This window comes from Hippocampus guttulatus, chromosome 11, assembly GCF_054856545.1.
Source record: "Hippocampus guttulatus isolate MCC_2025c chromosome 11, RoL_Hgut_1.0, whole genome shotgun sequence".
NCBI classification, from domain to species: Eukaryota; Metazoa; Chordata; class Actinopteri; order Syngnathiformes; family Syngnathidae; genus Hippocampus; species Hippocampus guttulatus.
Window position 1 is genome coordinate 6,895,001 of NC_141271.1, and position 121,005 is coordinate 7,016,005.

A 121,005-nucleotide genomic window follows, 5' to 3' on the forward strand; every position below is an offset into this window, starting at 1 on the left:
ATTGAAGCTGCAATGAACAAGCCCACACGCCCGATCTAAGACAGCGGTTCTCAACCTGGGTTCGATCGAACCCCCGGGACTTGATAAATCGGTCTCAGGGGTTCAACAGAGCCAATGCCATGGAGGTTAAGACACACTCGACTCAACATGTCAATTAGTTCGGACACGCCCGCTTGGCCATCACTGGCTGCAGATGATCGCATTGCATCGCTTGTCCAATCAGTGCTGCGGGTAATTTAGTTCGCTCAGTAGTCAAAGTGCGACTGTCGTGATAGTACGTCACGCACGGTTCATTTTGTGCATGATTGAAAATACTTACAGTATGTTTAGAAATTGTATTTACTTTTTTCAGCTTTTAATAAATGTGTTTTTTAACGTGTTGAATTCATTAAAAAAAAAATCATATTTTTATTTTTCACCATTAAGACAAGATAAGATAGACTTTATTTGCCCCACACTGGGGATATTTGCAATCTACAGCAGCAAAATTAGGGGTGTGGGGAAGAAAAAAAAACAAAGGGTGAAGGGTTCGATGATTGTGCATCTGAACTGGTTGGGTTCAGTACCTTGAACAAGGTTAAGAACCACTGATCTAAGATCACGCAGATAATCATACCTTATATATACAGTCTATACTTTATTTATTTATTTATTTTTTGGACAGAAGGGAGACACAAGAGCTTTGGTCTACTTTGTGTGCACTGAGAGTTAACTTCCATGCATTGCCCACATACCGTATGATATAATTCAAATGCATCGACCTCATAGTGCAGAGGTCTTGGGTTCGATCCCGGCTCCCCGGTCCTGCGTGGGTTTTCTCCGGGTACTCCGGTTTCCTCCCACATTCCAAAAACAACGCTCTAAATTGTCCCTAGGCATGAGTGTGAGTGCGGATGGTTGTTCGTCTCTGTGTACCCTGCTGTTGGCTGGCAGTCGGTTCAGGATGTCCCCCGCCAACTGCCCGAAGACAGCTGGGATTGGCTCCAGTCCCCCCCCCCCCCCCCCCGCGACCCTTGTGAGGATAAAGTGGTTCAGAAAATGGATGGATGGATGTTTTGCAGTATAGAGTTGCTCACCTGTCTAGTATACATCATACAGTGCATGGTTCAAACTTGATCGCAATCTGACAAATCTGTTTTCAAAGAACCACTGGAAATGACCAAATACGATCCTAAAATGGCCACGTCAAAGCAAACGAGCAGATTTGCCTCTTTTTTAATTTTATTTTATTTTTGTGTGTGATCTTGATACTCTTTGTGGGCTAATCATGATGGATGTGCCAACCAAAAGTTATATGGGGGCCCATAACAGTTGTACATTTTTAGCAGGGCAAACAACGAAAGAATGGAGTCATCATTTTTGTTCTGATGAAAGAACTTGTTGCTAGCTCTGCAAAGCTACAATACTGTATGTCACGCATAATGAGACATGACTGTTGCCACCCAAACATTTTTCCGTGACAAATACACGTAACGGTATAAACCGTTCAGACTCGAGTCGGAACGGTTAATTCTCATTTGGTGTTTGAGCCTATTCATAACCTTTCTTCACACGAGCATATCCAATGTTCTAAATGTGTCATTGATTTGACTCGAGATTGAGATTGCGTGAAAAGTTACCCAGATTCTTTGAGAATCGTGCATACGATGGCATTTTCCTCAAAGTTGGGATATGACTAATTGGAGGGGAAAAAAAAGAGAAGAAAAAGAACTTCTTTCATCTCTGACAGAACTATTAAAAAATGTATTTTGCCATTTTTGTAGGAAGAGATTCTACACTCGTCCAATCAGTTAGAAACAACAACAACAACAACAACCTTTAACTGAAAATTTGGCATGAATAATTTTGGGCTTAACTACAGTACATGTGTTGTGAACATTGTTTTGAGCTACATCCATAACATAAGATTGTTACCTTCATTTGAGTGACGTTAGCGTTTATAGTTCGTGTTTACCCACCTATTAAATGTGAAATTAAACAACCAAGTCAAATTTAAGTGGCTCTTAGGTGTTTCGCTCTGAAAATGGTGAAAAATGTGTCATGACCACTCCACACACAGTTTCTCCACCGATGACTTCGCAGATAAGCCAGAGCGAAAGAACCTCTTTGACGATGAAGCACTCTCATGTCAAAGCCCAAAAATACGTTTTTGTGGCCATGTGTTCGTGCGCCACAAAAATTGTTTGGACGTATGCTTGTTTTCCACACTCTGGGCTCTGCTTATGCAAGAAAAAGAAAGCCGCTGCACGCAGCGCACACTGCCGCTGAGCAAAGCGCAAGTGGAGACGGCCAAACTTCCCGAGCGAGATCCAGGCCACTGGTGGTGATTCAACCAAAATCTCACCGTTCAACTGGTCCAGCAGTATATGAGGCCAGAATGAGGTCCCCCTTCACGTGAATGGGACAGCTGGCCCCTTAAAAAAAAAGACAAGAAAAATGCTGTATCATAATCATTCTTTTGGTTGCAGCAGCATTTTTCTTCTACATACTCTTGAAATGAAGTTAAGTTGAGGTCTTTTACAGGTTATTTTTTGTTTGTTCTGGAACGGAAGAGAATTCGGGCCAGAATTAGGAGGAAAAAAACAAGCCTGGCAAGTTTCTCACTTTTATCTCAGAATTCTGACCTTATTCCCAGACTTCTCACTTCGACGTCAGAATTCTGACTTTATTCTCAGAATTCTGACTGATAAACGTTCAAGTCAGAAGTCTGATTCTAAAGTCAAAATTCTGAGAATAAAGTCAGAAATCTGAGAATCAAATCAGAATTCTGAGGAGGATCTTGCCAACCTTGTTTTCTTTATCTTCATTGACCCTAATCTTCTTCCGTAGTTCTGAGTATGCATATTCAGTGTAATCGATTTTTCCCATTTTTTATTTGATTGTACACATAACTTGGGAATTATTTGAAGCGAAAAAAAAACCCCCCAAGAACATTTTTTGGGGCCACTTGGGAGTCGAAAGAGAGGGCTCTTCTTAGGGAGCCGAGACAAAAGAAGCAGCTCTCCAAAAAGACCAGTGGTCTCATGCGTAAGGTGCTGCGTACGCACAAAAACGTTGCGTACGTACCTTCCCGCTCTCACTTTCATATGTATCAAAAGCAAATTGCCTGTGGAAATATGCGGTGCTTCAGAGCAACTATACTTGACTGGCAAACGCATCTTTCTCTTGCTTTCCAGCTGTTTGCGAGTCGTAGAGACGATGCTAGGCCCTGGCGGGTGCGGTGACACGGGAAGCACAGTCGATACCCACGGGGAACCAAAATAATACACACACACAACGTAATGCCAAAACGCCATTGCAGAATTCTTATTTGAACTCATGATCAACATTCGTCATATATGATGAAACTGCTGCCTGGAATGCCAGTCAAGCTTTTTGTTGTTGTTTTTTTTTTTTTTGTATGGACTCAAGTATAAGCAAAAACAGAGTCACAGGCATGCAAATAATTATGTAGAGTAGACATGAAAGTTACATTTCAAAGAACAGGTCATATTCATGGGATTATACAGGGCATGAAAACGTACCAACTATTTATCTTACACTTCAGATAAAAGCAAATGTCATTTTTTTCCACCCAATCTTTTATTATTGTGACTAACTAATCACAATTACAGAACAATTAAACTGTCACATTTTGTCAACAGGCAACAGGCAGAGGAGGTAATAGTCGACTTGTATTGTTTTGGGGGGAAACCGCTGTGATTATTATTTTTTTTCTTTATTTGCCCCCAAATCCATCTTTTTTCTGAACACTGCAAATGGCACTGCACATCAACCTGTTACCACAAATGATGTGTTGGCTTAAAAAAAGAAAGAAAGAAAGAAAGAGAATACAAAGATGTAGATATCATTCATTCACCCATTTTCCGAACTGCTTTATCCTCACTCGGGTCGCGGGGGGTGCTGGAGCCTATCCCAGCTGTCTTCGGGCAGTAGGCGGGGGACACCCTGAACCGGTTGCCAGCCAATCGCAGGACATACAGAAACGAACAACCATTCGCGCTCACACAATTTTGGAGTGTTCAATCAGCCTGCAATGCATGTTTTTGGAATGTGGGAGGAAACTTGAATACCCGGAGAAAACCCACGCAGGCACGAGGAGAACATGCAAACTCCACACAGGAAGGCCAGAGCTGGAATCGAACTCGGTACCGCTGCACCGTGAAGTCGACGTGCTAACCAATCGACTACCGGGCCGCCCGGGTAGTATCCAATACATTTCAATTGAATCATGATTCAATTATCATTTTTTATTTTACTATGGGGCGGCTCCGTGCCGCCCCATAGTAAAATGAGGGGCGGCATGGAGCCGACATCACGACGACCACGCGCATCGTCGTGATGTCGACGCGCGTGGTTAGCGCGTCGACATCACAGTGCAGCGGTTCCGGGTTCGATTCCAGGTCCGGCCTTCCTGTGTGGAGTTTGCATGTTCTCCCCGTGCCTGCGTGGGTTTTCTCTGGGTACTCTTTTTTTTCTCCCACATTCCAAAGACATGCACGGCAGGCTGATTGGACACTCCAAATTATACACTCCAAGATATAGATATCGCTTCTGATATTTTAAGTCAGCTGTACAGTATTTCAGTACGGCCAGTGTTGATTCGTCCGCCTTGCTGAGTTGCAGATTGGCCTTCAGGAAGCGGGTTGAGCAAAATTCAGATCTACACGTAACTTAAATGCATCAGTTGCATCACTAACACAACATGTGCAACGTTTATTCTAATGTAACGGGAACACTGCAGATTTTTGTCACCTAATGTGGCAAAAGTGGAGGGGACACATCGCGGTCTTTGAGAAACTGAGGGGAAATGTGCCAGAGCCCCCCACTCTCACCAACCCCGCGCCAAAACATTGTAGTATTAGTACACTCTCAACTTGTTCATTATTTTTGTGTGTGTGTGTTCAAAGCATGATACAGTACCATTCCACTGTACTTTAATAGTTTTGTGAACATTTTTCACTTTAGTTTTTTAATCTACTTGTTTTTCTTTCAATTTTCTGTCTTTGTGTGAACTCTGAAAGAGCTTTGCAATAAAAACACATTAAAAAAAGCAGTACTCAAATTACAAATATATATATAATGTATATATGGTATATATATATATATATATATTTTTTTTTTTTTTTGGAAGAATATTCAAATATTCTTCTTGTTGAACATAAAAGAAATCCCTACAGCCACACTTAAAAAAGTAAAAACTTGTTGAATGACTTCCCAGAAGAGTGGAGGCTCTTAAGAGTCAAAAGCGGGACAACCAACACCATAAATCCGCTTCTTGTAGGTGTAATAGCCCACAATGTGGGACGTGACAAGCAACAAATTCTCTCCCCGCTTCCTCCGCTCGGGGTGCAACAAAAAAGGAAAAAAAATGCTCGTGTTGACGTTGCAATCATAAATTCCAAACAAGGTTCAGTAGGGCAGCGGCAACCCAAACACCAGTCCAGGGGCTGCAAGAGGTGATGAATGTTGTTCATCATCTGTTGTCGTTTTGCCCCCCCCCCCACCCTCTGCCAGCCCAAATTATTATGGAAAGGAAGTAGACGGACAGGTTGAGAGATGAACTGATCAAGTGTGTGTTTTGTTTTGTTTCACAACTCGACGCACAAATTCGATCAAACGTGTCGTCTCATCTGAGGTAATCCCGAACTTTCATTTGTCGCGGTTGACTGTCGGCTCCACGGTCGCTTGGTGGGGAATACCAGACTCCCCTTCGACACAAAACCAAAAATATTCTTTCTCCCATTTCGGTCGGTTCTTGCGCAGTGGCCGCGTGACCGAAAACGATTGTACTTGAAGATTCCTCCTCTTAATGAAAACTGGATGACCATATTGTTCAGTTCTTATGTCCGGTCCTCTTTGGGGAAACAAAATTTGTGAAAAGTGAAGGTGTGACACAACAATTGATCAGATCAATACCCAAACTGACCCACGAGGGTCAGACACTTCCTGCCTCTTCGGCAGCGTTGGCTGTGAAACCAAACAGATTCCTTCTCCCTTCTTGTTGGGTTCTCGTGCGCTGGCCTCTTCGGGAAAAGTGAATCTACTTGAATGTCCATCGTGTGCGCCCGCCTCCTCTTTCTCCTCCGCCAGTTGTGTGCGTGTGCGAGTGTGGGAGTACGAGGGTGAAGGAGGACCACTCCGCGTGGGCTGAACAGTGCTCGGGCTTTCTCTGCTGTGGTGTTAATAGGCCTCTCTCTCTCCTCTCAGCGGGACAGAAAAGCCGCCGTTTGCACAGAGGTAATGGAGTGATGGAGAAGTGGAAGGAATATGCGTGGGCGATCCATGATGAAGGCCTCGCACCTCTTTCTCTCTCTTTTAGCTCCGTCGCTCACTTCCCAATGCACTTGCTTTCTCTCTTTTCTCACTCATCAAGGGCTTTGCCGCTGCGTCCACAGACAAAGTGGAAAGCCAGCGCTAAAAGTCCTTGTCAGAGTTGCATAAGATGAGCACATGCCTTGTTGCATGAAAGAGACATTAACGCCCGTGCATACTAATTGGATCTTTCTAATCGCGCGGCTTTTGTCTAGCTTGGCGGCGGCTTTGCATCCGCATCCAAACACATGGGAGAGTCAAGTCACTCTGTGGGAGAGTAAAATCGCCTGTGAGGAAGACGGGGCGAGTGTCCAGCCAAGCTGCTATGAATTTATTTGTACAGTCACAAAGACATGAATATTAATTCAAGAGATTTCTTTTCACTCCCCCAGTTTGGTTAGCCGTTGCGCCTAACGGCATTTTCAGACACAGCATCGCGTTTGGCATCTCATTGATTCTTGGTTTTTGGGGAGCAGGTTGCTGATCAATTTGGTGGGAAGTGTTGGGGGTGGGGGGGGGGGGTTGCCTGTGAAGCCAGTCCAGTTTTTGACAAGGCCTGGGGGTTAGTTGCTCATTCATAGCCTCCTTCACACAGAGATCCTGCAAAATTACAGGATGCCCAGTATTTGCTTGCCTGGGCTTGTCACACAGAACCCAGTAAAGAGGGATTCTGCCATAAGTTTGTGTGTGTAAATCACAGCAACACGGAATACCGCTGGGTGTGTGTCAATGCGGGGTCTGGGGTTTATTGTTTAAAACGGGATCCCCATTAGTCTTGACAATGGTGATGCCTATTCTTCCTGGCTCCTGTCACACCGCAGTCAGGGTTGTTTGTGTTTGTCTGGTCACTTCCTGTTTTATTTTGAAAGAATGACTCTCCTCTCGTTTCAGGTCACTTACCTTTCCTCCTGCGCAAGTCTGATTGTCAGCCCCGCCCTAATTGTTTCCACCTGTTGCCCCACTGTGTCCTGTGTCCAAACCTGGTTCTGAGAGCTCCCTCACAGAAATGTCTTTATAAATTCAAATAAAAATTCGGGTAATGCTTCACCTAAACAAATAATATGAACTAGCAACAAAAAAAACCCCCAAAAAACAAAAAACATCTCCCATCCTTTTGGTCATCCTACTAACATTATATCTGGATCCATTCAGTACTGGAGATTTTTCAGGACTTCTGAATATATTTCATCACAAAATCCGGCTGTCTACAAGGTTAGGACATCAACCATCATTTATTTTGCACTGACTGCTTTTCTTTCTTCTTTTCAATTTCCTTTCACTACGATTGGCTGGCAACCAGTTCAGACAGCTTCGGTAGGTGCTAGCTAGCATGCCCACCCCCCTCACGAGGATAAGCCGATTAGAAAATGGATGGATGGATAGTTTCCTTTTCAAGCTTAGTGCTTAAAATCACCCAAAAATACAGTAATTCAATTACCATGACAAAATTGGATACAGTGGATCAAAAAACTACAACTAATTTTGGTTGAGCAGTTGAAATAATGAACGAGGTGTCTTGACTAAATGTCATCTGCCTTTTTCAAAACTATTGTGAAATCTGTTCTGAGTTGCAGCAAAAAAAATCAACTACTCACTTCAGTCAGCCGAGCTTCCTAAACCCCTGAAATTCGCCGCCGTCAAGCACCTTCTAAAAAAAAAAGAGAACACCAAATGTCTCCTTGCTCACAAATTTTAGCCCCTTCCCAAAACTCCTCTTTTTAACCAAGATTGTAGAGAAAGTGGTTTTTAATCAACTCAGCAAATTCTTGAATTAAAAAAAAATCTGCAATGCTAAGATTTGAGGGGTATTTTTTGGAGAATCTTCATTTACTGAATTGAAAGATTGAGATTATTCAACAAGAGGTTCTACTGAATTTGCAGATGTCAGATTTATAATAAGTGCGTCTTTCTAAAAGGCTAATCAAGGCATGTTTTGGGCACTTGTCTTTTTTATGCCTTGTCACTTGACAGTTGGCACTTTATTGGGTGTTTGCAAATTGTGCTTTTTCCAGATGAGAAGAAGCCATGGTCTATGCCAGTGGTTCTTAACCTGGGTTCGATCGAACCCCAGGGGTTCGGTGAATCGGTCTCAGGGGTTCGACGGAGCCTCTGCCATAGAGAAGACACACCCGACTCAACATTTCAAATAGGTATGACACGCCCGCTTCGCCATCATTGGCTGCAGATGATCACATTACATTGCTTGTCCAATCAGTGCTGTGGGAAATTTAGTCATTAACGTGTGACGGTCGTCGTGATAGTATATCATGTGATTTAAAATTTTTTTTTTTTAATGTTTTCATACATCCTAACTACCGGTATGTCGAGCAAAAAAAAAAAAAAAAAGTGATCGGATGAATATGTACAACATGCATCACAGAACGTGACAGGACTCAGTGTCCTATCTGCATGATTTATCATGCCAAGTTGAGCAACTCTAGTCTCGCACCGGCAAAACTGAAGAAACACTTCTCGAATCAGATTTTTTATTTTTCAGTAAGGGTTCGGTGAAAAGTGCATATGAACTGGTGGGGTTTGGTCCCTCTAACAAGGTTAAGAAACACTGGTCTACGTGATGCTAATTTAGATGACAAAATTGAGTAGCTAAAATGTTCCAAAAAATAACATTTATTTAAAAAAATTCACTTGCAGATGATTAAATTCCCAAAAAGTTTAACCGAAGGAGGTTTGAGTGCAAACAGCTGAAAGCAAACTAAACAATGTTTTTTTTTGTTTTTGTTTTTACATGTTTGGCTATTGTGCACATAATGCGATGGATGCTGCTTCATTGTCTTCATCTTCTCTGCCTCCTCATGCAGAGGCGTCGCACTCGCAAGTTCTTTGTCCTTGGAAAAGCTTGTTGCGATGATGACAGGATGCCTCTCTCACTATACACTCGACCTTTGGTGCATTGTGAAAATTGTATTGTACACAAAATACTTTCTTATAAATGATCCGCTATTGTAAACAAGCGCCGCCATCACTAATACAAACCCCCCCCCAGTAAATGTCAAGATTCAAACTTTCTATTCTGTTGAATGTGAGGGGCCAGGTAGGGCATTGAATAGCACTTGTAATAGTTCTTTAAAATGAAATCGGCATCCTTTCAAAAAATACTAGACAGTCACTTTATAAACATCGCTGGCTGGTTGCACAATATCCACAGATGGACCCAGTCTCCTTGAGGCACAGGCTTAAGACAGAAGCAAATAGCAGCAGATGAATCCGCCCGATGAAGAAGTGACTTGTGTGAATGTAGTTTGATATCAGTAGAGACATGTCGGGTAAGGGGTGGGGGGGGGGGGCTTCCCCTCCTTTTCTGAGACAAGGGTGGTCCCAACATATTGTCATTGACAGGAAACACTCACCACAAACCAACGTTTTCTCCTGTCCCGACCAGCTACACGCACACACACACGCCCACGTAGATGCACGCGCACGCACATCGCACATACGGCTGGCATTCACTTCACAAATGACTTTTCACTTCATTTTCATGACTGCGATAATATCAAAGAAGGGGGTGAACTACGACATTTGTATTTGTGATTTCCCTTTTACCTTGAGTGAGGAATTCCCCTGCGAGTTTTCCCCATCTCTCACTCCTTTGACTGGAAAGCCTCCAAAGAGTCCAACCTGGGTTTTGACTTTCTTGGCTTTGTTTCGTGACTTCTCGGATGTTTAAAGGAAGGAAGCTGATTTTATTTTGGCTCAAAAAAAAAAACTATGTGCCAAAACCTCACGGACTAAATTTCTTCCACCGCAACGGACAAGTGTGGCGATAAATGTGTCCATATAGAGCATCGTGTATATCACGACAACCTGGCAAAAATCATCCAAAGTAGCAAAGACATTTCAATTTTGAGTGGCATTTTTCAGAGAAATATTTGAGGAGCATTAATGTTCTAGTTTCTATGAATGATGAATGGTTACATATTAGCATGTACAGTACATTTTCATAAACTATGCAACACTGTATATAGGGCTGAACATTTCATCGTTTGTTTTTTCATCATCAAAATTGAGATTCCAGAAAAAGCAATCACATGATTCATTCATTTGTCCGCAAAACGGTCGTCCAACAGTGACGGACTGACGGACCTTCCCCCCAGCTCCGGTGTACTGAATATACATATTGTATTTTCATCTCGACGGCAGCCGGCGTGACAGAATGTGACAAACCAAGCCAGGAAACAGTAAGTATTACAATGCTTGGCTTCCTGATATGACATAGGCGGACTGAAATGGGGGGGGCACACAAGCCAAGCTCCAAAAGGAGGCGGGCCAAACTGTGGCTATAGTCATCGGATAAAAGCCCTTAAGTCACAGATTCTTTTAGGAGGGGTGGATTTTAGTGCTGACAATATTTTTTTTACATTCAGACCTATTGGATGAGTGCTAATGTTCAGCCCACCCACATGTCCCTTCAAGGTGCTCATCTCAGCTCTATAAAATTGCATGGACATTAGATACAAGGGGACCACACTTTCAAGCTTTCTCAGAAAAATCTCTTCGGGGGTTCCGAAAAGGTGAGTCCCTCAAGAAGTTGAATCTCACATTCAGTAGGAACAGAACGACCTGTACGACCAGTGTCAGAGTTTGGTCTGCATTGCCAGCCAGAAATCGGATTTGTTTCCAGTGAGGGTTGGACTCTGCCCAGCCTGTCATTTGTCACCTATTCTGCTCAACGCTGTAGTCCAGCATGATGATCTTCTCCTTAGTACAATGCCAGCTCTTAGTGAGATGCTCCTCTACAAATTCGGTGAAAGTGCACAAATGTTGTTCCAATGCCTCTGTGCTCCACACAATGTGGCTTGATTTTCTTCCTCCTCGTGTACTTAGCCTCACAGCTCATCTGTCTTTCGCTAATGAGTCAACAATGAAAGCAGCAATCTTGCTGCAGAAGCTGAGCGCGCGGCAGCCGTGGAGAAGAGGAGGACGCGGAGGAGGAGGTGCACCTAGGGGAAGACACCTCTGTGGAAATAAAGCCTGGTCCACCTTTATGTATCAGCTATGCCTCCTCCTCCCAGCTGCTTTCAACACCTACGTTGTCCTGCACCTTCCTGCTCCCTTTGCTCCATCCTCCCTTTTCCATCCTCCTCACATCAAAGACACCAATGCCCTTGTTCCAGAGATGACTCTTTATTGTTTGGCTGAGTTAAACAGAGGGTTTCAAACACCCATTTTTCCATTTTTTTTTCTGTTTTGGGATTACGTAACATTACATAATTGTGACCGCATATTTGTCAGATTCTCACTTAGAATTTTTTATTCTCCCTCGGACATGCCGCAATGAAAATGAAGATCTCTGGAATTCCAAGAAGTTGATTCTTGTTGCGAGTGAAGGGCAGGCTAATCATGGCAGGTTCAAATGATGTTGTCCATGTTCAATAATTAGAAATGTCTTTAGGTACTGAACATGAAGAAATTCGATGAAAAATAAGCCGTAAGTATTTTCCCATAGGATCCCCAAAATAAGAGTCAAACTTTCAGTTTTGATGATAGTTTAACGTTTTTGTACGTTGTTTCAGAAAATTCATCAAGACGATATTTGATGACATTTTGAAGCATCTACTTAGTTTATCGGCACCCTGAAGTGTGCTCAGGTGATGTTTGCATGGACATGATTGCCACTTAAACGGTTAAGACAATCGGAACTTTTGTGAGATCTGATCTTTTCATGTCGTTCTCCTGACAAAAACAAATGAGACTTCTAATGTGAACTGATTGCGTCTGTTAACCCGACACTCATGCAAACAAAACAAAACATTGCGTGGTGCAGTGTATATGAAAAGAATTGGTCCCACATTCAGTCTTGGTGGGAGGAGGGGGAACCAGGTAAGCCCCTCCCCACAGCCCAACACCCACCACCCCCCACATTGAGCAACATTTTCGAAGAGGCAGGGGGGGGCCGAAGATCAAAGATGAAGGGGCATGCTCAAGCGTTTATAAAGTTGTTTATAAAAATCAATCCGCACCCCACCACTCCCTGACTCATCAGTGACTGGACGAGAGGGGCGGTCCAATTAGCAACAAGTCTGAACTCCCCCCACGTGCCTTTCTCAGATTCTGGTAGGAAAATGTCTTTTGTTAATTTGTTTTTGATATGCTGAGGTGTTTACCTTTTTGTTGTTTAATTTAGTTATTTGTTTTTGTGTTTTGTTATGTTATTGTGTTGAATTGCTTTGTTGTTTTTGCGAAGCTATTTGTTTTTGTTATTTTATTTGGGTTTTTTTGGGGGGTGTTGATGCATTTTCTGTTGTGTTTAGTTTGTTGTTGTGTTTTAAAATACTCGACTTTCTGAAACAGCGCTGATGAGGTTACTTTGCGGGAATTCTGTGTGCAACCGAGTCACACAGTTCTCACAAATTTAGGATCTTTTTTATTTAAAGTTATAACAAAATCATAACTGGGTTATTTGTAATACCGTACACAAAGGTGAACACATTCTGGATCATGTTGCAGCTCTGATTTGGAAGTTTTGAAAGAAGCCACTGCCTGTCACTACTGAAAGTGGGGAGGAAGCTGAAGCTGTCCATAGTTAGTCTTGCAAACAGCAGGTGTAAAAAAAAAAAAAAAAAGCCAAGATATTGATGATGAAAGAAATTGTTGTGGGGCTGTCATATATCACACCAGACATTGGCGCTGATTTCATCTTGTCCACCGATTGTGGGTTGGAGTGTAATGTCTCACCTTTGCTGAGTTCCGGGCATTTCCAGAAGGCCAACCCAATAATGACATTTTCTCTGCTGCCATGTAAGTGTACAGAGTCGTCTTTATTTATTTCGTATTTCGCACAAGAATTCAGTGGCTGAGTTCAGTGAATGGATGGAGCGGTTGAGGTCACCGCAGTGTTTTTGTGGGTCATTTGCCCCCCTCACCAGTTCATCGCCTTTCCTTTTAACAGCAAATCATAATGAAAGCTGAAGGTTTTGCAGCCACAAAGAAAGCGAGAGAAGAAAAAGTGAGAATGGTTGTTTGGTTTCTAGGCAACAGTGAACGCCGGGCCGCGGCAAGGGGCTGCAGGGTGGTTTTCCGAGTTCCCATGTTTTCTGCCTTGTCTCCACATTCTCTTCCTAAGGAATGTGACCCACCTGACCCCTGTGAATGCGTCTGGATTGAGCTGCCCCTCCCAGCGTACAATCACAGTGCACTGTAATCGAAAAGCCTTTATGAAAGCAAACCTTGAAATCCCTTTTTGCTTGCCCTTTTATCACAGAGGTAGACATCATGTTTTTAACTGAGGGAACCGGCTGATTTTGATGTTCTGTTTAAAAATTTGATTCTCTCTTTTCATTCTGATTGCACAATTTCATTTTGGCAGTTGGCTTTTTTTTTACACTTTCAGAAAAGTCCAAAAGCTCACTAGCAAACAACAGCTAACACAAAAGAATTTATTGCAATACAGCTTAGATAAATTACAGCCAAATATCGTCCATCCATCCATCCATCCATTTTCCACCTCTTATCCGGGGTCGGGTCGCAGGGGCAACAGCTTGAGCATGGAAGCTCAGACTTCCCTCTCCCCAGCCACTTCCCGAGTCACCTAATCTGGCTCCTCTCGATGTGGAAGAGAAGTGTCTCAGTGTCCCAGAGCCCAGCCCCCGGATCACTGATCGTCTCAACTTATCTCTACGGGAGAGAGGCCGGACACCCTGCGTAGGAAACTCATTTCGGCCGCTTGTATCCGGGATCTCATTCTTTCGGTCACGACCCATAGCTCATGACCATAGGTGAGATCGACCGGTAAATCGAGAGCGTCACCTATATATAAGGTGACGCACATATATGGGTGACCCGGTGATCCGGTGGTTAGCGCGTTGACCTCACAGTGCAGAGGTACCAGGTTCAATTCCAGCTCCGGCCTCCCTGTGTGGAGTTTGCATGTTCTCCCCGGGCCTGTGTGGGTTTTCTCCGGGTACTCCGGTTTCCTCCCACATTCCAAAAACATGCATTGCAGGCTGATTGAACACTCTAAATCAGGGGTGTCAAACTCAGGTCCTGGAGGGCCGCTGTCCTGCATGTTTTCCAAGTCTCCCTGTTGCAACACACCTGATTCAAATGATCAGATCATCAGCAAGCTCTGCGGAAGCCTGACATTGAACCTGTTCATTTCAATCAGCTGTGTTGCAACAGGGAGACTTGGAAAACATGCAGGACAGCGGGCCTCCAGGACCTCAGTTTGACACCCCTGCTCTAAATTGTCCCTAGGTGTGAGTGTGAGCGGGGATGGTCGTTCGTCCATGTGTACCCTGCGATTGGCTGGCGACCGGTTCGGGGTGTCCCCCGCCTACTGCCTGTAGACAGCTGGGATCAGCTGCAGCACCCTCCGCGACCTTTGTGAGGATAAAGCGGATCGGAAAATGAATTAATGAAAAAAAATGTATATATATATATATACTGTATATATATGTGTACTATGCCAGGTGGCTGGCATAGTTTACTGAAACATCTGTGCCGAGTATGGACTGGAAACCCCAAGGTCAAAATGGTCAACACCTCCGAAGGCGGTGGAGAATGACAGAGCGAAGATCCTGTGGGACTTCCAGATCCAGACTGACAAGATGGTAATGGCGAACCAACCAGATATCGTGATCATAGATAAAGGGCAGAGGAAAGCCGTTGTAGTGGATGTAGCGGTCCCAAGTGATGGAAACATCAGAAAGAAGGAAAACGAGAAACTGGAGAAATACCAAGGGCTCAGAGAGGAGCTGGAGAGAGCCTGGAAGGTTAAGGTGACAGTCGTGCCTGTGGTGGTCCGAGCACTCAGGGCAGTGATCCCCAAACTGGATGAGTGGTTGCACACCACCCGAGGGGTGAGACGAGGATTTTTTTTATAAATATATATAAGTAGATGGATTACATTTGGATTAAGATAATTCGATTAGATTTTATACACGTTTTGCTTGAACGATGACCTAATGCAAATACTATTTTAATATTCATGCTTTGTTTGTCTAAATGAAGATAATGAATGCAAGTGTACCTAATGCTTTCGCCCGTGAGTGACAGTGCCTGTTTGCTGTCATGTCAAGTGATTTTTCACGTCAAGTGTGTGTTGATGCGTTGCAAAGAAATAAGCGTCAGTGAGTGTTAGCTCACGGGCCGCCTGCAAGATGGAGGTGTACGGGGGACGATGAGACAGAAGGCCACGATACACACTCCATCTGGACACACTCTCACTGTGAGCAGAGTGTGAAACAGGAAAGAAGAAAATCAAGAAGAAGAAGAAGACGAAGGAGCACAACACCACACATGCATTGAGACAAAAGACACCCTGCGGTATTGATATGCACAGCAGCAACCAGTGTTTCCATCAATCTCCAAAATGGATGAACGTTGAGACATGAGCAGGCATTTTCTTCTTTTTTTTTTCTTACTTTCGACATATGCAAAATAGCCCTGGAATAGGTGTTTTTTAATATGTGCTAGCTAAACAAACCCTACCCCCGCTTAAAATCCTACAAACTCACACATGCAGAGGTGTTGAGCAAATTGACCTGAGACCCTTGCAAACTGCTCATGCTCGTTGGCAAGCGTTACATAAAAAAAATAATAATAAAATAAAGGGAACAGCGGGAGCGAACCTCAGTCGCATCCGCCTACAGATGCCTCAACAGTCACGACTTGTTGCAATGCTCTTCATGTGTGCGCACATAAACACGCATGCGCACACACACACGCACACACACACACACACACACACTAACTGGATGTGATTATGTATCATATTTTTGTTTAGAATACATTTGGTCCTGTTTCCCCCCCCCCCCCCCCCCCGCCCCCCTCTATGTGGATTTGTTTTCATTGTTAGGTTTTGTTTCGGGCCGCCTGGTGGTCCAATGGTTAGCGCGTCGACCTCACAGTGCAGAGGTAGCAGGTTCAATTCCAGCTGCGGCCTCCCTGTGTGGACTTTGCATGTTCTCCCTGGGCTTGTGTGGGTTTTCTTCGGGTACCCCGGTTTCCTCCTACATTCCAAAAACATGCGTGGTAGGCTGATTAAACACTCTAAATTGTCCCCCGGATGGTTGTTCGTCTGTGCGTGACCTGCAATTGGCTGGCCACTGGTTCAGGGTGTCCCGCGCCTACTGCCCGAAGACAGCTGGGATTGGCTCCAGCACCCCCGCAAACCTTGTGAGGATAAGCGGATCGGAAAATGGATGGATGGATGGGTTTTGTTTCCACCTGTTCTTGTTTTCCGGGTCCGTTGTGTTAACCAATCAGTGCCCTCTCACCCTTTGTGTCGTGTCCAAGTGTTCCTCGTTGTCTCATCAGTTTGCTAGTATTTAGTTCAGTGGGTTCTGTTGGTCTTTGGTGGATCGCTGTTATTGTCATGGGTTTTTGTTTCTGTCGCTGTCACATTGTTTTGTTTGTCATAGCGGTGTGCCATTGTCATGGGTTGTTGCTCTGTTTTTTTCGTACTTTGGAATATTTCCCTTGTTACGTGCTGAGTCTTCTCGCTCTGATTCAAAAGTAGCACTGGTAAGAGGTGACATTCGACCCTCCCAACTGGAGTGTTGCAGCCAAATAACGTATAGTAATTCACCATTTTTGGTTTTTTTCACGTTGGCTGTCAAATACCTCAGTTGAAATGCTCATGAAGCACCAGAACCAAACAAGATGTCAACCTCCAACATGGTGGTGCATGTAAACGATCATTAAAATATTTGGATGACATGAGCTTCCCTCCAGAAGTATTGGAACCGTGAAACCAATTCCTATGCGCTTTCTGTGGACTTTACAGAAGAATAATTGGGGTTTGACATTGAAAAATGAACATGACATAAGAGATTAATCGTACGAATATTTCAAGATTTACATGTACTGTATATCAAGAACACAACTTAGAGCGTTCGTCATATGGAAATTTTATTTTCAATTTTTTTTTCTCAAATTTGTTTGAGGTGAGTGAAATCCTTTGCGTGCAATAATGATATAGCTTGTGATCTATTCAGTTCACTAAACGTTTGTGATTCTTTTTAAGGTTGTTGTTTTTATTTGGAATTATTCTCTTCTGTTTTTATTCAGTTTCCTCTTTAGCAAGTCAAATTTATGCTGTGCAGGGTTTAAAAGTCTGGCGGTTGACTTGCGCAATCTAAAATCTTTTGACTTCTTGCACCTGATAATCTCCTTTGTTGTTTCCGCCAGTTCATTTTGGGTCATGAATGGTCAGTTTGGTTGCATCGTTCTTTACATTGGCAGACAAAATGCGCTTTCTAACTTATAAGTTCATGTTTAGTGTTCCCATCACCTTAGTTCAATTGATTCAAATGTAACCTTCTGATCGAATCATCTGGCTGTACTCTTCTTCTTGCTAATGAGCGGTTTGCGTCATCTAGTTCAGCATCTCCACTTTAATTCATGTTGTTGACCTTCAGTCTTGCCTTCTGTTGGTTGCTGACTACATAAAAAGTTGTTGACTTTTTCAGAAAAATGTTCAGTTGTCAACAGCGCTTTTTCCTCGGTTACTTAGACCAGTACATCAGTGGTTTATTTCTTCTTCGGATGGGTTGGGTGAGTTGTTGGGTAGGTAGGTAGGTATTGTATGAGTCGTAAATATGTCTTGTATTTATTATTGTAATGTTGTTGTTGTTTTTAACTCAATTTTAATTGTTTTTACAGCAGATTTGTCAGGCTGTATTAGTTTACATTTTTCATGCTTTGTTTTAGTTTAGTTTTTATTAGTATCGGTGTTGGTTTTAGTTTTTTTTAGATTTTTTATTTTTTTAAATATATGGCGTATTTGTCAAGTGCAAGATTAAAAAAAAAGTCACTAGGTATGATGTCATAAAGTAAAGTCAACTCCAATTCTAAAACGAATGATGGTCCTTCTTCTGTACAGACGTACAGCGATGCCGAAATAAATACTGTAGTTTGAAAATGAACCCCGAACGCTCATGTATGATAAAATTAACAAAGACTACAACGAAGGAGGCGGCTCAGTTTTCGAGTTGGTTAGCGCGTCAACCTCACAGTTCAGAGATACTGGGTTCAATTTCAGCTCCGGCCTCCCTGTGTGGAGTTTGTATGTTCTCCCCGTGCCTGCGTGGGTTTTCTCCGGGTCCTTCGGTTTCCTCCCGCATTCCAAAAACATGCATGGCATGCATGGCAGGCTAATTGTGCATAAGTGAGCGTGGATGGTTGTTCGTCTGTGTGTGCCCCGTGATTGGCTGGCACCCACCTGCTGCCCGAAGATGGCTGGGATAGACTCTAGCACCACCACCCCCACAACCCTTTTTACCCGTTTTATTAATGTAAAATGTTTTTTCAGTTAGTTTTTTTTAAGCATTTTCATTTTTTACTTTTTTAACGAAAATGTTTTTTCAATTTTAGTTTTTGTCAGTTTGTTACCTCTAACTTTGATGCGTAGTTGCAAGGTAGGCAGGCAGGTTGGTATCGGTACTGTCAGCAGTACAAGTTGGGAAGTATTCCTCCTCATCCACAAACTGTATTTATCCGAAGAAGGCCAGGCAATATTTTCACCCTATGATCGCTCCAACTAATTCAACAAATATCTTAGGTGCGTACATTCCCTTTGGATCTATAATTTGTAGCCAGGTAGGTCGGTAGGTACTTGGATAGGTAGTTTTAGCTCATCCACTCATACATTTGGAAAGAGAACAGGTAGTATTTTCTCCTCATGATAGATCCATTTGATTCTACAAATCCCCAAAGGTGCTCACATTCCCTTTGGATGTCTTTTATTTATTTATTTGTTGCTCTCAGACATAAAGGTGATTTCACCAGGGGCCGCCTTTTTCTGAGCCAGTTTACAAGCTGCAGGCTGTGGCCGAGAATAGCAGGCAGTGTGATGCTCCTCATGCAGAGCGAGATGAATAAATATGAAGATAACCTGGACCTCTGCTGCACTTTTTTTGCTGCCCTCCATATGCTTCTACAGAAGAGAAAAACCACACCAGCCCCTGGCCATCATTGTCTATGTGCTCACATGTTGGTTCCTCTTTGTGCCTCGCCATCTGACTTTGTGCATTAGTGTGTAGGGTTGTTGTTGTTGTTGTTTTTTTGTGTGTGTGTGCGTGTATGTGTGGGCGGCAGCGTGTAGGAGTGTGGTGCGCTTGCTTTTTGACAGAGCTTCCAGTAGCGCACATTTATGAATCTTTTGTTTTATTCTTCGTCTCCTACTCAACTCACCATCAGAGTGCTGCGGTGCCCTTCAGCAAGGAGGGAGGGAATAAAAGAAAAAAAAAAGGACTTGTTGGACGTGGAACAGGTGATGCTGCCTCACTAATGATGACCAGCCCCCCTGAAATGTTGAGAGATCCGAGTAAAATTGAATATTTCATGAATATTTAATGAATATTCGAATATTTAAATGGGTTGGCTGGTCTTTGTGGAGGTGGCCCAAAAACCAGTGTGTGGGGACCCATTTTTCTTTTGATTATCAACTGAACAATGAAAAATAATATGCTGGGAATGACAGCAAGAAAGTTATGACTAAAGTTATTGATCAACGCACAATTGATGCCCCTTAACCTTTAAAACAATCAACATAAATTCTAGTGACTCAAACTTGTTATATTTAATCCTCTATATCAAGATACACAAAACATGGATGTCTCACCGTTGTCATGTGTGATATCATTCAAAATGTTATATCAGTAAGACAAAGCAGTGTGTTCTGAACAATGTGGCAAGATTTTCCCCAAACGTCTGTCAAAATGCTGAATATCTGACGGCAGGTTCTGGAGAAACTAAGTTTTTCTGTGTTGGACAAAATGGCCATTTTGGGGAATGTTTTTGTGGGATATTGCCTCGAGAAAATTTGGTCAAAAAAAGGCCTTCGAATTAGCGCACCGGTAATAGAGTATAACTTCATGATTTCCCAACAATCTCCTTGAGCCTTTCATTTTGTCTGCTACTCTTGGAACTTCTTCTCCGACTGGCTAAAATGTTTGTGAAAAATAACTACCATGAAGCCTTCTAACCGAGGTGCTCACTCTTTATTGTAGTTATTAGTTTTAGTTCTTACTGCTGACATGATCATGTAAACGGGACATACTTGCAACTTAAATATTTGTATCAGTGTTATACTTATGACTCTATAAAAGTTGACATCAATCAACAAGAATGATGGCAGCGAAGTTTCTTTGTTATTCTACTGAATTACTTGGTACAAATCACGGTCCATCTGTTCACTTATGTCACAATACATAATCAACTCACTGGGCTTCATACCTCCATTCTGCAAGTTTCCCAACATTAATGGCTGGGCTGTCAAATGTTAAATGTCCAATGAGATTTTACGTTGCCTGAAAAAAAAACTGTATGCAAATCAACTAACAAAAATTTTTCCGAAAGACCTCAACCAGGGGTCGGCAACCCAAAATGTTGAAAGAGCCATATTGGACCAAAATAAACAAAAAACAAATATGTCTGGAGCCGCAAAAAAAAAAAAAAAAAAAGCTTTATAATGAAGGCAACACATGCTGTATGTATCTATATGAGCTATATTAGCCTGCTATCAACATGACTAAGTTGGCTACAAATACACAACGAGCCTTCATGATTAAATGTTTTTTTCCCCCTGCAGTTCATCCTGTAGAGGAGGGGTGCCCAAACTTTTTGACGGTAGATCTTCTTTTCGAACAACCAACCTCACGCGCGTCTACGCACACACTTACACACGCATGCCGTAATGAGCGAAAGCCATAACGGCCGCTAAGCTGAACGAGGCACGGGACGCACTTTTGCAGCGTGCTAACTATCGTAGATCACGTGTACCATTTAAAAATGCCTCTTTTGGCCGCCCAGATTCCCATTCTGAGCAAGTACCCTCTGTGAATTGTACATGAAAGGCAGCTCTTTCTTTTTTTTTTTTACAACAGTCCCCTGACTGACATTCCGCCCTGCTAATAGAAACGTGTGTCGTGGGCTATGACGCAAATATTCGTTGACGAAATGTTGACATTTAATATTTATTCTACACATTTTTACTGCATCGGAAAACCTTAATTATGTTTGTGTCATGTTTGTCCTCTGACAGAAACCATATTAAAACAAATATATTTCCCTCCCATCTTTTTCCATTTTCAAACATTTTTGTAAAAGCTCTAGGGAGCCACTGGGGGGGGGGGGGGGGGGGGGGCGCTAAAGAGCCGCATGCGGTTCGAGAACCACGTGTTACCGACCCCCGGCCTAAACAATACAATATAAAGACACTAAATATGAAACAATCATTGTAACTTCTTGTACTTTATGCATGCGTCTGGTTCCGATTTTAACACAGTCAACACAATTTGTCTCAAGGTGGCCCTCTTTATTTGTTAGACGTATAAAAATGTGTACGTGTAGTTCGGTAATCTATGTCGGATGGCAAGAAATATGAAAGTAAATTATTTTATGCTAGTCCCTACTTTGCATAGGACACTTTACGGCACCGTTGACTATTTGTGTAAAAGTGTCATGGCTAGCTATATCTTCGTTTGTGTCAAAGCTACTGAGAGATTGGCATTTCATTTATTGTTGAAGCCTTTTTTTGAAGGTCAGTATGTATTGTACCATTTTAAGTCACATGCAAAACCTGATGGCACACACTTTAATCCTGGTGGGATGATGTCGGTGAGTCAGCCTGATAACAGTGACCACACAGAATTGGGCGAGAAGAATCGGTTGGCATACTCTCTAAATTGGATATTTATACGGTACATTGATTCATTTAAAAATGTTTTTGAAAATGCTTTTCCCACACAAACAGAACATCGACCTCAAGTATTTGAAAATGGAGCTAGTTGGCTGTATGTAGATAAATGGTTTTAATTCAAACGGTCATTTTGTGATTGCCGATGATTTTTGTGTGTGTATGTGTGTCAGTGGTGTAAATATCAAGGTTTCAAAGAGTGTCACCAGGGCCGAGACCAGGGGCCAGACGGCGTTAGGGGCCCATAAAGGAACGGGGAGGGGGGTGATGCAGAATTCCCACAGACACCTGATTTTCAAAATAGAATAGCTCGGGCCGTGTTAGTCACGCTGATTGGCTGACATGGAAGGAGGGAATGATAATTGTCCAATCACTTGTCAGTCACAATGAGTCTCGACCATGTGTTGTGGAGGGCGCAAAAAAAGGACAGAAATTTGGCAAGATGAGGCTAACATTAGAATGACTAAGATAGTTATTTTCAATCAAAGCTAGGCAAAAGCTAGCTTGCCAGCTGGCTCCATCAGTGAAGCGACACTGACCCCACCACCATGTCCTGCTTCTCTCGGCGATCAAAGGAAACTGACCACCATCGCAGCCTCAGAGGACGAATTTAGCGGATTCAGCTTTGCCCACCTATGCACCTATTATAGGGGCTATTCTGTCCACACACCAAGGGCTCTACAATTTTACTCTGCCTGCTGATGCCGAAGCAAAAAGCCATTTAATAGCAAAGGGATCGTGTACCGAACTGCAAGCGGACCATTTCCCAGACATAAAAAATAAGACATAAAATGACTCACGAATGACTTTTTTTTTAGTTTTTTTTTGTTGTCATGAAGTAGTATTAGTGGGATTTAAATCTCCAGCAAAGTACTTGTAAGCTCTGGTTCAGTGGTTCTTAACCTGGGTTTGATCGAACCCCAAGGGTTCGGTGAAGCGGTCTCAGGGAGCCTCTGCCATGGAGGTTAAGAAATACCAGACTCAACATGTCAACTAGTTATGACACGCCCACTTGCCCATCACTAGCTGCAGATGATCACATGACATTGCTTGTCCAATCAGTGCTGTGGGAAATTTAGTTCACTTAGTAGTCAACATGTGACTGTCATGATAGTACGTTGTACAATTTAAAAAAAAGTATACTTAACTCTTGAAATTTTATTTAGTTTTTTTGTTTTTATTAAATGCATTTTTAAAAATATCTTGAATTTGTAATATAGATGTACATATATATATATTTTTTTCCACTAATGAAGGGTTCGGTGAATGTTCATATTAACTGGATGGGTTCGGTACCTCTAAGAAGGTTAAGAGCCACTGCTCTGGTTATTTGGTTGCTGTGATTAACTTTGTGCATATATTCAAACAGATTGATTGTGAAAGAGAACAGAAAGTTTTGAAACATTTTCTTGTAATTTTGTAATGTTCAATCTGATTGAATATATATGATTGAATCATCCATTTTCCGAACCGCTTGATCCTCACTAGGGTCGCGGGGGGTGCTGGAGCCTATCCCAGCCGTCTTCGGGCAGTAGGCGGGGACACCCTGAATCAGTTGCCAGCCAATCGCAGGGCACACAGAGACGAACAACCATTCACGCCCACACTCACACCTAGGGACAATTTAGAGCGTCCAATCAGCCTGCCATGCATGTTTTTGGAATGTGGGAGGAAACCGGAGCACCCGGAGAAAACCCACGCAGGCCCGGGGAGAACATGCAAACTCCACACAGGGAAGCCGGAGCTGGAATTGAACCCGGTACCTCTGCACTGTGAAGCCGACGTGCTAACCACTGGACTACCGGGCAATCATATAAAAATTAAATTAAAATTGGACAGCCTGTAAAAATAAATGGTGATGATAATTCTCTCGTGTGCATGTATATACAGTATACAGTATATATATACAGTATATACTGTGAAAAAAAAATTCCTCGTCTCACCCCCCCTCGGGTGGTGTCCGTCCCTCATTCAGCTCGGGTCCTCTACCAGAGGCCAGGAAGCTTGAGGTTTCTGCGCCGTATCCTTGCTGTTCCCAGCACTGCACATTTCTGGACTGAGATGTCCGATGTTGTTCCCGGGATCTGTTGCAACCACTCATCTAGTTTGGGGGTCACTGCTCCGAGTGCTCCGACCACCACAGGCACGACTGTCACCTTTACCTTCCAGGCTCTCTCCAGCTCCTCTCTGAGCCCTTGGTATTTCTCGAGTTTCTCGTGTTCCTTCTTTCTGATGTTTCCATCACTTGGGACCGCTACATCCACTACAACGCCTTTCCTCTGCCCTTTATCTATGATCACGATATCTGGTTGGTTCGTCATTACCATCTTGTCAGTCTGGATCTGGAAGTCCCACAGGATCTTCGCTCTGTCATTCTCCACCACCTTTGGAGGTGTTGACCATTTTGACCTTGGGGTTTCCAGTCCATACTCCGCACAGATGTTTCGGTAGACTTTGCCAGCCACCTGGTTATGGCGTTCCATATAGGCTTTCCCCGCCAGCATCTTACACCCTGCAGTTATGTGTTGGATCGTCTCAGGTGCCTCTTTGCACAACCTACACCTTGGGTCTTGTCTGGTGTGGTATATCTGGGCCTCAATGGCTCTGGTGCTCAGGGCCATCTCCTGAGCAGCCAGGATGAGTGCCTCTGTGCTGTCCTTCAGGCCAGCCCTCTCTAGCCACTGATAGGACTTCTTGAGATCGGCCACTTCAGTTATGGTCCGGTGGTACATCCCGTGTAGGGGCTTGTCCTCCCATGATGGTCCCTCTTCCAGCGCCTCATCTTCTTTTCCCCATTGTCTGAGACATTCTCTGAGTACGTCATCCGTTGGAGCCTTCTCCTTGATGTATTCATGGAGCTTGGATGTTTCATCCTGGACAGTGGCTCTCACACTCACTATTCCCCGGCCTCCTTCCTTTCGGCTTGTGTACAGTCTCAGGGTGCTGGATTTGGGATGGAACCCTCCGTGCATGGTTAGGAGCTTTCGGGTCTTAACGTCCGTGGTCTGAATCTCTTCCTTTGGCCACCTTATTATTCCTGCAGGGTATCTGATCACTGGCAGGGCATAGCTGTTTATTGCCCGGGTCTTATTCTTGCCATTGAGCTGGCTTCTTAGGACTTGCCTCACTCGCTGGAGGTATTTGGCCGTAGCCGCTTTCCTTGTTGTCAGTTCGAGGTTACCATTGGCTTGTGGTATACCGAGGTACTTGTAGCTGTCCTCAATGTCTGCTATTGTTCCTTCAGGGAGTGAGACCCCTTCAGTGCGGACTACCTTTCCTCTCTTAGTCACCATCCGACTACATTTCTCAAGCCCGAATGACATCCCGATGTCGCTGCTGTAGATCCTGGTTGTGTGGATCAGGGAGTCTATGTCCCTTTCGCTCTTAGCATACAGCTTTATGTCATCCATGTAGAGGAGGTGACTGATTGTAGCTCCATTTCTGAGGCGGTATCCATAGCCTGTCTTGGTGATTACTTGGCTTAGGGGGTTCAGTCCTATGCAGAACAGCAGTGGGGAGAGTGCATCACCTTGGTATATGCCACATTTGATGGACACTTGGGTAAGTGGCTTGCCTTTGGCTTCAAGTGTGGTTTTCCACATCCTCATCGAGTTCGCAACGAAGGCTCTTAGGGTCATGTTCACCTTATACAACTCCAAGCATTCAGTGATCCATGTATTTGGCATCGAGTCATAGGCTTTCTTGTAATCAATCCAGGCTGTGCACAGGTTACAGTATATATACAGTATATACTGTGTGTGTGTGTATATATATATATATATATATATACATATATATATGCATGTATGTATAGATATACACACACACACACACACACATGCACGCACTAGAGGAGCGTATGTGTGTGTGTGTTTCTTTCTGTTTATTTCCTCAACCTACGATGCAGGGTTGATCTCAGGGAGGATTCATTTGATGAACCAGCGGCAGGGTTCTCCACAAAACGTGCCGCCAGTGCAGGGGCAGGCCAGTGAATTCACACAACAAAGCAAAGTGACTGTGCCAGATACAGCAATATGTCTTAGTTGAAATCGAATGGACAAGTTGCCCTTCCACCTCAAACCAACTCACTGTATGCTTTTTGCAGCAAACATAATTGCTCAATTATACCAGAAACATATTTAACCATTGGCACGACGTGATCCCATACAGAGTCAACAAAGACAGTGCGCTGTGGCGCGAGAAGCAGCATGCGACGGGGAAGACAAGTATGACACGACGTGAATCAGGAGAACAAAGTAAACACATTGGTGTGTTGGAGGCGGGAGAAAGCTACAAGTACCTCGGTATACCACAAGCCAATGGCAACCTCGAACTGGCAACAAGGAAAGCGGCTACGGCCAAATACCTCCAGCGAGTGAGGCAAGTCCTAAGAAGCCAGCTCAATGGCAAGAATAAGACCCGGCTATGCCCTGCCAGTGATCAGATACCCTGCAGGAATAATAAGGTGGCCAAAGGAAGAGATTCAGACCACGGATGTTAAGACCCGAAAGCTCCTAACCATGCACGGAGGGTTCCATCCCAAATCCAGCACCCTGAGACTGTACGCAAGCCGAAAGGAAGGAGGCCGGGGACAAGTGAGTGTGAGAGCCACTGTCCAGGATGAAACATCCAAGCTCCATGAATACATCAAAGAGAAGGCTCCAACAGATGACGTACTCAGAGAATGTCTCAGACAATGGGGAACAGAGGATGAGGCGCTGGAAGAGGGTCCATCATGGGAGGACAAGCCCCTACACGGGATGTACCACCGGACCATAACTGAAGTGGCCGATCTCAAGAAGTCCTATCAGTGGCTAGAGAGGGCTGGCCTGAAGGACAGCACAGAGGCACTCATCCTGGCTGCTCAGGAGCAGGCCCTGAGCACCAGAGCCATTGAGGCCCAGATATACCACACCAGACAAGACCCAAGGTGTAGGTTGTGCAAAGAGGCACCTGAGACGATCCAACACATAACTGCAGGGTGTAAGATGCTGGCGGGGAAAGCCTACATGGAACGCCATAAACAGGTGGCTGGCATAGTCTACCGAAACATCTGTGCGGAGTATGGACTGGAAACCCCCAGGTCAAAATGGGAAACACCTCCGAAGGTGGCGGAGAATGACAGAGTAAAGATCCTGTGGGACTTCCAGATCCAGACTGACAAGATGGTAATGGCGAACCAACCAGATATCGTGATCATAGATAAAGGGCAGAGGAAAGCCGTTGTAGTGGATGTAGCCCAAGTGATGGGAACATCAGAAAGAAGGAACACGAGAAACTCGAGAAATACCAAGGGCTCAGAGAGGAGATGGAGAGAGCCTGGAAGGTAAAGGTGACAGTCGTGCCTGTGGTGGTCGGAGCACTCGGGGCAGTGACCCCCAAACTAGATGAGTGGTTGCAACAGATCCCGGGAACAACATCGGACATCTCAGTCCAGAAATGTGCAGTGCTGGGAACAGCAAGGATACGGCGCAGAAACCTCAAGCTTCCTGGCCTCTGGTAGAGGACCCGAGCTGAATGAGGGACGGACACCACCCGAGGGCGGGGTGAGACGAGGAATTTTTTTTTCAGTACATATATACAAGTATATTTTAGTTGTTTTTTTTTTAAGTAACAAAGCAAATGCCTTATCAAACGTATTGTAAAAGGGTTTTGGCAGCCTCGTTTCTGCTGCCAAATTATCTTAATGTACCGTATTTTCACGACTATAAGGCGCCATTAAAAGTCTAAAATTTTCTCCAAAATGGACAGGACGCCTTATGATGCGGAGCGTCTTGTCTATGCGCTGAGTTCCAAAACCTGACTGACAGCCGACACGCTGTTTATATAGAGAAAAGGCGGAAGTGACTGTGGACAGGCATGCGGCAAAGAAGTCGGCCAATCAGTGAAGGGTGGGCGTGTATATATACATATATGGAGAGAAAGAGGGAGAAAAGGCAGACGTGAGTGACAGGCATGCGGGGAAGCAGTCCGCCAATGAGTGAAGGGTGGGCGTGTAAGTGGACGCTAAAGGGACGCTACAAGCAGGTACCAACACCTATATAGAGTGTGGCTATGTGCATTGTTGCAAAACAACTTCGGTTTTGGTTTCTAAGAACCCCCGAAAATAAATTCTACAAAGAGACACGCCTAAGAAGCTCAGTTCAAACTTCAAGCCATCGGTTATGCTTTTGGCATGCGTGCCCATCTCACAGCAGCGGTGAAAAACCAAGTCAAGCAAATGAACTCTGAGCTTGCCGTTATTCCCAGAGGCTTGACTAAAGAACTCCAACCGCTGGACATCGGCATCAACCGGGCGTTCAAAGTAAAGTTGCGAGCGGCATGGGAACAATGAATGATCGATGGCAAACACAACTTTACAAAGAGTGAGAGGCAGCGCCGGGCGAGTTACGCCACAATTTGCGAATGGATTGTGGCTGCTTGGACGAACGTGTCTGCTTGCACTGTTGTTCGAGTTTTTGGCAAAGCCGGCATCATTTCTGTGGAGCCACATGGCAATGAAAGTGACTGACAACGAGAGGGAACACGGCGTTTTTGATGGATTACCGGTACTTGCACAATTGTTCAATTCTGATACAGATGATGAGGACTTTGATGGATTTCTGGGTGATGATTGATCGAAAAACGTGAGTACATTGTACGATGGCTAAATAAAATACAACGGAACTCCGTTTTGCTTCGTTGCCTTTTTAAAAACGTGTTTGTAGCTTGTATCTGTATGTCTTGGCATGCTACCGTATGCTACAAGCTAACGTGTTTTTAGCGTGCGCGCATGCATGCCGTATGTTTAAGCTGGCGTATGTTTTACCACTTTAAAATTGCGCCCAATAATACAGTGCGTTTTGTCTATGTGTAAAATACAGAAATAGCACCCATTAATGAGAGTGCGCCCAACCATACGGTGCGTCGAATGGTCGTGAAAATACGGTACTTGATTTTCAAATGTAGCTTAACTCAAGTACGTGCAAATGTGTGTGTATGTTCATGGGAATGTGTGAGTGGATGTCTCGGAGAGTGCATCGCCTTAGAGAGAAAACAGTCTCTAAAAGCCATTGCACATTGAATTGCGGCGCTCAAGGTCGGATCGGAGAGCACCGTGTAGAGACGGTGTGTGGGCGAATGGGCTGAGCGGTGTGGCGACGCTCAGCATACAGGAGGGACGCATTAACCACGTGACTACTGGAGATGGTCAATTACTTGGACGTCTGCGCTGTCAGGTTTTGCCTCTCGCTTTCAAACAATTATTGTCTGGGTTTAAGTTCTTGTCACATTGCCCTTTACCCCCCCCCCCCCCCCTCCTCCCACACCTTCCACAATAATAATAATAAGCTGGCGGAGAGGGATGCATTTGGTGTCATGGCAGATGCAGGAGCCGAAATGCTGCTAGGGTGGACAGACGAGATGAGAATTTGTTCCGCTTTATTGGTGCATTGGTTTCTTTGCATTCTGTTCATTTTCATTTGTATTTATTCATTTTGTATGCTTGTCTTCATTCGTCATTGGCTGACTTTGTGCAAGACGCAAGCATCGACAGGCTTCCCATGACGTCGCGCAGCTCTGAACATAGCTGCGACCGCCACACTGGAGGTGCACGCGTTGTTTAGTTCCAGTGCTTCTTGCGGGTTTGAATTGAAAAATGTGTCCGTCATCATCAAAAAAAAAATGCTGAATAACTGTGCGTTCTTTGACTGCAACAATACAGGTGGAAGAACAAAGACTTATTTCACTGTTTAGCAGGACCACTTTGTAATCAGGATGAGAAGACTGTCTCGGTACATGACCAAAAAAATAAATAATATATATTTTTAATTTTTATTATTGTTATTTTTTTCTTTTAATCAGCAAGACCATTGTCACTGAAAGGAGCTTGCGGTAAGCAAACTGTGTTTAAGAACCACTGGTCTATTGCTATCAGTGCAACATGAATATATCCAAATATTTGGAGCAAAATAAGTCCTACCTGTGGGGGGTCAAAATAATTGAGCCCCCCCCCATGCATTTCATGTGCCCCCTCCCCACCCCCTTAAGGCTGGGCTCTGCCAATGGGTCTGTCTTTGTCTTTGGTGAGCATGATGTATTTTATTTGAAGTTACACATTCTCATGACATATTCGATAAATGGTGGTGTTGAGTGAAGGCCTATGCCCGAAAGACGCCGCCCACCATTGGAGTGTATCGCTAACTCCTAAAAATTATACAATTTAAAGAAATTATGCAATTAAATGGTGTTGGAGAACAAAAAAAAATGTGAATGTGTAATTATTACAATTGACCACCCTTGGAGGACACCTCAGGTTTGTGACTCAATGGGTCACTCGATGGACACAAAATGAACTCTCACTCTACCCTATTTCTGACATTGACTCTTCATTTTGGGGGTCCGCGCTGTAACAGCAACATGCAGGAGAAATAAGTGCAGGGATTGGGGCGCAAATGGAAATAGAAGTGCAGGAAAAAAAGGAGCACAATTAGTCATCGATTTCAAAGACGGGAGTGTGATAAAACATTTCCCCCTTAGGTAAACCCGCTGAATGCAAACACGAATTAGCCGCCCACGCTCATCGAGTGAATAAGGCAAAAAGAATGCACAGCAGCCTACTCATGCAGCGCTATGGAGCCACTCTCACCCGCTTTCGCTCATTTTCTCGCTCCGCCAACACATCTTCATAATGGCTCACCTCTGCCGCCACTCAAACACACTCTTTGGGGCGAAAAAAAAAAAAGGACATTTAAAAGTACAAGTGAATTGTTTTCAAAGAGAAGCAGCTGTCAGATGGATTCATCAACAAATAGCACAATGGGCGAGGGCGTGACAACTTGGTGAAAAGCGCTGTCGCTTTTGAATCGCAACAGAAATCGCAAGAAAAAAAAATCATAATTATTTCTAATGAAAGGCCCGATGCGATGACAGCAGAGGCTACTAATGCTGCACAGGCTCCTGAACACGGACGCAAATAAAAGGAGCGTGGCAGCATTAGAAGGAATGAAAAGAATGGCATGAATGAGGCTAAGCTGACTGCGATCATGTCAAAACATTGGAAGAATGCTCTGCAGGAACTTGTCGGAGAGCGTTGGCCATCGGTGGCTGCGGTTGGAGCGTGAGCATAATGCGTTCAAGTGCACTTTGCAGAGATACCTTGAAGTCTGCACCTTTAGCAGAGTGATGTTTCCATTGTTGCAAATGTTGTCCTGGGCAAGAAGTATAGCGCACCATCAAAGTCATCTTTGCTTGACAGTCGACAGCTGTTGCCTGAAGGGTGGGAGGAAACCTATTAAGGAACGAGTGAAGAATTAAGTCGGGACACATTTCCCAGAAAAAAACAAAAACTCTGGGCAATCGGTGAATACAATGCTAATCGTGCTCATATATCCTTTTCATTTTATTTGGGGTTTTAAAACAATTATAATCGGCATTCTGGAATCAAAACTGGGATTTTATAACCTCACTCTTTGTGCATTCTTCTTCACTTTGCCGTGTATTTCCCCTTTGATGCCATTTTCTATCCAAATTGCTGAATGAAAAGAGAAAACATAATACAGGAGGCCCTCTGGTTACCAGTCTCAATCTAGAGTCAGCGGCATGTAAATATGCAAGTCATTTGATTCTCATTTTATTTTCAATTATGGCCTGGATATGTGTTTCATACAATTATTTGCTGTCATTTTTTGCTATCATTTTTGTAATAAATTTTCTAATCCGCTTATTCACACAAGGGTAGTATGCGAGGTACACCCTGAACTGGTTGCCAGCCAATGGCAGACTGCCACGTATGTTCGAATTTATGACAAATTCGGGTTGCATTGTATCGTAGGAACAGAACGCCATCGTAAAAACACCCCGAGTACCATCATTGTTTTCATCACTCCAACTCATCGTTCCTGCAGTTTTTGGCTGGGCGACATGACAGACATTCCAAGCAGCTACACTGGTTAGTTGGTCGAGCTGATACGGACTAGGTTTCCATGCAGTCAATAACCCTTTTAAAACTCAAATACTGGTCGTATTAGAGTTTTAAAGGTCATGTATGTCACGTTGCGTGGTGGTGGTGGACCCACTGGACCCCAAAAAGCAGGCAGGCGGGAGGAGCAGGGTGTACATGACAAATTGTATTAAAACACAGAGAAAGCTAAATCCTAAACAAAACAAAGTCCTGACAACAAAAATAATCCAAAGTACCAAACCAAAACCATAACTGTGGCAAAAAACTAACAAGAACAGAACCATGACAGAAACACACATGACAGGAACCAACAAACAAACAATGACCCGACACTGAGTGATCGTGCCCGGAGTCCTTTTGCAGCACTAATTAGATAACGACCAACAGGTGTGCAGCTGCAGGGAGAGCCCTACAGTGCCACCTGTTGGTCACAAACAGAATCATGACAATGTAAACATACGTAAAAACACAAATCTGCTCTTATTCAGGTTTTAAAAACCTGATTAGGGCCCCTTGCGTTTTCTCATCTGAATATTGGGGCATGTAAACACGATTGGCGTACTTCCTGCAAACCCGGCATTGGTTTGTGTTTTGCGCACGTGAACCTACAAAAACATAACATTTATTGCCATATACTGTACCCAGCCATCTTGACCAGCTTCCTGTCGTGGATCGTGTTTGGGAAGTAGTTTCAATGTGGTCTCTTTTAATGCCTATAAAAAGAAATGGCTATTGTTTGATTTAGAGCGGTGGGCAACTGTTTAGCGCGTCAGCCTCACACTGCAGAGGTGCAGGGTTCGATTACGGCTCCGACCTTCCTGTGTGAAGTTTGCATGTTTTCCCTGTGCCAGCTTGGGTTTTCTTCGGGTACTCTGTTTTCCTCCCACATTCCAAAAACATGCGTGGCAGGTTAATGGAACACTCTAAAATTGTCCCTTGGTGTGATTGTGGATGGTTGTTCGTCTATGTGTGCCCTGGAATTGGCTGGCGACTGTTTCAAGGTGTACCACGCCTACTGTCTGAAGGCAGCTGGGGTAGGCTCCAGCACGCCCCGTGACCCCTGTGAGGATAAGCGGATCGGAAAATGAATGGATATAAGTAAGTCTATTATTGTTTGGCGGGGGGGTGGGGGGGGGGGGGTCAATCACGTACATGCGCTGGTATGTCCCTCATAGAGACGGGGAAGCCATTGTGAGTCAAAAACGAAGCACAAATACCAGTCAAGGGGAAGCCCTGTGACATCACACATGCCATGAAACATGCTGATGATAGCGCATGTAGACAAACGCATACACACAGAAACACACACGCAGCTGTGTGATCAGGATGTACAGTATGTAATACACATAGAGTAGTCTTTAATATAAATACAATATTGTCATCAATATCGTATGGGAAATGTTCATCCTTGTCTTTCAAAGGTCACCTCATTTTGAATTATAAACTCATTTCCTGTTTCCCTCTCAAACTCTGGGTTCATGTCGGCCAATTGCCACGCGTCACCTCTTGACCGTCGCTCTGCTTCTGCATCCTGGTGGATTGCTATGTCATCTGTATCCTCCATGTGCATGTGTGTAGGAGCATGCCTGCGTGCGTGTGTGTGTCTGTGTGTACTGCCTCGACATCCTCCAACATAACATTGTGTTTTTCAGGATCTTAACACAACTTTGCATGTGTCTTTTCGATGTGTGTGTGTGTGGGTGGGTGTGGGTGTGGGTGTGTTCCAAAGCCATCAGGTACCATTATGTCGCTGCTGTTTTGTTTCATTTTTTTTTCTTTTACAAGTGAATGTCAGAGCAATTAAGTGTGTGCGTGACTCGCCTCACTGCCAGGTGCTCGCTCTTGTAGGCCGAACAAAGCACACACTCAGTCAGCTGGTCTCAACCACTGTGTTACTGCCCACCAATTGTCTTGCCTAACGACTGAATCAGAGATGTCATCTGCTCTCATAATGTAATCCAGGCCCGAGCACGGGCATTGTGTAGGCACTCTTCATTTCTGTGTTATCCTTCTCTCTGGCCAATCATCATGATGGCTTTTCCATACTCAAAAGCATCATTCTGTGATTTTTTTTTTTCGTTTGGTGGGACCTCAAAACCTGAGTCAGTGAGGCCCCTTCGAATTTTTCAGAAATGTAGCCCCTAAAGACAGTTTTACTCAACATAAAATTTAGTATCGCTGTCATGAGCAGACTATACTGTAAGTCTCAAAACCCAAGCCCCCAAAAACACAACTGCTTGACAGGGTGACTCCAGCCATTTCCAGATGTGCTTAAAAAACAAATTTTGGTGAATGCGGAATTGCAGGGTCCAAAACGAGTCGGACCAACAATCTTAAGTCTTAAAGGTGTTCAATATTCACGACTAAAAATCATCGTCTTCTCTTGAGCCATTTGACTCTGAGGACTGTGACATGAACGGACTGTAGCCACTCAAAGAAGCACCCTGACAATGACAAAGGAGGCAGTGGTAAATAAAATAAAAGTGTCTGATCGCCTTTGTGTTTGCGAGATCACGTGATCACGAGCAAGTTCTTGGATGGCGGGATTCAAGATCAATTGTGGAACAGAATCTTAATCTGTGTGGTCTGTGTTGAATTGATCAGAGATGCACAATATGACCAAAATTGTGAAATGTCAGATTTTCCATCTTTGTGTGTGGGGTCTGTCACCAAAAAAAAATAAAAATAACCCCCTAAAGATCTGAAATATTCTTATGTAAATCTGGACATTTTTGTTTTGTTTTCCGGTGAGCACCTCCTTCACGTTTTTTATTTTAAAAATAATCATCCAGACGATGACAATGTATAGGCAAAAAGTTGTATTTTTTACTTACCAATAAACTTTGTCCTTACTATGTCCTGGCACTTAAGTGTCAAATCATAAAGAAGAAAACATCACAAAAAACGGACATTTTGAAGTCTTTAAAATGTCATGATTTCCTTAATTTTTAACATATCGACACCATTTAACATGGGTTCGATCGAATCCCAGGGGTTCGGCGAATCGGTCTCAGGGGTTCGACGGAGCCTCTGCCATGGAGGTTAAGACACACCCAACTCAACATTTCAAATAGGTATGACACGCCCGCTTAACCGTCACTGGCTGCAGATGATCACATGACATTGCTTGTTCAATCCGTGCTGTGGGGAATTTAGTTCGCTTCATATTCAATGTGTGACTGTTGTGATAGTACGTCGTTCAATTAAAAAAAAAAGGATATTTATCCCTTGAAATTTTATTTACTTTTTTCTGTTTTTAATAAGCGGGTTTTTTTTAATATCTTGAATTCGTAAAAAATAAAAAAAGATATATTTATTTTTCACTAATGAAGGGTTCAGTGCATATTAACTGGTTGGGTTCGGTACCTCTAAGAAGGTTTAGAACCATTGCAATAGACCCTTCACTTGCGATGTCACATTTACACCCCGTGTTCAAAGTCTTCCATACCTGAGAGCAGAAGGTCGCGTGAAATCAAAAGAGAGGCAAAATCGTCAGTAAGCCTGTGATGTGTTCAGAACAATAGTGAAACCTGTGCTATTTATCATCGTTCCAATCAGTCAACGAGAGATAAGATATTTTATTTTGTGATACCGGCAGTGATTCTAAACCAGTGGGGTGGGGTGTGGGGGAGGTGGGGTGGAGTTGTATGAAAAACGACAAGCACGCTGTTAGAGATCTAGGGTGCACCCTTATTTCACAATGGTGCAACTGAAAAAAAATTGAGCCAATGGAGGATGGAAAAAAGTCTCCTTCACTATAAAGCCTCACTCAACAAAAATGCATGTCATGATCAAAGCCGATCTGAGACCCTCCTCTGATTGGACGCGGTCCAGATATTATCGTACTTTTTTTTTTTAAACATCATTGAATACTCAACACGGCAGGTAAACAGGAGAAGTTGCTTATTTGTGTCAATGCAGACAAGCACACAGAGCGTGGTAAAATAAAAACAATGAGAGGCGATATCATATGCGGTCTGTTGGACCAGGACGTATACAACACAGCCAGCTTCCAATTGTGGCCAAAAAGGAGCAACGAGGAAACAACAAAGTGTCTGCGAGTACTTGGTACGTGTATTGACCACATTGACCAATCCTCAGACCGTAATCATTGCCTTTGTTTTACCAAACAAGCCACAAGGCATGCCAATTGCCAAGCTAACCTAGCTAGCACGTGTAACAACGCAATAAATTAAATGCTTGGATGATAAGAGTTCATTTTTCACAGACGTCTTGCTGGAACCGTGTTAAATTGGAGCGTATCATACTTTGAACAACAAAATAGCAGGCAAATTAATAATTGTCTGGACTCTGGAGTCTGGAGGGAAATTCGACTCACTAAACTGAACCGAAAAAACGGAAAAAGATTACTGTGCGCTACGCCCTACCTTAAAAGGAGTGGCATACTGTATAAGGTTAAAAGTATAATAATCATGAATAATATACGATACAAGTTCAAAGTTCATAAATAATGTAGAACGTATTCATTACTTCATTTGTTTTCACAATAGAGTTTTGAGTTTGGATTTTAACTTTTGAGGTTTGAACAATACATTTTCCAAAATTATACTGAAGTCAGTTCATCTCATCTTTGTGAAATCAATTTAGCTTGAGCCCACGAAATTGTTTGCTGCTATATCCAATGCGAATTTAAGAACCAATAAGTGCTGATTGTCTCTATAAAAACAAAACCAGGTCCCTGGAAAAATACGTTTCACAAAAGTTGCTTCTCAAGTAAGTCAATGATTCGCGAAACTGATCTGCAAGAAAAAAAAATCTGATTGTTAATCACTTACCAGTCAATATAGCGTAAATTACATTTCCCCCCCTTTTCACTATATTAAACCTGTGAAACTGAGATGAAGTGGTTGGAAATTTTGGTGCACCTAACTTACTGCTGGTGCAATCAAAAACAAAAAAAAAATAGGAGCATCAGTGCCACCAGTGCAAGTCCTGAAGGGCTATCACATCTTTGGCGTGGCCACTTGATACGTAAATTCGAGGCAGACGTGATGCTTCCAAGTTTGCATGCCCATGCAAGTTTTAGTTTGCTTTGCCATTCGACATGAATCTGTTATTTATAAAAGAGAAATAAATACCTAATAAACCGCAAACCACCCACATAATTCCATTTCTGAGATGTCCATTCCCAACAACTACATAACATTTAATAGATGGCTTTAAAGAGATGAAATTCTGAATCATCCGCAAAATAATTGAAGTCAGTGAAGTGAATCGTTCATGCCTATCTTGTTAAGGGCGCAAAATCGGTACCTCGGAACGTACCAGCCCAGTGTTGAGCCATTGTACCCTTTAAAAGCCACAATGATCTACTTTTTTTTCCCTGTAATGTGAAAAATGTGTGTTATTCCATTCTTGCATTCTCTCACAGAGAAACACACAAAAGCCCAGGAGACCAGTGTCTGCATGGCCTTGGGAACTGAGGAGAACAGAATCCTCTGAGGTCTGAAGAGAGTGGGATTGAGACAGTTGAAGAAAAAAAAAAAAAAGCAAAGAGAAAGAAGTGCATTCTCCCGACATGAGTCACCTCTCAGTGAAAGCTTTGTAATTTAAGCCACACATGGTGAAGAAGAAAGCGAGGGAACGACCGAGACACGCAGAAGGAAAAGGTTAGCCAATGTCCCCACTCTTAAAAAAACCAACAAAAAAACATCAATATTTAACCACAGTAAATAATTAGTTTTTTTATTAAAAATAATCATAAACTACGTATCTAATAGTTAGGAGGACGCTGTACAACAATGTTGATTTGTTAAGTCACGTGATCATGAAACTTCAATTGTTGCTCCCCACATCTTGTGATCGATTCGATTTTCAAAGAGCCGCTTATTAGACAAAACAGATCCACTGCGATTACATTGACACCAGGACAATCTGTCGGCAGAGCTTTCATCCGAGGGTAATCCTGGACTATGATGTATGCGCCGGGCCAGAACCAGCTGTGAGACAGACCAGAACGACGCTGACAGGACAGATCCGCCTTGACTTGTATGGAATACGTTCAAAAAAGATCTCACATTTCCTTAATAACTGCAACTCCTTCTGGTCTATTTTATTGCCAAAATAAAACTGCGCTCCAAAAGGACAGCAATTCATCGCTGGTTATTAGCATTTCTCATGGAGAAGTACAAGTGCAGCTGATGGAATCTCCAAAAGGATCTCACAAAAGATTAATTCGCCTTTTTTCACAAAATGAATGCAACAGAGCCATGTGAGACACAACATTTATTCGCTTGTCTTTCACACAGAGCACAGCAACTGGATATTGCTGTGTGTGAATTGACAAAATGACAACCTCAGCGCTAGCATCCGGTGTGACATATCAAATTGTTTTCTGATAGCGACGATTGTTTTCGGCGCTGTACTTTCACACAGGTGTCGTCCCGCCTCGGATATGGCTCCCAGATTGACTTTGTCTCCCCATTTCGTGTTGCGGCTTTTGATACAGAACAGTGACATAGGACAGTAGCATGGGAAAATGCAAGGGAAAACTTTGCTTCCCTTTTGACACACACACACACACACACACACACACACACACACACACACACACACACACACACACACACACACACACACACACACACACACACTTTTCATATACACCTGATTGCCAATTTATTGAACTTTTAAGTACAATGGGAGCACACTGGAGCACACCAAAACGTTTTACTTTATTTTCCGCACTGTTAGGCGCGCCTAAATGCCTTCCATTTTCTCAAAAGCCGACACTGTGCCTTCTAAGCCGATCCACCTTACTTACGGATCAATATTTTGATTTCCTGGCAGTAGTATTTTAAATGTTCTGTAAGGCATTTTGTTACAGCTGCAGCAGGTGTGAAGGCTCTATATAAATCAAGCTGTATTGTATTGTATCATACAGTAATCCCTCGTTTATCGCGGTTAATGGGGAGCAAAACCACCCGCGATTAACGAAAATCCGCAAAGTAGTGACCCCCCCTTCCATGTAGGTACATGTACTGTACATAATATTTATAAGGCCAAATTTAATGGTATACATGCATGTAGAAGTAAATTTGGAAGTAATTAACATGACTTAAGGCTGTATACTTATAGATTTAAACATGTATAAATAAGTTAGGTGAGTTTATGAATAACAAAATACAGTAAACATGTAATTTTTTTTTAAGTCTGAAAAAAGTCCGCAAACGGTCCGCGAGAAGCTGCGAAAGTCAGCAAAACAACAGCGAGTCACATAGAGCAACATATACAGTACTGTACTACATGTACAGGTATATGATTTTTTTTATGAATATGTATGAAAAAATCCGCGATGCACTGAAGCCGCGATAAACGAACCGCAAAATAGCGAGGGATCACTGTATTCCCTTTAGCGTAGCTCCATCTAGTGGATCCACAACGCAACCGCAGCCACTATAGTCGCTTCTATTCTATGCGCCTTATAATGCAGTGCGCCCTATCTATGAAAACAGTTTGAAAATAAGCCATTCATTGAAGGTGCACCTTATTCTCCGAAGTGCATTAAAGTGCGGAAAATACGGTAATTTAAAGTTTGAAATGGTTCACCTTATCCAAAATCCAGCTCAAATCCAAGTCGCTCCAAATTCTATTCCTGTCTATAAAATGCTCATCATCATCTATTTTGATTTTCTTTATTTTTTTTAAGCTTAATTAGCTTAATCCTCACTGGGGTCACGGGGGGTGCTTGAGCCTATCCCAGCCGTCTTCAGGCAGTAGGCGGGGGACACCCTGAACCGGTTGCCAGCCAATCGCAGGGCACACAGAGACAAACAACCATGCGCACTCACACTCACACCTAGGGACAAGTTGGAGTGTTCAGTCAGCCTGCCATGCATGTTTTTGGAAGGTGGGACGAAACCGGAGTACCCGGAGAAAACCCACGCGGGCCCGGGGAGAACATGCAAACTCCACACAGGGAGGCCGGAGCTGGAATTGAACGGTACCTCTGCACTGTGAAGTCCACGTGCTAACCACTGGACTACCGGGCCACCCTTTCTCTATATTTATATTTCCTTTTTCTTCTTCTTGGTTCATTGTCTAATTACTGCTCCTTGGTGCATACCACCTCCTACTGTACAGGAGGAGCAAAGCATTTCCATGTGTAGACAATGTAAGCAACCATGCCTGTATTCAGCCCCGCGAACAAACGCACGGGACAGGCGAGTTGTGTTTCGGGGAATGCTCAGCAAAACGGGCGTCTGCCAGTGACTAAGAGGTCCATCTGCATGCGACCCAGTTAAGGACGATTATCCAAACGGACAAAAACCCACCTCCGTCAGTCTTTTGTCGCTCATTTTATTTAAAAATTCTCCCTCATTCGTCAATCATGAGCAAAATAGGCGTCCATTCATCAGTGATGGATTGACGGAATGGCCACCTCTGGAGAAGAATATACTCTATATGTCACAAAGCCTTGTTTGTCCCCAGGAATGAACAACAAAATTGCCCATAGCCTTGTTAGCTGTTAGTAACCAAAGTAGTAGTTGGGGTAGTAGTAGTCGTAGGAGTAGTAGTCGTCGCAGCAGTCTCAAATATCATCTGACCCCCCCTCCAAATGCTCCAAAATGTTCGCTTTGTTATGTAGAAGTGGCATCCACGTTTGATGAAGGGGCATCAAGCTCAAATAAGTTTGTTCCTCATGCACCACCTTAATTCATTGCATCCCTTGCAGACTCATGCGCGAACAGCCAGTCCACTTGACAGCTGGTGTTTAAAAAAAAAAAAAAAGGTCAGTAGGCCTTACTTGGGTGTTTTTCTTTTGCTCTTGAGGAACAAAAACAGAGACACATGTCGTGAGTCACCACAGTGTGTCACGGTGATCCATCAGAATAAAAATATAACAATGTTCCGTGTTAGCGGAAGTGCTCTTGTTTTTATGACCGGTGCGTCATTCTGCCAGGGAAGCAGAAGGAAATAAGAAAAAAACCCCGAGCGATAGATCTAGATCTATTTGAATGACACGTTCAAGGTAGAAAACTCCCATTGCACCACCTTTAGTCACAAGAAATGAGGCAGTAGATCCCCTTCGCCCCCTCCCCTTCTTAATTAAATCTTCATCCAATAAATTAAATATCTCAAATTGTGTCACTCATAGGGAAGCAAATGTTCTAACAAATGGTGCTCCAGCTGGGTGCACCATTTGACAGAAGCAGGCTTACACATAAATACTCCAGTAAGCAACACCTTCCTTAAAAAAATCCATGCGATATAGTTGTATTCTTTATGAATTATTAATATTTTCAGCTACATTTTCAAAAGTTGGACGAAGAAAACATTAAAACCATCACCATTCCCAAACGCATGCAAAAACAGCTCAAAACAGTGCAATATGCATACCAGGCCAGGAGTTGCCATTGCTACTTGTGGAAAGAAATTTTTGTTTGATTGTCCTTTTGACTATTTTGCCTTTGAAATCATCACCTTTCATCGGTTCGTTGTATGTGGACGGAAGCTTTGGCAAGTGAAGTCAAATGTGATTGCATTTATAGATTGATAATTTGTAATTTGTTGGTGATTCAAACAACAAAATCATTATTTTTGTCTAGCAGTTTGTGTAAACTCGAGACGGGAGTTGTAGGCCTAATTATTGATTTGATTGAATTGTGTTAAATTGTCTTTCCGCAATTCTGGCAAACATCGGGTGCACTACTTGACTGCTCCCGGCACTGACGTTCATTCGCGGAACTATTTTGCCATTTAAAAATGACAACATAATGTCAGCAATAGGAGTATGAGTTACAGTACATCCATACAGACTTCCAAGGTGCTCATCATTGCTGTGCTCATCAAAAGTGTTCCATTAATTCCATGCCATGCATGTTTTTGAAATGTGGGAGGAATCCGGAAATACCCGGAGAAAACCCACGCAGGCGCATGGAGAACATGCAAACTCCACAAAGGAAGGCCGGAGCCAAAATGGAATCCTGCACCTTTGCGTTGTGAGGCCGCCGTGCTAACCAGTTGACCACCGTTTCAAGATTTATTTTGCAATCCCCCTCCAGAATATAAATTATTATCAAATGCAGTATGACTCAAAGAGTTCATGTCTTGCAATCAGGTGAACTAGATTTCTGATAGTTATCAAATTATTTTTTCAAAAACATTTTTATCGCTGTCATTTCCTGTGTCCTACATAAAAGCGCTTGGGCTTGCCTTGTGATGTTTGCGACACAGATAAGGACCAAAGATGAGCGAGCCAGTGGCGACGGTTGTTCGAGCGTGACTGTGTGGCACTTTATCGGCTGTGTGCACTTTGATCCAGCTTCACTGATGGCCCATCAAAGCCGCCCGCCACTGTAATTTTGCTGCGTGGGGGGCGAGTTACACCTCTGCCCTGTTGGACTGCCCTGCTGCCTTTGCACTTGATTTTCTTTCCAAGAGCGTCACCGCAAAACATGTCCGCTTTCCGTATTTGGGATTTCCCTCACATAGTAGGTCATAGTCCTTGCTACGTCACACAGATATGCCGTGTTGCTGTTGGGACTGTATCCAGTTGCACTGCGATCGTGTGAGGGTAATTCCGTTTCCCATGGCTGATGTCATGTCGTACTTCTTAAGACAGCAAAGTCGTTGATACCAGATCAACAGCGCCTCTGCTAGTTGCACGCAAGTAGCGCACTCCATTTTGCCTCCGGTGCTGCAAGACGCCGGTAATTAACAATCAATATTACACATTCTGTAGCTCATCATGCAGTCATGAAATGAACTTTATTTCATGACCAAAATGATCACAGCTGTCAATATTGTCACAATATTTAAATTTGCTGAAGATTATAATCTGCACAGATGATTGACATTCGTATCGGGTTTTTTTTGTTGTTGTTGTTGTTTGCATGAACATGATCAAATGTACAATAATAAAAAATCAATCAAGCCACAAATACGGTATGCCCGCACTTTGGTTCAATGCACGCTTTGGAGGCACAAAAATATCTAGGTCACCAACACTATATTTAATTTTTTATTCACCCTTTATTAATTCATTTGCAAATCCGACTTGACACTTGAGATGGCCCTCCACTATGTTTTCGAATGGAAAAATTAATTACATCGCAATGTAACACATGTGCATCTGACTTCTCGGGAGCCTTTTAATTGGGCCTCAGACTCCCAGGCAATAAACGTGGTGGCACCAATTTTAAAACGGGAATCATGTGAGAAAATGTCTTGCGATTTACTGGTAAAATATTATTTGCAGTTACATGGGGCAAAACCTGTAAACTCTTCAAATGAGTCATAATTTCATCAAGAGAGAAGTTTAGTTAAGTGACCATCTCAAATTCTGATACGGTTATTTTGTGGGATTTCTATGGCTGAATTTACCTCGCACGGTTCAAGTGACAAAATACCAATCACGTTTTATTCTCAGGTAGTATTTAGGTATGATTATGGCAGAGGTGTTTGGGGGGTACAGTGGGGGGGGAGAACAGATTTGAATCAGACCTCTTCCTAAAATGTATAATCTGATACGTGTCAGATACAATACAAGAGCAGCATACATACAGAGACTGCATATATCCCATCAATTTGAGCTGGACGTACACCAATTGGTGACGAACCATATTTTCCGCATTATAAGGCACTTCCGATTATAACGCGCACCTTCAGTGAAAGGCCTATTTTAAAACTGTTTTCATACATAGGGTGCATAGAATAGATGCTCCAAAAGTATTATGCATCCACTAGATGGAGCTACAGGCAATACAGTACAATACAAAACAGCTTTATTGCTGCCGCTGCTCAACCCGTATTGTTTTGTGTTTTTTGTTATTGTAAAGTGTCCTTGGGTGTCTTGAAAGGCGCTTATAAATAAAATCTATTATTATTATTATTATTATTATTATTTATATTGAGCCTTCACAGCCACTGCAACTGGAACAAAGTGCTTTCCAGGACATTTAAAATACTACATCCAAGAAATCTGAATTTTGAGGCATATAGAAGGTGCATCAGATTATAAGGTGCTCTGTTGGCTTTTAAGAAAATTGAATACTTTGAGGTGCGCCTTATATTGCGAGAAATACGGTATATATGCACCCCATGTTCTGCTTAAAAAACACAGATAAACAAACAAAAGAAAAACCACCCATCGTAAATCCAGACAGAGTGAAAGAATACGTCATTAAATATGATGTGAATACGGCACAGAGTGTGTCCATCGTTAAATAGGCGAAATAATTTTGCCGTTGCCATAATTTACGTAAATCAAAGGGAAGAGTCAACCCAGGCCAAGAAAATGCTCTGTACCAGCCAATTCTGGACCAAGTCTGAAAAGACGTTTAAAAATGTCTTTGGGAGTGAATGAGTTAATGACATGAGACATTACTCACATCTAATTTTGGCGTCAATGCATGCAAGTTGCTTTCTCTGTGACATGAATGTAAACACAGCCATATCGCACTTGAAGTGTACACAGAGATAGGCCAAAAATTGGCTCTAGGCAGTCACTCAAAATTGGACGCTTAGACCTGAGGTGTAAATCCAGCCCATGTCATGGCGTTCCAAGGATATAGCGACACGGATGCTGGCTTTCCAACGATGAGACATTATCACTCTTGGTTTTCATACCACTGATGGCGTGGCTTTGCTGATAAGGCTCCAGACGACAAATGTTGTTCGTTGGCAAACGTGACCCATGAGCCGGGGCGCCGTGGCACTCGACGTTGGCCGTTTAATTGCCGACATCAAAGAGAACTTTCGCAAGCCACGTGGCATCACGCGTCAATGGCATCGACCCGAGCTTCGTGACCTCCAAAAGTACACCAAATAACAACCTGTGCGGCGATGAAAGCATGACACAGCTTTTCAGCAGGAAATTCAAATACACGTCCACTGTTTTAAGAATATGTAGATTAAAAAAGGGCTCGGGTACATGAATGAAAAGAAAATATTCTGCTGAAACTTTATCAGTCAAAAGCCTTTCAAGGCAGGAGGACCTTGAAAGCACACAAGCGTTTCAGGAGCCTTCTTTTCATAGAGACAAGGTCTCGTCGAAGCGAGAAAAAGCTGTAATAGAAAGGAGATGTTGCAGCTTTTTTTCCCTGCCCCCCTCAAACAGAAAAGTCACATACTTGTGAATAAAAGGCAACAAGGCTGCAATCATGTCTCTCTGAAAAGGCGGACAACCTTTGCACTTGCATATCTCTCATAGGCAAGGGTGGGAAGGAAACTCATAAAAAAAAAGGTATATTTTCAACCTTTGCCTCCCTTTTCACTTTTTTTTCCCCTAACCATTCTTTTTTAGGCCCTTCCCTCCACTGCTTATCTGCCACGCAACGCTCTCAAGGCCGTGTGGCCATGTGACAATGTGCCATCTATCCATCCATGTGAGCTCTTTGAGCAAGAATTAGCGGATAAGACCGAGGTATTGTTTCCCACGCTGAACATCGAGGGGTTAACGTAAGCGTAGGAGTAGTTTCGATCCATCAGGTAGGTCAGGTTTCTCTGAACGTGGCCGCATACCAGTGCGAGTGCATGTGTGGCAGCGACGACAAATCTGTGTGCGGATGCATTCTCATTCCTGCATGGAGGACACGTAAAGAAATCCAGTCATTTTTTCGGGATGGCAGGTGCAGAATCTTTGAATTTTTTTCACAAGAATGATGCTGGAAATCGCTAAGCGCTGTTTTTCATTCATAATATCGGCAGAATCCATTCGAGCGCAACATTTAGTGACAAAATGAATGTATCGCTGCAGTCCGAAAACGACCACCTACAGTGCTAAACAAATGTATGAAATCAACACCCTAATATGCGTTTGTTTATGCCACAGCTTGCATAAATTGACAACTGTAACTTGTTAATACGCAAGTAAGCGAAAGCTTTTTCATGCAAATCATATTTCCAAGACTAAAGCCAAATGAGGCCGGCGAATAAAAAGTTCATTCCGTTTGAAATTATCCATCAATGGAAAAATGTCGCAAGGTCACTGAAATTGAAAGAATCTGGATTGAAGTACTTTTTGGCCTCGTCTTGTTTTTAACAGGTGGTCTAATACACTTTCAGGGGTTCTTTTTTCACACACGTGTGACCAGTAAATTTGCAGATTTTTTTTTTGTGCGTACTTTTATATATGTGTGTAAATACATATATATATATATATATATATATATATATATATATATATATATATCGAGAGAGAGAGAGAGACAAAGTCTTTGCTCTTTGAGTTCAACTCAAGAAAAATGGTAGAATAAAACCAAGCGTTGCATTTTAGTTTTGTTCTGTACATGAAGGCTCCATTTTCTGTTGTCTGCAATCACGAATTAAAATCACAGAAAACTAATGGCAAACATTGCCAGTCACAGGCACATTACAACAGTGTTTTGTACAACATACACAAAATTGCAGCGACAAGTGGTCATTCATACAATTCTGAGCTCTGAAAGCCACCATGCATTAAAGAACACCTTCCTCCACTGCTATTCTTTGTGCAAGGACAGTAAAGTGCATGCAGAGATGTGATTAAAACCTTTAACTCCCACATCATCAAATGAATATCTTCACTTAAAGCCACAATATGTCACAATTTAGATAAGTAAAACTAACCATCTTTTTAAAAAAAAAACGAAAAAACAAACAAACAAACAAACACCGATAACACCCCATCTTGGACTGAAGAATATGGAATTTTTGTCGTTGCCATAGTAACCTCGGATCAGCTACTTTCACTTCACAAGCCAGCCAAGCGAAAAATAAAAAAATAAACTTCAATGCTTGAGAATTATTTGCAGAATCAAAACTCTTGCCAAAACTAAGGCTAAAACCTTTATTAAAAAAAATTCACCTTCGTAAAGGTTGGGAAACACTGACTTAACCCACAGCATAAATGATTACCAAAAATAAATCCATGCAGAGTTTCAAACAAAATGCTCTATTCCACTCTATCGAATGCCTTCTCAGCATCCATGGAGAGGAGGCATTCGGAGTCAGACTGACAAGGAGTGTCCAAAACATTCAAAGAAAATCGACGAATACGAAAAAAAAAAAAAGGAACGTCCGTCTTTCGCAAATCACGTATGGTTTCTGGATATAACTTAGGGCAAAACCTCTTCAAAATGATGGGCCAATACTTTAGCCAATATTTTGGAATCATGATTTAGAAGTAAGATTGGCCTATGAGTATGAACACGCTAAGACAGGGGTCCTTAACCTTTTTTTTGTGTCCTGGGCCAGTTGAGACAAGTACATGCTGTTCGCGGAACGACAACCATTTTTTTCCCCACCACTTTTAAATTGCCAGTTTTAAAGCAATGGTACTGACAACAAAGATAATTATAGAGCAGAAGTTGGCAAAGGACGACGCGCGGGCCACATCCGGCCTGTTGGTCTTATTAATCCGGCCCACTGAAGATTGGTACAGATTTCAGGTTTGATGTGAATGGTTGCATTCATTACATTTTGACTTGCAATGACTGGTTTATACTTTTTTTTTTTTTTTTTTTTACTGATGCCCAGTCCAAGGCTGTCTGTCTCATTTGCCAAGAAACCGTTGCGGTTTCAAAAGAATAGAACAGTGGTCCTCAACTAGAAATGCTGTAGGTCCACTTTTCTTTTCTTTTTTTAATAAGACCAAGGTCCGGACCGGACATGCACGGCGGTCATGGGGAGCAGGGCTATATGCCCATTTAGTATGGTCAAGCCAAGCTTATACAAATCAACACTCCTCACAACCAACCACTAATGGGGTGCATGAAAATAACAATTATTCACTTTGCCAGTACACAGCAAATAATGAGAGGTATTGTGTTGAGGCACAGGAACTCTTTTATTTTGTTAAGTTGTGCCTGCTTAATAATAGAAATAGCCCTTTTAGGGAAATGAGACATTTTTACTTTAACTTAGTTAACCAGTAGTTGTCTTTTTTCCCCTTAATTTAACAAAAATAAAACAAAATACTCATTTTACCAAAATAAATACTAAACATGAAAACAAAAATATCCTTTTCATTTGTACAATTCCCCTTTTCACATCCCCTCTGAAATCACTGAAAAATATATCAGAAGAGGAGTTAAGAACCATTTTAAATACTGACACAAGGGAGTACAGGAATGTGCAGTGCTGTTCTTCCACTAAAGGTGAATGCAATGTCTGTGGCATGCAAATATTATTTGAGGACGCCATTGTGATGTTCATTTACTATGTTGCGGTGTTCTGCTGTTAAACAGCTGCAAAGATCCCCGGGTAGACGGGAGCAAAACTGCACACAATCGAAACCTCCCGCGATTCGTCTTGTCTAATTGTCTGTGTGCGGCTCTCCTGGGCTGAAGCTGTGAGCACACTGTGGCGTCGCGCATGCGTCTGTTTCCTGACACAATCATCCATTTTGAATGCGCGTGTATTGGGTTTGACGCGTGCTGACGCTTATGTATGGGCACACCTTAAGGTCAGAGGAGCCAATCAGCGCATCGTTATCGCCGACATGCCCTGCTCAGCCAGGGTCTCCAGTTAGTCAAACATTATACACACACAGTCGCACCGCTGCGGTCCTCTGCAATACATCTGTTCGTGCACGCAAAGAATACAACGGATAATTTTAACAAGCGATGGCGGTAATGCGCAGATTATAGTCCAAAAATATAAAATGTATAACGTAAAAATCACTTTATAATTTATTATTTTATACAATTTGCCGAGGGTCCGGACAGAGGAGGTCGGCGGTCCGGTCGTGGATCGCGGTCCGCCAGTTGAGGAAGGCTGGAATAGAACATCAACCAACACCTTTCCACCAAGCATGCTAATTACGCCAGCAACCTTTCAATACAAGAACATACGGCTACCGCTGACAAGTTGGTGGCTAGTTTGCAGGCTCAGGAAAACGCCTTTATTCGAGCAACTTCCTTCCAAGAAGCGAGCAGGAAGACTGGTTATTTACTACCATTCAAGCTAGCAAAAGGCAGCAAGCCTTTCTCCAAAGGGGAGTTTCCTAAAGACTATTTTATAGCCTGAGAGCAAGAAGAAATTTGAAAAAAAAAAGAGCTTTTCACGCTGGTCAGTGACTCGCCGTTTTGAAGTAATTGACGAACACTTAAGATTAAGATATCCTTTATTTGTCCCACACTGGGGAAATTTACAGCCTACAGCAGCAAGAATGTGGGTAGAAAGAAGAAAAAACAAACAAACACCGTTCAATTAAGTGCAATATAAATACAAAATGGATAAATCGCAGTGCTATTTACAATTGTTTTTCACAATTTGTAACTAGCAAGCTAAACAAAAACGTGAAGTCATTTACATGACATTCTTTGGCACAGTACGAAAGTGATGATATGAAGGAAACCGCTCAGGTTTTAACAAGAAGAATACTCTAATCATTATCTTTCCATCTGACTGAATCAGGTTCATCGGATTTCATCCACATCACAGGCGATGTCTTCACTGACAAGGTGCCGTCGGAAGAATCGTCTTGTGTGACGAATCCAACCCATGTACAGAACTGTTTCAATAAAATCACAGGCTGGCTCCATGGCCCCGAATGAAGGGCAATCGGTCAGGAAATGTTCTCTGGATTTAAATGAGGTCTTTATCTTCTTTGTTCAGGTTCTATCACTCTACCTTTTCCTCCCTCTACCTCTGCCTCCTACTTCTCCTCTTTGTCCTCTTGTCCTGTGTTGTGTTTGTAGTCAGTACCCGGGGCTGGCTGTGTTGTGACCATTGTCTTGGTTTGTTGAGTTTGTCAGCCCGAATCCCTCGCATGTTCTATTAGTGAGGCCAAATTAGTTCTTCGCCGCAGCCATCAGCCATCCATTCATTCGTTTCTCCACTTTATCCATTCCTATGTTCGAGAACCTCCCCATAACTAGTTTTGGTTCATTCATTTCGCCACTATTTATTCGGGTTGCACGAAGGCACTGTTGACTCCAACCTCGTCCTGTTATGTCATGCCCCCCCCCCTCCCCCCGTGTTAGTCTTCGCTGCTCCGGCCCTCGCGTTAGTACCCACTTGTGCCCCCACACCTCACCGAGTTAGTACTCGCTTGTCCTCCACCTTGTTATTACTCATTTGTGTTTAGATAGTCCAGACCAGGGGTGCCCATTATGTCGATCCTGATCTACTGGTCGATCTAAGATAGATCCCAAGTAGATCCGAGGAATGTCGAGGGGAAAAAAAAAACAAAGTACACAATGAAAAATATGCTACTGTCATGACTACATTTATTTTTCCAATGCATGGACGAGAGACTTGGTACACACAATCACAGGCCAACAGTGGTTTTATTATTTTTTTTGCCTGATATGAATCTGATTTCTCAAGGCGGATACTGGTTTTATCTTCTCATGCTCTTCTACTTCTCTTAACACTACGTCTTTCAGAAAAGTCTCCACGAATACCTGTTAATCCTTTGATTTTGGAGGATATGAACTCTAGTGAGGTGTGCTGATGGCTCTGGTGATATGCTTATACCACACATGTCACAGCCATTTATTTCTTACCTCTACTTGAAGATAATTGCCATCACAAGTCGAAAAATGTGATCGAATGCTCAACCGATAAAAACGAAATTCATAAATGAGCATATGTGTCACGTGAGGTCAAAAATAGGATTTCGAAAATGAGCCCGATACCTGTCTAAACAAGTCCTAAACGTAGCCTTTTATTTTTGCAGATATAAGCGCGCGCGCACACACCTTGTTCAATCCCTCTCATGGCGGGTGGTTGTGCAGACGGATGCTGTTTAAACATGGCAGGCCCTTGATGTGGGGTCTCTGGGGACCGCAGTTTGTGTGTGTGTGTGTGTGTGTGTGTTGTGTGTGTGTGTGTGTGTGCGTGCGTGTGTGTGTGTGTGTGTCACCCAGTTTTCTGGCCCTGGGAACAATGGTCCTTTAGAATGTGAGGTTACTGGTGCGCTGACCCCTGGCAAATAAGAGCCATGTTCTGGCATTCCAAGCCTGATTGGCACTTTGAGCCCGCAGAGAGCTCAAAGAAGACACAGGAAATGTGACCAGTGTAATTGGTTATATATTAGCGGAGCATTCTCCCCCTGTTTAAATGATGGAACATTCTTAAGTGACACTTTCGGTGGATGGGGCTGATATTCCGCATGCTACATGGGGAAAGCAAGATGGGAGCGAAACACGGGGGGGAGGCAAGAAGGGTAGAAGGAGAGATACTCTTAGACGTCTGAAAACTTTAAAATGTTGAGAAAAACATGCCTTATTATGTGACAAATGAATATTAGACGTAGAGTGGTCAAAATGGGAAGTACCGGTAATTCACTACACCTAATTTAATCAAGAATCAAAGGATGCATTTGTGTTTGAAGAGGAATCATCTTTATTGTCATGACATATATGAATTTTCTGAAATTTGACTACTGCTTTAGACCCATCGCTGTAGAACACCACAAAGTTGCAAACCCCCAGGAAGCAGTTCAGGGACTTTGGGGTCTTACTTAAAAATACCACAACTGTAGGTTCGGGAAGGACGGACAGATTTGCCTACAGTCTGTTGCTGGTTTACGGCCGGGATGGAACCAAGGTGGGCATTCCGTCAGTACTGTTTCCTTCAAGTTCAGAGACCAAATATTGAAAACTTTTTCTTGAGACTTCTAGAATCCTTTTACAGTGCATAACTGTCATTAAAACGTGAGAGGATCATTGGTAGGCGGCAGTTTAATCACTAAATACAATTCAGGAGTCTTCGTCCGCGCCTTGGATCTCTCTTCCTCTCGTCTTCGGGTGTTTCCGGAGCTGCAACATCACAGAAGCCAAACAATTCTCTCCACGTGCTTTAGCACTTAATGGTTCATTCATTGTGTGGCAGTTGGTTGAACTAATGGTGAAGGGAGTGGCAACAATTTCTTCAGCTTTCCAAAGAATAAAGAAATACGTGACCAGTGGATCGGAAAAATCAATCGTCAGGTACGAAAGTGTGGTCGGCAAGCAAGTACTCCTTGCTCTGTGCTGATCATTTTGAACCGGCATGCTCCAGCTAACATTTCACAAAGAGCATCATGTACACACAGTGCAGTTCGACCCTGGCTGAACCCGGCTCCCGTGCCAATGAGTTTCCCTTGGGCAAACGCCACTTCAACACCCAGCGGCAGCAAGAAAAAAACCCTGGTTGTCATCATGCATTCGAGAAGGGGTGATGAGTTATTGGCATGCTCCTACCACACCTAAGAATGGTGATTATCAATTGACCCGTTGGGAAAAAAAAAATGCGCACAGTGTATTATGTTCTCATGCTGCCTACAAGGAAAGCTGCCTGACATGTTAAAGCCTTTCTACATGATCTGTTATAAACACTCACATTCATTATTTAGTGCTATCATTATTTTTACTGTGCATATGATACACATTTACAATTTTCATGCAGGCATTGTAACATTTCATGTACGGCCGACGCATTATTATGAATCCCACACGCACAGCACGATCGGCTGTTCATGTCTCTCAAGCTGTTTGACAACGCCCGCATCTGTCGACTTCTCTGTGTAAAAATTCTTTTCCTCGGGCAACGTTCGTCATTGAATGTACGGTGTTGTATCGCGCATGGAAATTGGACAGTCTCTTTCTGGTGTAGCGTGCTGGCCGGCTACGACAACCTCACTTCGGTGGCTAGAGGAACTACACCGCACACTGCTTCAAGCTTCCAGTAGATTCGGAAACAAGCGGAATGAGGAATTAAAACCTATTTTTTAGTCAAACTCTTGCTTGAGAATTTGCAGGAAATGACGTATTATGTATTACGAACCATATATTATCAATGCTAATATGAATTTTAACAGACTCTGAAATGTCTTTGGAATTTAACCTTTAAACTTCTCCAAGTCCGGTGGACCAGTGGTTATCACATCGACCTCATAGTGCAGAGGTACTGGGTTCAATTCCAGCTCCGGCCTCCCTTTGCGGAGTTTGCATGTTCTCCCCGGGCCAGCATGGGTTTTCTCCGGGTACTCCGGTTTCCTCCCACAATCCAAAAACATGCATGGCAGGCTGTTTGAGCACTCTAAATTGTCTCTAGGTGTGAGTGTGAGCGCGGATGGTTGTTCGTCTCTGTTTGCCCCGAGATTGACTGGCAACCGGTTCAGGGTGTCCCCCGAAGACAGCTGGGATAGGCTCCAGCAACCCCACGACCCTTGTGAGGATAAGCGGATGAATGAATGAATATATTACGGCTCTACCTCACATAAGTGGTTTATTCCATTTTATACTGTTTAAAAAAAAATTTTTTTTACATGTGGCAGTTAAAATAACACGGGCATTAAAGAGTGTGTCATTGATTTGACAAGATTTGAATGTATGTGTAGGCATATACCTGCTTTCTTTGGAAGAGAACATCAGGTAAATTGGGTGAGGAGGGGTGTCTTCGGTGGTGTGGGGGTGTCATCCTTCATGCACCTCGTGTGTGCACCCCACACGCTGTTGAATGGCTCTGTTGGGTCATGATACGCTCTGAAGTACGGTGAGTGGGAAGGATTCCACCTGTGGAGAGCCTGGGGCGGAGCAGGGGCCAAGTCGGTAGCCTGACCTCTGACCTGAGGTGCCTGCCTGCAGTTCATGAAGGCTTCATCATCGTGAGCAACTCCAATTCCTCAGGAAACCATTATGTGGATTAACAAGTGTCCGTCTGGTGAAGATGGAGAGTGGGCTCGAGTTATTATGCCTCAGAGGCAGCTGAGCCGCAGCAGCACTCCACATTCCTTGCCTCCACAGTAAAAGTCGCAGGACAGCATTGGCACTGATGGCGGATCTTATCTGCGTCATCTCATCTCCATTCACAACAAAGAGCTTGTCAGGCTAGTTTAGACAGAGATTAGTTTTACGAAACCCTCACGACCATGTCGGTGTGCACACATATGCTGTATATACTGTAATAAAAATTAAAGAGAGACAGTCAGGTCTATTTTGGACAATGACACAAGAATCCGCATTCCAGCTCTGTACAACACCAACGTGCATTTGAAATGAAACAATCAAGATGTGCTTTACGTGCAAGCCCTGACCTTTAATTTGAAGGTATCAATAGCCAAATCAATGTCCACTGTCCCACCTTTTAAAATACTTAGTTCATATACAAATGTCAAATGAAGTTAAACTATGTTTAAATACAATGTTTGAAAAAACAAAAAGGAAAAATGCAATTGATGGACTCGGGAATGAATGTCAACAATGAAAGAACTGCTGTTCTTCACATTAAAACAAAACACATAATTTACCCCAGAATGAATCATTTGCATTGCCGGGACAAGCAAAGTCAGCCATCTTTCGGCGCTAGAATGAGCTGTCAAAAGTATTGTTTTCCAAGCTCGACACCACATGCACCTTCCCGCGCCCTCTCCGTGGGACGAGTTTGTTCCTATCCTGACTCGTTCTTCATGAGAACCTGAGAGCATTCCTTTGCATTCCACGCTGAGGTGAACATCGTGGTTTTGAGGTGAGGAGACAGGCAGATGGGTCAGAGTGTCAGACCACCCTGGATCATCTGTCTTCATTCAGGGCACACTTGGAGCTCCTGGAGGCTTGGAACAAGCAGAGCAACCCCCCCCCCCCCCCCACCCCACTTTTTTTTTTTATCTTCCCGCAGTACACTGGCAAACATAGACACGGGGATTAAACAGGCATTTATAACAAGCTCTTTGTGCGGGTCAAAGTTGACAACAGTCCCCCTCAGGAAAAAAACAGGGAGAGGAAAGCCAGGGAATGCATCGGAGATAAATCTTGAACTGACACCACGGATGGCTTGTAGCCCTCATGAGCGCCATTCACAATGTCGTCCTGAAGCCCTCTGAGAACACTTGCACAATGGAAGGCATGCGCATAACTTCAAGTCATAAAACATAATCTTCATGGCTTGAAGGGAATCAAGGCATGTTTCATCTTGTCAAAGCATTTTTGGAAGGAAAAAAAAGGATATAGATAACATGGCTATCGATTTCAATTAAACCCTCCTCATACCTATCATACTCCAGATCAGTTTAAAAAAAATAAAAAATACATGACCTCTTCACTCGCTTGTGAATTACAGTGCTGATTTATTCATAGAGTGTATGAGTAATGATCATGTCTTAAAAACGCTTCAAGTAAAACGTATTGATGAGTGGAGTGGACAGATAGATAGATCAATAGATAGATTGTTTAGCTTAAATACTATACAAACTCAGCGGTTCTCATGATTAAATATCCATTTATTATCATTATACACAGCTTAAGTAACATCAGAACATTATCTTAAATATTTAATGTACTTGAGCTTGTCGCTCCCCGCAAAAGGGGTTACTTGAGGTCACGATGGAAAGACAATTATGTAATAGCGCCCTCTTTTGGTCAGGTCGATGCAACGTTTAGCAAGAATTCTCAAGTGACAGTTTGACCACGAAAAGGGAGAAGACTGAACAAAACAAGACCAAACAAAAACAACCAAGTCCATAAAGGGCAACATCAGCCAGTGTGGCTAAAGTGCTAGTTACCAATGTTGGCCAGTAGATGGCAGCATTGTATAGGTGCCATCTGTACACCCCCGGCCTGAGGTTCAACTGTACAATGTAACGTAGGCCAATGAGTATGTGGCACGCCGAATCAAATTCCAAGCACAATAATTCAATTTATCAGGCAATTCAGATATTTTATATGTTAATAGGTTATTTGAGACAGCTCTTATATTTGTTCCATCGTTTAAAGGTGACATAATATGGAAAATGTATTTATTGTTTGTTCCATCGTTTAAAGGTGACATAATGTGGAAAATGTACTTATTGTTTGTATACAAACAGTTGCATCTCTGCAATGCCTGTTCATCCATCAAGTTTGAAATGAAACAACCATGTCAGTTTTTTGTTATACAGTATGCCTATTTCTCTTGTATGGGATTGCTAAATGCAGGTGCCGATAGGTCTATTCCTAGTCATCATGGTAACGAAATGCTTACTTGCCATGAAGCCACCAGTATGTGGGGTAGGATGAGGGATGACTCACTTGCATGTAGCAGAGCTCTCAAATGAGCTGAAATCAACAAGAGAAGAAATACGGTGCAAGGAGTGGCTACAATTCTTGATCCTTGGACTATTTTGAGGATTGTGTCGAAGATCATCATACTTTGATCAGTTGTGTGGAACTGCTCATGGCTAATTGCCCCACGGGGATAAATAAAGTTTTCTGAATCTGAATCTGAATCTGAATGGATGAATTGTGTCTTGAAAGCAACTGAGGTAAAAAAGATTTGCAGTACTTGGGTACAACCAGCAGAGGTGATGTGGATTTACTCAAGGAAATCCATTCTTGAATATTTGTGTGAGACTGCCATCCATCCATCCATTTTCCGAACCGCTTAATCCTCACTAGGGTCACGGGGGGTGCTGGAGCCTATCCCAGCCATCTTCGGGCAGTAGGCGGGGGACACCCTGAACCAGTTGCCAGCCAATCGCAGGGCACACAGAGACGAACAACCATGCGCGCTCACACTCACACCTAGGGACAATTTAGAGTGTTCAATCAGCCTGCCATGCATGTTTTTGGAACGTGGGAGGAAACCGGAGCACCCGGAGAAAACCCACGCAGGCCCGGGGAGAACATGCAAACTCCACACAGGGAGGCCGGAGCTGGAAATGAACCCGGTACCTCTGCACTGTGAAGCCGACGTGCTAACCACTGGACTACCGGGCCGCCCTTGTGTGAGACTTTTGAGGCATATTTTTCTCAAAATCTTTAAGAAAGGTCCCCACCTTTGGCTGCCGCTGAGCTCACATTGCACCGACCCCTTTGGCCCCTCAGCTCTACACCCTTAGCAGGGTCCTTGAGGGTACAAGGGAACTCGCCCAACCAGTCTACATGTGCTTTGTGGACTTGGAGAAGGCATTTGACCGTGTCCCTCAGGGAGTTCTGTGGGGGGTGCTTCGGGAGTATGGGGTACCGAACCCCCTGATGCGGGCTGTTCGGTCCATATACAATCGATGTCAGAGTTTGGTTTGCAGTGAAGGTTGCAGTGAAGGCTGCCCTTTGTCGCTGATTCTGTTCGTAACCTTTATGGACAGAATTTCTAGGCGCAGCTGAGGCATTGAGAAGGTATGGTTTGGTGGCCTCAGTATTGCATCTCTGCTTTTTGCAGATGATAAGATAAGAAAACCTTTATTAGTCTCACAATGGAGAAATTCCCGATTCACAGCAGCAAAGTTATGAAAGGAAGAAGTAGAACAACAAAATATAGGAGCTGCTGGAAAGGCAGCCACTCTCGCGGTGCCATTTTGAAGTCAAAATAACAAAATAACACAACACAACACATAGGGCACAGACAGTCGTGCAATCTTCACCACTTTTCTGCATACGTTTTGTTGTCTGAAGCAGTTCTAGATGAAAGAGGAGAGGATCAAAGTGTCCTTTCACCAGTGGATCTGACGTCATGCTGAAAATGTGCACACGTCTGCTACAAGCTAAGTTTTGAAAGCAAACACGAAGCTGTAGCGTCCATTGATGAAAAGAGATGAGTTCACTTCTCCTGTCCCACGTAATCCGCTTCAAACTCCAAGCCGCGACTCCCAGTTCCAAATCCACATCGGCGCTCCGCGTTAACCCTCCTTTCTTCTCATCGTCGGCTCCTCAAGACTTACATCCATCCAGCCGCAGACCGTTCAACAGCACCGATCTCTCCGCTGAACAAAGCGAGGCTGTGAAAAATGCTGCCCATAACAGGCGCAAGACACAAGCGCCCCGGACTGTCCAGCAACGACAGTCAAATGGCGCCGACATTCCTCCCAGTCAAAAACAGTGCTAGTATACCCGTGCTGCAACCACGAGCACAGAGTCTCCTCCTTGATGAATGTCGTGGCCAAAAAATGCTGAAAAAAGTCCACATCAGGTCCACATGATGTAAACAACACAAAGTGACAAAACAAACACAAAAACAACAAAAAAAGCAAGGCTCATGAGAGCACTTGCTGACGGCTGCCTACTCGGGCGCCATCTTGAATGATGTGGTACTGTTGGCTCCTTCAAGCAGGGCTCTCCAACTCTCACTGGAGCGTTTGGCAGCTGAGTGTGAAGCGGTTTGGATGAAATTCACCACCTCCAAATCTGAAACAATGGTCCTCAATCGGAAAAGGGTGCAGTCCCCTCTCCGGGTTAGGGAGGAGATCTTGCCTCAAGTGGAGGGTTTTAAGTATCTTGTGGTCTTGTTCACAAGTGAGGGCAGGAGGGAGCGAGAGATCGACCGACGGATCAGTGCAGCATCTGCTGTAATGCGGACTTTGGGTCTGTTGTGGTGAAGAAGGAGCTGGGCCAAAAGGCGTAGCTCTCTATTTACCGGTCGATCTACATTCGAACTCTCACCTATGTTCCAACTCTCACCTATGGCCACAAGCTATGGGTCGTGACCGAAAGAACGAGATCCTGGATACAAGCAGCCGAAATGAATATTTTTCTGCAGGGTGTATTCTCTCCCTTCGAGATAGGGTGAGAAGCTCGCCCATCCGGGAGGGGCTCAGAGTCGAGCCGCTTCTCCTCCACATCGAGAAGAGCCAGATGAGGTGGCTCGGGCATCTGATTAGGATGCCTCCTGGATGCCTCCTTGAGGTGTTCCAGGCCTGTCCCACCGGCAGGAGGCCCCGGGGACGACCCAGGACACGCTGGAGAGACTATCTCTCCGAGTTGGCCTGGGAACGTCTCGGGATTCCCCGGAAAGAGCTGCAACAAGTGGCTGGGGAGAGGGACGTCTGGGCTTCCCTGCTAAAGCTGTTGTCCCCACGACCTGACCGGAAAAGCAGTTGAAAATGGATGCATGGATGTTTGGTTTCTAAATGATTTTTGTGTAACCTTTGACAAATGTTGTTCCCACTTTAGTTTTTAACCCCTGACAAAAAGTATTTTGTGATGTTGGAAGCATTGCATTGCTCTTGCCATCATGATTAACTTTTAGCCTCAGTTGGGTAAAACAAGTGATTCAACACTCACTCAACTGGGGGTCGAAAACTGCTATGTGGAACCACAACGTCAGTTCCTGGCATGTAAGCAGGAAATCTGCTCTTCACATGACATGTTTCTGGTAAAGGGGAAAGAAAACATTCGAAGAATAGATGGATACCTCGGTCTTGTGCCATTTTGTGCATAAACCGCATGCTTTCCAGGTTCAAGACTGACTATTGATGATACAAACAGTCCACCCCAAATTCCTTGGCTCCCTCCAAACTTCCAGACGTCTTGGAAAAGCACTGTGAGAGAGCGAGAGAGCTGTTTGGATGCAAGCCTGTTTCACAATGGAGAAATAGCCTTTTGCCTAAGTTTAGCTGTGTGTTTGTTTTCAACACATACAGCAACGGTGTGAGTAGAGTATACAGTCTGTACAAGTTTGTTTGTTTGTGTAGGTTTAGCACGCGGTGCAGGTTGTGTTGGTTCTGCAGATTAAATTTAGCTGATGGACGCCGAAAAGACCAAGGTGATTCAGAAACCGAGAATCTACCGGGTGCTGAATGGGTGTAATAACAGCTCCGAGGTTTCCAACTTTGACTGTCAGTCGATCAGTAAGGTTCTACAAAAGTGGGGCACGCAGGTTTCCCCCTTCCCCTTCCAAGTCAGCAAAGGCCAGATGAATAGATGTTTCTAAATCTGTTGTTTTAAAACTTGTTGTACCGACCCCCAGAAGTTTCTGATGTGTCGAACCTGTCGTGAATGGAAAAAGAATCCATATTTTCAAGTATGAAAGAGGTATTTCTTTTCATAGTGCACAAATTGAACCATGAATCAGATGCACACAAATGCACTGTGTTCAAAGAACAAAACCAACAAAATGTTTAAAAAAAACAAAAAAGAAACAATAGCCATTTGCCATTCTCATATCAAATTTGCAACAGTCAGTTCCTTTTCTTTGTTTTTATGTCTACCATCTTTGAAAACGAAACATATTATCAAACGGTATGGGTATCTCAAAACATTTTCACACTGCACTTGTTTTTCTGAGTGTTCATCGCAGTGCGGGTCAGACAGAACAACAGCTCTCCGGTCTAAGCTTGCCAATATTTGGAAGCGGTTGTTTAGTGGCCAGACAGCAAGTAGCAGGAATGCTGATCGCAATCAGACATGATTGGGCCTGCCTTTCACCAAATGGACAAGTCACCTGGAACTGGAGCTACGTGGTGACTAGTCTGCCGAACCCCTTCGACTGACTCAAGGAACCCCTGTGATTTGATGAAACCCAGGTTCAGAATCATTGCTGTCAAAGATTATCCTGTGTAATCATTATGTGGTGTGTGGTGTGTTAATTATTGTTCTGACTGCCCTGATATAACCCCTTTTTGATCAATGATATAACATTTCCCAATTTTAAAAAAGCCCAATAAGGCAATGGTGTCCATGTGTGTTTGGTTGGCTTTTGTTTTGTAATTGCCCCCCCACAGCATGTTAGCGCTGTGCTACCATTAATGCATATGATGAACAGTCGTGGCGGCTAGCTTTACTTATCTTTTCATCTGCCGACAGGGGTATGTCCCTCTCTGTATGGGTATATGGCAATGCCGAGACAGGAATGTGCAGTGAAACACCTTCCAGTCACTTCTTTTGCAGTGACGTGTTGAAAGCATTCATCGCTCTCTGATCATATTTTCCACAGACGTCATCTAATTTTCTGTGTTGACTGTGCGGACACAAGCGTAACAATATCATGCCTCACTGGGTTCTGTGTAAAAGTTAAGAGCATTTCAGACTTTTGCATGGTTTTGCATGCAAAAATATCTGTACATTCCCATCTGAGAGGCCCTTATTAGAGACTGACAACATTGTCGCCCCTATAGCGAGCCCAAATGTAAGCAGTTGCTCACATGGCCATCTGTGCCATTTATGGATCAGACAAGCCACAGCGAGAAGCTTTTTCAGCCTGCTCGGATCCATCTGTGAGCCTACAAAGTACAGGCCCGCCATTGAAAAGCGCTCATGGCACTCATTTGCCAAACCATCTGTGTGGCTGGCTGCCTCTCCTCTTCCCAATGATGCAGATGTCTTCAAAACCTTTTCCAGCTAAAAACATGACCCGCTTCGTGGCCCAATAGTCCAACCCTCAATTATGGTCATTGCGAAAACTAGCTGCAAATAGCCGGTCATGAATTGGTGATGTTTTCTGACATTTTTTTAGACCCTAATAAAAAGCTAGAGTCTGTTACCAGATGTTGGGCTTGAACCTTCACCTCAGAGACTAAGTTGCCCTACAGTGTTTTCAAGCTCCAGGGAGGAATCCTAAGGTGAAGTTTGGCTATCGAGTGAGAATTCTGCTGCCTGTCCACATGACTGCTGACTGTCTTGATGATGCAAGATAATTTTGTTATCTGCCTAATTCACATATCGTCACTATACAGTGAATACCTCGGATCACCACTTTTTAAATGTCGAAAAACATGTTCATAGCAAGTGTCACTGGCCGCCGCAACAGTCCCCTGATGAGCGAAGACCCTCCGCACCCTCAAGACAAGGTCAAATCGCTATTCCGGTACTTTATCTTAAACAAAGCCCTGACAACCTTGGATCGTGAATGTGATGTTTTTAGCATATGGTTGACATAAAATGGTGAATGAAAGGCATTTTTATAGCACAGATTATACACCATATGGTGCCCAAAGCGCTTTAAAAGTGAAATTTTTGCAGAAGTGAGTTTCTTTGATGCATGCAGGTCAAACCCAGAATGAATGTGTTGTTTTCAATGTACTGTAAGATATCAATGCAAGGATTTTCTGATTGTGTTGATGCACAAATGTCAGTTTCATTTTTGTCAAAGTTAGTTGGAACATGAACAAGAGTTGAGCAGCTCCTCACTATCTAATTTTCATATGAATATTTTTTATGATTGACAATATCCCTCCTATTTTACACTACATTTACAATGTCCCCTATCAACAGAGTCCCTCAAGGAAAATGTCTTCTTCATTATTGTCTTGGGGAGCCTTCTCATTGAATTGGGAATGGAGAATATCTCTGAAGGTTCAGAATTCCTGTTTTCATCTGATGCTGCACAAAATAATGCTGCCATTGCCATTGTCTGCTCAACTTCCCCTCAATGTTGTCATGTCATTCCCCACTTCAAGAATGAATTACAGCTGCTGATTGCAGCCATATGAACCCAGTTTTGCCTCATTTGCTTCAAGACACAATAACCATGTTCAAATATCTCCCTTCTATTGCTCTTTTGGTTTTGTTTTTTTCAAAATGTCTTCATTAAGAGCAGCAGAAATTGCACACCCCCTCCCACTAAACAATAGCAACAACAGCCCAACTGGGGAACGACCTCCAAGCGGTGTTTGGTGTGCCTTCGGGCTACGAACAGTTCCCAGTCAACTGGGTCTGCAGGTACCCAGGTCGCTGCTGCTTTTGGTGCCGCTTTGGGACCCAGTTGGAATTTGCTCAACAGCAACAGCAACAACAACAGCAAAAAACAAAACAAAACTCAATTTCTCTTAATTAAAAAATGTTTCCATTGTATTTACCTTATGATGCATTTGCGGTCTTTCCCTGTATAGACAGGAGACAAGATTGGCAGCAAGGACCACCCAGAGTGGCAACTTTATGAGTGGGAACAGGCAGATCCTCCACTATCAACTCATTGCATAACACACGTCTGTTGACATCATCGGTGGGCTCTTATTTAATTACTGGTGTGAGAAAGTTGTGCGATGACACCATGACTGTCCCTGTGAAATGTCAACAGCAGGACAGCGTGAACAGTTTGTGTTTCTTCTCTAGAATGGCATTGTTGTTACAGCGTCACACTAGTCTGAGTCCGAACACTTGGGAAAGCTTCGTTTGGCTCTGATTGGGATTATGTCTGTGTGTTTTGGAGCCGAAACCAAAGCTTCAAACAGCCACCTCCAAAAACAACTCTTTGTTACCATGGCACAAGCTAAAGCAATCCAATATTACTCAATCTTGATTGACGCTGTCGGTGAGATCTTCATTTAACAATGTTTATTGTCACAAAAACAGTCATGCTGTCAGATTAGTAGCAGTGCCAGGCGAAGCACCCTATCAAGCACTCTAGAGTGCTTTTTCCAACTATGGTGACAGCAGATGGGGAGAACTACCCTGGTGAGCCCTTGCCGTCACTCGTTATGAGTGGGTGCACCAGATGTGGAAGTGGGCGGCACTGGCGCGCTCGCTAGCGACCCCGTGACCCAAAGGAGCCGAATGCCAGCGCTACGACTTGGTTTTACTTTTGGTAGCCTGTACAACGCTCGCCCATTCTGTTGTGCCCTCTTGTTGTGAACCCCTGGTGCACAACACCTGGCTATCATTGACAAAGCGTGACATTGCCAAGTTTTCTGCCGATTAAAATACACTTTTTATTCATAGAAATCATTGAAAAAAAATGCACTATTGGTTTATATAAGGCATAGTCTGTGGACATTTTGATTTGTTGATTATCTTATTCATTAAAATTGATGAAAAGCATAAATGTGTGCGGTGATCGAGAGGTTTGTGTGTCGACCTCACAGTGCAGCGGTGCAGGGTTCGATCCCGGCTCCGGCCTTCCTGTTTGAAGTTTGCATGGTCTCCCCATGCCTGCGTAGGTTTTCTCCGGGTAATTCAGTTTCTTCCCACGTTCCAAAAACATGCATGGAAGGCTAATTAAACACTCGAAATTGTCCCGAGGTGTGAGTGTGAGCGCGGATGGTTGTTTGTCTCTGTGTGCCCTGCGATTGGCTGGCAACCGGTTCAGGGTGTTCCCCACCTACTGCCCGAAGACAGCTGGGAAAGGCTCCAGCACATCCGCCGCAACTCTTGTGAGGATAAAGCATATCGGAAAATGGATGGATGGATGGATAAATGTGTTCGGGACAGGGAGGGTTGGGGGGCTCGATTTGATGGTTACCCTCGGGGCCTAAAGTCGGACCTGGGTATTGCTCCTGTTAGGAACCGGACTGTTCCCATTTTGTCGATCAGCTACAGTTGGGGATTCCCGTGACCCATGGAATTCCTGCAAAAACATCCACTTCTAATCCAAACCAGGTGTTGGGTTCTCGTCAAATATGTCATGTCTCGTGTTGCCACTACCACTTGGGTGAAATGCTAAGGTAACTGAATGTCAGAACGGAAGGTTTGTATAAGCGAATACTGAAAATTAATTACGTACTTTCAGGAAAATTAACATCTTGATGACGTTGCCAGGCGGTGACAAGGCATTTCGCAGAATGACTCGATAACAAAAGCAAAGAGCAGGTCACGGGAACAGTCATCAAGTGCAATGACTGACTGGCGACCCGGCATTCTTTAAATCAGGGGTCCCCAACCTTTTTTGCACCACCGACCAGTTTATGTCAGACAATATTTTCAGGGATCGGCATTTAAGGTGTGGCGGAAATAATTCAACAAAATAATATGGTATGAGCTGCATGAAAACTGGTGTTACAAATATAATAATAAACACAAGGCGCGTCTAATCTGGCCGCAACACTCTGATCGCTATGGTCATGTTTAATGCCTTCAAAATACGATACAATGCAAATTCAAAGTGGCTGAAAATGATGACTCACCACAGCCCCGAGCTTGATTTTCTGCAACCAGACGGTCCCATCTCGGTGTAATAGGAGAAAATGACACCTGAAGTGTGTGGTTTATGTCCAGTCTACTTCGTAATTTTGCTTTAGTCGCCGTTGCTGCAGAAACAGGTAGGATGTCGGAAATAGCAACAGTGCTATTGTGGCGATCTCAGAGTATTCAGCCATAACTTTAATTCAGTTGTCTCAAACGTACTTTTAAGGCCGCCGTCATTTGCGATCTCCAGCAGTTTTTTTACTCATTTTGCGAGCTGCGGCGTTTTGTTTTTTTTTGCGTAATTGGTCATGTGACGGAGAATCGTGGCTTGATGTGTGTCAAGCGTGACACAGACGGATGTCACGGAGAGTCCGGTAATTTTTCAAAAAGAAACATCTTTCGTCTTCCGAAATAAATCAAACGGAATTAAGGCAAGTTCTTTCCCAGCACCAAATGCCCTGCGGACCGGTAGCGGTCTGCGGACTGGCAGTTGGGGACCCCTGCTTTAAATGACATCACTCGCCGGAGATTGCCGAACAAAAGCATTTACATTGTTGCTATCGGTCTAACTATGAACCTGATTGGGACACTATGGATATATTACTCAAAAAAATGGTTGGCTAAGTTTACTTGACCTTTTATAACACATATGTACTGATTAATCGTGCATTCTGTTTCAAATTATACTTTGTCTAACAAGTTGAATTGGGGTTCAGTGAAAACCTCAGAAAGTACATTTCCATACAGCTTTTCAAGACAAAATAACACATCGGGAACGCACTCTTAAAAGTACACAAAAAAACACGTGGTAAGAGTCAGCGAAAGTTGCCTTATTTTTCTTTTTTTTTTTTAATCTTTGGTCGAAATTTGAGATTTTGCAGATGTTTGTAGAAGTCCATCTTTATCCCTGCCTTGTCTTCGAAAAATGACACTCCCATGCAATAAAAGAGAATTCTCTGCACGGAGCATGAACTTTCCCAGAACATAAGCAATAGAACCTCTTACTCAACTTAACCCGACCAAAGATTTGACATTATTGCTGTCCATTATTCATTTGATTAGGACTTTTTTGTATTTTCCTTCACAATGCCAAAAGGTTATTCATTGAAGATTAGGACATTTATTCTTGTGGTTGTAGTACAGTTTACATCTAAGGCCACCTGTGTTGCAGGAGTAGGTGGTGTAAATGTCATTTGAAACTTCTTTGTTATGGTCTTAGATATTTATTTCAAAGATACACACAAATCTGCATGACACATCTGTTGCTGACTGTGACTCATTAAAACGTGGTTCGAGTAGAGCCAGCAAAGCAATAAAGCAAGTATTCCGTATGTGTGCGCCAGATGCAAGACACAAAGAAAAAAAAAATACAAATCAGTCAATTTGACTTTTTGATGTGTCCCATGTGAGCTTTTGTCAATGTTTTTATAGTGACAAAGCAGCCACAACCAGACTCGTATATTGACGTTTAAAAGTTTACTTGCATGGTGATTGATTCGGTTAGAACGTTCTCAAAAGGGGAACAGACGCAAAAGTCATACGTAAGTTATGTATATGATTTATGAGGAAAATGATATTGGCTTGCATTTTCAATTCTATCAATTTGTTTTGGGGAGATCACCCAAAATGTATGTGGACATCTTTACTTTATCCACTTCAACCTCTGAAAATATCACTAGGAATAGACTATCCAGGGCGGCCTGGTGGTCCAGTGGTTCATGCGTCGACCTCACAGTGCAGCCCCGGCCTCCCTTTGTGGCGTTTGCATTGTTCTCCCCGGGCCTGCGTGGGTTTTCTCCGGGTACTCCGGCTTCCTCCCACAGTCGAAAAAACATACATGGCAGGCTGATTGAACACTCTAAATTGTCCCTAGGTGTGAGTGTGAGTTTGGATGGTTGTTTGTCTCTGCGTGCCCTGCGATTGGCTGGCAACCGGTTCAGGGTGTCCCCCGCCTACTGCCCGAAGACGGCTGGGGTAGTCTCCAGCGCCCCCCGCGACCCTTGTGAAGATAAGCAGATCGGAAAATGGATGGATGGATGAATGGATGGATCCATGGCTAATTTGTAAGAAAATGAGGAAACGAGCATCTTACATGCTGCGTCTCTCTCTCTCATGGTGGCTATATTTGGGGAGGAAACTGGAGTTCCCAGAGAAAAGCCACACAGGCACGAGGAGAACATGCAAACTCCACACAGGAAGGCAGAGGTAGAGAATTGAACCCTCTACCTCTGCATTGTGAGGCTGATGTGCTAACCAGTCGGTCGGCCCCCGTAGGCTTTATTAAAAAATAAAAATTAAAAAAACACGTAAAAGCATTTGTTTTTATCCATTTTGAAAACTATGGAAGTGTACCGTCATGCTTGTAGTATTATAGTAGGTCTGACCTTCAGGGGAGTGACTGACTTGATGAGGGCTTAATACAGGGGTGTCAAACTCATTTTTGTCGCGGGCCACTTTGGAGGGCCATTATGACAGTGAAACCACAAAAATGTTTAATCCTCTCATTGCATTATTACTTGTACACAACAAATTCATGAATTACTACCTTTGAAAACAGTCAATTATAACGTTATCTATGACAATGTTTGACATTTCGGTGCAAAATTTAGCAAGGGTCATGCAATTTCACACCCATGATGTGCTTTCGTGGGCCACATAAAATGATGTGGAGGGCCGAATCTGGCCCCTGAGACTTGGGTTTGACACCTGTGGCTTAGTAGATCTTAATTTATTTTGTGATGTTGCCCTTAATTATCATTGGCAATTGTAAACTAAGATGTTCCTTTTTTTCGTGAAAATATCGTTGAATCATATACAACAGTAAATCATGTATGATAGTAAAAGCACAGATGAGGGTTTAGAATCCACTCAAGTCCAAATGCGTTCCTTGCAACGTTTGCAGGTGCACATACACGTTTGCATCGTGAAGCAGTGTCTGAGGGCACTTGGCATTTTTTTTTGTGCCAGGAGGTCCATGAAGGGAATGTTGTCCTAAAGGCCTACTGTGGAATGTACTAGTCAAACACTATATAGACCTGCCCTCACACTCCACTATCCTCCCCTCACATGTTGAGAGAAAACATCTCCTACATCTGTAACATTAAAAACACACTTAAGGACAGTATTTCCCATTTTTAAATGTGGTACTTACACGTGGATCCCAAAGGCCTGAAAAGATTTATGATATTCATGAACATACTACTCTTATGTGAATACTTTTAATGGGTTACTCTATAGAAGAGCCCGTATATGACTGACCTAATATCTCCTACTGTGTTGTCTGCATAAAAGCAGCAATGGCACATTTCACGGTAAAATATTTACATCACATATACAGAGCGACAGCTTGTAAACTGGATATGTTTGCATACAACTTTCGAGGCTTCATTCTGCCAGGAAAGTGGCGACTTAATTCTATTTGTGGCCGGGAAAGAAAAAAAAAACACTTTTTCTCAAGACCTTCTTTAGTTAACAAGGATTTTATTTTGGCACTGAATCTTTGCACCATGATAACAGTGATTTGCTGATCGGAATTGTTCAATGAAAAAGTCGTCATGGCAACAGCCTGGCCAGGGATGCTGCTTCCACAATTGGTGGGAGCGTGTGGGGTAAGGGGGTGGTGTGGGATAGGTGTGGAACATTCAAGCAGTTAAATTTCGAACAGCTTTTGAGTGCCTTCAATTCAGACACGAAGTCCAACACACACACATTAGTAGGAGCAAGGCCATTATTAATACATAAAGCTTCATTTTAAAGAAAAAATTAAAAAGAAAGTCTGCTTAGCAGTTCGCTTTAACAACCGAAAGCGAACGATATAATCTGTGAACTCGATTTATTTATTTCACGGAATTTCCCCTCCTGATGAAAAAAAGGAAGCAATTATTTCAAGGTGGTATTTATTTTTCTCCGGCGGATGACACAACCCAGCAACTAATTAGAGCAATATTAAAACATTAAAATGCCCTTTCACATTACTTTTATGACAAGTGTGCCATGCTCGGGTTGCAGATTCCATTCATTTCATTTCCAAGTGTAAAAACAAGTTCATCACTGTCAAAGTGATAAAACACTGTATTTTAACACATATAAAAGCAACTGCCTTGATTTTGAAGGCATATTTTCCTTCAAATATTGAAATAAAATGTCCCTTATATGACTTCGAGGTTACAATGTATTTCTGAACCAGTTCGACATATCCCGAATGACGTCCTAACTTTGTGAGTGAGAGTAACCCATGCTAGAATGGTGCTTCATGGGGTCCCATAAGTACCTAAGTCATCATATTTAAAATTTAAAAAAAAAACTTTTTTATTTTTACTGCACATGAATTAATTAGCATTTTCGAAAAAGAAAATGTCATGGCCGAAAAGCTGATTGCATGAGGGAGTCTGGAGAGTGCTAAAAGTACGGTAAATGAAATTCGCGCTAAAGACTCGCACGATGAAGAACAAACTTGCAAGGGTAATATCAACACAAGATGCATTTCAAACATCCATAAAAAAAAAAAAAAATCTCTTTCCAAGGTGACATTAGCATTTTCATCTGTGCTCCATTACACTGTGCTGTACATCTGCCATTATCCTTGTTGAGGCCTTTTTGGGGTTGTTTTGATCATGTGTTTGGATGATGAGAAATGTTGAGACTTTTGTGCTTTGTTTGTTTCAAGGTTATTAGTCCCAGCCCTCGCTCATTTCTCAACATGGATGTCTGCAAGTCATTATCCAATCTTCGTCGCGCTGGAACTAACAAGTGGGCCCACCACCTAATAATTGATTTGTATCTACATGCAGTATTTCGTCGCTGGCATGGTGAGAAATATTAGCCCGTGGCGAATGCTGATCTTACCTGATCTTTTCGTCTTTTGTCCGGCAAACCGCTGCCAGTATTTTGTGTCTTTCTGTCCAAAGGGAGCAACGATCGTTATTCGCATCAATGTGTTTACAGAATATAGTTCAATCCATCATCCAATATCTGAGCCACTTATCCTCACAGGAGTGCTGGAGCCTATCCCAGCTGTGCACGCACGCACGCGCGCACATGGGCAACAGCCACAACAGACCTGAACATGAACGAAAACGAAAAATAAACCAGATACAAGACAGGACTTACTTTCCTTTGAGTACGGACCCCAAAATAGGGTCAAGTGCCCATCTCTGCAAGTTTTTGTGAGAGATCATTTACATGATCAGCATTTTCACATGTATGAAAATCCTTAATTAATAATAATAACATACAATGATATTATCAAAGGTAAGACTGGCCAACACATTTTTACATTTTTTTTTTAAATCGGAGATGCAAGTAAACATTTCCAAGAGAAAAATGGGACAAAACAACCCCATTGTGTTTTTGTGTATATCAAGTATGGAGTATGGTCAGGAATACTAAAGAAAGAGCAAAACAAATATTTTGGTCAGGTTTTGACTCGTAGCTTCTTCTCGCTCACCACAAGCCCTCCGTGACATTGAAAGGTTCCCTATGGTGTCAATGAATGGCCCGCAATGAGAGTCATTGAATTGGTTTACACATAACCATCGTAATACACATGCCAATGCATCAGTAGGCGAACGCGCTAAGAGGCTATTTAGCTGAGCAAACCCAACTGAAGAATCCATTCAGGCGTGTCAATGGGCGTGTTGTATAAGACGCTCGCTCTCTGAAGGGTCATGGGCAGGGGTGCCCAGAACAATTTTGGGCTGGTTATCTAAGGTCTAAGGCAGGGGTGGGCAAACTTTTTGGCTCGGGGGACACATTGACTTTTAAAATTTGACAGAAGGGCCAGGTCAGCACGAGCTATGGTACATTAAAAAAAATAAACTGCATTTGTTGACAGTCCATATCAAACATCAACAGAACAAAAGCATGAAAGTACTGTATTAATATACATTTTTAAAATGACGACAGTGTTGTTGATGACCTATTTTAGCCTGTGCATTTCTGCAGATGGGTTGTGATCAGACCAGTAGAAGTAGAGCGATACAGAGGTCCTAGGTGGTCGAAAAGATCCCCCCCCCCCCCCTGTGTTCTGCAACTTCAAGTCAATGCGCCACCTGGCGGTGAAATGCCTGTCTTCGGCGGGCCGGATTAAAAAGACCAACGGGCCGGATTCGGCCCGCGGGCCGTAGTTTGCCCATGGTCTAAGGTATCCAGAGGTTGTTGCTTGGTGCTCTTTCCTGATCCTTGCCAGCATTGGCGATTCTAGGATTAATTCCGGGCGGTTAGCACGTCAGCTTCACAGTGCAGAGGTACCGGGTTCGATTCCAGCTCCGGCCTCCCTGTGTGGAGTTTGCATGTTCTCCCCGGGCCTGCGTGGGTTTTCTCCGGGTGCTCCGGTTTCCTCCCACATTCCAAAAAAACATGCATGTCAGGCTGATTGGACGCTCTAAATTGTCCCTAGGTGTGAGTGTGGGCGTGGATGGTTGTTCGTCTCTGTGTGCCCTGCGATTGGCTGGCAACTGATTCAGGGTGTCCCCCGCCTACTGCCCGGAGATGCCTGGGATAGGCTCCAGCACCCCCCGCGACCCTAGTGAGGATCAAGCGGTTCGGAAAATGGATGGATGGATGGATGGATTAATTCCCATTACAGTACTATTAATTTGTGCATTACTAATGCCTATAGCGAGCGGCACAGTGGTCAAATGACTAGCATGCCGGCCTCACAGTGCAGAGATGCAGGGTTAGATTCCGGCATCGGCCTCCCTGTGTGGAGTTTGCATGTTCTCCTCGTGCCTGTGTGGGTTTTCTCCGGGTTCTCTGGTTTCCTCCCACATTCCAAAAACATGCATGGCAGACTGATTGAACACTCTTAAATGGTCCCAAGGTGTGACCGGGGGTGTGAATGATTGTTTGACAATGTGTGCCCTGCGATTGGCTGGCAACCGGGTACAGGGTGCCCCCCACCTACTGCCCGAAGACAGCTGGGATAGGCTCCAGCACCCCTGCGACCCTTGTGAGGATAAAGCGGTTCAGTAAATGGATGGATGGACTTATTCCATGCCCCTCACCCCCCACCCCCCACACACACACATTTTCACTCATTCAGTCCCTAACTCCAATAATAACTTTAGCACAACACCTTTATATTTAACAGCGAGCACACATGCTCCACACGTTTTTGTTCTGCTGACATGGAAAGGAGATCAAATCAACGCACAATACGGTCAATGATTTCACAACCCAACCCCAAAAACCAACAATGGTGTGAAGGTGAGAAAGTAAATGGACTTGAAGACTTGTTATTGTGCACTGTTGCTCACCTCCATGGAATGACGAGGGTGATCTGGGGTGGAAAGTGGAAGCAAGCGACCCCAATACGGTTCACATGCTCAGCAAAATAATACATTTAAAGAGCCGTGACAGAAGCCTATCCCAGGTCACTTTGAGCAAGAGGAGGGCAGTCCACCTTGAACTGGTCTACAATCGTAGGGAACAAAAAAACTATTGGTTAAGGACAAGCTATAATGTTCACCTAAAAAGCATGTTTTTGGAATGTGGGAGGAAGATGGAACATCAGGAGAAAAAGCACACGCAACATGGTTTTTGGTTTCCCTGCAGCAGGTTTTGCTGGCATGCGATCCAGTTCATTCCTGCTCGCCTCACACATGGTTCTTGACACCTAACACTTGCAGAAAAAATGTCCTGGATGCCTAAACTCTGTGTGACTGCTAACCACCTGAGGGTCTTGACCTGGGTTTTCCGGAAGTGGGGCTATCTGCGGTCCCATCGAGAATCATTCTCAGCAGTGCAGCTGCTATTTACCAGCATCAGGAAGATCCACACAGGATGCTCCAGGCTCATTGGTCACTTCCTGTCATCCTAAACGTGTCAGCTGACGTTTTTATTTATTTATTTATTTTTTTAACTATCCAGGAAGTAGAGGAATGCTACATATACTGATCATGAAGTACTTAGTATGACGAGCTGTGTTCTTGGCTCAACCCAGCATGTTTGTTGTGCAAATAGAACCCTTTTACAAAGATATTAATGCTCCAATCTGACTGAATTACATAGCTAGTTAATTGTAGAGGTTGTAGTTTGCAGTGTACGACTGCACTGCATCATCAGAAAAATAAAATAAAACACTTTAACTGATACAAAAAAATTAAATAATAGATCAACAAACCACAGCCACGTTTTTCCTTGTTAGCCTAAATGAAAAAAATAACGACATGCATTATTGCTGTTCTTAGTGTTACTGTTGTTTTATGAACGATACAAATATTTATATGACTGAAAATTCTAATGTATTTTGTCAAATTTATTTTCATTTGAATGATAACTGGTAATCTGCCATGTCATTAAATATTTTAACCAGAGCAGTATGAGTGCAGTGATGTGGTCTATAACCCGACGTGAAGATGCTGTAGTAGTTGTTCACTGTTGAGAAATAGTTGAGCTGCTGAGACGCAACATTTTCGTTGATTTTACTTGAAAAGGTAGGATTTGATTTGGGCCTGTAATTGTTGATTATGGTTTTGTCTAAATTGTGGGGGGGGGGGGGGGTTGTTTTGTTGTTTTAAATAGTGACTTAATAACAGCTGTTTTCAGGGTCTCTTCGAAGAGTAGACTACGGGCTATCCAAATTTGGTTCTCAAGGGCCACCGTCCTCCATGTTTTCAACGTGTCCCTCCTACAGCACACCTGATTCGAACAATCAGGATTAATTTCAGGCTTCTGCACAGCTTGCTGATGAGCCGATCATTTGAATCAGGTGTGTTGGAAGAGGCAAACATCTAAAACATGGAGGACAGCAGAACTTGAGAGCCGGAGATGAACATGCCTGGCTTAGACACATGTTTATGATCTGTAACAGATCAGTTCGCCATGATGTATGAAACCTTTTTGAAAATGTCTGTGGGAAGAACATCAAGACAGCAGTGGGAAGATCAGTTGGTGTAAAATATCCTCCAGGTGTTTGGCATTAAACTGTGCCGGGATGTTTAGTTGGTTTTTAGATGTAGCCAGCGTGCCTTGATGAGGAAGGACTGAATTTTCTCTATGAAATAAAACAAAGAAAAGTCATGTTGGCAGAGTGAAGTTCAGGTACAATTGACATAGTGGGATTTGGTAGTCTGTCAACAGTAGAAAAGAAAGTGTTTGAGCATTATTTTGGTTCCTCGGTGTGATGTTTGAGAAGCAAGACCCCATTGCATTCCTCAAATTATAAGTGTGGATATATATTTTTGAAAAAATTGATGTCAGAATGAATCTCAAGAGTCGATTCTCGGCACCTGCGTTCAACTTGGCGACCCTCTCTTTTTTTCTTCTTTCACCACCCTCTCATTTCTCCATGGAGATCTTTGCTTTCTAAAAATAACCTCCAACTTGGCGTTTCTTGCATTTAATATTTTCATATTAAAGTGATCGACCAGCTCACTGACTAAACTACAGGTCAGGGTGGCGGTTGAGGAAAACAAGTCATGAAGTTCAAGTTCACTGGTGTTTTTCTGAAATACGTTTTTTGAGAGCTTCTCTCTGATTAATTATGTGCACAGAGATAAAGCTATCAAAGAAAGCACAGCAGTGATCAGAAAAGGCAACATTGCTCGGAACAACCTTCTCTACGTTCATACCTTTTGATATGATGAGGTCCAGGGGTGCGTCCCATTTCATGTGTGGGATCTGACACATGCTGACTTGACACAGTCCTTTTGCCCCTCTGCCCTGGGGGTTGTTAACATGGATGTTAAAGCCATTAAGAATGATTAGGCAGTCATTTTCAATACAGATTATGGATAACATTCAAACCATAAAAAGGTTTGCAAGTATTTCGGTGGCATGTAAAAATCTACAATATGCTTTATTATTATTATTATAATTTTTATTATTATTGTTGTTGTTATTATTATTATTGTTATTAAAATAACAATTTCATCAGAATGGAAAACTGCCTTTTTTTCGATGAGATGAAACAAGTGGGGAAAGAAAGAACAAATAAAGTTTATTATATTTTTTCCAAAAAGATATTTTTTAAGTCCAATGTGGTGTGGGAAATAGTCTTAAAACTAATAATAATAATGGTAAATAGTCGCCGTGTGTGTCTTTTTTCCAGTTTGCAATAAAAGAAAAAATACCCACGTGGAGAGGTGGAAAGGGGTAGGGGTGATTTTAGGGGCGTTTCTGTGTTTGCTTAAAAAGGAGGAACTTGACACTAAATGATCCACTGTGATCGTTGTAAGCAGCAGGAGGGAAATATAGTATGCTTTGTTTTTTGTTTTCATTATTATTTGTACTTGTACTTTTCAATTGGGGGGGTTAGAGGTGGTGCTGAGTTCAAAGGCGCCGGGAAAGGGGAGCTTCTTACCGAATTGGCAGAGAAGTGCGCATACTCAGGACATTTCATGTGGACATTTCTTGAAGGCTGGGGAACGGAACTCAGTGAGTCGCTGAATTCCTTCCACTTCTGCTCTTCACCTTGAGGATACTTATGGGGAATTAAATACTGCATCTGAGTGATGATTTATTGCTTTCTTAAAACCAGGCGCGAGTCACCAATCTCCGGGACGTGACGTGGACCATAACTTTCTTTCTTTCTTTTTGGGTAAAGCAGCAACTTCATCAATCTGCTGTATGGATCTCCAACAGGTTTGATTTTTTTTCCTGTCAAAAATGATGAATAGCACCAACATCTCCGGGATTTTATTATTTGTGGTGAATTTTTGGGTGTAGTCGCCCCTTTACGCACGAAAGATTCTTGTAGTTTTTTTGGAAGTACATGTCGGCATTCTGTGAGACACTCATTGTCAGATGTTCACTTTCATCTGGAAGAAATCAATTCTTCTTCAAATGCTCTAAAAAGCATGCTGAATCTCTGACCTCCACCGGGAGAGTGTTCAGCGACATCTCGGCAGAATGTGGCGGCTTTTGACTCTCACTTTGGCGCTATTGTGTCTACTGACATGGGCAGGCGAAGTCGACAGTTTCAGGCGTTCAATTCGAGCGCATTTGCGCCAGCGACCCAGGCAGGGGCGACTGCAGGTGGGCAGGGGGCGCCAAGTTACGCGTGTGCGTCCCGGATTCGGTTCTGCCATATCCGTTCATAGCGACAAGAATGGTGAAGGCATACCAGCAGATGAGGGCACACCAACAACTGGGGTTGTGCATGGCAAAAGAGTGCCGGGGACAAGAAGAAGAGTCGGGGGGCACCCCCAGGCGCGGATGCTGCAAGATGAGGGGGCCCCCCGATCAAGGGCCAGGGTGTCGCGGATGCCCAGCAGTGCCGGTTCACCCAACCTGTTGGCCAGTTTCGCGGGGAAAAACCGTGTGCTGGTCATCTCAGCACCTCACGATTCCGACGGCTATTACCGGCTGATGATGTCCTTGCTGAAATCCGACGTGTACTGCGAGCTGGCCGAGAGGCACGTCCAGCAGATCGTCATGTTCCACCAAGAGGGCGAGATGGGCGGCAAGGTGCGGCGGATCACCACTGAGGGCAAAGTGATGGAAGAGCCACTGGACACCACCCTCATCCCGAGACTCATGAGCTTTCTCAAACTAGAGAAAGGTACACTTTGGATTTGGTTATTACTTTTACAATGTTTTTTTTTTCTCCTATTTGCTGAAAAACTCATCTATTCACTGTTTTTGTGCGCAAATGCTGTACTTATAGTGCACTATAAAACAACCTCAGCTGGATACAAAGTGCTGTGCATAGAGCAAAAAGAATTCACACAACAATAACAAATAAACGATACATCAATAACGAAGACCATAGGAAGCATAAAAAACAGTAAAACTAAAAAAATCAAGTTGCATGCTGAGTCAAAAGATAAAGAATAAAAATGAGTTTTAAGACAAGTTTTAAAGATGGGCAGCGAGGATGCTTGCCTAACGTTCAACGGGAGGTCATTCCAAAGAGAGGGACCAATAACAGAAAAGGTTCGATCCTCTTTGAGCCTCTGTTCGGGCAGGTGCGTCGGGGCGGAGGAGTTCAGAGAGGTAAGGTTGGGCAAGGCCATTTAAAATTTTTGAAAACAAACAATAGAATCTTAAAAATACCTCTAAAATGTATAAGGAGCCAGTGAAGGGATGCCAGAATAGGATTTATGTGCTCCCTCTTATGAGTACCAGTCAAGAGGCGAGCAGCAGCATTCTGGACGAACTGGAAATGCTTCATGCGACTCCAAGCAATAAAATCATTACTTTGGCACCACCTTGTTGCATCTTAGTGTTAAGGAACTATGTCGAAGTCAGTTGAAGAGTTTCCTTTTGACAAAAATAGAACTTTACCACCATATTGTGGAATCTATAGGCAATTATAAACCTGGTGGGGGTGTCAATTACAATGGGATTTTGTAATTCATCGCAGGGCTTGTTTCCCTGTCCCCTGAGAATAGTGGGGGTTCACTCTGCCCGTTTTTCCAAATATTTCTTATTCGGACAACTTTTGACTTTCATGCCCTACATTTGGAAACAGATACTGTATCTGTACTTTCTACTTGGTACTTTGCCAATATAGGGTTGTTACATTTTCAACCTCATCAAATTAGATGGATTATTGTTCTTAAAACAACACTTAGATTAGATTCATCGAAGGCAAAATTATCTCTGAAGTATCAGAAAATGCCTCAATGCATGAGGTTGATTGAAAACTGAATTGTCTTTGATGTTGACGAAACGTATCACATTGTTCTTTGTTTGTCATTATTGCCTTTGGTGTTTCCACAAGGTTCATTAAAGTATGAAAATTGTCTTTGAAAATTACAAAAACGGGCACATTGGGTTAAATTGTCTTCAGTATTTCCAAAAATTATGCATCCGTAAATGTATGTATGCTTCATTGAAGGATGAAAGACATATCCCTTTCATCCTTCCCTTGGTGCAATCTGTTCTCGTTCTAAGCTCAACCCGAGTTTCACCATCGTGTTGTACTTTGTTGTATTCTGTAGGTAAGTTTGGGATGGTGCTGCTGAAAAAGACCCTGCAGGTAGAGGAGAGGTACCCGTACCCTGTGAGGTTGGAGGCCATGTATGAGGTCATCGACCAAGCACCAATGAGGAAACTGGAGAAAATTCGCCAAAAAGGCTTTGTCCAGAAGTGTAAAGGAGCTGGCGTTGAGGGTCAAGTGGAGGAGGGCACACTTACTGGTAAGAAGCATCAACCCAATGTCAAAGTCTTTAACTGGAACCAGATTTTGAGGCAACATGACTTACAGGATGTAATGTGTGCATGGACAGTGATCACACCTGTAGGAGGAAAACCAGCAAAGAAAATCCTGAGAAAGCCCACAACAACGACATCCGCGACAACCACGACGACGACCACTGCTCGGCCAACAACAACCCGGCCACCAACTACGACCACGACAACCAAAGCAACGACCACCACGACAACCAAAGCCACAACCACCACACGAAGAACCACCACCAAACGAACCACCACCACCACCACCACCCTGACACCAACCAAAGCCCACACCCAAACCGTGCTGCTCCCTGCCCCCAGAACAACAGAGGACCCATATTACTACAACCAAAGGGAGCATTACCCAGGCAAAACCACCCCGTCTGGAGACAACCACACAGACAAGGTGAACAAAGATCCCCACAATCACAAGCTGGTACCCGCTACAAGGAAACCGTCCAAGATCAAACCCACCAGGAAAAAGAACGAAGGGGAGAAAGTGAGTAGTATTTTGCCGTAATAAACTTCCTTCTGGTCGTTGGTCATGTTGAAGCACTGATTTCCAAAGTAGAGGACAGTACAGAGAGTAATTTCAGTTCAGTTGTATTTAACTTCAGTGCAATATATTTGCATTTATTTACAATTGTTTCTTTTCAATCATTAATTTGGGTAGTATCCATCCATCCATCTTCCGAACCGCTTGATCCTCACTAGGGTTGCGGGGGGTGCTGGAGCCTATCCCAGCCATCTCCGGGCAGTAGGCGGGGGACACCCTGAATCAGTTGCCAGCCAATCGCAGGGCACACAGAGACGAACAACCATCCGTGCTCACACTCACACCTAGGGACAATTTAGAGCGTCCAATCAGCCTGACATGCATGTTTTTGGAATGTGGGAGGAAACCGGAGCACCCGGAGAAAACCCACGCAGGCCCGGGGAGAACATGCAAACTCCACATAGGGAGGCCGGAGCTGGAATCGAACCCGGTACCTCTGCACTGTGAAGCCGACCTGCTAACCACTGGACTACCGGGCCGCCCGGGTAGTATCCAATACATTTCAATTGAATCATGATTCAATTATCATTTTTTATTTTACTATGGGGCGGCTCCGTGCCGCCCCTCATTTTACTAGTAAAATGAGGGGCGGCACGGAGCCGACATCACGACGACCACGCGCATCGTCGTGATGTCGACGCGCGTGGTTAGCGCGTCGACATCACAGTGCAGCGGTTCCGGGTTCGATTCCAGGTCCGGCCTTCCTGTGTGGAGTTTGCATGTTCTCCCCGTGCCTGCGTGGGTTTTCTCTGGGTACTCTTTTTTTTCTCCCACATTCCAAAGACATGCACGGCAGGCTGATTGGACACTCCAAATTGTCCCTAGGTGTAAGTGTGAGCACGGATGGTTGTTCGTCTCTGTGTGCCCTGCGATTGGCTGGCAACCGGTTCAGGGTGTCCCCCGTCTACTGCCCGAAGAAAGCTGGGATTGGCTCCAGCATGTCCCGCGACTCTTGTGAGGATAAAGTGGATCAGAAAATAGATGGATGGATAGATTTTACTCTGTTCAAATATTCTTTTCAGGAATAAAACCTTGATGAACACTTGGGCCTACCGCAAAACTGTATTTTAACGTATGTCATTATGGTGAATGCGTTAGAGCTAAATATTGTTTTTGATGGTATTTGGTTCAAAAGGTTCGAGAACTACTGAGTTAAAGGTCAAGGATCTGACCAAAGAAGCCAGGGTAGCTCATCTACTGTATAGGGTCTACGTCACTGTCAGTCCAGTGTTGCCCTGCAATGTTTATCGTTATTTAGCAGATTTTTTTTTTCCTGTGGATTTTTACCGTACAGACTTACTGTAATGCTGTTGCATGTGGGAAAGAAGAGCCACAGTCGCCAATAAACTTTCAAGCCATTTACTAAGCACTGGGAGAGCAGTTAAGCACAAACCTAATGAGCGCACTTCCACATATGCCCCATGTAAAAACATAAACGGCACAATATAATGTGTGTTCGTCAGACTCTTATAAAGGATGTCAGGTTATCCCAAACTCAGGTTTAGAACCAAGAATGTGTTGCGTGTCCGTTTGTATTTGGTAGCCGATTGTTTGAGTAAAATGCTTGGAACATGCAAGCTCCACACAGGAAGGCCTGCCTTGAACCCAGAATATCTGAACTGTGAGGCAGATGCCTATTGGGTTTTATATGAAACAAAATATTTATATTGAGTTGAGGAAACTGCCATTACATTCAGGACTCCTTTTTTTCTTTACTTCAGTAAGTCGACCCCAAAATCGCCGTACACCCCCTTCAAGATCTTAACAGACTTAACTCGCCCATGAATCATGTAGACATGACTGAAAACACATGACAAAATAATCTCCAAGGGTTGCGCGCATCACAATTTGGGAATCCCATATACATAGACCTGGACTATGTATAGTCAAGAGACAGAGACAGATTGCCATTCAGAAAAAGTGGATTATAGCTGTGAACTAACGAACTATATTCATGCAGATGCTGACAAACGAGTATGAGGAGAAGTACAACACCGGTAAGCCCACCGTCACGTATCCCGAGGAGGTCGACGGCTTTGCCGACATCAGTCCCACCAGGAAGGGGAAGGCCAAGCACGACAAGAAGAAGAAGAACGAAAAAGCCGCCAAGAAGGCAGAGAGGAGGGGCGGAAAGGCCGGCAAAGAAGGCAAGAGCGGAGGGAAGAAGAACGGAAAAAAGCTGTCAAAGTACCCGGAGAAGGAGGACTACCCGAAACCCACCAAAAAGCCCACCCCGTCTCCGAAGGGGTCTCTGGACTCCTTTTTGGGCTACTTTGAGAACCGAAGGCGACTTCTGGTAAGAGAAACCCTTAAACCTTGCTTACCTTCCTATTTCCAGTGTTCACGTCCAGCACACATGCCCGAGGAGATAAACCCTACTGTTAGCGTTTGCTTTAAAACCCGACGTTGCCAACATCTGGATCCAAGTAACCCAATCCGCTCCAAAAGCTTGGTCTCAATAGCTATCAGGGCGCATTCCGTCTTAGCAATGACACATCACAATATTTGTGTAATACAGAAAACAGCCAGCAAGATTAATCGTCTGTGACTGCAGCATTATCAGCTCCTTTTCCAAGAGTATGCACTGTGTAATACATCTTATATCCTTCAAGATAAGAGCCACCACTCATGTTTTTGTACTTGGCTAATCCTCTATATCCCTTGAGCTTGTACTGCAGTATATTCTAGATAATATTACCTTTCCAACCAGTGCGCTGCCACAGCCAATTAGCGTGCAGTGAGAGATCATCAGGCGTGCCAGGTCAGGGGAATCAATCAATTTCACTTCAGTGGTGCAAAAATTATTGGCCAACTACAAATTAGGAACTTTGTCCAGCAATCTACCCTACTGGCCCGAATATAAGACGGCCCTGAATATAAGATGACCCCCTCTTTTTTTTTTTCCCAAGACTGAAGTTTGAAAAAAGACTTTTTGAACACCAAATAATTTTTTATACAGAAAATAATTACAGTACATGTGAAACAAATGATTAGAACAATATATTTGAGAGAAAGAGCATGTTCGTTTGCCTCATTCAAATCTTAATATCTGAACATTTAAATATGTAAACTAAAGTGCAATCACATTCGTAAATGAATGGCCTCTGGTTTTTAAAATGTAAATTACATCATAACTTCTCCTCAGCTGCCGGTTAACCTGGCAGATGTTCGACCTACTTTTCTCCAGATTGTCGCTACGTTTCTCCATTTTCTGTTATCTCTTCTATTATTTTCTTCTCTTTTCTTTCTTGCTGCTATTTTTTATTTTTCTTCTTTGTGCTACCGCTATTTTTATTTTTATTTTTCGTGACAGGGGTTCACTTTGGCCTGGGGAGTCAAGTTCAGCATTCGCTACAATGATATCTGGCGCCATCTAGCGTCGTGAATGGGTATAATTTCTAGACTCGAATATAAGACGACCCCGACTTTTTCAGTCTTATTTCAATGCATAAAACACCGTCTTATATTCGAGCCAATACGAACTGTCAGGGACGTACATTGACAAGCAGAACAATGAAGTAGAATGTTATTCTGAATGTTCAGAACTCCTGCTTTGAGGGAAATGGCGTACTGCGTTGAATCATACTGATGTTAATGCTGATAATGCGGACGTGTGTGTCAATGTCGCTCAACTTCCCATCGTTTACGTCAGTCACATTTGTTCGTGTACAGACAGCAAACTTGAGCATGAACCACCCAACAGCACCTCAGCCAGTACACTCCACTTCGCATCAATTGTTTCAAAATGCAAGGAATCGCACACTCGACAGAAGTCTTTCCTGAACTCGTGTACAAAGTAATCAAAGATCATACATTTCTTTGAAAACTTGAGTCATTTTCATTGTTCAATCAACAACGACACTTATCCTTAATGTGGCAGATTAGTTTGTCCGTGTTTGATTTTTAAGGTTCAAGTGTAGCTGTCAGCTATGTGCAGCTGTGTGCAAAGAGACTGTGTGTCTCTGTTTTGCAGCCACCATAGATTGTTATCACATAGGCAGGCTGGGAAAATATAGCCCATCCTCCACTTGCAGGTTAATGTAAACACCAACTCCGCAGTGAGTGACCTCTACGTATGAACCCAACCTAACCCCCCCTTCTTCTTCCTATCCTCCCAACCCCCCACCCCACCCCTCCACAGCTGGTGACATCACCCAGCGAGGAGAACAAGATGTATGCCCAGCAAAGGGACGAGTACTTGGAATCTGTGTGCGAGATGGCCATCCGGAAAGTTTCCATCATCACCATCTTTGGCTCACTCATCAACTCCACCATGAAAATCGACCACTACCAGTTGGGTAAGGAGCGCACACGTGCGTCACATTCGGCCAAACTATGCACAAAAGTCTTCCCACGACTTTTTTTTATGGGGGGGGGGGGGGGGGCTACAGCCAGCGGGTGCGTGCTGTTGCTGAGTCATACGCCCACTCAGCAAATGTTTTCCAGACTTCTAGTCAACGTGTGGGTTGAGATTGCAACTTTGCTAACACTCCACCGCACTGCACTTCACCCTGCACTCTCCGAGGTTTTGAAGGACTTCATTCAAACCTCTCGCAAATGTGAAACAACTTATAAACCATTGCGGTCCAATAAAAATCATTTATTGCCGAGCACCATGTCTTTTTATTGGAAACACGACAAAATGGAATGAATATTCAAAGATGAGAACAGTTGGAGATCGCAATGTCTGGGTTACTTTGCAACAAAGTCAACTTATTTGGGTGCGAGAGGTAACCTTGTTCTGATCCGGTAACAAATCAATTGAAGAATTGATCAGCTTTTGAATCTCATCTTTGTTTTCTACAAAATCAATGTGAATGAAATACATTTTGTGGGTTGTTGAAGCATTTCCCAAGGAGGAATTGATTTACTTTTTGATCTCGAACAATTTTTCAACACTTAAAATCTGGAAGCATGAAAAGGCTATTTGGGGTGCGGCTTTGATTTTACCAGAGATTACAGCAAATGCTTTGAGTTTCGCTTCCGTGTAAATCGATTACTCATGGTTCCAAAATCTAAACTCTGCAACATGCGCATGAATTCTGTCTTCTGTATTACCCAAAACAAAGCCTTTATTTTGGATCTTGATCTGAACCCCTTTTTTTTTAACACGGATAAAGACAAATCAATGACTTTGGATTATGATCCAAATCCATATCTAAAATTTTACCTGAAAAAGTTACAAACTGAGTTCACCTAAATCTGGAAGCTTCAGTGTACCACAACAACCTAAATAATGTGTTACTAAATAAAGACAAATTGAGATACGTTTAACCCTGATCTGGATCCACATTGCGAATTTTGAAACACTGGAGGCAAACAAACTGTACCTCGCTTGCCTGTAACAAAGCCTCCGACAGTAAACGCTTTTCACAGTTGTGCAGTGGGCGTCATTTCTTACATTTCCAGACATTCTTAGGTTAGTGTGTGACTCTGTAAAACTTTATGAGTCCGCATGTCCCACCACAAGACAAGGTTTCATCTGCATGGAATTTTGGGCTGAAAACTGGAAGGTGATGTCACCTGTCCGTGGCACATGCTGTTTTTTCCACTTTCAAAAAAAAATATGTGTGTGTGTGTGTGTGTGTTTGTACAAACAAATGCTTCTTTTTGTGCCTCCACTCCCTGTTGGATTAAGATGACCTCACTGTCTACGGTTTTGTTTGTAGAAGATACAATGTTTCAATGAAGATTTTGTCTTGTTTGAAATTTCGAACCAAATCACTAACAATGGATCGTTTCCCTGCGACACACTTGATGGTCTCTCGCAACCACGCTCATGTGAAGTTGTACAGTGGTTGGGAATCACTGGCCCAAACGCACACGTTTCTGAGCAGATGACACACTGTCAAACTGTGCCTGACCAACACATCTGCACAAACTGTATAAGCTGTCAATTATCTAATTAACTTGAGCAAATCTTCCACTTTTTGGACATTGGATATTTTTTGCATTTTCATAGGTCAAAGCTAATAAATGACCCATACTGGTTTCGTCAAATCAAGTAAATGCACTTTATTTAGGTTATCTTAAATTTTCCTAGTTCCAGTTGATTCCAAGTTCAATTCCTAGCCTTTAAATCAAATGAGAATTGTACGAAATGATCTTCAGTTAGATGTACTTTTGCCTCTGAATGTCTGCGAGTTGACTCATTTGGTTTGCCTTTGACCATCACCTCTTGGTGGGAGGGAGGGATGATTAAAAGCTTTAACGTCTCCAAACGGCAGCAACTTAGAGTCAACTCCAAAGTCACATCCCGCCTCGCCAAGCGGTCGGGGAGTCAAAGCAGCTCTTTGTTGAATTTGTCCCTGATTGACTCTGCTGCTGTCCATCAAATATTTACTTCCCTTCGCGTTCACTCGAGAAACTAGTGACTTTCTTCTTCTTCAGAGAACGACAAGCCGATGAAAGGACTTCGTCAGGAGGACCTCGTGAACCAGGATCTGATCACCGAGTTGAGGAAGGAGTTCAGCATGATCTACGATGACTTCCACATGGTCCTCACTGACACAGACATGAGAGTCAAGGTGAGCTGCTTGGACCAACATGCCATCACAACCCAAAATACCGCTATTGTCCACTGACCACGCCCAAGTTCACTTGGCAGACTGACTCTTTGAAGCACAGTCAAGTTAAGTCAAGTCAACTGTATATATAGAGCACTTTCAAACAGCCATCGCTGCATACAAAGTGCTGTACATGGAGCAATTTAACATATACAATAAACAGTAAAACAAAGAATTCCAGAATTCCACTCACTGAAATAAGGCACCCACTGCAACTTTAAATTGGAAAAAAAAATGGCAAGTCATGCAACCCTTACCAAACACGCATGCTTGTGGAATGTGGAAAGAAGTAACAGCATCCGTACCCAGCATGCACAGGGAGTAACATACTATATAAATTACACCTGGCCGAAGAACTTCGAACTCCCAACCTCAGAACTCCGTGACAAACGCGCTAAACAATATTTCACGGTGCTGCCCTCTGGATAGAGCACAGAAAAGCAATAAAATCAATGAACATAGAAAAAGACAAATTGGCAGATAAACAAGACAAGCCCAATAAAAATCACATAAACACAAATATGCAAAAGCAATGTTTTGGAAAGCCTCCATTCTATCAGGATTTTCAAAAAAGTGCTTCCGACACCAGTGTTTTTGTCAAAGTCAATCACTATCCCCTCACAGCAATATGAAAATCAACAAATGAATCCAGTGGAAGTAAGTGACATACAAAGTTAACAGGCCCCAAAAATGTTTTCCTCACCCACACGAAAATACTTTATCACCTTGATCTGCATTTTTTTTTAAATAACAAAAAAAAAAAACACCCTCGTTTTTGTGGACAAAAGGTAGGGGGTGGGGGTAAGGATTCATTTTCTCTGTCGGGTTCTCTCAGTCATACTTTATAGCCAAAAGATGCTTCTGTCCATTACAGCTGTTCATTGATTCAGCTGCTTTGTACCAATGCTAAAACTATCACGTGATTAATGCTAGTCCCTTTTTGAGCCATCCATGATCATGTCCTTTGAACCCTTTCAAGCACAGCCGTCACTACAGTGGACAACTTTTTTATTTGTTGTTATTTCTTTATTTATTCATGAATCATCATTAATCAACACAACAGTGTAAATGCGCCGGACTTAGCATAAATGCTAGTTTTCTTCCATCGTCCCAAGGCAGGTTTCTTAACAAAAACAGTTAATATAAAATAATATACACAACACATACCATAAAAGACGGTTATCAGGTTACAGTTTATCATTATTTGTGCATGAAAGGGTTAAGGACATAGTTTGTCTTTTTTCTTCTTCTGATGTTAATCCTCTATTTAAACTCTTGCCACCCATCCATCCTTCTCACAGCATAATATCCAGACGCTGTCAAAACACCACCTCGATGAAAACACGGTTAATTCACACGACACAACATTTGCTCGGCGGCTACTTGTATACTGTACATGTGCGCACTCGCCAGGAAACAAAAATGTCAGCGGGTTGTTTTTGGACGTGTGCATCAAAGAGGCTAGTGTTCGCTCGCTCTGCTGACAGCGGCGTCTGTGGACCTGCGAGGATGTGGGTGGGTGGGTGTGAATAGTCGATCGGGAGTGCAGATGGATTCACCCTAGCCTGAGAAATCAACATTGGATGTGGTTTAGAAGCGTTGGATACAACGCTCAGCATTCCGGGTGTTGCTTCCCAAAAGTGAGGATCAAGAATGTCGGATATGTGGAAGGCCACACCACAATGATAGGGGAAATACGCAAAAAATATAAATAAAAAAAATCACTGGAAACAATTTCTTTTGCTTTTTGGAATCAGTTCACTCACCAGCCATGTCCATACTTTTTCTCAAACCGCTTATCCTGTTCAAATTCATGCAGGGGAGACCTCAGAATGGGGCTTGAGTTGGATTTCTTTCCATGCCAAGTTAGCTGCATGAACCACTACATTACTAAGAGAATTTTTACTCTACCCTTGAGTTCATTTGAAAGGCTAGACACGACAACCAGGACTGGTCGTAGTATAATCACAGGATGTGAATGGGGTTTTGTATGAATCACTTCACCAGAGGCTCTCAAACATTTTGGGTTCAGAGACACCTTACCAATTAACACACCAATTAACACGTGCACCCCTCAATGCCATTTTTTAACAGTTCACCCTTAACCATGATTTGTTCCTTAGAAAGGAACTAGAATGAATTAATTATGGAATTAAATTAAGCTTGCAACACAGTTAGCACATCCACCTCAAAATTCTGAGTTCAAATACAGGCTCGGCCTTCCTGCGTGGAGTTTACATGTTGTTCCCGTGACTGCGTGGGTTGCTACGAGTACTCCTGTTTCCTCCCACATTTCAAAAACATGCATGGTGGGTTAATTGAAGACTCTTAATCGTCCCTGGGTGCGATCGTGAGTGTGAATGATTGTTGTCTTGCGATTGGCTGGCAATCAGTTGAGGGTGTACCCTGCCTCTCACACAAAGTTACTTGGGACAGACTGCAGCACGACCCATGTGAGAATAAGCAAAAGAGAGAATGATTTTGAGAGATGGATTTGCACTACTTCCACTAAAAACAGGGCGACAACATTAGTTGTGTTTACAAAAACACAGTATTGCCACCTTCGTGTTATGGTTGACATACAATAAGTATCCCCTGTACAACTCCACTTCAGAAAAGAGCGTGAGAGAGCAAGAAAGGGCATGTACATGCACGGATGGCAGATTTATGTGGTATGTCACAATCAAATCCAGACTTTTTAATTGGCCCAAAGCTCAAGTAGGGAGCTACTCTATGTGGACCACTTCACTGTTTGTGGGGTGGGATATGATATGCCATCTGATTTTTGTTTATGTATGGAGCAAAGTAAGTGTTGTCTCATATGTAGTGTATTAATTGTCCCCGACCCCCCTCATGCACGGATGCTTTTTGGGGGGGGGGGGGGGGTGGAGGGGGGGCGAAGCTCTTTGAAAGGATGAGGACGATTATTTCATGAATAACGATGGAGGGACGATGACAAAAGGGGTACCCAGGTTGTGAACGGAGGACGGATGGGCAAAATAGGCTCAAGTGCCCATCTCTGGGATGGGGCCGTCCACCACTCAGCTTGCAGTATGTGAACCACTACACTACTACTGGGATTTTCGATCACAGCCTTGTCAGGTTGAAAGATGTTCGCCGGTAAATTGGTGTTTGTGAATTAGGGAACTGAGTGGCAATCGATCCCTTCTCATCTGTCTCAGTCAACAATGCCAACCACACTACTACCAATAGCCCATTTCCACAAGCTTAATAATTTACTTACTAAGTGGCTGTCACAACTCAACAACTTCATTGGAAGAGCACGATTGATCAATCAATATCTCGATTTCTTTTGCCAGCAATCCTACGAGGTTCCCATTGCCATGAAGGCCGTGTTCAACTACATCGACACATTCTCCTCCCGCATTCGAGAGATGGAGCAGCAGAAGCGAGATGGCATCGTTTGCAAGAAAGAGGACAAGCCCAGATCGTTGGAGAACTTCCTCTCGAGGTCAGAACTCAAGAGTGGATCTTACATGTTTCTGTCCCTGCTTGGGTGGTCCCAGGAGCCTGTTTCCTCTTTTCAAGAGTCCGAGCCTGCACTCCGCAATGAACTCAACCACAATTTACAGTGTTTAAAACCCTCAATTGGCAGACAGGGACAGCCTGTTTGTGTTCTACAAATTTAAAGTCAATTAAATTACAACTATCTCCGTAACAGTAAATTATTGAGGATATACATTTTCCTCAATGTCTTTGATGGCGAGGGAGACTTGAACTCCCAAGCGGGTTTCGTCTGGTATTTCGGGCAATGGTCAACCAAAGTAATTGTGCACTAGTGCGGAGTACGCAGCATGACATCAGCCCCTAAATTTGTCGTGACCTTAGGTTCCGCTGGAGGCGACGTCTCTTCATCATCTCCACCCCCAACGACGAGGAGTGGGCCTATCAGCAGCAGCTTTATGGCCTGGGCAGTCAGGCCTGCAACCTGGGTGAGTAGCCCTACAATCGATGGAATACTAGCGGCTGATACATCTGCTTTGAGGAGCGTTTTCTCTTTGAGGAGCGGCACTTCTTGCACTTGACTTGATAAAGCTTGTCAAACAGGCCAAAGATGGCTAGCATTAACACTAACAATTTATGGCCAAAGTGGGGAGGGAAAAAAAATGAAGCCCACCACAATAGGACAAAGGCCCCATTTTCACCAAACGCTACAACCCAGTTGAGTTCACCACGGCTCGGTAAATCCTTCTCAGCCGTGTTGCTGCGCAGTGGGGGTGACTTCAAACCAGACCACATGTGTCACAAAATAATTACAGAAAAGAAATGTGACAGTGTCTCTGAAACAACAAAAGCTGCTTTGAATCCTCCTTCCATCCTAATCCGAAGTACAGTTGTACTTTTTATTGCGTTACAAGCTCTCGTGCGCTTTTTGTTTGCACGCCGCGAGCCAACATTTTTCTTTTTTTACAAGCAAGCTTCAGATACACCGATGCTCGAGTTAAGTGGACAGGCAGCGGATGATGTATATTGTCCGAACAAAAATATAAATGCAACTCTTGTTTTTATCCTTAGACAGCTGGCCAAAGTAAAACCTCTCCTCTCTCATGAACACTTTGAGACAGTAATTCATGCCTTCGTCACATCCCGGCTCGATTACTGCATTGCCCTTTACTTTGGAGTCAGCCAGTCCTCCATTAAGCGCCTCCAGCTGGTCCAAAATGCCGCTGCTCGCCTCTTGACTGGTACTCGTAAGAGGGAGCACATAACTCCCATTCTTCACTGGCTCCCCATACATTTTAGAGTTATTTTCAAGATCCTATTATTTGTTTTCAAATCTCTAAATGACCTCGCGCCACCTTACCTCTCTGAGCTCATCCGCCCCTACACACCTGCCTGGCGCCTCAGGTCTGCGGACCAGACATTATTGGAGGTACCGAGAAATAAACTGAGGCTCAGAGCGGGATTTTTCTGTTACTGGTCCCTCTCTCTGGAATGACCTCCCACTGAACATTCGGCAAGCCTCTTCGCTGCCCATCTTTAAAACCCTCCTCAAAACTCACTTGTATTCTTTGGCATTTGACTCAGCATGACTCAGATTTGTTCTTGGTTTTGCTGTTCGGTGCTTTCTACCATCTTTGTTACCGATTTGTTGCTTTACTGTTGCATATGTTAGTTGTTGAGTTGAGTTATCCCATTTTTCCATTTGATGAACTCAAAGATCACTATTCTGAGATTCAAAACGTTAAGATACATCGAGCCACCTCTGCTACCTACTTGTAGTTTCTTATTCCATTCAATTGTAGCAATGGTTTTGGAGGGCTGAGAATGTTCCCAACACCCCACACACCAAATGAAAAAGAGCAGAAGCACCTTAAATCCATTAATGTGCTTTTTTTTTTTTTTTAATTTTCAAAAATCTATTCCTTTCATTTCATAGTATTTCTCTTGGCTGCATTGATTCCAGTAGTATGTGGCCAATAATTTGTTTTCATCCAGACCGATTCCAGGTAGGTGTAACCATGCTAGTCGAAGCTGCCCAGGACCTTGAGACTCAGTAGTCCTGGCCAAAGTACACCAGTACAGTATAGGGACTGTTGCTTCAACCAATCAGTTGTAAAGTTCACCTCAAAGGGCCAGCTAGCTGGCCAACAATAACGGTCGGCATTTTCTCGCCCTTTGATTGGTTGGTCGGGGGCAAGCCAAATTTGACTTGCAAAACATTTCTGTCGTGATCTGTACAAAATTAATAAAAGAGTATAATTGTAAGGATCTCTGGCACAATTGAGTGCTGTTATTTAGCATTTTTGTAAAATATTGACACTTTCTAACAACGCGATCATGGTGGTAAGAGACGATTAGGTTAGAAAGTCCCTACTGAAGACATAAAATGGCTTTTTTGCTTGTTTTATTCCATACACACAATTCCGTCCTTTGTACTATGGAAAGTGCTCATTTTTTTCATCCAATCAGCGACTCCAACGCCATTGAACTCAAGAGTGCGACTGCAACTGACACCCAAACCAAGGTCGAGCGCCCAGGTGTCAAACTCAAGGCCCGGGGGGCCAGATCCGGGCCGCCATGTTATTTTATTTGGCTCACGAAAGAAAATCACACGTGTCAACTTGCATGAACTTGCTAAAATCGATACCGAAATGCCAAATTGTCATGTATCATAAATAACGTTTAGATTTTGCATATAGTACATGTAGAATAGGATGACCTTATGTAATATGGATTTGAATTCAATTGGATTGGATTTTGTGGTTTGTCACATACAGTATACTCCTACAAAGTTTATACTGTCGTTACAAAATATTTAGTACGCCCAGACTCATCCAGCACCATGTTGCTAGATCTTTTTGAACAGTTGTATCACATAGGATAGGCAGTCTTGACCCAGTGAATAACTGCGGATTCTTTAGTGTGATGCAATATATTCTAACCCCGTGGCTCCTTTGAGATGGACATCCTTTAAAATGCATGAATATATTGTTGATAATAATCCTAAATGCTTATTTAGTAAATCCTAGACAAAACATGGCAGCTTTTAATGTCGGATGTGGTCGCTGGAGAAAAAAATAAATAAATAATGTTTTTAAAAAATGAGTCTTATCAGTATGTTGCGATGTTCTGTAAGGACTTCATATTGTTCTTGGCTGGGGTTCAAGACTGCTCCACTCCCTTCTTTTTCCAAACAAAGACCTATCCTGCTGATGAGGCTAAAGAAAAAAAAAAGTTTCGTCTTGATATTCAGCACTTCGCCACAGTTCTAAAACAGCATCGAATGTGATTTTTTTTTCTTGTCTCGGATGAAAAAAAGCTCCTTGGCCACATTCCGCACAATCCTCGGACACCAGCACCACCTTCTCCTTTTACCGAGCAACCGCTTAGGAAGATTCCCATAATCAACAGCCACAATGAGGCTATTGCGGATACTGTACTGCAAATTGTTATAAGATGTGTGCTTTTCTTTTAATGGGCGTTGTATGTTTTTTTTTCCTTTTTGAAGGTTTGAGGCACATCTCCATTCTAAAGCTGGTTGGGACAGAGCTGTCGGACATGGGCGGAGTTTTGGAACTTTATCCTTTTAATGGTAAGGACCTGGAAAAAATGAGAAATACCGTGTGAACACCAACACCTCTTTCCGCCTTGGATCGGATATACACTACTCCCAAAAAGTTTAGAGAAATTGGGCTTTTGGGTGTGATTTAAGAAATAATCTAAAATGCCCAAGTCTCTTTACCGGTGGATTTCATTTGACCATCTCTCAACATTTTTAACTGGTCAACCTTTCAGTGCTTTTTGCTCGACTTCCTGTTCTGTAATCTTGAGCCGAGGGCAAAATTGACCATAGGTGCTTCATCCACGAATCGACCAATTGAGCGGTGTTTTAAACAGCTGAAACATCATGCTGCTCACATTTCGATATCATTGGGATCAAGGTGACACTTACTATAACAATTGAGAAAAACTACCTCACTGTTGTGAGGTTTTGAACAGGATGTTGTCAGAGTACCGTATTTTCCGCATTATAAGGCGCTTCGCAGTATAAGGTCAATAAAATAGGCCTTCAATGAATGGCCTATTTTAAAACTGTTTTCATATATAGGGCGCACCACATTGACTAGTGGCTGCGGTTGTGTCACGCATCCACAAGATGGAGCTACTCTGCAGAGAATACAATACAACCCAGCTGTATTTACATAGAGCTTTCACAACCGCTGCAGCTATAACAAAGCGCTTTACAGAACACTTAAAATACTACATGCGAGAAATCAGAATAATGATCCATGTATAAGGCATATCGGATTATAAGGCGCACTGTCAGCTTTTGAGAAAAATGAATGTTTTTAGGTGCGCCTTATAATGTGGAATATACGGTAAATGGCCACTGAACAGAGTGTCATCAGCAGCTTTCAACAGAACGACAGTACTCAGAGAGACTTGACGAGTCACAGAAAGGCAGAGAAGTGAGTGGATGTTGTTGGAAATGTACTGATAGATTCAGGGTTCAAAAACCTGCTGTGAATTTTGTTATTGTTGCACTTCTAAATATCTGTTTTCTTGATACATCCTGTGGCTGTGTGAAAATAATGGCCAAATTCCACTCAGCCGGATGTTTTTTTGTTGTTTTTGTTTTTCCAATCCAGGAGCTACATCTGTTACAGCTGCACTTAGACAAATGCAGTGTTGAATCAATTCTTAGTTGAAAACAGCGTGGGGCGGGATGCTTCCCAGAAAGGTGCCTGACTTTCTAGAACAGCTTTTCTCCATCAAGACGTACTTGCACCACATTCCCCAGTTTTTTTTAATCATCTCCGCTCAACGGTTCTCCAAACAGAAACGCCTCAAATGTTGTTACCACTTCAGTTGCTGCAATTCACTGCATAAAGCTTGCGTGCATCACACGCCATTAAATAAAGGTCATTCCATGAAGTGGACAATAATTTAGGCACCAACATTTTGGGGAAAAGGGACCATCTATTTATTTATTTATTTATTATGTTTTTAATTATGTATAATTTGAATAGACCAGTTTTGATCAACAGTACACTTGCCATTAGATATTTTATTTGTCACATCACACATTTTGCTGTGTCGGGTACAATCTGTTTCAGATAATCAGGCACCTGAAAACCCCCCCTATTTTAAAAATATTAATAAAGTCTGATTAAATGTTGTCATATTTGATTTGAAAAACGTATTTTCTGATAAGATGAGCAACAGGGTTACGTTGGTTTGAGTGACACACTCCATTATGGATGAAAACTTGGTCTACCATTGTCATTAGATGGAATTTCTGCTGAGTCATGTCAGCTCAGCTTTTCTTATTCTCTTTCCCTTGAGTTGCGTGTATGCGACCATTTCTGAGTTTAGTTACAACTGACCAAACCAAATATCAACAAAATCATTCCACATAAACCTGATTCGAAACGTATTTCATCTGTTGTATCTGATGCGTAAATTGCTCATCAAGAGGGAGGCACAACATTAAGAAACCATTACGGGTGCTGAGAACCAAATGGTCTTATGATTTACATTTACAAAATCCCTCTGACTACAGCAACCGTTACATTTTGTCAGATGATAACTAACACAAAATGTATGTTTCTGAATTTGGTGAGTGGATGATTTGTCATTTCATTTGGCGACAGAAAATGTCCACCAATTCTGCAGTGACCCACCTAATTTCTACGGTTGCGTCCCTTCCAGGGAGTGCGACTGTGGAGCGCGAGGGCCTGTCAGCCACCCTTGTCAAGGACATGAGGAACTACTTCCAGATCAGTCCAGAGTACTTTTCCATGCTGCTGGTGGGTAAGGACGGCAACGTCAAGTCCTGGTACCCCTCGCCCATGTGGTCCATGGCCATCATCTACGACCTAGTGGACTCCATGCAGCTGCGCCGGCAAGAAATGGCCATCCAGCAGTCGTTGGGAATGCGCTGCCCCGAGGACGAGTACGGCGGATACGGCTACCACCAGCACGGCTATCAGGACGGTTATCACCGGGGCTACGGTTACTAGCGGCTTTCTTGATGAGTGGGTGGATGCGAGACACGCACAAGCTAATGCTGCTTCTGTTTGAAGTTGGCGGCCCTCTAATTTTGCCTCCCTGACCGAGCAGATGAGGTCATCGGGTAATTTTGTAGCACTAAGTGGAGGCTTTAAAATGATAGCTTTCACCTAGCCACTTCCTCCAAATATAGCTCTGTTTGGCGCCACTTCATGCTAATTTGCGGGAGGCTCTATCTAATCGCAGCCAATAAAAGCATAAATGGGCCTGAAGGGAGATGTATTCTAGACTCCAATTAACACATTTCATATTATCAACTTTGAAACATATCAAATCCTGCTCACATATTGTCATACATGTATTTATTGGACTTTTGTTGCATTCCCCATTGTTGCAGGTTTTTAGCTGCAGCATGATTGCTTTTTTGGGCTGCATTTTATTATTTAAACTTATGTGCCTTACAATAAATTCCTTTTTCTTGGATTTTACTGCCTGGTTTTTATGTTTATATATTTTTTTGCTTGACACGCAAGTGAAATATGACTAACATTAAATATTTCAGATTGGCCTTTTATGCGAATATGGTATAACTGCCTGGTTTTTATGTTTATATATTTTTTTGCTTGACACGCAAGTGAAATATGACTAACATTAAATATTTCAGATTGGCCTTTTATGCGAATATCCATCCATCCATCCATTTTCTGATCCACTTATCCTCACAAGGGTCGCGGGGGGGGGGGGGGGGGGGGGGGGGGTGCTGGAGCCTATCCCAGCTGTCTTCAGGCAAGTTTTTGGAATGTGGGAGGAAACTGGAGTACCTGGAGAAAACCCACGCAGGCCCGGGGAGAACATGCAAACGCCACACAGGAAGGCTGGAGCTGGAATTGAACCTCTGCATTGTGAGGTTGGCCCGCTAACCACTGGATCACCGGTCCGCGCTATGTGAATATGTTTGTAATTTACTAAATAATACATTCAAGAAAGATGAAAACAATAAAAATACAGAATCCAATTTGATCATTTTAAATGACCAAAAATAAAATGGTGGATTTGAGTACTGTAAATTGTCCAAATGTGTGAATATAGGATCAATACAACTAAAAATACAATAATATATAAAATGACAGGCAGCAAGGTGGGATAGTGGTAAGGATGGCTACAATGTAGGCACAATGGATGCATGAATGAAATCATCGCGCGCTCTCGCTCTCTATATATATTTATGTATTTTTTTTCTTTTTAAAAAAAAGACGGTGGATTAAATGTTGCATTGCCACCATTAAGTGGCCATAAAAAATTATTGAAAATTTTAAAAATACATAAAACTATAATTTAATTAAGAATTATTAAAAGTACCCCGAAAAAACATAAAATGTTTTAAATAGTATAATAAATACTGTAATAATGTACAATAAAATACTAATTAAGTACACGCGCACAAGTCTATATAAATGGCTTTTAGTATTGTGAGGAGAAAAATAACTTTTCAATCTGGTTCTTAAACTGGATGTTGACTATGCGGGTGGCTTCAGCCTGTGAGCATATATCCAAAAAGATAATTGAAAAACGTGTTGGGAAATAAAATCTCAACCGATCACTCTGTTTCATCCCGTTTTCCATTGTTTTGTCTGCCCCCTTTCCTCATCACATTCCAACACGAGTGAAGGGCGTGCTGTTTATTGTCAAGCTCACATGGCCCAGTTTATAAATACTCACAATGTGACCAAAGAAAGGAAGTCCTTGTGCTTTTCAAGAGTCCAATTTAGGAGGTCTAACAAGTCTTCCAAGTCCCATGAATACTGTCCATCCTCATATCCTGACAAACGGTTTTGCCACTGAAACTCAGACAAATCTTCCTCCGGCAACAGAAGAGAGAAAAAAAATACCCACATGGTTTCCAAAGGAGGAAAAAAAAAATACAGTAGCAAGACTTATTCCCAACACGCACAAACTGAAAGCGTGTGTTGAGGTTTGACCACAGAAAAAACAAACGCCCCAAACGCCTCAATCTTATGCGTTTCAGACACACCAACGACGTCGTTAGGCCACGTTTTCCAGCAGCAAAAAATAATAATCATAAAATAAACCTTGCAAACAGCATGTGCATGGACAATGTGCCTCCTTTGTGAACACTGCAAGCAGTCTGCGTCTCTGTATTACAAAGACGAGTCTTCAGAGTCGCTGTCTGTATTGGCCTTGGTCAGCAGCTCCAGCTCTTCGCCATCCTAAAATACATCAGAGAAGGTCAGACACCACTAAACAAACTACCTAAAATGGTAGATGAACTATTCCATTTTGTGGAGGGAAAATAACATGAATAATAAAGATTATTTATCCCATTACTAGTACGCCTACTACTCCGACCACCACCACTAATAATAATAATATTAAGTCAGAAAAATGAAATCGACAAGATCTAATAGATATTTAATACATCACTGACACAGCCAAAAGTATATTTCCCATCAATAACATTGTCATATGGAATTATGCAACAGGCCAGAAATCATTGACATTATCAATAAAAATATATTTAAAAGTATTAATACAATAATTAATTAAGGATATAGAGTAATTTTCCCATCTCATCGATTATAGTAGATAACGGTAATTAAAATGTAAAAATCAAAATGTCGAATATTACAATTTATACCGGACAATGGCCACAACATCCGTGAATAAAACATTTTTTAAAAATATGGATTGTGATAGGAGATAATTAAGATTAGAAAAGTTGCATTTGGGCAATGACCACAAAATCAATTACATCATGCATTTAATGAAATATGTAAACTAATATAAATACAAATAAAGCAAAACTAATAACATTCACATATTACAACTTAAAGATAATTCATACGTCATTAATATTTCTGAAATTAAGAATAAAGATTGAATTATTGCAATTTAAAAAAGTCCACGACTGTACTCAATTTTGCACCCAGGGACATGTAAAATCAGTTTTGTACATTTAATTAATAAAAGTCAAAAATTTGCACACAGAAAAATGATGCATAACAATTACAACCGATTAGATGACACTGGTCAAAAAGAAATTCTAATCAGAGATGGCCTTGTGTATCCTTTAACATATTTTTGACATTGATTTAAAAAATGTCTTTACCTTTTCCAACCACATCAGGTTTTTGAGATTTTTTGATTTATTGTTTTTAAGTTTGACCTATAAAAGCTTGCACCATACGGACTTTAGGATGCGTTGGAATTTAGAGATTTGACGTTTCCGAAAAAAAAAAAAGATCCATTTGTTGCTGAACCTAACTCTTAATCAAAAATATTACTATTAGTGTTGTTTTTGCAGAGAAAAAAAAGAGGGCAGATCTGGAATAAGCTTAAAAAAAAATTTAAGAAAAGTTTGCTTGCATATCTGATTAAAAATGGGGGGGTTCAAAATCTCCACAATTAACATTTGCGGCAATAGCCACAAGATCCACAAAGGTTAAGTAAAAATACACATTTCGCAATAATACTGATGCACCGTAGCACCATTTAGAACGTGTCAACAGCATTCACTCAATAACAGCACCAGTGAAGGAAAAAACCCCAAAAACAAATGCATCATTCCTCCATGAAAGACAAATCAAGGCTGTCGGGACAAAGTGGCAACAGGGAACTTGGCGTGTGCATGCGTGTGTGCCCTTACCCCTCTGGACCTCTTTAACACCTCGCCGTTGATGACCCGCAGCTTTTCCTGCTGCAGGCTGTACTCCAGGTCCCGGGGCCGGCTGGCGTTATAGATAAAGATGACCAGCAGCACCACGGGGGCCTGCAGGAAGAAGTCCAGAGAAGGCCGGAAGTCGAACAGGAAGAGCGAGAGGGCGGTCACCAAGACGGTGGTGATCTGGCTCGTCAGCACGTGGAACATGTTGTCTCGGAATTTCAAAATGAAGGCCACAGAGAGGCCCAGGGTCGCTGGTGGAAAGGAAGTGTCAAGTTGAAGATTAGAGTTTCAAAGCTACCAGCTGACCTTAACATAACAAGTCAGACATAGAACAAGTTTTGTTCTAGCCTACGGCTTTAATGGCTGATTTCATTCGGGTCTATCAAAATGCAGTTGCCTTGAAATACCAGTGACCGAACTTTCGAGTGTGTCGAGATACAAGCTTTCGTTTGGTTGAATTTTTGCTTTGGTTTGCGAGTAAAGAATGTGCGTTTACAAATGAGCAGTTTGGGAGATAATGACCAATTCTTCTAAAAAGGAGACTTTGAGACGTTTCATGCCACTGCTGGTTGAAGCGTACTGTCAAGCTAAACATAAAATAACGAGAATTACACATTGTTTATTAAAAACACCCACATTGATTATAGGAAAGTCTGTGAAACTGTCCCAGTGGCCAAGTCACATAAATAAAAGAAGGAGCACTAATTAATGATGCACAAATTATTTTCCTGCGATTGGTTGGCAACCTGTTCAGGGTGTCCCCCGCCTACTGCCCAAAGACAACTTGGATAGGCTCCAGCACGCCCGCGACCCTTGTGAGGATAAACGGATTTGAAAAATGGATGGATGGATAAATTCTTTTCATTCAATCTGATAATCGTCTTATGTTTGTATTAAACAATATGATAGAGTGCTATTTTCCTGATTGAAAACACATGGCAACAATTTTTACTGGGGTTTTGGGGGAGGCTGGAACGGATTAATGGCATTTCCCTTCATTTAAAAGTCGAAAGATGATATCAGAGTTGCTTGAGTTACAAGCGTGGAATGAATAATATCAACATGAAAAATAAATCCATCCATCCAGTTTTCATTGACACAAAGATATTCATTTATTTAATATGTTTAGTTCTGTAGTTTGCACTGGTGTACAATGCATTACAAGAACTTTATCCGATCTATAATGTAATTATAATAAGGTTTAAAATATTCTTTCCTGCAGCTAAATAAGTCCGGCACACGGAATAAGAAATCATTTTGCGCCACTCCCAACTCTCCGCTGCCCCAAATAAAACAACAAAAAATTTGACTGACTACTTGAACCATATGAGACAGAAAAATAACATTTGATAAAATCAATTTTGAATTTATTAATAAATTCAAATTGATCAGCAGCATTTACTCAGGAAGACAATACTGTATCTGACAAACCTTTAACCTACAAAACAAACACAAACCAAAAAAATGTATGCAGATTTTTTTGGGGTGTGTTTTTGCATTTCGCATCTCAGCCCGGGACAGAGAGAGACTGGACTGACTGGTCAGGAGGGCCAGCTCTGTCCTGGGCTGCTCCATGGACACTCTGGAGGAGGTGAGCAACAGGAGGATGCTAGCTAAGATAACAGCTATGATGGAGAGACCCTCCCACACTTCATGCCACCCTGACAGCACTAGGCAGCTTCTTCAGCCAGAGACTGATACACCCACGCTGCCAAGAAGGCGAAGTACCGCCGCTCGTTCCTGCCGACGGCTGCTGTCAGGCCATTGAATAGACGGACCTGAAAACCTGGACTCACCCCCACTCACCCATTTTTAATATGCGTATATTTATATTCATCCATCCATTTTCCGAACCGCTTGATCCTCACTAGGGTCGCGGGGGGTGCTGGAGCCCATCCCAGCCGTCTTCGGGCAGTAGGCGGGGGACACCCTGAATCAGTTGCCAGCCAATCGCAGTATATTTATATTTTATATTTATATTTAGTTATACACTTTTTGTCTTCTACTTTCTCCCTTTGATAATTTTGCGAATGTAAATGGGGAATTTCTCAATTGTCAGACAAATAAAGTGTTATTATCTTTGTAATCAAAATGAGTAGGTTAGGATTAACGACTCCAATGAACATGTTTTGCAGTGCACAGCTTTTGGAAGCGAGGTCGGAACCACGATCTGACAACCCTCAGCTCCTATGTGGCGCTACAACTCCCTGTGTGCGCGACACTGCCATCTACTGTGTGGCAAAAGCGCAATGACACTTACGGAGTAGGGCAAATACAAAAACAAAAAATCAAAATGTCTACTTTCGAGTTTAGTTTAAGACATCTAGTTCATCTTTTAAGATCACAAAGAAGATGTCGGTCTTTGACATGTGTGTCATACTGTAAAAGTCGATTTCTCTGTTTATTTTGGTTGCTCAATTTAACTCCAAGAAATGCGTCAATCATTCGGATCTCTTAGTTTATATTGTGTAGGTGTACCGAATATTTGCGGTCTGGAAGTCATGTGGTTGTCGATGTAGTGCATGCTACTGACCTGTGATGACCACCAGGGCTAGAGAGTAGACGTTGTGTCCATAAAGGAGGCCACAGTGGACAGTGAGGCCTCGGGACTCTTGCCCAGTAACGAGGGTCAGACCGTTAAACACCACACCAAAGGCGTACCTGCGACATGACAAAGGAGAAACAGTCAAGACATGACCTACCGTCTTTTTGTCACATTGAACAGATGACGGGCTCACAGTTTACTATTCTGAATGAAGATGCTCTCAGTGAGCTGGTCTCCTTCCTTTAAGATCTTCTCGTTGTAAATGTTGGCCATGGCTGAGATGAAGCACTGTAGCAAGAGCAGGACGTGGCCCATGCCCAGCGAGCGAAGCTTTCCCACCAGGCTGTCCCGCCAGGCCTGGCCAGGCAACGTCGACATCCATGAGACGGTGGCACTGTGGGAGGATGGGATTACACACACACACATCAAGTTAAGGAACGTGATCAGAGATTCTTCGGGTAGGTCCCAGACAATAATCAAAAACAATTACCGGTAGTCTGACGAGTCTCTGATATCAAACACCAATTGTGAAAATAAATTTAATGTGTAGCAGTATGCTTAGAATCCAAAATAAATTAAAAGATGTAGCACAAAGCTGATCGTGAACTTTTATTTATGAAATCATTTTATTTTACTTTGAAATACATTTGACACCAATGTTTATACAGATGATAATGTTCTCTGCATATTTATGATTTGCTACTTGTGGATTAAGAGAGTCCCAGATGTTTTTGGGAGGAGGGAGGGGACTATCCTCTGTTCAGTGAAAAACACACCTATTCGCTGTTTTTCTTCTAATAATAAAACTGCTGCTTTGTTGCTATCTTGCGGCATCTTGGTATCAAGGTACTACTGTATACTGAGTGAGTTGAGGAGCTTCATTTAATCCTGTATATTCTGGCATCTATCGGCAATAAAAAACTGTAGGTGCAACAGACCTTTATAAGAGAACTTTTCTGGTGCTATGATGAAAGAATTTTGAAATATTTTTGAAAAACAGTAAATGCGAACCGGATGTTATACGATATGAGATATATTTGTATTTTTGAAATGATTTTTTTTAAGAGGCTACCAAACAAAAAGGAAAGTATGAAAAATAACATAAAAGTTAGTTAATATGCATTACATTTCATATTGTTATTTTGAAAAAGTACGTTTATTTTGATGTTTGGAGTAAAAATTTCAATTTAAAAAAAGGCATGTGTATCTGAAGTTGGACTCTTATTTTTAAAATAGTTTAATTTTGAAAAACAAGCACCATAAAAAAATATTACATATTTCATTTATTTTTGTTGGACTGGAATGCTCAATTTCTTAATAATGTTTGAAATCCACTCTTACCATAAATTGATTATTATGTTTTAAAAATAAAAGCTATTTTTGTAAAGCCCTGGATATAAAACCCAAAGTGAAGTGCATTAGAAGCCCAGAAGACTGGAAACTTGACTATTTCCATGCTGTCACTACCCCACCTGCTGTTCTTCATCTGCTCCATCAGCTGTGTGTACAGCAGGCAGGAGTTGGACGGTGTGGACATGGGCCTCAAGCGGACTCCCGGCACCGACATGGATGACTTCTGGCCGCCGCCTGACCCTGTCGTTAGAGAGACGATGGACAGGAATAGTATGACCAACGCCGCCCACTGCACCCAGGACAGCCGCCTCCTAGTGGTGGAGGAGTGAAACAAAACATGAGTTTTATTGTCGAACATTCCAGTTAAAAACACACATTTTAGTTGAACTCCAATTTTAAAAAAATGATGAAACTACAAAACAACGAGTCAAATCAGTGCTCTGCTATCACATATAAATACATTGAATTACAGTCAGTGCAAACTAAGCACTTGCTTAAGGCCACGCGACTATGAGACCACCAAGGAAAATTGATATTAAAATTATCATTATGGGCAGAAAAAAGAGGGCTAGAAAAAATTATGTACTAGGATGAGTAGCTTACTTGAGGACAAGTCTGAAGAGAACGGCTGTGGTGAGGATAACAAAGTTGGAGAACAAGACTGCCATGGCCTGAGGACAACATCAATCAGGACAGTGCGGAGAACATCAAGGTACAGTGGAGCTGAAAGGTCTACACATCGCTTTTCAAATGGCCGTCTTTTTGGGATATAAAATAAAAGAGACCGTGTTGACAAGTACTGTATTGGCCCAAGTATAAGACGGCCCTGATTATAAGACGACCCCATCTTTTTCAAGACTCAAGTTTGAAAAAAGACTTTTTGAACACCAATTAATTTTTATACAGAAAATAATTACAGTACATCTGAAACAAATGATGATAACAATATATTTGAGAGAAAAAGCATGTTATTTTGCCTCATTCAAATCTTAATATCTGAACATTTAAATATATAAACTAAAGTGCAATCACATTCGTAAATGAATGGCTTCTGGTTTTTGAAATGTAAATCACATCATAACTTCTCCTCAGATGCCGGTTAACCTGGACAAACTTCGACCCACTTTTCTCCAGATTGTCGCTATGTTTCTCCATTTTCTGTTATCTCTTCTATTATTTTCTTCTCTTTTCTTTCTTACCACTATTTTTTTTATTTTTCTTCTTTGGGCTACCGCTATTTTTATTTTTATTCTTCGTGACAGGGATTCACTTTGGCCTGGGGAGTCAAGTTCAGCATTCGCTTCAATGATATCTGGCGCCATCTAGCGTCGTGAATGGGTATAATGTCTAGACCCCGAATATAAGATGACCCCCACTTTTTCAGTCTGATTTCAATGCAAAAAACACCGTCTTATTTTCGGGCCAATACGGTAAGTTCAAAACTTTTTCCACACTTAATGTGACCTAAAACGTATGCAAGTCAATTGAGGAAAAAAAAAAAAGAAATCTGATTGAGAGGGCAAATATAAATGAAAAATAAAACTTGGTGGACAAAGTATGGTCACCGTCTTAAAAGTGCGGATTTGTCTCAATTCAGAATTGACCAATCACATTCAAACTCCAGTTGATTTCGATCTAATTAATGGTGCTCAAGCAACTCTCACTCAACACAAAAGGAGATTTATTTCATGATGGCTCTTGTATTGAATCTCAAAGGATTGTATGTGTGTGTGCGCGTAGCTCGTATCTACCCACCCACCCAAGAAAGGGACTTACAGGCTGCAGGTAGGTCATCACGTAGAAAATGATGAGGTTGTCGAGAAAGTAGAGGAATGCGGGGACAGCCCATTTCAAAGAGCTGAGGAGCGAGGAGGCTGAAGAGCAACGCAGATCTCTGCAGGAGCGTCCCTCTGAAATGAGTCAAGATTCATTCATTCATTCATTCATGTGAACAGTCAGTAAACCTATTTCTCTGTGACATTAATTTATTACTCTGCCCCAGACAGGGATGGCAAAAATGAATGTTTAAGGGATTGCGGGGGAAACTCAATCAGAAACGCAAATAGATCATGTTTACCTCGAATAAACACCCTGACAGACATCGCGAGGCAGAAGAGCAGCTTGAGCGCCTCCGCCAGCATGTTGACAGACGCTGGGAGGAAGTCGTATTTGTTGTCTGGGCATAGACCACGGACAATACTTCAAGACGGCCATCGCAATGATTCAAGAACATATGGCAGAACAGTCTCTTACCTGCATTAGCAGCAAATTTAAGCAGCAGGATCCGAGTTGTTCCGAGAGTAACAAAACTTAAGCCCAAGGCCAGTGTGTAAACCGATGAGCGTGAGCACAGGCAGGGGCAGGAATGGCAGCACGCCATGCCGGTGTGCAGGAAACAAGCTATGTACACATAAAAAAACAGTTTTCAGTTTAATATTGGTGATGTGGCTGTGTCGTCATGATTGTAAAAAGTTCATTTTCTTCTAAAAATGCACTCAAATAATCATCAAAAACCAATAACAACAATAAACTACAAAAGGTATTGCCATAACATTACCTGCAATTGGCTGGCAACCGGTTCAGGGTGTCCACCGCCGACTGCCCGAAGACAGCTGGGATAGGCTCCAGCACACCATGCGACCCTTGTGAGGATAAAGCAGATCGGAAAACAGATGGATGGATGCCATAACACACTGTTTTCCTATTTTCAAGGTGCCTGGGCACATGTTTTACATTACAAAAATCTCAAGGAACATTACAAACAAAAATGCTGCGTGAGAAACTTAATGCAATGGAATCTAAGACCGTTTTGACTAACACAAAGATGGTTTGACTTTTCTACGTGTATTACGTAACGTCTGCCATCGATAGGAAAAGGATGGATTTAAAAGATCAGACCGTTATTTTGCCTTTTATTGCATGACATATGTATTTGATCGCCTATCAACTAGTAAAAATTTAGGGTCAGAAAAATCACAAAACTCATTGTCATGAATTCGATGTCTTGTAAGTAGCCTTTAAAACATGGAAGCCTCGTTGCTGTTTAAAAGTGTAAACATATGCCAATTCGGCAGAAGTGCAATCGCAACAATCGACATGTTCGCTTTGAACCACTCAAATGCGAAAATACAAAGGATGCCATTTACAAATTTTATGGATACATTCATGAGGATGTGCAATGAGATCAATTCATCTGTACAATAAAGACACTTGAAGTTGAACTGACCTGTTCCACTGTAATTTAGGACCACATCATACTATGAACTCCACGGATCCACTTTCTTCCTGGTTGGTCAGGCACGCGCAGGCGCAGTGGCACATTCTCCTTCGTTGATTGTAAACGGGAATACCGCATTACCGCCACCCATTGATCTGGAATGATTTTTCTAACTCTGTAATGTTTTTAATTTGTTCGAGTCGTTTTGGGAGAAACAAGGGGGACTTCAATTTAGGCGCTCGTGTAAATTATGCATCGCACTAAATTCACACGGAAAATCTGATCACGCACATGCAGTTAGATTCCGAGGGAAAGTTGCTGTGCTGCAACTGCGATAGAGCACATAAAAAAGAGCAACTGCAGCATGTTTTTTGTTTTATACTGGATGTAGGCCATTTATTCCAGCAGAGTTTCAACAAAGCTCCGAGGCCTAAGATAACGAGGCTGCATTATCACACACGCATACCTGTCAACTTTTTGGAGCGCCAACCTGTATAAACTACCAAAAAAATCCTTATAACATACCAAAGCATTTTATATGTCAAAATAACGGCAGAAAAAACCCCACGAAATTTTCAATGATATTTATTGTAGATCTCCATAATACAATGTCTGGTTAATGTCTAATCATCAAACTACTTAGTGGCATTACTGTGTTCAGAGTTGTATTCCTGCGTTACTTTTTGGAGTTGGTGAAAAAAAACCCGGAAATGTTCAGAATCCGTATGATTTGTGCGATACGGCCATATACGTAAGATTCACCACAAAATCCGTATGAACTATGGCTAAACCGTATGAGTTGACAGGTATGCACACGTTGCGATTTGTGGGGCATAAAATGCAGCGCCAGCCTACCAAGATGCTTGTGCGCCCCACCCTCCCCACTTGAGGCACGAAAATAAATGACTTTTTAAAATTTGTTTTTCATTTTAATTTTGTCATAGTAGCTAGTTTGATGTTAAGAAATATTAGTGTTCATTTCTTTATCAATAAGATATTAAAAAGATGAAGTCATGAATGACGCGTAAAATATTAACCAATCAAACAATTAGTTATTATAGATCATAGATTTCTTAACTGTTTATGCTGTAAGCCAGCAGTTAAACGACTATGATAAAAACATACATACATACACATATTTATTGATAAGAGAAGCGGATCAGATGATGGATGGATAAATAATTAAATAAATAAATGACGCTGATGCTAATAAAAACAATACAAATAAAATAAAAACGGGAAAAGCACATTTTCATATTACTGAAAGCTTTGGATGTGCCAAATAGTTATTTTAAATGTACAGTTCAGTATATATATAAACAAAAAAAAACTTCCCATCCCAGCTGTCTTCGGTCAGTAGGCCCTGACTTGTTTGCCAGCCAATCACAGGGCACACATAGACGAAGAACCATTTGCGCTCACACCGAGGGACAATTGAGAGTGTTCCGTTAACCCGCAATGCATGTTTTTTGAATGTGGGAGGTAACTGGAGTACCTGCAAAAAAATCCACGCAGGCACGAGGAGAACATGCCAACTCCACACAGGAAGGCCAGAGCCGAAATCGAACCCTGAACCTTTGCGCTGTGAGGCGGGCAGACGTACTCTCTAACCAGTCGATCACTTTGGCGGATAGTTTTCATGAATCATTTTCGACTTTAGCATGATTATCCTCCCAAAAGTCTCTAATTATCATACAATTTAAAAAATGGTATACATGCAGGGATACATGTACAAGCATGTATGCTTTATGAGTCCCTGCACTGCATATGAGGCTCAATTTAGAGAGAATAAATATACATGGTTCACTGCCCTGGTGTGTGTATGCATCAATAGAGATAAAGCTCCAAGTGGACTCTTGTGTCTATCTCTCTCTCACACAAACGCACACGCACGCGCGCACACACACACACACGCACGTATACAGCACAGCCTGAATAGTTTTGGAACAGAGCGAACACACTTTTGGGAGGATCACACTCAGACATGAGGCTTAGTGTCTGGACTGGAGATCCAGGTCTCTTTTCAATTTTCCTGCTGGCTCTTCTGGCCCCCTTGCCTGTCCACGTCAGAGCCAACCAGCAGGACCAAGTCAAAAAAAGAGAATATTACATCGCTGCTGTGGAGATTGACTGGAACTACAATGGCAATGACACACACAGGTCGGTACACTCACAAATGTTTCCACTTCACTATTACATTGTTAATTAATGCAAGCGACCATTCAAAACGGAGCACATACTGTTTGTTCCGTGATGTTGACAATTGTTCGCGTAAGAAATAATCCTTTCAAAGTTGTAACTTTATAACCACACAGTTTAAATAATTGTCAGAAGCCTAAAACCCAAGTTGAGCACTGTAATAAAGTAAAGTAAAACTACTCACCTTTAAACAGACATGAGACGATCATTGCAGAGTGACACTGTCACCCAGTGCCGCTTTACATGCGCCTATTTTGAAACCTCCTGTTCTAGGGTGATTTTGACAAACGTGACAATTGACAAACGTCATAACAATATAATATCTGAAAAAATATCAGATGCATTTTGGAGTGAAATGAAATTAAAATTCCAATCTGACTGAAATCCACAAATCAAAATTTAAAACTGTGGAAATATTAAACTAAATCACCCTGATCCTCTTTGCCATCATCGGCACCAGTCCCTCCAGATGCTTACTGAACTGAAGTCACATGAGATTTCCTTTATCATGATAGTTTTGGACTGAGAAATCCAGTCCATTTCCCATTGCATGTATTTGACTTTGGAAGTTGCACTGTCTTGGCAATTATACGTCTTCATGCAGTTATTCATAGTACATCATTTCATCAACTCCCGCCTAGAGTCTGTGATGGAATCTTGTAAGAATGATTGTAAGTGATGAAAACAATCCACTCTGACCTGGTTATATAGTGAGATGCCCTCATTGTCGCGGATTCCATATCTTTTGTTGAGACAACACGTGGGGACAGCATGGCTTTTCCCCATTTTTTTTTTCCTCTTTTATTTATTTATTTATTTTTTGCTTCCTATTCCTCAGGTTCAGCCCCACGTACAAGAAAGTGGTTTTCCGGGAGTATGAGAAAGATTTCAAACAGGCAAAGGTTCATGACCCCTCATTAGGTAACATACTGTGTATCAATGTTTCAATGTAAATGTCATTATTTTCACATCACAAAATCTCGAACTTCAAGGTTAATTGCTTGCACTAAAGCATGGCCATTTCCCAATGAAATGTGTGTGTCATGTCGTTTTGGATTACCATTGTAGACAGGAAAACACAATATTTTAGGATTGGCTTGTCTGTGATGATATCATGATACTTAGCACATATTCAATCATAGACATAATGGAGGAAAAAATACTTCAATGTCTCATCCTCACTGATGACATCATCAATGTATGCATGGATAATCCTGCAATGTATTGTGACATTGATATTTTGTCCTGGTGCCAAAGATAACAAAGTAAGTATAACATCTTAACTAGATGTCACAATAAGTCATCACTTAAATGGTTCTATCATATTTTTTCATGAATTTAGTGGGGCCCTCTGAGGCCCCAGATTGGAAAATGTTTCAAGAGAGAAATATGAATAGGTTGGGATGAATGTTTATTGATTAATTCGATTTTTCCATGCCGGCAGGTTTGCTTGGACCCACTCTGAGGGCCGAGCAGGATGAGATCCTTGTGGTCACCTTCCGAAATATGGCGTCAGAACCGCACAACCTCCACCCACACGGCATTGCTTATGGGAAAAACTCCGAGGGTGAGTTCCTGTTGAGCCAATCTGTGGTTGACCACTATGACGTGCGTGTGTGCGCTTGCGTGTGCGTGTGTGCTGGTCATGATGTAAGTCATGGTTCCAAAAAGCATGCAAAGCGGATCAGCACAACAAACAAGGTTGTTTGTCTCGCTTTAAAATATTAACCCGCGGAGGCAGATGATCAAACGAGGCAGGATTGAAGTCCAACAGGAGGCAGCCTCAGCAAACACTCAAATTGGGGGATTCACTGGGGAGGAAATGAAACCTAATGTCAATTCATGGAGGGAAGTGTCTATGTGAGACATTCCAGAATTATGAAAGAAGATAGAAAATTGGGCAAAATGTTGCCATCAGACAGAGCGCTAAACAAGCAAAGAGAATCTTGGGGCAGGCCTCGTTCAATATCACTTGAGTTCTTCTGATACATTGTTATTTTAACTGTGGGTCATTGCTGATTCTGAAGGACATGGGTTGATTAGATTGACATGGCAGCACGTCAAGGCTGAAATCTGATTTGAAAAATCTACCAACCGCATATATGTACTGAAAGGCCATATATTTTAATTTTATATTGTGAATGTACCAATACCAATTCCAAAGAAGGTGGGACTAAAATAAAAAAAATAAATAAACCAATTTGCATATCATTTTCAACCTCTATACAATTGAATATTATACTCTACTCTCTACAGAGATGAGATACAGTATTATTCAAATTAATCAACTTTTGTCAAAATCAACTGTTTATTTCCAAATATTTACTCATTTTGATTTTGATGCCTGTGACACATTCTTAAAAAAAGCTGGGACAGGGGTATGTTTACCACAATGTTACATCACCTTTCCTTTTAACAACGCTCAATAAACGTTTAGGAAATGAGGGCACCCATTGTTGAATCACGTGGAATTGTATTTCCACTACAGGTACTTGCTTGATGTACAACTTCAGTTGCTGAACAGCCTAGCGTCTGCCCTATATTTTGCACCACATATTTGAAATGGTAGACAGGTCTGGACTGCTGGCAGGCCAGTCTAGTCCTCACACTCGTCTCAGTGCCAGCCTCGCTCTTGTTACATCTTACATTCTTGCTACAGAATGTGATTTGGAATTGTTTTGCTGAGATAAGCAAGAACGTGAAGATGTTGTTTGGATGGCAATATACTGTATGTTTCCCAAAACCTGTGTGTACCTTTCAGCATCAATTATGCATTGACAGATGTGCAAGTTTCCCATGCCATGGGCTCGAACAAACCCCCAAACCATCACAGATACTCGCTTTTGACCTTTGTGCCTCGAACAATCCGAATGGTCCTTTTGCTCTTTGGCCTGGGGGATACAAACTCCATGATTTTCAAAAACTATTTGAAATGTTGACTTGTCAGACAACATCACACTTTTCCACTTTGTGTCAGTCCATCTCAGATGAGCTTGGGCCCCTGGAAGCCGGCAGTGTTTCTTAGTGTTGTTGATGTACACTTATGACTTTTGTTTTCAATGCAAAAGTTTAACTTGCATTTGTAGATTGATGCAGCAACTAACTGTTAACTGACAATGGGGTTCTGAAGTGTTTCTGAGACCATGTGGTCTCCCAAACACAATGGTGACAGTTTTTAAATGCAGTGCCGCCTGACGGATCAAAGGTAACGGGCACTCAATGTTGTTTTATTCTGGACATGGTTAGAACTGCACGACTGTCCGTGTTTTATGTTATGTGTTGTGTTTATTATTTTACTTTATGTGAACTGTTTTGCTAAGCGCTTTGTTACAGCTCCCGCTGTTGTGAAAGCGCTATAGAAATCAGCATGTCTTGTATTGTATTGTAATAGATAATGAAATCCCTAAATTCCGGTGGATTGTACATTGTATGTTATTTTACTTAATTTGTGGGACAATTTGCCCACGCAGTTGTTCACAAAGTGGTGAACCTCGCCCCATCCTTACTACAGGTAGTAAACAACCATGCCGTTCGAGGATCCTCTTTTTATATATCCAATCATAGCATTCATTTTTTTACATTGAAACTTTCCGCTGGTGAACACTTTGAAACTGATGGTTTTTTTTAGCATTCCTCTATTTTCCCGGTCTTTTGTTGTCCCTGTCAGCTTTTTTTTTAACTTGTTACAAGCATCAAATTCTACATGAGAGAATATTTGCACTCACACAAAAAAAAAAATAAGACTCCTCCGCTTTAACATTCCATATAACTTTGTAGATTTTCAACAGTGATGTAGGTTGAAAACTATTTGCCAATCATTGTACTGTATTCTGCTTTTATTTATGTTTTATTCAACATCCCAACTTAATTGGGGTTTTTAGGTCAGTGTTTCTGATGGCTTTTAGTCCAGCATAACAGGCCTTACTGGCCCAACACTCAACTCAGCACTGTTCAACATTGATAAGTGGAAAAGTGTGAAGTATGGAGTGCTAACAGTGACATGATGATGTTTCAGGAGCTCAGTACTTTGACAACACGTCTCCAAAAGAAAAGGAGGATGACATGGTGAAACCCGGCAGTGAGCATGTATACTACTGGGAGGTGACACCTGACGTCTCGCCCAAGCCCGATGACCCCGCCTGTCTCACCTACTCATACATCTCCCACATGAACTTGGTGGAGGATTTCAACTCTGGCCTCATTGGCGCTTTGCTCATCTGCAAGAATGGTGAGAACATTTGACATTTGAAGGGAAAGTACAATATGGATGACTTGTTTGTTGCAGGGAGCTTGGATGAGTCAGGCATGCCAGATGGTGTCAAACGAGAGTTGGTCCTACTCTTTGGGGTCTTTGACGAGCGAGAAAGTATCTATAAGCCAAAGGACCAATCCTTGGACCACGTCCACCACACCATTAATGGCTATACCAAGGGAGCACTACCTGGTAAGACATACTGGTCCTAATTTCACTAGAAATGAGCTACTCTACTGCTCCAAATAAGCTCACATGAATAAATGTCAAGTTACATATTTTCCTTGGTGGAGGTAACCGTAGCAGCCAGGAATGTTTCAGTTACGATATTCAAACCCTATAAACAGAAGTGCAATACATGAAGATAAATCCAGTGGAAAAACTAAAAGTCAACACAATCCAAATTGTTCTCAATTCAACTCAACTCAACTCAACTCAAAATTGTTTACAACCAAATTATTTGACGATACAATTTCAGGACTGTGCTTGTTTTGCAGGTTTGAGCGTATGCGCATATTCCTCGGTGAGTCTTTACCTGCTGGCCATGAGCTCCGAGCCAGAGCTGTTCTCGGTGCACATCACAGGTCAGGTGCTGCAGCACATGCGCCACAAGGTGTCGTCCCTGGGCCTCATCAGTGCCTCCTCGACCACCGCCAGCATGGTGCCTGTGCACATCGGCCGCTGGATGCTATCATCCCACGTGCTCAAGCATATTGAAGGTCAATACACGCAGTAGCATCAATACTTTTAAAGTGACGCTGGCTTGACAAGCAAACATATTGTAGAGGGCATGCATGCCTTCTTGGATGTGAGAGGGTGTGAGGGCATTCAAGCACCCCAGCGGAGGATTAGCCCCAAGGAAAGGCGCGAAAGCAAGGAGTGGACATACTACATCGCTGCTGAGGAGGTCGTCTGGGACTATGCACCCAATATGCCCGAACATATTGACAAGTAAGAAATCAACACTTATAAATCATTTTACATGCTTGATCGATTCACTATTCCTCTGAAGATGAACACCGTAAATGTGTGTAATTCAAGAATCATTCTAATGGGTTGTATTGTTAGATAAGGCCAAGGCTTATCTGATAGACCTCTATCTCTTGGTATTTTTATTTAGGAGCTACAAGCTCCAGTACCTGCAACAGTCCCCAACCCGCATTGGCAGGAAGTACAAGAAGGTCAGGTACACATTGTACAATGAGTCTTTCACAGAACGTATAGAGAACATGCAGAGGAAAAGTGAGCTTGGCATTTTGGGTCCGGTAATAAGAGCGCAAGTCAGAGACGTCATTAAGGTAAGACCACATTCCGGAAGAAAGACGGCATCAACTCAACTTACTTAGAGCTCACTAAAATGACCCTTTGACAGATTGTATTCAAGAACATGGCCTCCAGGCCATACAGCATCTATCCACATGGACTAACAATCAAAAAGTCAGAAGACGGCATGAACTACCCAGAAGGAGGTAGTGTGCTTCTCTTTAAGATAAGATAAGATAAGATATCCTTTATTTGTCCCACACTGGGGAAATTTACAGCCTCCAGCAGCAAGAATGTAGGCAGAAAGAAGAAGAAAAAAAACAAACAACACCGTTCAATTAAGTGCAATATAAATACAAAATGGATAAATCGCAGTGCTATTTACAGTTGTTTTCCACATCATTTAATTATTATTAATATTATTGTTGCTATTTTTATTCAGCAGCCTGACAGCAGTTGGTAGGAACTTTACACAGTTAAAGTGAAACTCTTCTGAAACAACTCTGACATAAACATGTCCGTGTTTATAAGGCAACAAGACGCATGCCGTCCAGCCGGGCGAGACGTTCACGTATGTTTGGCGAGTGGCCGAGGAGGACGGGCCTCTGAAAGAAGACTCCAGGTGTCTGACACGAATGTACCACAGCGCCGTGGACACGCCGCGCGACATAGCCTCAGGTCTGATCGGACCGCTCCTCATCTGCAAGAGTCAGTCGCTCAATGTCAGGAATGTGCAGGTAAAATCCAAAGCCTAAGCCAACTTTTCACTGTTCATCAAAATATTGGCAAGGCACTTGTCACAATGAAGTGAAATTTGGTCTTTGAGTTGAACCCATCCCCTGAGATGCCAGAGGACAGGAACCATGAAGCCACTGGGAAATAAATCCAATACCTTTGTCATTGACTTTCAGGAGAAACGCATGGAGGCATAGAGATAACATTTAAATGCCACCCAGAAAATGAGTGAATCAATTCAAGTGAAATTAGAGAGAGAAATTCCCCAAATTCAGGTGCTAAGCGTGAGCAGAGCTGGAAATCAATCAGAGCACTTCCTACAGCAAAGCACGATTTCTCCATCGTCTCAGAACAGGAGTATCATAATGGCAAATTTAGAGTGGAGACCACATTACTAGCGCAGGGTGTACAGTGGAGCTACATTCACGACAGTGCGTTGATTAGTCGGCAGAGAATTTGGAAATAGTGTCAACATCTAATGGGATCTTTCTGAGTGGAATTTAAATGTTCTCCCATTGCCTTTATTGTTTTTTTTTCTCCAGGGACTCGTAACAAAAAGGTAAGAATCATTTCCAGTCAGTTCCACTGACAAGGTGCAAATATGACATGATCTGGATTATTTCTGCTGGCTCTAAGCATCTTGAATGCTAAGAGCAAAGACGGATCAGAATTTACTGTTCCAAAGCATTCTTCTAAACCCAACTGTACTTCTTGATCTACTACATTTGTAAGGCTTGTAACACTTTAAAAAAAAAAATTAACTACTGACAGGGCGGCCCGGTAGTCCAGTGGTTAGCACGTCGGCTTCACAGTGCAGAGGTACCGGGTTCAATTCCGGCTCCGGCCTCCCTGTGTGGAGTTTGCATGTTTTCCCCGGGCCTGCGTGGGTTTTCTCCGGGTGCTCCGGTTTCCTCCCACATTCCAAAAACTTGCATGGCAGGCTGATGATTGGACGCTCTAAATTGTCCCTCGGTGTGAGTGTGGGCGTGAATGGTTGTTCGTCTCTGTGTGCCCTGCGATTGGCTGGCAACTGATTCAGGGTGTCCCCGCCTACTGCCCGAAGACGGCTGGGATAGGCTCCAGCACCCCCCGCGACCCTAGTGAGGATCAAGCGGTTCGGAAAATGGATGGATGGATGGATAACTACTGACAAATAATTGTTGTCCAACAGGTCAAATCAGACAAAGAGCAACACGCTATGTTCGCTGTGTTTGATGAAAACAAGAGCTGGTACAGGGACGACAACATTCGGCAGTTCTGCGATCGATCCCAAGTCAACGTGGCAGACCCCAGCTTTTACAAGTCCAATGTCATGCACAGTACGCCAACCTGTAATCTGACTGGATATGCACACTGTTAGTTGATTCACATTTTTGTTCCAACAGCTATCAATGGCTATGTGTACGAGAGTGGGGCACTCTTGGGCTTCTGCCACGGTGAAGTGGCAACATGGCATGTGTCCAGCATTGGCGCACAGGACTACATTCAGACGGCAACGGTCTACGGGCATACATTTGAACTGAATAACCGCATGGAAGACATCCTTAGCCTCTACCCAATGACTGGCGATACCATTACAATGAGGATGGAAAACATTGGTCTGTTGACAATGAATGTATAATTGTATTATAATTTAGAGTGAGTCTATTCCTCTATATTTTTCCTTCCAGGCGTTTGGCTTCTGGCATCGCTGAATTCACACGAGACAACCAAAGGAATGCGCTTGAAGTTCCAGGATGTCGAGTGCTTCCGTGACCATCACTATGAGTACTCTGACTATGAAGAGCCAGGAAAAATGGAATTTGATTTGTGGAAGCCCCCGACCAAGAATGAAATCATGAATAAGAAGGAGGAGGAAATGACAAAGCCAAAAGAGCCTACCCCAAATACAGTGGCGACTGATGACTACACAGAGATGTTTGCTAGCGAGTTAGGACTCAGGTCACTGAAGAATCAAACTTCAGTGGATAGTGTGGAGAAGATTGACTTGTCTTTTCTTGACTATGATGCTGTTGATGTGCCAGATGGAAAATCGACAATTCGGACAAAAAACTCAATATACGGGAGTACAAGCGTGTCAAAAGATGAAGGCCCAAAAAGTAGTGCTTCTGGGTTGGCTCCAAGTCGTGATAATGAAAGCGCTTCCAAGATGGATAAAACAACATTTTGTAACACAACAGCTTCATTAAAGTCCGGGAACATGTCAACCAAAGCTACCAATCGGACTGAACCAACACTTGCAAAGTCAACATTAGAAGCTGAAAAATGGAATATAACTTTAACGGGTGATAATCTGACCTCTCTGTGCTTGGAGGAGAAATCGAAAGTAAAACAGACACAAGGGGACGCGTTTCCCTACTCTGACAGGAGCAACATTACGAGCAAGGAAAGCCACAACAGCATTGCAGGTGATGCTGTCCACCGAGCTAATGCAACTAGTGACCTTGAGTATGGACCTCTGAAGTTAGCAAAGAGCACCAGCTCAAACGGTACATCTCCCTTCAACAAGACTCAGATCTCAGGTATCTCGCAGCCGATTGATGGTCTGACATCAGGGGGTTTAAACGATTCGGAAAGCAGTGAGGAAGTGTTTATATACCTCAACCAAAACCACACGGAGGTGATTAAAACCACCTCTGTGAAGACAGAGAGTCACAACTGGATTTACGATGGGACTCCCAAAAAGGTACCAATGGAAATTCCAGACCACATGGTGAAATACACGAAGGAAACCCCGAAACCCAAAAAGACAACAAAGATCAAGAGGGTTAACATCCGACAGTGGCCACTGAAGGGACAAGGTATGAAAACAAGGAAGCGGAAAGTATACAAGCCGGAGGTCACAAGCGGTTTACCGGTACCTCTCTCTCCTCGTGGATTTAACCCTAACATAACCCCAAGGGGGTCACGCCCCGCTTCACCACGAGCCGCCCCAGATGAGGAACAGCTCATTAACACGCCTGTGGTCATTGGTGTGCCTAGGCCAGATTTCAGCGACTATGAATTTTATATCCCGGGAGATGAGCCTGACCATTTAGCTTTAGACAGGCAGGATTTGAAGGCAGACGAATATGAGTATGTAAACTACAAAGACCCCTACAGTACTCATCAAGACCTCAAGAACTTCAACATAGAGGAGACCGCTAAATACTACTTAAAGCACTCAGGGTCGAATTTCAAGATGTACTTCATTGCTGCAGAGGAGGTTGAGTGGGACTATGCAGGCAATGGAGAGAGGTAAGTGCAGAACTTGGAGCAAATTTTCAATAAAAGTCAAATAATTCAAATCTTTTTTCAACAGAAAGCAGGAGCGATCGCATCGTAGTCGCCGGAACACTAAGTTCAAGAAGGTAGTATTCCGTGGTTACACGGATGGGCTCTTCAGAACTCCTGAAATCCGCGGTGAGAAGGAAGAGCATCTAGGTATCCTGGGGCCTGTCATCAAGGCTGAGTATGGACAAAGCATCATGGTAAGATAAACACTATGTGGTTGTTCTTGTGTTGTTACGCATTCTTTAAAACTGCTTATTGTTCAATACATGATTACTCTGTCTGCAGGTGGTGTTCAAAAACAAAGCCAATCGTCCATTCTCCTTACACCCGAACGGGGTTTCCTATACCAAGTGGACAGAAGGTCTGTCCTATGAGGATAGTTCCAAACCCTGGTACAGAGATGATAATGAAGTTCCACCCAATGGCAACTTCACATATGTCTGGAAAGTTCCACGAAGGCCTGCGCATAGTCCAGATGAGCCTCACTGTCAGACTTGGACCTATTATTCTGGTGTTAATCCTGTGAGTACTTCCAAGTACATGTGTTGGTCCTGGAGGAAGGGGTCATTGGTTGTGAGGTGAAGATAGAGTTCCCCTCAGTGATTGAAGGTGAATGGTGAATTAACTGGCAAACATTCGAAGGTCTTTCACCTACAACGGTCTTGAACAGACAGCAGATTACCATTACAGTATAGAAAGTAGCTGGCTCGCTGGCTGGATGGATAGATAGATGGACGGGTGGATGGGTGGTACGACAATGTTTTCACAAGTATTTCTCTTTAGGAAAAGGATATCCATTCTGGCTTGATTGGACCTTTGTTGGTGTGTCCAGAGGGCACTTTAAAGAATGTGACAAACACAAGGGAGTTCGCGCTGCTCTTCATGACATTTGATGAGTCGCAGAGCTGGTACTATGAGGAGAACCGCGAGGTCATGCAGCGGAAAAGACGAAGAGGAGCTCTGGACCCTATCCTCAAAGAGACCCTCCAGTTCCATTGTAATCATGAATCCCACAATGTGGTCGTTGCTCCATCAATCCAATCCTCAAATTGATGTAAATTATATGAAAACATTGGTGAAATGTCAATGTATGATATTTCTACAGCCATCAATGGTATCACGTTTAGCCTTAAGGGCCTAAGGATGTATACGAACCAGCTCATCCGGTGGCACCTGATCAACATGGGATCTCCCAAAGATTTCCAGAGCATCCACTTCCACGGACAGACATTCTTCCACACGACAACCACCAGCAACAGACACGCAGTCTATCCGCTGCTTCCCGGTACACAACATCTTTTTCGCGAAGCGTGCGGTATCATACAAGTTGAATGATCACTTCTATGTTCAGGAAGTTTCGCTACCCTGGAGATGTATGCATCCAAGCCTGGCCTTTGGCAGCTGGAGACAGAAATTGGCATCAACCAGCAGCGAGGGATGCAGACGCTCTTCTTAGTCCTTGACAGCGGTACTGCCTACTCACTAACTTCAACCTCATCCAGTACTCTGAATGCTATTCGTAGCTTGTGACAGTTGTTGCATGTGTTCTGAAAGACTGCTTCCACCCTCTGGGCTTGCAATCGGGCAGTGTGAAAGATGAACAGATCACGGCCAACCAGAGCCGAGGTAGTCACAGCCCCAACGATCTTCAGCAATCGGTTCGAAAAAAGAAAGACAGGGTCTTACACTGTTTCCAACTTTAAAGGATACTGGGTGCCACATCTTGCCAGATTGGACAGTAAAGGCAAATACAATGCGTGGAGCACAGATCAGAGCAACAATTTCATTCAGGTATGCCCAAAGGTTTGTGATCCATGTAGATAGCATCTGCTACTTGCCTATCCTCTGCTGGGATATAGGTGGACTTTCTGCGTCCCGTGGTGATCAGCCAGGTGGCCACACAAGGAGCCAAGCAGCTCTTCCAATCCCAATTCGTCACAAATTATTCCATATCGTACAGCAACGACCGCAGGAACTGGATCCTCTACAAGGGAGACAGCAAATACCCAATAAAGGTCAGAAGGGTTTGAAATATTACACTAATGGATATTTTACCATGATACCATACGCCAGCAAAAGGATGCAGTTTAAATGGCCATTACTTTGTTTAGAGTGGAGCGGAGGGAGGGAGAGTGAGAGGGAAAGAGGTGGCTGTTCAATGCGCTAGCTTTCGGCTGCGATAGCTTTAAGTGAGGTTTCCATCTCACGAGACAGAAAGTTGAGTGATTAAGAAGTGCGGTCCAATTTTATATACTCTATCATAATGCTTCATATGCCTTGACTTTAGTATCCTATAATGCATAATAGAGTTGATATTGTTTGTTGTACTAAATATTAATTGTTGAAAAATACATTAGAAAAGGACCTTTAAAAAAATCTTATTGCAATTGCCAATTTTGAGGGAAAGAATTTGAATTAGATTCGATTATTTTCCATAATCTTTCAAATGGAGGAAAATTGTGATCAGTGAAGGACTGTTTTTTTGTTGTTTTTTTTAAGGAATTTTTCTGGCAGCGCAATGCCAGACTCAAGAAGTTTTGGTCATTGTTTCAGTTCAGGTCATGGGTAGTCACTGACTTTTCTGCCATCCAGGAGTAACCTGGTGCTGATTCTTTACAAACATTCCTAAATGCTCTATTAGACAGAGAGTACAAACTGCTCTCCTATGAGAAAAGTGTGTTGTCGCCTCTTAACACTGCGGTATCACTTAGGTGTTTACTGGGAACCAGGAAGCCTATGTGACACAAACAAATACTTTTTCCCCACCCGTGATTGCACGGTTCATTCGGCTCCACCCTGTGCATTGGTACAACATGGCCACGGTGCGCATGGAGTATTACGGCTGTGAGCTCGATGGTAAGATTTCAAGTCAAGGCATGTCAGGATTTGAGATGCTTCGGAATGAGGTAAATGTGACTTTTTGTGGTGTACTACTTCTTGGTCAGGCTGCTCAGTCCCTCTCGGGATGGAGAGCGGACTGATCGAGGACCGTCACATCTCGGCAAGCTCTGTGAACTCCAACTGGTATTTTGGAGCCTGGAGTCCCTTTTTTGCTCGCCTTAACAAACAAGGAGCTGTCAATGCATGGCAAGCAAAGGTAAGGGACATCCAAGATTCCACAACCTCAAGAAGCTCAACTAGTCATACCTGCTCTATTATTGTTCATGCAGTACAGAGACATGAAGCAGTGGCTTCAGGTGGAGCTGCCGGATGTCATGAAGATAACGGGTATTGTCACTCAAGGAGCCAAGTCTCTGGGGAAAGAAATGTATGTTACCACATACACTCTAAAGTACAGTGACAATGGCATCCACTGGCGCGACTACGCAGAGGATGAGGACCGACCAGCTAAAGTACTTTCTCTCTCATGGTGCTGGATGAATACCCGTCACTGTTTCCAAAATTCTAACATGCCTCTTCTCGCGTTTATTCCCAAATACAGATCTTCTTTGGGAACAATGACAACAACGAACATGTCAAGAATTTCATCTACCCTCCCATTTTTTCACGCTTCATTCGAATCATCCCCAGAACCTGGATGGGCTCCATCACATTGCGGGTAGAGCTGTTGGGCTGCAACTTTGAATGACATCAATCATCTCACGCAGCACACTGCCATATGAATCAAAAGATTTTACATTTACGACGACAACAAGTCAGAGTTTTGATTGAGTCTATCAGATTATTTTGCTCCCTTAATATAGTCAGCAAAACATGAAGAACAGCTCTGCGTACGATGTGGTGAAATGTTACACAACTGCAAACTACATCTACAAAAATATTATAAATGAATATTTTGCAGTCCATCCATCCATCCATCCATATCGTTAAAAAAAAAATCCATAAATTGTATAAATGTTTGGCAGCTTGGTTGCTGGATTATTTCTGTAAAACTACATTAATTTATCTTTACAGAGTACCACATATATTTTACAGTATAGTATGTTAAATAAGACCACAACTACAGGTTTTAGGTGGCAAATTGAGCAATTGTTTTATGTTGAATGAATACAAATATGCTAATTAAATGTTATATTTTAATAAGATTTGCATGCAGTTGTCATTTATTGAACATTGCATTTCATAATCGGCGCGGTGCCTTCTAAGCCACCGCATTTACATTTTGCTGTATAATGAATCACCACACTTCTACTTTTCATGTACCAGCAGTTGCCAAGTCAACTCCGACAGCATTGAACAAGTGGCTGCAAGGACATTGTTGATCATACCATCCACAATCACAGTTTTGTTCAATAACATGCACACATACCAACCTTTCCCAAGAAACTCCTCATACAGGCAGTACAATGTGTAAACTCGATGGTAATTCTGCAGAGGGATATTCTTTTAACCCACTTGCAGTCACAAATTTACATTGCGAAGGGTTATG

At 42.8% G+C, this 121,005-nt stretch overlaps 3 protein-coding genes and 1 long non-coding RNA gene across 5 annotated transcripts; 2 read left to right on the plus strand and 2 right to left on the minus strand.

The window, feature by feature from the left end:
* Nucleotides 1-51,185: 51,185 nt before the first annotated feature.
* LOC147197921 (uncharacterized) lies at nt 51,186-53,568 on the minus strand. The gene is made up of 2 exons (XR_015102319.1): nt 53,196-53,568; nt 51,186-51,625 (listed from the first exon to the last, which is right to left on the minus strand). It is a non-coding gene; the product is annotated as an uncharacterized LOC147197921 (long non-coding RNA).
* Nucleotides 53,569-74,557: 20,989 nt separating this feature from the next.
* On the plus strand, nt 74,558-94,579 carry ccdc80 (coiled-coil domain containing 80). The gene is made up of 10 exons (XM_086124167.1): nt 74,558-75,878; nt 77,263-77,460; nt 77,551-77,996; nt 80,014-80,349; nt 82,195-82,351; nt 84,444-84,580; nt 87,940-88,091; nt 88,469-88,572; nt 91,593-91,676; nt 93,797-94,579. The coding sequence occupies exons 1-10, from the start codon at nt 75,227-75,229 to the stop codon at nt 94,105-94,107; spliced, it is 2,577 nt and encodes an 858-aa protein (XP_085980293.1). The 5' UTR covers nt 74,558-75,226; the 3' UTR covers nt 94,108-94,579.
* A 1,181-nt stretch (nt 94,580-95,760) lies between these two features.
* slc35a5 (solute carrier family 35 member A5) lies at nt 95,761-106,823 on the minus strand. 2 transcript variants are annotated; one of them, XM_086123244.1, is made up of 11 exons: nt 104,903-106,823; nt 104,234-104,318; nt 103,930-104,076; nt 103,754-103,828; nt 103,453-103,586; nt 102,280-102,347; nt 101,796-101,987; nt 100,517-100,717; nt 100,312-100,439; nt 97,761-98,029; nt 95,761-96,324 (listed from the first exon to the last, which is right to left on the minus strand). In XM_086123244.1, the coding sequence occupies exons 3-11, from the start codon at nt 104,054-104,056 to the stop codon at nt 96,256-96,258; spliced, it is 1,263 nt and encodes a 420-aa protein (XP_085979370.1). In that variant the 5' UTR covers nt 104,057-104,076; nt 104,234-104,318; nt 104,903-106,823; the 3' UTR covers nt 95,761-96,255. The 2 variants fall into 2 exon arrangements, with proteins under 2 accessions (XP_085979370.1, XP_085979369.1); XM_086123243.1 differs by having other exon boundaries at nt 103,754-103,852.
* f5 (coagulation factor V) lies at nt 106,818-120,661 on the plus strand. Its single transcript, XM_086123242.1, has 25 exons — nt 106,818-107,053; nt 107,931-108,013; nt 108,537-108,659; nt 111,108-111,320; nt 111,378-111,536; nt 111,842-112,063; nt 112,130-112,295; nt 112,465-112,642; nt 112,717-112,813; nt 113,139-113,344; nt 114,514-114,661; nt 114,728-114,940; nt 115,013-116,579; nt 116,644-116,812; nt 116,901-117,137; nt 117,399-117,612; nt 117,721-117,900; nt 117,967-118,083; nt 118,170-118,241; nt 118,321-118,406; nt 118,475-118,630; nt 119,327-119,471; nt 119,561-119,712; nt 119,786-119,968; nt 120,058-120,661. Exons 1-25 carry the CDS (start codon nt 106,878-106,880, stop codon nt 120,202-120,204), a joined length of 5,409 nt encoding a protein of 1,802 aa, XP_085979368.1. The 5' UTR covers nt 106,818-106,877; the 3' UTR covers nt 120,205-120,661.
* The last annotated feature ends 344 nt before the right edge of the window (nt 120,662-121,005 follow it).

Excerpts from the sequence above, each read along its gene's own strand:
- slc35a5 (XM_086123243.1), bottom strand. The coding sequence starts at position 104,056 with ATGGCGTGCTGCCATTCCTGCCCCTGCCTGTGCTCACGCTCATCGGTT. Across the intron at positions 103,853-103,929 it reads TAAATTTGCTGCTAATGCAG|ACAACAAATACGACTTCCTC; the intron begins GTAAGAGACTGT and ends GTCTATGCCCAG. Across the intron at positions 103,587-103,753 it reads TGTCAGGGTGTTTATTCGAG|AGGGACGCTCCTGCAGAGAT; the intron begins GTAAACATGATC and ends GACTCATTTCAG.
- f5 (XM_086123242.1), top strand. The coding sequence starts at position 106,878 with ATGAGGCTTAGTGTCTGGACTGGAGATCCAGGTCTCTTTTCAATTTTC. Across the intron at positions 113,345-114,513 it reads TCAATGTCAGGAATGTGCAG|GTCAAATCAGACAAAGAGCA; the intron begins GTAAAATCCAAA and ends GTTGTCCAACAG. Across the intron at positions 114,662-114,727 it reads CAAGTCCAATGTCATGCACA|CTATCAATGGCTATGTGTAC; the intron begins GTACGCCAACCT and ends TTGTTCCAACAG.
- ccdc80 (XM_086124167.1), top strand. The coding sequence starts at position 75,227 with ATGTGGCGGCTTTTGACTCTCACTTTGGCGCTATTGTGTCTACTGACA. Across the intron at positions 77,997-80,013 it reads AAAAGAACGAAGGGGAGAAA|ATGCTGACAAACGAGTATGA; the intron begins GTGAGTAGTATT and ends ATATTCATGCAG. Across the intron at positions 82,352-84,443 it reads AATCGACCACTACCAGTTGG|AGAACGACAAGCCGATGAAA; the intron begins GTAAGGAGCGCA and ends CTTCTTCTTCAG.